Raw genomic sequence first — 121,896 nt, 5'->3', positions numbered from 1 at the left:
GGCAAGTTCTAAAAGCTTCTATCAGCTTTACAGACTTTCTGGAATCGTCCTCAGTTTCCATGCTCTCCTTGGCCTGTGGCTGCAATGTGAGACAGCTCCCATCACACCTCTGAGACTGGTTAAGTCAGTTTACTTCTCTGAGTATTGATTGCCTTAATTCAGAAGCAAGAATACTGACTTGAAGGATAAAAAGTTTAATGAACTTTAAAATCCCTTCTAGTGTGAACGTTCAGTGGCTCCGATTCATTTTCTGTCCTTACTGTGTCCAGTACAAAGCTAGTGGAGTGACACCTCCACAGAGATCTTCAACTATGTAGCAGCCCCCAAGGAGACAGACCCTGCAGGCACTACCTGCAATGCCTCATTAGAAGCATCCCTCTTCCATCCAGTGGCCTCCATCTGCCCTCCTGCCCTCCAAGGATTCAGGTTTCTAAGTATAAAGCTCTTTGAATTCATATGTGGCTACAGCCAGAGGGGACCTCAGCCTTGCCATCTGGTCTAATTCTTCATCGAACAAATGAACAAACTGAGGCCAAGAGAAGTGACTTGTCCATGGTCACAAAGCCAGCCAGTAGCAGGGCTGGGATGTATATTGACATATCCTGCCTTCCAGTTCAGTGTTCTCTCCACTGAACCTGGGTGCCTGTCATCAAATGATTACGGCTTCACAGGAATGGTGCTCCTAGAGATGGCTTTCTGCACTGTATTTCCTTTGGGAAGATTTCAAGCTGAATTTCTCTTTCAGCTCTAAAATCTTTACACTGGTTATCAGGGGTCTGTGGACACTTGCTCCATGAAGCTCAGCAGAAAAGGAGGCGTGTGATAACAGGGAACCTGGGGGGTTAAATACACTCACTTCTCTATCCAGGGGCTATGGCCTCAGGCTGGCCTACTGAACTATTTGCCGATAGGACATGAATTTCAATTCTCTGAGTCTGGAATGACCATATCCAGTGATGAGAAGGTAGAAAGACACATTTATTTAGCAAATGTTTTGTTTTGATGTTCTGTGCTGAGCAGTGTAGTGATTAAGCTGGGGCTTTGGAAACAATCATTTAGGCTCAAATCCCAGTTCCATTCATTATTAGCTGTTGAACCTTGGGCAAGTTATCTAATCTCTCTGCTTTATCTTACGTATTTGCAAAATGGAGCTGCTGCTGATATTACCTATGTATAGAGATTATTATTAAGATGAACTCAATTAATATGTATAAAGCACTTAGAAAAATGCCTGATACATAGTAAGTGCTATACAGTGATTGCTGTTACTATGCAAATTAAAAATATATTCACATAAAACATCAACATACATTTTGAAGTGATACATATTAAATATATTAGAATAGCTACCTATGAGGATATAAGAGCATTCCAAAAAAAAAAAAACAAAAAACCCATGCAAGTAATTCCAGAGGTCCTGCTTTTAACTAGAGACACTGCCTCTTTTTTTATCCCATTGCCAATCTGAATAAACTGAGGCTAAAATAAAGGACGCTAAGGCATGAAGCATTCATGCAGAGGCAGCAGGAGAACTTGGAAGATAGTCTCCAGAATCAGATGGGAGATTTAGGCCCTTCCTTTTCATCCCTAAACTTCAGAATCTGTAGGCTGTCTACGAGTTAATACTGTTTGAAGAGGCTGCTCAGGTTCCACTAGCCGCACCAAGCTTCTGCAGGGAGTGGAGTCAAGAGTGTGTTTTCCAGCTGCGGAAAGCGTCATCTCTGATGCCTGAAATGCAGGTCCACGAGCTTCAGCAGTAAGTTTTACTCAAATAGGAAGCAAGAGCGTAACTGTGAGAGACTGAAAAAAATGAATGCTCCCAAATAGAAGGTTGCCTAAATAAATTATGCCCAACCATACGACAGCATATAGGCAGCCTCCAAGCTGGAATAATATTAATGACCTAGACCTAGAAAATGATCTAGAAAAGTATTTGTGATATATTGTTATTTAAAAAAAAATAGATCACAGTGTACTATGTAGAATGTGTGTGTATATATACACATACATGCATACGCACATATATATATACACACATACATGTACGGAAAATAGCAGGCAGGGTGTGTACATCATAATATTAACAGCGACTATCTTGAGCATGGGTATTAAGAAGAGTCTTACTTTTGCCTTATTTTACCTATATTTTCCAAGTTTTCTATAATAAACCTGTATGACTTTTATAAAGGAAAAATAATTTAAAAATAGCTAAAGGGGCACCAGTAGTAAAGGTTGTTTTTCCTATGGATATCATGTTCCTCTTCTATAATCAAGTTGAAAATGATCTTTTCTATTCCTTCCAGGCTGAGGCAGTGGCTCCCACCTCTGTGCACAGGTGGCTGCTCTTATCCATGGCCGTCACAGCATGGATCCTATTGCATTCTGGTTACTGGGCACATACCCAGTTACAACCGTCTGGCATATATAGAGCCTGGCACATGGGTATGTTTGACACAAATGCAGTAATGAATCGGTAGGGGCTCAATAGCTTGGATTTGGCTACAAGCTCTGCCACTTATAAGCTAGGTGAGTCCCAGTCTCCTGATCTGTACAGTGGCAATAACAATTGTGGGTCAAGAGACCTCCAGTAGTTTTCGTAAATGGCAAAGTGCTGGTCACAAGATGGGTGAGGGTGCAGAAAGAGGGTTTATTATCATTGCTGCATCTATTAACAGGTCTACATCTTCCCATCCCTTATTTCTCTTTGGTTCTTTAAGGCATCATGGTTACCATAGCAGCCAGATGATGCTGATGGTACCTCCAGGGGCAGCAAGGTAAAGCTGAGCCAGTTCCCAGGTCCTTGTGCATGCCCTTGGCAGGCCAGAGTGAGACGGTCTGAAGCTCAGCCTCCTTTCAGGCCCCCCACCCTGTCTAGGGTCACTTAGATCCACAAACCCTGCCTCTTCAGCCTCAGTTTGGGGGCCCTGAAACACTCCTTCAGAGGCTCCCTCCTTCCCAACCTCTGTCTCTTGACTCCCTGCCTGGTTGCCGTGGAAACAGGTTCCACTGCGGACAAAGGAAGGAGCTGGGTCCTGCTTCCTCCCGGTCCTACTGATGAGGATTTTTAGACCGTAGAGACTGTGCTGCCCTGCCTTGCACCTGCCCTCACTTCCCGTGTTCTCACTCAAGTGGAGATTGCCCTCCCTTGCCACTGACGAGACCATGTGTAAAAGTGTGACCACAGATGAATGGAAGAAAATCTTCTACGAGAAGATGGAGGCGGCAAAGCCGGCTGACAGCTGGGACCTCATCATCGATCCCAACCTCAAGCACAATGTGCTAGCCCCAGGCTGGAAGCAGTACCTGGAGTTGCATGCCTCAGGCAGGTGAGTAGCCCAGGAAGTAGGACCCCTGCAGGCAGCCCCTGGGACACCTTCCAAGAAAAGACAGAAACATGGGGAACCCAGGTGCTAGGGGTCAGTCTCACTGTTGGCCCAGTGCAGACTGGGAGGCAGAGAAAGAGTAGCTATTGGGAGTTGGGACACCTAAGTTTGATTCCAGCTCTTCCGCTGAGCACCTCGTAACTTTCCCTCTCTGAGTCATAGTCTCCCCTTCTGGAAAAAGAGGTGGAATATATTTATTAGTTCTAAACACTGGTATTTTACATACTTTTATATTTTAATAACCTCTTAACACAATTGAAAGCCAAGAGAAGGGAGGGGCTTGTGGGTCAAGAGGCCTATGTTCTGGTCCTGGAACAGTTCAGTTTCAATCTATTTAAGTCAGCTTGACTTAATATAAAATATTGAACACCTGAGGTGTGCTGGAAACTAGCTCTACTCTATATGACCTTTGAGAAATTCAGTTTCCTTCTTGGACCTCACTTTCCCCACTTGTGGAAGGAGGGGTTAGCATAGATCCTTGCCTCTTGGTTCATGGACCAGCAGCAGTAGCATCACCTGGAACTTGTTAAAGATGCAGCATCTTCGGCCCCATTCTAGACCTGCTGAATCAGAATCTGCATTTCAGCAAGGTCCCTAGGTGATTCATATGCACAATAATGTCTGAGATGACTTTCGAGCACTCTTGTCCGTGGGTGGATTATGTAAAGACTTACCTCTGGGACATAAGATTCGGAGGTTGAATGGTGCAGCCTGGGGGTCAGAAGCAAGGCCTTCCTTCCTTCCCTAGTTCAATTTATTCAATTCAAGAAACATCTACTGGGTACCTGTTAGGTGTCGGATACTGGCTCTGCCTCTAACTCACTGTGTATACAGCTTTCTTACTCTCTTTGCCTCAGAGTAAAACAAAGGGTTAATTAGGTGATTTCTAAGCTCCCTCCAGTTTTGACATTTTCCATTCCAAGTTTTGTAGTCTAGTTTGGGAGAGGGGAAACAGTCCCCAAAGGGTGTGAGTAAACGAGAAGAAATGAGAATGGAAATGTGGAGTCCCTTAACCAGCTGATGGGAGGGATGCAAAGGACCGGACACTCGCTGTCAGGGCCCAGGAGCTTCTCAAACACCTGAAAGGCTTGTGGGGCTGAGTGGGGAGGGCTTGTGCATCCTCCCGACCTGGCTGATGACCTGGGAACCCCAGCTGGCCCCAGTTAGCTCACTCTGGGCGTGAGCTGCCTCCACTTCCAGGCCTTCAGATACATTAACCCTGGCACCGGCCCAGAGGCTGAGAATTGACAACGGTGTCATTTTCTCTGGATTTGGGTCTAGCCAGTTCATAGTCAGTGTTGACAGGTAAGAGTGTGTGGATGGAGCTTGTGTTTTCCCTGTGGTGCGGGCCATCCCTGCTATCAGACTCAAAGGATATTTGAGCAGGAAGGACTCTTAGTGCAACGTGCACGTTTTACAGATGAGGAAAGGTGCCCAGAGCCAAAGGCCCAGAGGCAAGGCCTGAAGGGCACTGAAATGGAGGGCACTGAGGCTTCTGCAGAGCGCAGAGGGGGGCCCAGTGATGGCAGAGCACTGCTGGATGCCAGCTGCCTCCTGAGGCGCCTACTCTGCTCCTAGCAGAGCACACAAGGGGGCAGGCTGGGAAGCCACCTGGGGAAAGCTAGTGAACCCAGGGGGCCGTAAACACAACACCTCTACCTCCAGGCTCTGCCTACTGCCCCTTACCTCGTTCCTGGATCTGTTTCCACCTCCTCCACTCCGTCCTCTCCTCGTCTCCACAGGTTCCACTGCTCCTGGTGCTGGCACACCTGGCAGTCGCCCCACGTGGTCATCCTCTTCCACATGTACCTGGACCGCGCCCAGCAGGCAGGCTCGGTGCGCATGCGCGTCTTCAAGCAGCTGTGCTACGAGTGCGGCACGGCGCGGCTGGACGAGTCGAGCATGCTGGAGGAGGACATCGAGAGCCTGGTGGACCACCTCATCACCAGCCTGCGCGAGCAGCACTACGGGGAGAGCGGCGGCCAGTACCGCATCCACGTGGCCAGCCGCCAAGACAACCGGCGGCACCGCGGAGAGTTCTGCGAGGCCTGCCAGGAGGGCATCGTGCACTGGAAGCCCAGCGAGAAGCTGCTGGAGGAGGAGGCGGCAACCTACACCTTCTCCCGGGCTCCCAGCCCCACCAAGCCGCAGGCCGAGGCGGGTTCTGGCTGCAATTTCTGCTCCATCCCCTGGTGCTTGTTTTGGGCCACGGTCCTGTTGCTGATCATCTACCTGCAGTTCTCCTTCCACAGCTCCGTCTAAGATTCCCCAGGCAGATGCTAGGGGCCCAAGGCCTGAGAGGCCAGCCAACTGGTGGGAGGGAGTGAAGAGAGACCTGGGTTGGGAGTGGGGATAAGTTCTAGAGCCGGTGCCACCACTGACTCAGTGGGGACCCAGGACAAATCACCCTGCTTTCCTGTCTATAAAAGTAACGGTTTGGGCTAGATCATTGGCTTTTCAAAGTGAGGCCCAGGACCCCCACGTTCTGCACAGGTGCCTCGGGGCTTTTGGATTTGGAAGGGGTGAGTGAGTGCGTTTCCCATCATGGTCAAACCGCCCATCCCCAACTCCTACATCCTCCTCTAGAGCGGCTCCATGTTAGATGGAGTTTATTTAAGAGTTTTGTATGAAAAAGGTCCAACTGCGTTTAAAAAGTTTGAAAATTACAGGGCTAGGTGTGATCTCAAGGGGCCTTTCCACAGCAATGAGCTCCTCCTTGCTTGCTCATTAAGCCCAGCCCTACCCTCCGTTATTGCCCACATCCAGAGCTGCAGCCTTACATTAGCCTCTGCCTGGTGTATGGGTCCCATCCATAGCTCTATCTCCATGCACACAGCAGAGGTTCCTCTCGAAGGGAGAGAGGTGGAGGCGCTAGGCTGCCCCTTTGTCCCTGGGTACGCGGGGTCCCTTGTTTCTGTTTTCCACACTCCCAGTTTCCGGCTTCCCTCCACTCAGGGTGGATTCTGGGGCCTGTCTGGTGCCCAGACGGTGCTTGGGGTGGAGTCCCATAGAGCTAGGCTTCCCACCCACTGCACGTGAACCATCAGAGAATTTAGGAGAGGTTCAGAAGGTAGGATGTTAGAAGCAAAGCACAAAATCCCTAGGAAACAAATATAATGACTCTGCATTATAATGAAGAGTCTTCAGAGTTCAGGGAAGTCGGACTGATTCTCAGTGGTTCTGATGGTCAGAGTACCGGAAGAGGGGCCTGGCTTCTTGAGCTATTTGCTGAAACCCTCATTGAGGGGCTTTCCCATATGGGCCATGCATGGCCCTTAGATCCTTAGATCACCAACTAAGGATGATTTGCTGTGAGACAGATTAGAGATGTCTTGATTGAGTGCCCTTATTTTATGGAGAAAAAACTGAAGTACCAGAGAAAGTACGAAAGTTGAGCCGCACTGTACAGCATAGAGTAAGGCAAGATCATGAAATCTGGGGTTAAGAAAGACTTGAGTCCTAGTTCTGCTACTTACTAGCTGTATGGCCTTAGGAAAATTAGTTAAGCTCCTTGAGCCCCAGTTTTCCTCCTTGTTGAAATGGGAATAATCAATCTGCCACGGAGGGCTATTGTAAGGAATAAATAATACACTATCTGCGACATTCCAGATACAAAGCCCATATTCATTCTCTTCTTTCTGATGAGACTGAATGCTCATCCTCTTCTTTCTTCTCCTTTTCCTTTCAATTGGCAGCCTCCCCTTTGAGACCTGAAGGGCTTTCTCTTTGTGATTTCAGTTCTGTTGGTAAATACTTTAGGAAAAACATGGAAGGCAAGGGTTAACTTCCCAGCCCAAGAGTTAGAACTAGTTTATTTTAATATATGTAGCATCGTTTCTTTTCTTCTCCTCATATATCTTGCAAAGCAATGACTTCATTTTCCCAGCAGCATGGTAGCCACTCTTCATTCTTCAAAGATAGCTATTTAAAAAATCTCCCCAAACAGAAAACATCAGTGATTTCTGGGCTCCATTCCCATTGGCTGAAATACCCCAGAAGGAATTTAGTTCTTTTCCAAGTCCCATTCTGGTTCTCTGCAGGACTCCCAGCTAAGAAATTTCCTTTGGGATCACTTTCGGCATTGCGTGGGTACTGCCACATGCATCAGGGAAGTGAAATCTGCCTGCTGTATGGCTCTTTTGCGACAGGGCCCTGTGAGGGCTGGTGGGTTGGCAGTTGTGGTATAGAAATCTCATTGGCCTGAGGGCTGGAAACCTGGGTTTCAGCCCTGGCTTAGCCAATATCCAGGCATGTAGGTTGATGACCTTGGATGATCTAGTCTTTCCCATCCCCTGGGTCTCAGTTTCTTCATTTGTAAAGCAAAGAGGTAAGGTGAACTGAAGGCTCCCTGCTAGCTCTGACGTTGCTCAAAAACTGCTGCTTAGACTTTTTTTTTTTTTCTCATTAAACTTTTTTAATGGGTCTCAAATTCTGTGACAGATTTTTGGTCAAGTTGTTTCCATTAAAAAGTACTGATTTTCAAAACTAATACCTTAAAACTGCCACACACAAAACAAATGGCCCACAAAACAGTCTCCTTCCTTCTGAAGGTTTTGCCATGCACTGTTATCATTAACCAGTCTTTTGCTATTAAACTTAAATGGCCAATTGAGACAAACTGTCCTGAGACCATTCTTCCACCACTGATTAAGACTGGGGTGGCAGGTATTGGGGATAATATTCATTTAGCCTTCTGAGCTTTCTGGGCAGACTTGGTGACCTTGCCAGCTCCAGCTGCCTTTGGTCCACTGCTTTGATGACACCCATAGAAACCGTCTGTCTCATGTCACGAACAGCAAAATGGCCCAGAGGAGGATAGTCAGAGAAGCTCTCAACACACATGGGTTTCCCAGGAACCATATCAACAATGACAGCATCACCAGATTTCAAGAGTTTGGGGCCAACTTCCAGCTTTTTACCAGAACGACGATCAATCTTCTCCTTCAGCTCAGCAAACTTGCAGGCAATGTGAGCTGTGTGACAATCCAGCACAGGTGCACAGCCAGCACTGATTTGGCCTGGATGGTTCAAGATAATCACCTGAGCTGTGAAGCCAGCTGCTTCCATCGGTGGGTCATTTTTGCTGTCACCAGCCACACTGCCAAAGTGAACATCTTTGACAGACACATTCTTGACATTGAAGCCCACATTGTCCCCAGGAAGGGCTTCACTCAACGCCTCATGGTGCATTTCAACAGACTTCACTTCAGTTATCACATTGACTGGGGCAAAGGTGACCACCATGCCAGGTTTGAGAACACCAGTCTCCACTCAACCCACAGGGACAGTGCTAATACCACCAATTTTGTAGATGTCCTGGAGGGGCAAACGCTAGGGCTTGTCAGTTGGGCGAGTTGGTGGCAGGATGCAATCCAGAGCTTCAAGCAGCGTGGTTCCTCTGTCGTTGCCATATTTTCAGGTGACTTTCCATCCCTTGAACCACGGCATGTTAGCACTTGGCTCCAGCACGTTTTCACCATTCCAGCCAGAAACTGGCACAAATGCTACTGTGTCAGGGTTGTAGCCAATTTTCTTAATGGAGGCGCTGACTTCCTTAACAATTTCCTCGTATCTCTTCTGGCTGTAGGGTGGCTCAGTGGAATCCATTTTGTTAACTCCAACATTTAGTTGTTTCACACCCAGAGTGTAGACCAGAAGGGCATGCTCACAGGTCTGTCCATTCTTGGAAATACCGGCTTCAAATTCACCAACACCAGCAGCAACAATCATGACAGCACAATTAGCCTGGGATGTGCCTGTAATCATGTTTTTGATGAAGCCTCTGTGTCCTGGGGCATCAATGATGGTCACATAGTACTTGCTGGTCTCGAATTTCCATAGGGAGATATCAATGGTGATACCATGCTTGCGTTCATCTTTCAGTTTGTCCAAGACCCAGGCATACTTGAAGGAGCCCTTTCCTATCTCGGTAGCCTCCTTCTCGAACTTTTCATTGGTTCTCTTGTCGATCCCACCACATTGGTAGATCAGATGGCCAGTAGTGGTAGACTTCCCCGAATCTACGTGTCCAATGACAACGATGTTGGTGTGGCTCTTCTCCTTTCCCATTTTTGCTTAGGTTTAGTGGTGGTTTTCAACGACACCTGGGTCCTGGAGGCAAACCCATTGCGAAAAAGCTGCTAAGTCTTATTTTGTCCTTGGGCATTTGGGATAGTGCCCTGACCCTGACCCCTCTAATAGGCCATCTAGTTGCTACACCAAGATTTCAGTCTGCCTAGGTCAGCTTGGGGTTGGACCTTCTTATCTGAATGTCCATAGCATCTTCCTTTCCTTTCCTTTCTGGAGCAAATTGATTTATGCATCTTACTCTGACTCAACCTCTCTCTAAAGGTATTTACATTTTGAAAGGCAGTTACCTTGAGAGGTGTCACCTTATACAAGGACTTGGGTGGTAGTGTTGGAATATCAGTCTGTGTCTTATCCCTTCACTTCTAAGCCCAAAAATTTTTCACTCCCATCTTAATAGGCTTACAGTATTATTTTGAGGACATAATAAGATATTCCCTATTTTCAAGATTTATTCACTCAACAAATGTTTATTGAGTACATATTATGTGCCAGGCATCTCTAGGCACTAGAGATACAGTGGAGAGCAAAGTGACTGACCTTATGGATAGTAGAAAAACTAGACAGCAAACAATATAAGTAAGCTGTGTGGTATACTAGATAGTGTTAAGTACTAAGGAGAAGAATAAAGTAGGCAAGGGGGACAGGAAGGGCAGGGGATGGAGTTAGTTACAATTTTAGATTAGGTAGCTAGGGAAGGTCTCACTAAGAAGGTGACATTTGAAAAAAGATGAAGGCACTGAGCAAGGCAAAGGGCATGTGCAAAAGCCCTGAGGTAGGAGCAGCCTGGAATGTTGAACCATGAGGAGGCCAATGCGGCTGGAATGCAGTTCAGGCTTACTAAGTCATTACTAAGTGGGGATGGGGGTCAGAGCATATAAGCCATAGGTCATCAGGACATTGGTTGTTGATTTAAATGAGACAAGAAGCCATTGGAGGGTTTGAGCAGTGGGGTGATGTAATCCAATTTAGTGTCACTGTGTTGAGAATGTCCACAGAGGGACAAGAATGAAAGAGGAAAGATTAGGTAGGAGGCTCCTGCGACAATCCAGCAAAGAGGGGATAGTGCCTGTTCCTGGGTGGGGACCCGTACCAGGGTGGTAGCAACTGGGATTGAGTCTGGCTGTATTTTAAAGTAAAGCTGAGGGGGTTTGTTGATGACTCAGATGTGTGGTGTGCGAGAAAGTGGAATCAAACACGCCCCAGGATTTTGGGTCAGGTCAACTGGAAGAGTGGAGTTACCGCTTTCTGAGATGGGGTTGGCTGTGTAAGGAACAGACGTGGGGGCCGTAACAGGAGCTTGGTTGTGGACACGTGAAGTCTGAGATGCTTTTTGGGCATCCTGTTAGACACTGAACACGAGAAATGCCAAGGCAGTTGAATATGCATACCTGTGGTTCAGAGGAGAGGACCAAGCTGGAGATGCAAGTGAAGTCATTAGCATTTGGATGATGTTAAATGTCATGAGATTAGATGAGATTACTCAGGGAGTGAGGGTAGAGAGTACAGACAGGAGGGCCAGGACTGAGCCCTGGGGCTATCCATGTATAGAGGTTGGAAAGAAGGAGAAACTCGAGGGGGACTGTGGAAACTGAGCACAGAGAGCATGATCCACTGAGCATTCAGAACCATCAGGCAGCAGAGCTGGGGCTGGAGCCCACGTCTTCAGGGTCAGGTTTCAGAACTCTTTCCACGCATCCAAAGCACCTTCTCTCTCGCGGCACCAACTTACTCCTTGAATTGGAATCCTGTCCATGTCCCCTGCGTCCCCTGTTGTTTCATCAGGTCTGAGCAGGACATGATTCGTATCTTGTTTGTTTTGTTTTGTTCTGTATGTTTAAAGTATTTCGTAATGATGAAATACACTGAAATAAAAAGACTTAATGGGAGGCCTAGACCGCCAATATGGATTTGGGCCTTGGACAGGCAAACTCAGAGCAAAGCGAGCTGTTGTTGGAATTGTTTAAAGGAAGGATTCTGTTGTCTGGGATCCTGTTGGCAAGTCTGGGCCACATGGGAGTGGATTCAATAAGCTGGATAGTCCCAGGAGATGGGCAAGTTGGAATAATGTCGCAGGATAAACAGCTGAATGGGAGGTGAGAGTCCTCACTTCTAAAATAGGTGAGCATCATCTAAGACCTTGGGTCTGGACTGCATCTATGCTGTGCCCTTTGGATCCCCGGGGCTTGCTGTGTTTGGTGCTGACCTGTTGGCATGTTACTTTGCAGAGACTTCCCCTGGGACTGGAGGATACTGGAGGGTAAGATATGTTCCCACCCACACTAATCTGTTCATCATCCTGCGCGCTCGCCCTGGGCAACATCCAGGCTCGACACATCTTCCCCTGTCTTAACACTGTCTTGTCCTAACGCTGCACTTCTCAGAGAGGCCCCCTAGGAGCCTTTGCCTAAATATTAGCAGGGTCCCGGCTCTTTTTCCTGTGATCAGAAGCTCACTGCTGGGAATTGAGCCTGTGTTTTTTGCATACAAAAGAATTTTCCTTATCTTCTTGAAAAAAGGCCAACACATACCAGACGCAGGAGGTGGTCACAAAGGCCCTGTTTGTCTCTTTCCCTCAAGTTCAGAGAATGCCCTGGCTTCCTTTCTGGAGACAGCACCTGTGCCAGAAAGTCCAGGGACCTGAAAACAGTTACTGCCTTCAGGTTTTGGTCCCTGCCCTTTTCCCCCTCTACTCTCCACTAATTCACCCTCAAATGTGAACAGAGGTTTGAATCTCTTCAAAGTGGCTCTTCTAGGCCCAGCCCTAGGTTCTCAGAGCCCCTGGAAGCCGATTCTTACCCTCCCTCTCCTCCGGCCTGCCCTTGTTCAGGACCAGAGGGTGCCTCACTTGTTGTTGGGAAGCCATATGGAGTCTCCCTACGTTTAGGCTCTTCTCCCGCAGTTTACTCTCTGCACTAAAGCCTGATTTGAAAAGTAAAGCTCATCACGTCTCTCCTCGGTCTAAAACCCTCAAATGACTCCCCATTCCCAGAACCACGCTGAGCATCCCAGGTCAGTACTTCCTGATGCTGTTCTTTTTTCTCCCAATTTCTCTGGCTCTCCAGGGACACCAAGTCTCTCAGTTTCCCCTAAACACCCTATCATACCCCTGCTTCCTCACATGCTATTGCCCATGGCTGGGATGCTTTCCCCTTCTTCAGTTTACCACTGCAAAGTAAAAGAGCACTGTTCTTGCCAGGAAGACACTAACGCAGGAATGGCTTAGCGACGGTGTTGCTGCTGAGTGGCAGAGAACTCCTGGATCTAGGGCTAGAGCAGCAGGGTGTCTGCCTCTCCTCCGCCTCCCACCAGAAGCATGACCTAGGTCAAAACACCCAAGCTTGGGAAATAAAGGCTCCCAGCATTCTTCAGGGGTCTCACACGAGCAGGACAGCCTGGAAACGTGCATCTCAAACTGGGTGCACATTAGAATCACCTGGGGGAATTTTAACTCCCACCCCCCCAAGCCCCCAGGGCTCAGCCTTACTCCAGACTGATTATATCTGAGTCTCCGGAGGGTGTGAACCAGACATCAGTATATCTTTAAGGTGGTTAAAAAATTTTAAACCGGGAGTTTCCTGTGTGCTGCCTAGTTTAAGAACCACTGGTATAGAACCAGTGGAGCGAGAGCCTGGGCCCCAGAGTCCATCAGAACTGGTTTCAAATCCCAGTGCCCCTAATCTCCTAGCTGCAAGATCTTAGGTCACATTGTTTTAAATACAAACTTTTAATTTTAGAATACTTTTAGAATTTTAGAAGAGTTGTGAAGATGATAGAGAAAGTTCCCATATACGCTTCACCAGTTTCCCCTGTTATTAACATCCCACGTTAGTACGGTGCATTTGTCACAATTAATAAACCAGTATTGATATATTATTCTTAACTATTCAGATTTCCTTCGTTTTTACCTAATGTCCTTTCTCTGTCCCAGGATGTCATCTAAAGATGTCTTCTTAGGCTCTGTATTAGTTTCCATAAAGGGCTGCCATAACAAAGCACCTCCAACTGGGTGGCTTAAAACAACAGAAATGTGTTGGCTCACAGTTGGCAGGGCTATGCTCTCTCTGAAGCCTGTAGGGGATACGCCTTCCTTGTCTGTTCCTAGCTTCTGCTAGAATGCCATTCCTTGGCATTCCTTGGCTTGCCGCTGTGGGATTTCAATCTCAGCCCCCATTGTCACATTGTGTTCTGCCCTCATGTGTCTGTTTCTCTGTGTCTCATCTTCTCTTAAGGACACCAGTCATCACCTACTCCAGTACGACCTTGTCTTAACTAATTACATCTGCAAGGCCCCTATTTCCAAATAAGGTCCTGTTGGGAGGTACTGAGGGTTAGGACCTCAGCATATCTTTTGGGGGATACAGTTCAACCTATTACAGGTTCCTCTTGGCTGAGACAGTTTCTCAGACTTCCTTTGTTTTTGACGATCTCCAAAGTTCTGAGGAGTGTTGGTCAAGTATTGTGTAAAATATCCCACAATTGGGAGTTTTCTGACATGTTTCTCAGGATTAGAGTGGGCTTATGAGATCTGGGGGGGTAGAACACAGAGGTACAGCAACATTTTCATCACAGCATATCAAGGTCACAAACTATCAGTGTGACTCACCTCTGTTGATATTAACTGTGCTCATGTGGCTGAGGCAATGTTTTGTCAGCTTTCTCCTCTATAAAGTGGCTCTCCCCTCACCCCATTTCCATATTGTACTCTTTAGAAAGAGGTCACTATAGGCAGCTCACACTTAAGGGATGGGGAGTAATGTTCTACCTCCTTTACGGCAAAGTATTTACATAAATTATTTTTTATTCTCCTCTATTTTTGTATTCAATTATTTATTCATATAAGTATATATTTACGGGTATTTATTTTATACTTTGAGTTATAATCCAATAATATTTTGCTGCTCAAATTATACCAGCTTTTACCATTGGAGCTCTTCCTGTTGGTTCCTGTGTCACACCCCCCCCCCATCATTGTGTGACTTACTTAATTTCTGGTACCAGATACTTTTGTATCATCTTGTATATTTCCTGCCCTGGTCCTAGAATCAGCCATGTCTTCAAGGAGCCCTTATTTCTTTTATTGCAGAATAGTATTAGAAACAAAAATCTGGATGATACGTGTGCTCATTGCTACTGGGGTGTTGTTGGGTCTAGGTAGAGCCACATTTTTAACCTCACCGTGCTTCAGTTTGCTCAGTTGTAAAATGGGGATAATAATAGTACTTTTGTCATAGGTTATTTTGAGGACTAAATTAGAGAATTGTGTAAGAGCTTAGTGTGGTCTCAATCATATGGTAAATACTCAGAAGTAGTTTAGTGATTATCTCCCATAGACCTTTTTATTTTGAGCTAATTTAGTTTCCAAAGTTCTTTCCTATATGCTAATTCATCTGATTCAACAACCCTCAGACAGGGGTAAGGCAAAGATTTTTCTGCCAGTTTATAGATGGAGAACTTAAGTGGATAAAGAAGTCAACATATGCTTGCATGAGAACCTAAGTCTCTTGATTTCATGCCCCATACTAGACCCAGATTGGCCACCGTCTCTGCTGCATGAGGGGTGATTGTTGCCTACCTTTACTTGAAGGACTTCTTAGTGTTGCTGGTTCTTTGATTCCTGCCACCCGGGAATAAGGTTAACTCGTGGCAGAAGGAAAGTACATACTCCAATTCAGAGCAGGCCGCACATAGACCTGGCACCATATTTTCTGAACCAAACAATTGAACACATGATCCGAAAAAAAATGGTTTTTCTATTCTGGGTGCGGGCGACAATCCAGAAGTACAATTCGGATATTGAAAGACTGGCATCCTGGGATATTTTGATAACTTACAGGAACAATAGAACAAGGTATTTAATCAGAACTGACCTGAAAAGCCTAAGAAGTGCTTTTGTATCGATAATTTGATCTTCCCATCAATCTCCCTCTCTCTCTTCATGGTTCAGGGATCCTAATTGGATACAGAGAAATGTTGATAAACAAAAACACAACTCACCAGAACTATCAGTACATGAAAAACATACAAGCCAAACAGGATGCTTTGACTCAAAACAGATGTTTATTGGAAGTAATGTGTAGTTACAGCTACACATGTAGAGCAACAGCTTCTGTTGCTAATGAAATCGGGCACGATCATTATTGCTGATAACAACATTCATGGCATGGAATCATAGCTTTAGATATGCTAAGTATATTCCGGGAGGTGGATTTTGGTTGTATAGAAGAGACCTTTCTAAGAGCACGTTTTGAGGTTGAAATTGGCTATGTTTGGAGGTAGTGAGTTTCCCATCTTTAGATATGTTCAAGAACGAGGTCATAGAGTTAGACAATATGGTCCTAACAGACACTCCAACCCTCTGCTTCTATGACTCTGTGAGACAGTTGGTTTTCTTGGACCTTAGCATCAGTGCGGGGGCTGGTACATCTGGTAAATGTTTGTAGATCAAGGGTAAGCCCAAGTCCAGCAGCACATCTAGACATCCCTTAGAATCAGGATGAAATTGCAATTGGGGGAATAAACAGGATAACCTGGGTCCAGCCAGAATCTGTACACAAATTCTGAGGCTGCTTCAAGTCTCAGAGTTGTCTGATTTTAAGGAGAAAGTTTCTTTTAGATGTTGGCTCTGGTCCTGGAGTCAGAGCACTGGTATGCTGGACATGTCCCTTTTTTTTTTTTTTTTTTTTTTTTTCAGTATGTGGGCCTCTCACTGTTGTGGTCTCTCCCGTTGCGGAGCACAGGCTCCGGATGTGCAGCCTCAGCGGCCATGGCTCACGGGCTCAGCTGCTCCGCGGCATGTGGGATCTTCCCGGACCGGGGCACGAACCCGTGTCCCCTGCATCAGCAGGCGGAGGACATGTCCTTTTTGTGAGGGAAGAGAGTGTAATCTGAGGAAAGCCTGAGTGGACATGGACTCTTGTTGTCCTTCTACCTGGAAGGCCTCCCTCTGTCTTACCTGTAGAAATGCTCACCCTCTTCAAGGCTCAGCTCCAACACCATCTCCTCTGGGATGTCTTCCTGACGCCCCCTCCTCCAACGTCTCCATACTAGAATGGCCTTTCTTTCACCTCTGTGCTATTCTGACACATAGCACTTGGTGGGGTTCATTCTGTCCATGATAGACACTTGTGTATGTGTCAGCTCTTCCTGTAGGAGCTCCTGGAAGGTATGAATCATGTTCCCCTCATCTTGGTGGTCTGCATAGCAGTCAGCATAACCTGGCACGTGGGGGCACCCAGGCAGCGCTGTGAAATTGGAAGGCATGGTGTTTGGAATGCCTTAGGGTAGTTCCAAAACTTTGCATTGCAATTCTTCTCTGGTGTCTGAGTAGAGCTCCAGTTTGCTTGACAAATGTCTGGTGAGATTGAGTATGATTGCCACCTTCCATTTACAGAATAAACAGCAGGGCACAGAAAGGTAGAATGACTTGCTCAGAGAATCAAAAGCAGGCTGTGAGCTTAGGGCTTAGTGTCCATAAGTTCTCATTCCTCAGTATCATCTTCTTTCAGCAAGAGACCCTGAACTACTCCAGCAGCTGCAGTGCAGGTCGAGAAACGAAATCTCCCATGAAGACCAAATTTGATAGAACAGAAGCCAGGGACTTGGGGCTTCTGATCCCTTGAAGGGCTTAAATCTCAGAGCTCTGGAGGGAAGGAGGTCCCTGGAAGCTTCCTGAGAGAGGAGGTGGCTCTTGGAGAGGAGAGGCATCCTGCTTGGGAAGCACTTATGACCCTGCAGGGCTGGGGTGTTCAGGGTGAAGAACAGGGGTGAGGAACCAGGGGAATGGTGGCTTGGGGTCAGCTGTGGACACAGGGAGGGAGAGTGCAGGGGCCTGAGTCTAGCCTCCCAGGGCCTACCTTGTGCAACTCAGGTTCCCAGGAAGAAAAGGAGGCTGGTGCCTAGAACAGAGGCTCTGCTTAGGAATAAGGAAAGGCCCCTTGGCTAGCACTTCCGCCAGGGCTATGTCCTTGGGAACTAGGGTGTGGTGCACAGGGGTGGGTGTTGCAGTAGCAGCAGTGTTTGGTCTGCAACAAAGCTCTATTGAACCTAAGGCAATTTTTGCCTTTCGGTTATTTTGGCTTTAACTCATCTCTTCAGGGAGAAATGGCTTCATTGGATCCTAGATTGTCAGAGCTGGGAGGGTCCTTTGGGATGAGGGGAAGGGAGTTGCATAGAGTCACAGGGAGCTGCGGGCAGAGTTGGTTCTAGAACCTGGTGTCTGACTTCCTAATTCACCATTCCCAGTCTCCCCACCCTGTGAGAGTGCCTGCTTCTCTCAGGCACTCTCACAGTTTGGTATCCAGCTCATGGTCATAAGTGCATCACTATGGGACATGCCATAGACTAAGAACATTGTCTCTTTTACCTTTTTATGGGGAGGGGTGGGGATTGGGAATGGGAAATGCATGGTAGCAAAGAAGCATGGAGCATTCGGGGGCAGGTGAAGGAGACGGTCAAGGTTGAGGGGAGCGGTGCACACTGGTCAGCCCTAAGGCCCAGCCAGGATTCGTAAGAGAATGTAATGCGCCTGGTAGACACACCAGCCTTCTGCTAAGTCATATCTATTGAGCACTTAGTTTATGCCTGCACTGTGCTACACTGTGCTACGTGCTATATGTACATTAACTAAATTTGATCCTCATCAGACTTTTATGAGGTAGGTAAGGTATGCCATTTCCGTAATATGGACAAAGAAACTGAGGCTTAAAGACGTGAAGTCACCTGCCCAGTGTTACAAAGCTAGTAGGTGATACAACCTGGATTCTGACCACCCTGCTACTCTGCTTCTTTAAAGAGAGTGAGAAGGGGGCTGAGATGCCCCCTTTATTGGCCAGTAATAGATGGGCCGAATGAGGTGCGTGTAGGGCAAGGGGCGTCTTGCATCAGATAACCATCCTCTGTTGCTGACTGACCATGGACAGGTGAGGAAGAAGGTGAGGAACCGAATTCAATCCCTCATCCCGGTGACCCTCTGTATCCAGTCCTTGTTGTGGAAGGTGTAGGAATACACTCCGTAACGGTCCTTCTTTCCACAGTCCACACCCCAGGACACCGTGCCCACTAGGTACCACTGGCCTCTCTCTATATCCAAGGTCACCATGGGCCCTCCAGAGTCACCCGCACAGGCATCCTTCCCACCTAGAGGAAGAAGTGAGGCAGGTTAAAGCGTCTCGTTCCCTAGCCCCAAATCCAGAGAAGCCTCCTTCTCTCCACAACTGCCTTGTAGTTCAGAGAATCGGGCACCAGGGGGCGCAGTAGACCATTGGACCCAGACCTGGATTCTGAGCTGTTGTAGGTCAGACCTCCTCAGACCTCAGTGATTTTAGAAAGTGCAAGTTAGGACTCTCTCATTTCACAAGGGAAAAGCTGGGCTGGGAGAAGGGAATTATGGAAGTTCCTTACTTAGCCCCCCTTCTCTCCGATGCAGCTTCTTCAGTGGAATCCTTCCTCTCATGACCGTCCTCCCTCTCCCCCGCCTCGCTCCTGCCTGTCCGCCGCTGCTCAACCTGCCAGCTCCAAGGTCTCCAGTCCTTCCACTGCCAGGCTCAGCTCCCCTCCCTGGCTGGTGGTGCCCTGTTGTATGCCGGCCTCCTGACTTACCTTCCTTCTCTCCAGCACAGATCATGTCTCTGGTCACTTTCTTCTTCAGTGGGGTATAGGCCTCCTGGCAGATGCGGTGGTCAACAACTGGGATTTCGATCTGGAACACAAGGCCACTGTTGGTCCCCACCCCTGGCTGAGGAGCCCTGCTGCTCTGACACCCCTAGAGCTGACTCATCCCCATCCCCTTCCTGGATGAGCCTGGGTCTGCCTTAGACCTGGCCTCAGAAACTACCTATGGTACAGGTGAAGGAACACTGAATGCAGAATCAGGAGATCCATGTTCTGGTACAGTCTTAGTCATGAACTTGCTGTGTGACCTTGCACAGGTCATTTGCCCTTTCTGGGCCTCAGTTTTCTCATCTGTAAAATGGAGATAGTAATACTTGCCTAGCACATGCATGATCTCAAATATGGCAGTGTATGCAAAACCGATGGGCAGTCTTCTCTTCCTCACTCTTACCACTACTGGTTGTGGGACCTGGGGCACGTAGCCTTCACCACTGTGTTCTCAGATCTCTGAGACTCTGTTTCCTTATCTGAATAATGGGAGTCACAATATTTGACATACTAATCGCATAGAGTTGTTGTGCGAAGAGGAGATGAATGAGCAGATATTCTGTAAACTACAAACACTGCCTAAATAGGAGGTGGTGTAGGGTTAGTGAGGCTCGCCTAGCCGCAAGCATTCACTTACGTTCTCCCCCACCACAGTGTGAGCTTCCAGACACTCGGTCTGTATGTTGTCCATTTCTACCTCACATAGCCTGGAACATGGTCAGTACTCAGGAAATGTTATTTTGAATTGAGGTGATACACTGATACATAAAGTAAGGTGATTGTTACTGCCCTAGATTCAGCTTGGGGGTAAACGTTGGAATGGATGTCTAGAATAAAAAGAGGAAACCTATGAGTTTCATTCAGCCAAACCAAGAACTGAATGGGTCACACTCCCCCCCAAAAGCACAACTCCTGTTGGCCCTTGCTGGGAGGGGCCCAGAGGCATTCAGGTCTCTTTGGGGCCATGGCCTTCCCAGAGAAGTGGCGAGAGGGAGTCAGGCAGGGTGGTTGTGAGCACGTGTCCTCAGCAAACTGTTGAGTGCCTGGCTGACCTCTGTCCATCGCTCATGCATCATTTAAGTGTCACTTCCTCTGGGAAGCCCTCTGTACCCCTAAGACGAGGTCAGAGCCCCTGCTGTACATTCCGGAGCATCTTGTACCTCTTCCTCATTCCATTGATCACACTGATAACTACTTTCTGTCTATCCCACTTGACTGTAAGCCCAAGGAGGCCAGGGGCCAGATCTGTGCTCTTACCTCCCAGCATACCTAGCAGTTAACACAATGTCTGGTACACAGGAGGCACCGAATAAACACTCTAGAGTTAACGACTGAAGGGCTAAATTGTTGTTGCCAATCCGGAATTTTAAAGTACGCTAAAATAATGCATGGTGAAGGGTTTAGAGACTAGCTGTGGCGGTCCTAGAAGCTGCTAATGTCCGAGCCAGGCAGCTCCTGGAGGACCTCTAGTGTTGCCCCTGACTTTGCAGCCTGAGATACTACACTGCGGTCTAGAGAGGCAGGATGACTCGTTTAAGATCTCGCAGCAGGTTACTAGGAGCCAGGACTTGGAGCCATGGCTCCTTACTCCTGGTCCAGTGTTCTTTTCTGATATGACAAGAACGTAAACTTCTAAATGCGACAGTCAAGTTCATTGCTGCAAGGACTGCAGCTCTCAAGGCCCACTCCTTGGCCCATTCTTGGTTACTCTGTTATGTGAACCTTCATGATGTATACAGATGGGTCACCTTTGGGGGAGTCCAAGACGGCTGTTTTCTGGAAGAATTTCCATAAATTGAGACTTTAATAAGCTACAGAAACATTAAGCAATGTTTAGAGACTAGAGCCCTATGACATGTAGAGCAAACAGATCAAACTAGTTGGGATTCAGTCTCATTTAACTTTGAAGGTGAGTTTGGGCCCCTGGTACCTCTCTCACCCACCCCCTGCCGAAGCCTCTAACCCCCTAAGGGGCACTATGGTGCAGAAAGGTCCAATGTAGGGCAGACGTGTCACCCTCTGAAGGGTATAAATTGAACTTCACCTCCATCAGGGTCTCCGGGAACCTTTGCAAGAACTGCTTCCCCCAGCCACTGACGATGACCATGGTCCCTGGAGGAGAGAAGACACAGTAAGAGCAGAGAGGCTGTCTGTGGGGTTTTCAGAGGGTGACATCTTGCAGCCCCATCATCCTCTGCCTGTGGAGGAAGGGCTGAGTTTGCCCCCTCAGAGAATGGCAGCATGGTGGGGGAGAAGACTGCTGGGTTGAAGGTTACCCACGACAGAGGTTTAGGCATTTGTTTCTATGAGATGTTAGCTGGTTTATTTGTTTAGTTGCCTGTTCTCTCCCACTCCCAGCTAGCTTGGAACCTAGACTCCATGAGAGCAGTAATCTCATATATCTTATTCAGCGCTGTATCTCCACGCCTACAGCAGTGCTGACACATAGTAGATGCTCAATCAATAACTGAATAAATACAAAGTCCAGCTTAGCCCACAATATGCTACGTTCCCTCCCCTTCTGAGTCTCAGTTTCTCCATCCATAAAGTGAAGAGGCTGGACTTGGTATCTCTAAAACCCCTCCCAGCTCTGATATTCTAGAAGCCTATGAAGTTGGCAGATCTCGAGGCAGTGTGGAAATGGGTTGAGCACTGATAGAACACTTATCTCTTCATTTGTAAAAGAGCCTGGATACTGAAAACAATATTGGGCTTTAAGTTGGAAGATCTGAATTCTATCCCCAGATCTACTTCTTACAAGCTGAATCTTGGCTAAGTCACTGTACCTTGCTGAGCCTGTTTTCTCATCTGGAAAACGGGACTACAATACCACCTCATAAGGCTTTTATAAGTAGTACATAAATTAATTAATGTAAATCAGGTGGCACGTGGTAGGCGCATGGCATCTGATGAATCAGAGCCATACCTGTGCCTTTCCTGTTGGCTTACTTCTCCTGAATACTTCTCAGATCCCATTCAGCCATTTAAAAAAATAACTTCTTTGAACTAAACGAGGTTATCTGTGACATGGCTCCACTGACTTTAGAACAGGATGGAACAAAAGCCAACTGCCCTGGGTTGGACTCTCACTCTGTGTTGGATATGTTTGATTATTATTTCATTTAAACATCACAACCACCCATGGGATATTATCCGCAGTGTAGAGGGAAGGGGCTTGAGGTTTGGCAACTTCCTCAAGGTCACCCAACTAGGAAATGGCAGCATGGGGATTTGAGCCTGTGCTGGTGATGAAGCTATTGTCTCTCAGCTCCAAACGTACCCTTCTACACTCTACCTTGTGATGCTGCAAATGAGACTCTGAAATGGCATATCTGCTTTGTCAGGGGTGTTCCTGAAAATAGGGGGAACCTCCAGGAAGGCTTGCCATTCCTGTTGGCATCACCCTAGCAATGGTTCCTCACCCCAGCAGTGGCGGTTGGTCCCAGCTGTTCTCCCTAGCACCATCAGCACAGGGCCTCTTTTGCAGCGTCTGAGTTCCTGCTTCACAGACCCCTGTCAAGCTTCTAGGTTCTATGTCTCCAACTTCTTCTCTTTGTTCCTCCAGCCCCAGGAGTGGTGGTTTCTTCCTGCAAGTGCTATCTCTATTATCTCAGCACCCCCCTTTACTTCTCCAGTCCTCCAATACCCTATATTAAATTCTCTCTGATATAACAACTGGTCTGGTTTCTGTTTTCCTATCTGGACCCTGACTCATATAGTGCTTGCAGTACTGATCAAGCCTGCCTGTTTACCTTGGAACCAGCTTTGACTCAGCTGTTTTAGGGGAGGCAGCTGAGGAATCACACAGACATGGTCAGCTGGCTCAGTTGGCACCAGAGCCCGACCAATGCTGGAGAAGAAGGCTCTATGGAGGTACCAGGTGCTCTGCAGATGTGGAATCACAGGTGGGGGTGGTACCTTCCTGCGGTGGCCCCTGGGGCAGACAGATGGGCATCACGAAGTCATTCAGCACCGGGTTCTTCGACAGCTCCACCAGAGCCACGTCATTCTCAAACGTGTTGGGGTTATACAGGGGATGGAGGAAGATTTGTTTGACGTTGAGAGTCTGTTCATTCTCATCTGACCGGTACCTCCAATGCTTGCCTGGGAAAGAAGAAGGCGTGTGAGGTATGAGGGCAATGCAAGCTTAGAGGATAAGGTCGCACCTTGTTCCCTGTCAGCCCCTGTCCCATTCAGCCCATGTTTCCAGCCTTAACCCTTATACTGCCCTTCATCTACCTTTTTCAAGGCATCCCATCCTACCTGCCCTTCTCCACATATTCTCATGGCTCTGACCTCTGTCTTTCTTCATGACCTGATCCCATTGCCTTATAATACTCATTCCAGTGCCCATTGCCATATGTCCAAGCCTTCCTTGCCTGGGTCATGTGTTGCCTCCCTCCATGAAATCTCTCAGAGTCTTGAGTTAGATTCTTCAATTAGGAATCTCTTCCCTACGAACTCCCATGTCCTTTATCTGTTCCTCTCCTATAGAACTTACTGCTTCCTACTTTATATTCGAGGTCTGTGTGCTTACATTCTATTCCTTTATTAGACTCTAAGTCCCTGTGGGCAGGAACTTGTGTAGTTATATCCTGGCATAGTGTCAGGACATAAATATGTGCTGAACTAAACTGAATCAGCCGATGGTCTTGATTTTACAAAGGAGAGGGGAAGCTTGGATCGTTTGTGTATGATCCACTTGAAACCACGGGTTCACAGAAGCCTGAAGCACTTTTGGAAATTATCCAGATGAGGCTCTTTATTGTAAAAACTGAGGCTTCACCTTCAGTGACCTGCTCATGGTCCCACCACCTGAGAATCACAGCCTTGGGCTTAGATGCAGGTCCCTGCCCTCCAGTCCGGACTCATCCTTCATCCCAGGCACCTTCCCTGATGATTGAGTGAGTGGACACACCCCATCCCCAGAACCGCAGCTGGCTGCAGGAATCACCTTGCTCCGCACTCACCCATGATGATTTTGAAGGCAGAGGGGCTGAGCAGGTCCAAGCCATGTAGGGTTGCATCCTCTGAATCCAGCGATTGGTGAAGGCAGTGAGCCGCGGTCACAATCCATTTTGAGCCTGGGAACAGAATTGTACACACACACTGTCCTCACGGCCCCATCCTGCTGCCCACAGCCTCAAGCTGAGGGTTTTCAGACCCCTCCTCTCCATGGCACCCCTCTCCCTTGCATTTCACAGCCTCAAGGCGGAAACGCATATGATCCTGATCTGAAAACGGGGAGTTGAATCTGAGATTTCATCTGCCTTATCCAACCTAGGCCCAAACTGAATGTTTTAAAGATGATTTCAGGTCTCCCTTAAACCCATGGGGTTGGTGAGCTCCGGACAGCCCAAGGTGTGCACGAGAAACTTCGTGCTCACTGGCTGTCCCTCCGGCCTTGCTGCTCAAGCCGTGGTCCCTGGACCAGTAGCCTCAGCCTCCCCTGGGAGCTTCTTGGAAATGCAGACTCTGAGGCCCCACCGTACGTCTACTGAATCAGAACCTGCATTCAGTAGTAAAATCTGAGGGTTTTAATAAGACCTCCAAGTAATTTCTATGCATATTAAAGTCTGGAGAGCACTGTTGTACGTGGTTCTTCTCAACTTCGGGTGCACATTTAGAATCACCTGGGGAATTAAAAACAAGCAAACAAATCCCCAAAAATAGTACCTGGGCCTGAAGCCAGAGCATCTATGTCATGGGAGTGAGGTACAGGTACAAATACACTTTAAAAGTGCCCCCAGATGATTCTACTGCCATCAGGGCGGAGAACCGCTGCTCTGATCCAAACCTCTCATTTTATAGACATGGATTCTGAGGCCTGGAGGAGAGCGAGGATGTCTAGGGCAACTCTGCAGGTTGGTGGCAGGGCCAGGGCCAGACCCTGGGTGTCCTGATGGTCAGCTGAGCACATCTCTTGCATCTTGGCTGTCTTTTTCCCTTGATGGACAGGTCCCTGCTCTTTGCTCAGTATGGGGTCAGGCTTCGGTTCATCCTTAAGGTGGAACAGATGACAAACCCATAAATAGCTGAGGCCAGAGACATGCTGGGTTGAGCCAAGCAGAAAGAAAGGCACCAGGGCTTTGGGATGGGGTATCAGGGTCAAGTACAGAGTCCAGGGCAGAGTCCCTTTCTGGAGCAGGTCCCGGGCTCCACTTGGCCCTCTCAGGAGCAGCTATGTTCCCTGGCTACTGGCTTCTGGATAGAGCTCCGCACAGGCCACCCTCTTTTCCCTGGTGGCATTTTTGATCCCTGTCCACAGCCAGGGGCTGTTGCCTAATTTTCCAGGTAGGTAAAGTGGGATGAGGTACCCAGATTAGGGAGCCTGCCTTGGAGCGGGGCTCTGGGCCATTTAGATGAACCTGGGGTACGCAGTGGTGAGTCCAAAGACATGGCTTTGCCTCGCAGCTCTGCAAATACTGAGTCCCTGAGCCAGAAGCCAGGCTTTAGGGTGGGCACTGAGCGGGAGCTTTCTGTCTGTCCCTCAGCTCCTTCCCTGCTTCCTCTGCCCTCTCCTGTCTTTCCCTCTCTCTACAAAACTAGACAACAGAGGAGGAGAGAGATTCTAGATGAGGAGAGCTGTGGGGAGGGCTGAGTAAGTCAGATCTTGTAGCCTGGCTGAGGGTAGAGAAGTGGGAATAAACACACAGTAGACACAAGTGAGTGCTGAACATCATTGAACTTAAACACTCAAGGCTTCAGAAAAATCTAACTCTTAAAACCGTGGGCAGTAATCCGTCTATTTACTTACATTCTAAAAAAACCAGAAATGTCTTTGCTCCCTTCTGCTCTCCCTGCCGGCTCCTCCCCTTTCTTTGCTTCTCTTCCGATGCGTTCTTTTCTGGGTCCTCCCTGCTTTTCTATGCCTTTCACAATTCTCTCTCTCTCTCTCTCTCTGTCTCGTCTCATGCCCCACCAGTTTCTCTTCCTCCGGTTGTATTTGTTTCCTTTCATTTTCCCCTTAATTTCTCTTCACTTCCCTCTCCAATTCTCTCATATGCCCTCTGTCTCTTTCTCTATCTTTGTCCTTGTCCTTCTAAGCCCTCTGTCTCTCTGCCCCTTCTCATTCTTGGTCCTCTCCCCTGCCTGCTCCCCACTGGGCTCCCCTTTAACCTGTGCTCACTCTCTGTGCCCCTTGGGGAGGCTCCATAGGGGAGACCACTCATCTTTGTGTTTGTAGGAATATAAGGATCAAACCCTCTGCTGGGTTACCATTTCACACACCTCGGGGATGTCCAGACTGCAGTCTCACCAGAGCCTGCACCTCCCCTCGGGGATCCCAGTCGGGGAGCTGTCCTCACCTGAGTGTACCCTGGAGAAGGAGGGTGGGTCAGCGCGAGGCGAGACCGGCAGCCCCAGAGCTGCCCAGGCAGAAGTGGACCCATCCATGCCTTCTTCCTCTGTGATAGGGTTAGAGGGACTCTAGATTGCTATTAATTTTTATTATGATGTCAGAGCTGGGATGGACCTTAGGTCATTTGGACTAAACTGGCAGGAAGAGCCATCAGTCATTTCTTCCCTGCCTTTGCTCCCACTGCCAATCACATTCAGTCCATTACAAAATTCTCACAATCTTATTTCTCAATGGCTTTGAATCGGCCTGGTTTCTATTCCTCAGCCCCTGTCCTTTTTCTGAGGCTAATGACTTCCCTCCCCACTATTGCACTATAGCTGCCTCACTGGACTCTTGGCTTCCAGATTCACCCTTCTTTCAATCCATGCTGTCTCAGGAGAGAACTTTCCAGAACATGCTTATAAACCTGGAGCAGCAATCAAGAAAAGATCTAAATTCCCAAGCATGGCATTCAAGGCTTTGTAAATCTCCCTTCTCTGACTCCTCTAGTGTGGGTTTCCTGGTTCCCCCTGGTCCCACGGCGCTGGCACACCCTCACTTTGAGCCGCATGTAAGTGCCTTGTGTTGTAATCCATGTTTAAGGGTCTGACTCCCTCACCCTTCTCAGTGCCAGAGAATGACCAGGGCTCGGGAAGTGTTGTTGGCTGAAGGAGCCAGCTAGAACAGAACACGTGTCTCCTGGCTCCAGCTAAGGTTTCTTTCTGCCACTTTGTACTTCTGGGTCCCGCTACTACTGTGGAAGATTCTCAGTGAAGAAATCTTGTCAGTCTCCAGGAAGAGGGTCAGGTCCCTTTCCTTCTACCCTAACCTCTAATCCTGGGTCCCCCAGCCCTTCCACCTTCAACTTACCTAAAAGGGAGCCCCCGCAGAAGGGCTGCCCATTCAGGTGTGACAGCATGGCAATCCATGGGGTGGTGCCCTTCTGGGCTGGGCGTCCATTGAAGATCCTGGCCATCAGATTCCGGGAGAACTTGGGGATCCCACACACTGCAGCCAAGGGAGGGGGGACAGATCACACTCTGGGCTCCATCTTGCCCTTTGCCAGAGCTACTAGCACATCACCCTCTGTTAGGAACATCTGTTATTTTTGATATCCCAGCATCCATTGCTCCTTTCAGTAACAGCACCCCAATTTTCCTCTGGGGACCACTCTTCCCCCATTTCTTGTCCATATAGCCTGAGTTGCAGTGATCTTACCTCTGGTTCTAGGGGTAGGAATGTGACCCAGACCTGACTAATGAAAGCCTCTTATACTCTGGTCACAGCGATTGCTCAGAGATGGGAATGTAACCCTGGCCAGGCCAATGAAAGCCTGCCTTGGGAATTTTGCTAGGAGGTCCTTCTCTGCTGGGTTGCTAAGCTGCTGGCTAAAAGCCCAGATTTGCCAGAGATCACTTCATGGAAAGTTTGTAGAAAAACTTGCTACTAATGGAAAAACCAAACCAAACCAAACCAAAAAACATCCTCCTCTCCATCTGCTCCCTCTGTAAACTTTCTTCTCTTCAGAACGAATTCTGGGCTTCCAAACTTTTGGGGACCTGGCTTTGAGGATTCGCACCCCTCTCCTCTGTCTTGCATCTCTCCTTTGTCTATGCCTCCAAAACATGATCAAGACCTCTCATCCTAAAAATCAAATTTCCATTTTCCCTGATTCTCACTCATTCCACAGTCTCTCCCTCCCCTCTCTTCCATAGTCAAGCTTCTGGAAAGAGGAGATGACACCCAGTATCTGCATCCTTCCCTGTCCTTTGGAGGTGGATTCAAAGGAATAAAGTGCCACGCTCCACACAAACTTGGACATAAAGTGGCCATTTGAATATTTAATAGATCTGTAATCATGGATGGACACAGCACGACTCTGGGCCCATAGCTGGAACTTCAAAGATGATATTTACATGTATAGGAGAACACTATTTCTGAAATTTTATCTCACGTATTCTTCAGCTCTAGGAAATCTCCTCGCCTTGTGGCTGCTGGAGGTTTTTAGGTTTCAAGGAAGCAAAACCTGGAGAACTGAGCATATAAACTAAGAGAAGGGAGGATGTAAGGGCAGTGTGCTATCTCAGGAAAGAGATAAAAACCTAGGAGAAGCCTGAAGAGAGAAAGAGAAGGAGGGAGGGTGTGGGAGGGAGGGGGAAAGAGAGAGAGAGAGAAGAGGGAAAGAAGAAGGAGGAGAAAGAGGTGGTGGAGGAGGAAGAGGAGGAGGATAAAGGACGAGGAGGATAAAGTAAGAGGGAGGAAGGGTTAAGGACTTCAACATGAGCGCGGGCCTGCTCCCTGGATCCTCTCTCAGAGTTGACAGTAGAGACCGGGTCCCAGCACCCGGGAAAGTCCAGCCTGGAAGCGTCCTCTGGACTGTCCTGGGTCATTTGCACTGTTGATCACTTTATCCTTCTTGACACTTTCCCTCCTTGGCTTCTGAAGCTCCTCTCTTCCTGTGTTTCTGATTCCTCTTCCTTGTCTCTTTCTTGGGGTTTCTCTTCTTCTCTCCATGCCGTCAATGCTCGTCTTTCCCTTTTTGAGTCCTCAGCCCCCTTTTCTTTTCTCTTCCAGTAGATAATGCCATCTCCTCCCATGCCATCACACTATTTAGACCCTGATGAATTTCAGATCAGTGTCTCTAATCTGCCCTTTCCTCTGAACTGATCCTGAAGTCTCCAGCTGGATTGCACATAAACTCCTCAAGCACAGAAAACCCAAGTCCTGGTCTCCACCCTTCACCACCCATCTGTCTCCCCTTTGTTATTCCAGATGTCTGTCAATGTCTGCACGGACTGCATCCTCGTTGCCTCCCTCTTCTTCAACACCCGTATTTAATCAGCCACTAAACTGGTAAAAAAAGTCACCAGAAGAAGCAGACAGTAATGTCACAATGTGCTCTCCATGCAACCTCGTGACACCTGTGTCTCAATATGTCACAACATAAAGTCCAAATATCTAGAGGAAAGTAAAACTCTGAAATGTAATAGAATACAAGACATGATAATCTTCGAAATCAGCTACATATAAAGTATAAGGCATAATGTAAGATTCTTTTAGCTCTCAATAGTGTAAAAAGCATGACAGTTTCATTATGATACAAACCCCAAACAAAGGCAAACCAGGAGTACCTTGTATGGGGAGCTCTCACTAACAGATTAGCTTGTGTTACTCCACATCTCTGTGTCTGCACTATTCACACGATGCCTCTACACCAAGCCCTGCCCAATACACTACTTAGATGTTTTCAAACTCCCTCACGCCCACATCTGCAGTGTCACACCCTAGGTCCGGGGGTTTTTCACCACCTCTCTCCAGAATGGTTGTTGTAATTTCCCAACCGCTCTCTCTAGCTTGGTCCTTCCCCGACCCCTCCACTTTTCACAGCATGTTGCTCACGCTCTAACCTGCTGACTCAGAATTTCCCATGGGTGAGACCCAGGAATCTGCATTCCTAACAAGCACTCCAGGTGATTCTGATATACCCCAAACTAGAGAATCACTGGTTACAGGACAGAGCACATAGAATAACATAGAATGACCTTCAAGACTCTGTCCACCTTCCCCTCATCCCCTCTGCCTCCACTCTACTCAGGGCACACTTTCCTGCTTCATCTTTGTCCCCTCTTCCCTTGTCTCCCATCTCCCAGTGCGTTCTTTGTAACCTCTCTGCAAATGTATCCAGATCCTCTTCAGCTGTATGAACCTCCCCCTCCTTAAGTTCCCATAATACTGCAATCTCCACTCCTCTAATGACGTTAATTCCCTTTGCCTTTGTGAGACCTAGGTGCACACGGTCTTGCCTTGCGTGCTCATTTGAGCTCTTTGAACTCAAGGAATTAAACGGCAGGCACTTCCGTGATGGAATGGGCAGCCTTCGAGAGGACACATGTCCATAACCGACTCCATTCCTCAACACCCTTTCTTGGATGATGTCCAGGTGACAAAAATTGTACTGTTTCTGCAATGGGAGAGATTTTGGCTTCATGAGGGGCCAGGTTTTCTTCAAAAAGTCAAAACAGGGCTTCCCTGGTGGCGCAGTGGTTGAGAGTCTGCCTGCTGATGCAGGGGACATGGGTTCATGCCCCGGTTCGGGAAGATCCCACGTGCTGCGGAGCAGCTGGGCCCGTGAGCCATGGCCACTGAGCCTGCGCGTCCGGAGCCTGTGCTCCGCAGCGGAAGAGGCCACAACAGTGAGAGGCCCGCGTACGGCAAAAAAAAAAAAAAAAAAAAAAGTCAGAACAAACGAACATCAACAATAACCAAACCCCAAAACAAAGGCTGTTGGTTATCCACAGAGGGTTTATTTCCACTTTAGTCTCCTGATGGGAGAAACGGAGTGCAGAGGAAACTTACAGAGGAGTGAAGCTTGTGATATAAAATAAACAAAATATAGTATCCTCTACATGCACTGTTCATACACATAGGAGTGTGCTTCCAGGACCCGACTGGAAAAGCGGATGCTTCCCAACTGCTCTCTTGGAATCCCTCTCAGGGCTTCTTCTTTCTCTGATGGAGAGTCCCCAGGAGAGCGAGCCTGGGAGAAGGAAGATGATCAGCCCTGTGAGGGCCAGGGAGAGGCTGCTGGCATTGGAAGCACCGAACGCCGAAGCTGGAAGGACCCTGAGGGGGATCTGATGCCTTCCTTTTACAGATGGGGAAACTGAGGCCCAGTCGGGGGCAGAGCTGGGGCTGGAACCCAGGACTCTGGGCTCTCCCTCTCTTCTCACTGTCTTTCACGGGCAAATCCCTGCTTCTCTGGAAGCTGGAGGACTGGATCCCTCTCAACACCCACGCTGGGTGTGTTCTCTGTAGAGCTCAGACCACAGACACGCGGGGCGGTCTGGTGGGACTGGGTCACTCCTATGCCCTGAGCCCTCCTTCTTCTGTTTCCCTGTCCAAAGGCACAGCGGAGCATGGCGTGAGCCTTCTCTCTCTCCAAACAATCCAGTTGAGTCTCCACACCTGAGGCTGAGGCTGTTCAGATGACGCATTTCAAGGCTGGAAGGTTGCTTCGTGCTCGTCTGGAGTGCCGGGTGTGGACACCCGTGTGGTCAGCTGGTATTCGGGAGTGACGTGTGGGTCCAAATGATGTGCTCTGAGTGGTTGGTGGGAATTTAACGGGCTTGGGGAGCCTCCCGCTGCTCTTCTCCTCCCCCCAGCCACCACAGAGCTTCCCAACTTTCTCTTTGTCCTTTGAAATTCCTTTAACGGGGAACAGAAGGGATAAGGCTTGGACTGCAAGAGGTTTTGGGAGAGAAAACCCAGGGACAAAAGTACTACAAGGCATTACACTCGGAGAGAGGGGCCTCAGGCTGTCATCCCTGTCTCCCCAAACCTGAGGAGTTTTCGGCCAGAATGTACCCAGAGGGCAAAGCTGGGAGAACACACGGACTTAGCTCACGGCAAGGAAACATTTTCTAACAGTCAGGTCCAAGCTCAGTTACCCCAAGAGTGAGAGCAGGGCCACTGGGTTTGACAAATGACTAGCAGTGAATGAGGCCCCTGGGGTGAGTACTCGGGAGAGGAGTGGGGGGTACTGGCCCCAGTCTAGCTCCCTCACTGTACTGCGGGGAGGAGGCCTGGAGAGGGGAGGGGACTCGCCCAGGGCCAGCGACCCAGGCCTCCTGTGTAGGGCCTTTTCCCTGTACCACACTGCTGCCTCTCTGGGTCCCAGGGGCTGTCTTGGGAGGGTGGGAGCAGCGTGGTCCATCCCATTGGTCACGTGAGTAACATGGAGTGTGCCGTCCTTGGGAGTGTGTGGTGCAGCCTCGCTCGGGCTGGCCAGGGCAGGTGCCCCGAGGACGTAACGCAGCTCACCGCTCCACCTGGAGCTCCCCCAGGCCCTGCGGGGAGCCTATCTGCTCCCACACCCAGTCCACGTAGTTGGAGACCTTGGTGTAGACCCCATACACCTGCTTGCTGCCACATTCTTCAGGGCCCCCCCAGGACACCAGGCCTTGGGCCACCCAGCGCTGGCTCGAGTCGTCGAGGATGACAAAGGCACCACCGCTGTCCCCCAGGCACGTGTCCTTGCCACCCTCGTAGTAGCCGGCACAGAACATGTTCTCTGTGACGCTGTAGTTGCCTGACCGGGACTCGTAGCTAGTCTTGCACTCGGCGTGCGGCACCACGGGTAACTTGACGTACTGCAGGACGTCTGACAAGGTCCGCGTGCCACTGCTGATGATCTCATCCACCGTCACGTTAGGATTGGAGATGCCCCAACCAGCTACCAGCCCCAGCATGTGGGGCGCTGGGCCTTCGGGCTCGGGTCGCGGCAGGCAGACGGGCATGATATGAGGCCCCAGGGGCACGGGCTCCCGCAGCTGCACCAGAGCGATGTCGTGGTTGTAGTTCTGGATGTCGAAGTCTGGGTGGAGCACCACTCGGGCGGCCGAGCTGTTGACAGCCCCCGATTTGTCCCGCACGTCATGCAGGCCCAGGTAGACGGTGACGTGCTCCTTGGAGACCGGTGTCACCGTGTTGTCTCTGCGCTGGGAGCGCAGCACGTGGGCTGCCGTGAGGATCCAGGACTCAGAGAGCAGGGCCCCGCTCCCAAACCACTTGTCATTGGGCACCCTTGAGGTGTCCTCCACCACGATCAGGGCCTGCCACGGGAAGAGGCCGGGCTCAGCATTCCGGCCCCCGATGATCCGCTTGACCAGGTTTGGCAGGGAGCGCGAGGGCTGGCCACACGCTGCAAGGAGAAGGAGGGAGCGGGGACAAGGGACAGAGACACGTCAGGTCAGCCAGGTGGAGGACCTCTGAAAGAAATGCACGTCTCACCCACTGTAGATTATGCCACACGGCCCCTACTCTGCATCACAGAGCCATGCTAGCCTGGGAAAGCTGTGAGTGCGCTCATCTTTGGCCTAAGTCTTTCTAGTCTGGCCCGTCTGTAGTTGGACCCTTCTGTAGCCAGGGCTGTCTATGGACCAGACCTTTTTATATGTGGGCCTTCACCATCCTGAACCATTCCAGCCAAGATCACTTGTGGCCTGGATCATCTTTAGCCAGGACTATCTCTAGCAGTGGTCACTTTGCCCCTTTCTTCCCTAGAAAGGCATCTCAGAACCCAGATGTGGTCCATGCCGTAGGTACTTAGAAAACTTCTGAAAACCACAGATCAATGGCTTTGAGAGATGGAAGGAAATTAAAATACTGTCTAGCAAGTCATAGCAAACACTGGACTGGGAACTGAGACACCTGGGGCCTTGAACTGGCTTTTCTCTCCTCTGTCCTGTGTGACTCTGGGTTAGGATATTTCCTTCTCTGGATTTCAATTTTTGATCTGCTAAATGAGGCAGTTGGTCAAGACGATCTCCAAGGATCCTTTAAATTCCAAATTCCTTTGATTTTTATTTCATCTGCCCTGGTCACCCCCACTTTATAGGTGAGTAGAACTCTCCAGAGGTTAAATGACTAGCCCAAGGTCACATTGCTATTAAGTTGAGTAGCAGGGGCTTAACTAGATTCTAAGATGAATGTCTTGTCCTTGTGTCCCACGGCGCCTCATTACGTATAAAGAACCTTTTCTTCTCTGGACTAAAGGACACATGATGTGAAGGGATGCCCAGGGCATCCAAGGTTAGGGGAAGGTGGCATAATCTACAAGCAATGATGCATAGGCTCTGCTCTACCCATCATTGCACCTGGGAACCCCGTAGTACCTTCAGGGAAAGAAGAAAGGTCTGATCAAACTTCGTTCTACCGAGTTGTACCCCGAGCATGCACATGCACCACCAGCCTCCTGTAGCCAAACGCCTTTGGCCCGTGAGCAGAGGGTCTTCAGAACCAGCCCCCCGCTGCCTAAGAACAAGCTCCCAGGGGCCCCTCCAAGCAGGATGCTTGGGTCTGGGGGCTAAGCCTGGTGTGAGCGTGGACCTCCTCTGGGTTGCGAATTGCCGGGCTACACCCCTTGGCCCGCAATACTTTCAGCAGTCCTTTAAAGACCAAGGAGCATCTGAGTTTTCTTGGCAACTCTGAGAGGTCAGGCTTCCAGCAACCTAATGCTTTTCAGATGCTCTTCTTCTGGACGCCAAATGCTTCTTACGTGATCCCGAGGCACCCTGCTGTGCACCCCAGGCCAGACGTGAGGTGGTTTTCGCTAATTGTCTGTGGCAGGCCTTTCGGAGCTGAAGGCCAGACTCCCGATTATAAGCGGCAGCCTACCAAGTGGCTTCTCCAGGCAGGTCTGCGACTGGCCCTGCAGAACAGCGCACTGAGCGCTCATAGGCCCTCATCTGGTGAGGGACGCTTCTGTGGCTCAGTCCACGGTCACAGCAAAGCCGGCACTGAATGGGGCCTTTTTCCCACGGAGGTGCCAGTGGCATACTCCAGGTCACAGAGTGCCTGCGCGGGGGAAGCTTGGAGAACAGCTCACTTACAGATGGAAAACTTGAGGTTCAAAGAAGGCAAGCGACACACTCCAAGTTATTGGTGGCAGAGCCAGAAATGGAGCCTGTTTCTTTGGACACTGGCTTCATTTTTTCCCACTAAAGTCTGTTTTTCTTCTTGATAAGCTCTTGTCCTTTCAAGAGGTTGAATGACGCAGCAAGCCTTTGAGAGTGCTCATTGAAATGGGGCCATTCTTTTAGGCTGCTACCGTTCTCCATCCAGTCTTTCCTGAGGCAAAGGATTCACCTTGAAATACTAGAGCTGCAGCTGTGCTGAAGTCAGATTTGGGCTCCAGAAGACTGGAGGTACTGAGGCAGGGCCCTAAAAACAGAAATGTGATATTCGAGAATTCTGGGTTCATGAGGATGGCAGAGTCAAGAATGGCTCAGCATTGCTGGTGTTGACATCAAAAGTCTTGGGTCCATCTTCCAGTTCTGCCTCTAACTTTCTGTAGGTAACCCTGGATGAATCATTACACCTCCCTGATCCTTAGTTTTCTCATGTGTCAAATAAGGGGCAAATAATATTTTCTTAACAGTTTCCTTGGAAAGGTGGGATATTATGATGCCAGATGAAATGGCTTTCTCCATTCTGGCTTGCCTTTGGGTTCAATCTTGGTGTTTTAGTGGGGGAGAATTTAGAAATTTCTGGCCTGGTTCAATGATACACGATGTTCTGCTCGATACCAGGTGTTAAAAGAATTGCATGACTCATTGCAAGATGCTTTGTATGAATCTAGAGGACGATGACCATTAAGAGTCATAGAATGTCAGGGATCACCTGGTACTTCTCCTTCACTTCTGAGGTACGAAATCCTAGCCCCAGAGACGTGAGGTTACCTACCAAAGCTTGCAATTAGGAAAAGACAACAGTGGGACCAAGACCCGGGCCCATGACTCCCAGCTCAGTGCCTCCTCCCCTTCTAGACACTGCAACATGGCTGCCTGGGATGGAAGCCACCTGCAGTGCCGTCTTTGGTCCACCTAGTATTTTAGCAAAATGGGGGTTTGGCCTCCAGTTTGCCACAGCTCCACCATTCCCATCTTCTCTGAGGCTTCTCCAGCCGTGGCCCTTGGGTGTGCTCCTGGCTAAGCCTAACTGAGATGATGGGGGTCAGCAGAGTGTGGATGGGTTGGCCTTTCCCCTGTTTCAGCTCCTCACGAATTCTTTGTGTTCTTTCTTAGACTTAAAGCCCTCTTAAGTGAAGTCTTCCTAACCAGTCCCCATCCCTTTACTCCCAGACAACTACATGCAGGAATTTCCTCCTTCTCTGGGAACTCGTAGCAGCTGTGATGGCCAGGGCCGTTTCCTATTACCAGAACGTTCTTTGTTCATTTTAAAGTGGGGTCAGTAGACAGGCTTGGGGGAGGTAGCAGTCACTAAGACTTGAACGCATTGCTCTTTGGAAGAGCTTGTTGCTCTGTCCTATGGTCATTTGGTATTTGTCTGATTTCCACCTCCTCTGAAACACAGTGAGTGCTTGAGGTCGAGGTGTCTACTTTCTCACTTTTCCTGGTGCACAGCCAGGGCAAACACCAACTCTGTGGGATGAAAAACCTGGTGGGAAGGGTGCAGAACTGCAGAGAGAAGAGGCAAGAAGGCTCCTGGTGTGACAGAACAGGTTGAACATAGAGGCTGGCTGGTTTGAGAAGATGTGAGGCTAGGCTTTTCTGACCTTTGCCCTTCTGACGTTATCTCTTAAAAATCAGTCGAAGCATCGTGACCTCCCCACCCCTTACTCCATCAGCAGGCAGAGCACCTGCGGCCCGAGGGCCTGGCATGGGAGACCCTGAGGCAGAGAACTTGAGGGGGAGGTACCTGGCAGGCAGGTGGGCTGGCTTCTCCCCAGGACTTCATTCATCCAGACTCCTTGGGCAGAACATGTATATACATCTGGGAGAGGGAGAAAAGGTTGAAGAAGAAGGAGAACATAGGTGATTTATAGCACATGGAAAATAGATCTGCATTTTTAACTCCTCTGTTGTGGATCATTGCAAGCCTTCCAAAGTCTTTCTGATGCCGTTCTCTCTGAACCAGTCCCATCTGCAACTTGAAACGTCTTTCTAAACTGGGAATCGTTTCATCTCTGCTCAAAATCACAATAGCTCCCCACTGGCCTCAAAAATAAACAGGATGCTCTTCAGTATGGTGTCCAAGGCTCTGAGCAATCTGACTCCTGCCTGTTGGGGCCCCGCCCAGCCCCTGGGAGGCACCTCTCATCATTAGTCACACAGCTCTCTGTGACGCACTTCCTCTGCCCCCCCTTCTCCACTTAACAAACCCTTTCATAAACCACGCTTGTGCCCACCATCTCATGAGACTTACGCTGGCTCTGTGAGCGCTATCACTATTCCCTTTCTGGAAGGAGGACTTGGAGGCTTTGAGAAATTAGGAGAATTTTCTTAGTGCTAGTCTGTGGTGGAAGCAGAACTGACTGGCCTTCACATCTCCTTGAGGGTTCCTTCTCTGCCAGAGGCTGTATGTCTGTGTGGGTACAGGGATGTCATGCAGCTTAACTCGGGGTGCAGGCCTGAGGCAGGGAGAGGTGAGGCATGTCTCCAAGGGTTTCTCTTCCCAATTCCTCCCAAACCGTGGCCAACAGACTGGCTGTTTCAGCCCCCAGCCTAACCCTGAGACCCAGAGCATGTGAGGACGGAGTGCGCTGGTTTAGCGTGGAAGGCTCACCTGTGATACTGTGCAGCATCTTGTAGTAGGGCTGCTGGCAGGAGTATCTGATCTCAGATTTGTATGTGGTAAGGTTGTTTCTGGTGGAAAATGTGACCAGTCCGTTTTCCAGCTCTGCTGGGGCTCCACAGTCCACAACTGAGAGAGAAGAGAGTGAGACCCCTCAATTACCCCTTCCTCTTCTTCCTGGGGCCATCTGGTGCGTGTCTCATACGATGTGCAGTTTGTACACTGCACACAACTCCAGAGAGCAACGTTATAGTCTATGCACATGGTGGCCCTGCATTTGGGGTGTCTCCCATCTATGACTGCTGTGTGGTCAACTCACCTGGCCTGGTGTCAATTCCAGGGCAGGGGCAGGTCTGCTGAGACTCAAGGAGATCCCAGTCTTCTCCCCACCAGGGCCCTTTCCTTGACTTCCAGTTCTATTGTGCAATCCTCTTCTGTCCAAGCATGAAGCCCATGTCTCAGTGAGAAAATTCTGGCTCACATGAACCAAAGAACCTTCAGTTCTTCCAGACCCAACCACATGCTGAGTAAGAGCAATTATTGTGCTCACTTTGGAGCTTGGCATAAAAAAGTACAAACAAAAAGAAACCCAGCTCCTGCATGAGTACACAGCCGCACCCTGCTGGCTCTCTGCAGGCACAGAAGGCAGAAGGGGGGTCAGGAGGGACCAACTTTTAGTCTTCACCTACTCATTTTCCCTGGTTGTTGGTGGCTGGACGTTGGGGCTGGCTGTAGGGCAAGACCAAAGATGCCTGCTCCTCAGAGGTGATCTTAGGAGAGCTTGCCAGTCCAGCACGAGTGTGCCAGGAGCCAGGTCAGGGGCTGAGGACCCAATTTGTCAATGTCTCTTCAGGGGCCTTTGTTAGAAGATGGTGCTCATGTCTAAGGAAATCCTAATCTTAGTTCAAACAGCCTCTGCCAGCATTGAAGAATCCCAGAGGACTCAGAACTTCGCAGGTGGAAAGGAACCTGAAGTCAGGCAACCTAGAACATCATCTTTACTTACAGATGAGCCCAGGGGGGAGACTTGACTGGTCTAAGGTCACATAGTGAATTACAGTCAGAGAACCAGACCTGACCTTAAACTCAGTGTTTTTTTTTAAGTAAACCAGACTCACAGTTCTTAGGACCTGTTTTCTAGTGAAAACGGCCTGTAATCAATATTAGCTGGGTAATGGTGGACATTAGCTATCCATCTTCTGATAATTTCAGAGGATCATATTCTAAAGCCAGAGTTTCCCTCCTCCTGAATTTCACCTGGTCACCTCGGGAAACAGAGACAGGGGCAATTTAGGCCTGAGACGCTATTCAGAAATTGTGATTTTTAACTTTAGGACTCCAAATTTACATTTTTGATTGAACAGAAAGCTATCTAACTGAAAATACAGATGATTCTAAGACCCTTCAGGGTGGAGGAGAAGGATGAAGCATGGGAGTAAAAGCAGGTAGGTACCTCCTATCTACAAGGAAGGCAAACGCCAAGAGAACTGGTTAGTGTTGTTTCCTGGCCTCCAATCCCCCTGGACAAATCGCTCCCATTTGTTTTGATCTCCCAAAGGTAGAGACACCCTTCTACTCTGAGGAGAAAGCATGTAAGGGTCAGCACTATGATAACAAGAGGCAATAATATTTACTATCTAAAGCTATAAACAATTTTAAAGGAATTTTCCTGCAGAGTCTCTAAGCAGATTTTTCTTCCTTTTTTAAGAAATACCATTGATTAGTGCCTGGATCTTTGTATTACTCTTGAGTCCCTTAACTTCGGTCTAGCAATATATTTTGCCCAAATTATCCTCAAGACCTAATACCTAGTTCTGGGTGGAGGATTCCAGAGTCAGTCACAGACATGGCTAGGTGGTCAGGCCGTTGAGAGCCTGTACGCAGCCAGCACGGGTGCAGAGAGATTGTCTGGACGGAGAGCCTGCTTTCACTTTACTCCAGAGAAGTAACTTTGCCCACTGATGAAGCTGGTTTTACAACCAGACAGAGGGGGTGACAGATAGTGGAAAACAGAGGGTCATTTCAGCTTGGGTATAGTGAATGCGGAAGAGGTGAACCTTCTCCCCGAGTCTACAGTGGCAGGCAAAGAGCCATGCGTCTCTGGGACCTAGAGACAGCTTCCCGTTCCGAAGGCCCTTTGAGTTCTGCCTGCCACAATCCAAGATGCTAGATCCAGACCCTGCTTCCTCAGTTAGTCCATCTTCTTTGCTTGGGAAAGGGTCTCATCATCTTCTCTAAACTGTGTCTGGCCACTTCCACACTCTGGGATCAAAACGCTCTTTCTTTCCCCTTTCCTTTGGCCTCCCATTCTCATCAGTCTCTGGGTTGGGTTGTGCCACCCACACCCTGTCTCCACTGTCACTCTTCCTGCCATTTACTTCCCTTCAGACATGTCTTTCTTGCCCTGCCGCCCTGAGGATACACTGACACAGTCTTGGGGCTTCCTAGGGAACCAGACACAATCAGCTCACCTGGCCCTCAGGTCCCAGGGATGCCCCTGACCTGCCCCACCCCACTTTCATCTTCGTCCCTCCTGCCGTGCCCTTGCATTCCAGTGTCACACACCCCTCACTGTGCTGCTGCTTTCCCTACACAGGAAACCCTGTGGTTCATGCTCTGGCCACCCTCCAGGCCTTGATCGAACATCGCTGCTTCTTGAAAGGCTTTTCTCATTCTTCTAATTGGATAGGGCCGCTTCCTCATGTCTCCTTGCATGGCCCTTTATTCACTGCTCTCTGAGGCATGTATCTTAAGTTGCCTGGTATTGCAATTATTTGGTTTTATATCATATCTTCCATCTAAATTACGATCCCCTCTCTCACACTGAGTACAAGACCTGTTATACTTTGTGGTCTTAAAAATATTGATCCCATTTATGCTTATCTTTAGTGATTGCCCCATCTCCTCTCTCAAGGGTGCCCTTGACCTAGGATGGTGCTGCAGTCTCCGCACCATTCACTGTCCGACTTTGCAGGATTCTACCTTCATCAAGAGGCCATTCAATCAGCAAATAGACTGAGCAGTCACAATGTAATGCAGGGGTGCTCTGATATGTCTACCCAGATTTTGTTCAGGCTGAAGCAGAGATTCCCACCCTCCACAGCCCTTTCTTTATCATTATTTATGACCCACTGATGTCCCATGGCACCAGAGCTGAGGACTGCTGCTTTCAAGCGTGATGCCTATCTTTTGAACAACTTTAATTAGGGAATTTTCAGAAATGCAAAATTTGTAAACCCCAGAGGAAAGATCTTCTGATGATGGAACTTCAGCCCTGTGTTAGGCACAGGTGGAAGAGAAACTCTTGGGCATGAGAATAGGTCTAGGTTTCCTAAAAATCCATGCTGTATGAGTTATTGTTAGTTTCACCTACTCATGGTTGTTAAGAAAGTAGCAACGGGGACAAATATTAAAGTCATAAAGTCACAGGCATTTTGGCCCATTTAAACTTGAAGTGTGGAGTGGAAATCAGGGCCCACTTTGACCTGGTCTACCTAAGACCATGTGAATGTCTCTAGAATGAAAGCCATTTTTCCTTTGATAAGAGTATAGTCCACACAGAAGTGCTAAAAAAAATCCCCCATTATCTTTTCATTATCTTTTCAGCATAATGTTTGTATGATGGGTGAACCCTCAAAAGGAGAGCTGTTATATACGACGCGGTTTCAACTGCTTAGGCCTGTGTTGCCTTGTTCAGCATCCATTCTAATCCGCACTGAAATGGGAAATGGAGTGTTGGCAGGATGGGGAGGGATGGAGGAGCTCTGGGACCCAGGGGTCTTGTGAGTGGTCCATTCCTGGATGTCTGCACTGTGTGGGGTCCCGCCATTCACTCTGCCACTTGCTCTGACTCAGGTTCGCTCTCCACATCCATTTCCGTTTCTGCCACCATGATGAAGATCAAAGAGGGGTCAGGAGGTAAAGAGAAAGGAAGCAGAGAGAAGGAGGGAGAGAGAGAAAGAAGAGAAAGAAAAATTAGCAAGCAAAGCAGAAACAGTTGCTGCAGGAAATACAGAAATCACTCCACCAGAATCGATTAAGAATGCATAGTGTAGGTACAGCCAGTGTGAAGGACAGCTTGGGATTGTGGAATGCGTACCATTCTGAGAATTTGCACAGTCATAAATCCTGGCTCATGGCAATGATAACATTCTGCCCATGCAGCAAGCTTTGCATTCATCTGGTCCAAACCCTCATTTGGCAGATGGAATCAGAGTACAGCAGGACTTGTTTGGGGTCACCCAGCAAGGTGGACGCAGGGCCAGAACCACAGCCCAGAATTCCCACTTCCTGTTTTGGTGCAAGTCTCTTCACTGCACACACACACTTCTGTCTGTTCCCAACTGCTTTCCCCACAGTCCCTGGGGACTCACAACTTCTCAGTCTTTTTTGTCTTTTTTGCATCTCCCCTAGGACCCAGCACATGCCTGGGACAAAAGTACTCAATAAATACCTACTCAGTGAACAAGCAGAGATGCCGGGTGTGTCTGAGTGGGGAGTCTAATAGTCCTGATTCAGGCTATGCTGGGAGAACCAGGCCATATTAGGGAGGAAAAATTCCTCTTTTCTTTAGTACAAAATGACAGCATACCTTTGTATACTAGCATACGTCACATAAAAGAGCACCAGCAGATACATTAGTGCCTTACTCTATCAATACTTCTGTGACAATAAAAAGTGTGTGTTTCGGGCTTCCCTGGTGGCGCAGTGGTTGAGAGTCTGCCTGCCGATGCAGGGGACATGGGTTCGTGCCCTGGTCTGGGAAGATCCCACGTGCCGTGGAGCAGCTGGGCCCGTGAGTCACAGCCGCTGAGCCTGCGCGTCCGGAGCCTGTGCTCCGCAACGGGAGAGGCCACAACAGTGAGAGGCCCGCGTACCGCAAAAAAAAGAAAAAAAAGTGTGTGTTTCATCAGGGACAAAAAATTATTACCGTTTCCTACTTTCCAAGAGTGTGAATGAGAGAAACCAAACCTCTTCCTACGAAGCGGTTGGGTAGGAGAAAGAAACAAGCTTCTGCAGAGCTTTTACTTATTCCTGGTGCTCCATGGGTGTGATACGTACATTAACTCAGTCCACAGAATAATCAAGAATGCAGGAAACTCAGGCCAAATCAGTCTCCGTCAAGTGTTCATGCATATTTAACTGGTGGGGTCTGGATTTGAATCTAGAAATTCCTGTCTCCAAAGCAACACCCTGTCCTCTCTACCCCTCATCCTCTGCCTCGTCCTTCAGACCGCCTCCTTGCCCTGTTCTGCAAAGTGCTTCACACAGAACTTAGTCACAGCACCACACACGAGCCACGTGTTGCAGGAGGTGGCAGATGTGTCTGTTGGCATTTAGTTCTTCAATGCCTGGGCCTTGTCTTTTCCATCTGAATTCCCTGTGGACCTCTGCACGGGCATCCAGTAAGTGTCTGTGGAGACTTTTTGTCGCAGCCATAAAGTGCACCCATTTCCCACACTGGGCTGACTCCAGCCTCATCATCATATAGAAAAGAAAATTGAAAACAAGCACTTTCTGCTCCAAAATTATGCCTGGGATTTGCCTCAGGGGAGCCCCACCCTGACAGTGTCCCCCTGGGGCAGTGGGAGTGGATCCGCCTGCCTACTGGACCCAAGCCATTTATTAGAAGGGAAGAGGACAACACTCTAAAGTTTATATGAGGTCATGAAATGGGGCTGGGCAGGACCCACCCTAATTCTCAACTCCTCACCTCTCCATTCGAAAATATACTCTCCTTCCCTCCCTCCCTCTTTTCTCTTCCCTTTCTGTCGCCAGGCCTCCTCTCATCACTGTTGCCACAGATAAGTTTTCTAAAATTGTGGTCCTTACACGTCTTGCACTGAAACCACCCGGTCAGGGGCAGAGGGCGTGGTGGCCGGTGATTTGTATTTTTACAAGCTCACTAGGCGATTTATAGGGATGACATTATTTCCGAACCAGTGGGATATATTCTAGAGCTAATCCAAAATCTTTACAGCTGAGGTGAAGGATCTTGTCCCTGGTCACAGCGTGGCTTAGGAGCAGAGCCAAGGCAAGAACTCTGGGTCCCAAGAACCAGTGCAGAACTGGACCCCCTGCTTCACTGTGTTGACCGCACAGCCCTTCCTGCACAGCCCCAGCTCATGAGCTGTCCCAGGAGACAGTGGATATAGCTGATGGCCACGTAAAGGCTGGCAAGGTCACTGGGCTCTGGGCACCAGTGCCAAAATAGTTTCCTGAATTAGCAATCGCCAGAGCTAGTTTCGAACCTGGAAACAAGCTATTCCTTTAGCAAATCTGGCAACCTGCCTGCAGGCAGAGGTAAAATTAGCATTTAGAAAACAAACTGGGACCCACAAGGTCCTTTCGGAATTCTAACATCTTATTGCTGAAAGAAACATTAATAAACTTTCGTCCAACCCCGATGTGCCTGTGGAATTCCTGCCCTAACCCGCTCAGACTGTACCTGCCAGGTTTCCCCCCTTGTGTGGGCTCTGCTCGGACCCCACCAGTGCTGGGGAGCTCATGAGCCTTAGAATCAACCGATTGTGTTTTCTTACTTTTACAGGTGGGAATCTTGTTACTCCACGTCCCATCCTTCAGACACTCGATCTGGAACGTGTCCATCTCCACATTATCCTGGGAAGAAACATGAAGGAGGTATGGGAAGAAGGAGGAACGGTGGTGTCTGTGGTTTTTCCCAGTGAAAGCAGCTCGAACAGCAAAGGTGGCTGCCCTCCCCTGAACTTTCCCAACCGTGGGCCTCCAAGGGCTTGAAGCTAAGGGGAAGACAGATGCTGAATTCGTATCCCCCCGCTCCTACTCTGGAGACAGGCCAGGACTGTGTGCAAGAAGGGGTCCGGGAGGCTGTCTCTGAAGGGAAACCTGGACCCGTGACTCCTTCAGAGCAGCAGCTCTCAAACCTGAGTGAGCGGCAGCAACCTGAGCCCCTGAGGGCTTTTGCACAGGTAGCTGGGCCCTTCTGAATCAGTGGGTCTGGCCTGGGGACCACAGCTTTGCATTTCTAACAAGTGATGTGCTGATGTCATGGGGCCCTCACTTGGATGATCGTTCCCTGAGGGCAGCGGTCCACTAGCTTGGCTCACATCAGACTCACCTGGGCAACTTAACAGAGAACAGTCACTGGGACCCCCCCGCCCCAGAGATTCTGCTTGAATTGATCTCAGGTGGGCTTGGGAGGTGATTTTGTTTCTGTTGTTGTTTTTAAGTTAACCATGGGGTTCCTAGGAGAACGACTGTTTCAGAGAGCAAGCAATGCCTACCTGCCACCTTCAAAATCTCTACTTCTATCCCAGGTCCCCCCCAAAAGCCTGACAAACTTTGTTAATGTTGTTTGTACTGGTTATCGGGCTGCATGGATTTGATTTGCTCTGACTTTTGTGTCACCTTCAGAAATGAGAGTCTGGGACACACACTTTGAATTTTCACAAGACTGGAATCTCTGATGCATTTTGGAGGTTTATGGAGAAGGTAGGAAATACTGTGGTGGGACCAGGACAAGCTCTAGAAGCCCACCTGCCCTGGGAGGCTCTGGAGAACTTCTCTGGCCTGGATGACCTCCCTCCCCCGGCAGGACCCTGTACCTTCAGCACTTTGTGGCCTGTGTCACAGCTGATGAGCACCTGGTCTTTGAAAAAGTACTTGGCTTGCAAGGGCTCGATATTCCCATGGACAGGAGGCTGCAGCTTGGGGCACTCATTCCCTGGTGGGGAACAATGAAAGGAGAAGGTGAGAAAACAAAGAAAAGTCTGGACACGAGAGGCCATTCCTTAGAATGCAAGGCCTGATGAAGGTGGAAAAGCCACACAAAAACCATACCCCCAGGCTATGGGGGCCTGGACCTACCAGGCCCTGAAGAAGGCTTACTTTGGAAACTTGAGCAGGTCGCTTTCCAACATGGACCTCTATTTCCTCATTTGTAAAATGAAGTGGTTGGCCAGATGATTTCATCAAAACTCAGGGTTGGAAAAGATTTTAAATGTCACTGAGTGCAACTCCTGTCTAATGTTCCCTTTCCATCTTCTATAGTAGACCTCAGACATCTATTTGCATTCCTACAGGGACAGGGAGCTGGATACCTCCCAACCTGTATCTTTCATACTAGACTCCTCTGATTAAAGGAACAGAATTTTCATATTCAACTGAAATTTATACCCTTGTAATTTTTACTCAGTGGGCATAGTTTGCTCTTTTGGGTCACGCACGATGACCCCACTCTTTCTTCCCAAGACCATTCTTCAAAGTGTTAGAGAGACTGTGATTATATGCCCCTGAGCCCTCTCTTCAAAAGGCTAAATTGGATAGGATTCCTCCTTCCTGGACAAACTCTCCTTTGTTAATATCCTCTTCCTGCCTCTCCCCACAAGCAGGCACTAAATGTGATGATGCAGGCAAGTCCAGGACAGTCTCTGAACTGGATTAGTCACACACAGCTGTGGTCTTGTCGCTGATGTCTACCCACTTCTTCCTCGAGTTACTGCAGGCCCGTTGGATCAAATACCTCCAGCAGGGTATGGACCAGGACTGAGTGCCTTGAGGTACTGGGGAATGAGGCTTGTGGGCTTTGTCAGTCTGGGGGACACATGGAGGCAGACGGCCATGGTGAAACATTTTGAGCTACAGACTCTCACCCAAATTCCTGCCCCAGACGTGAGGAGGGCTGGCACTGGAGGGGTCCTCCCCACGCCCAGTGAATCACAGCGTGAAGGGGTGAAGTTCAGGAAACAGTTTTTTTTTTTTTTTTTTTAAATCTCCTCATGTGATTCTGAAGTGCAGCCAGTTTTGAAATCTACATCTAGTCCAAACCCACCATCGTTGCTGCCCTTGCGCCCATTTTACAGATGGGAAACTGAGTCAGCAAAGAGAATTTGCCTCGGTCCCAAGCTGCTCACTGGCAGAGTTGGGAGTTCTGCCACATCCCAGGAGGAGCCCCAGGCCTGCTCCCCCTCACCACGTGGCCACTGCCCCATGAGGGCTGAGCATGGGAGCCAAGTGTGACCCAGGAGGGGAGAGGCCGTGTTACCTGTTGCCCTGTACAACAGCCTCCAGCCCCGGTTCTCGCCTGAGTTGTCACTGCGGAACAGGATCTGAACGCTGTGGCTCTGGGTATTGATGGGTTCTGGGGCTTTCTCTCCACAGAAGGGCCCCAGAACTTTTGGACCGGTTTTAATCTGTGAGGGGCAAGACAGAGAAAAAGCAGGGTCACACCTGAGTGGCAGAGGCTGTGGCAGGGATTGTCTCTACACTGCACCCGGGGTTTTCTGGAAGCTTCAATGTGAGCCCATGGTGTTCACTCACATTTTTAGTGGGCATTACCATTCACCAAAGGGCTCCATCTCCACTCTCCCATTTACAATTTACAATGACCCTGGAAGTGGACAAGGCGGGCTGATAATCCTCTGCTCACAGATGAATCTATTATGGCTCAGGAAGGAGAAGAGCCCTGTCCAGGTGCACAGGACAGAAAAGGCCTCCGTTCTCAAAGACCCTGCAGCCTAGTCGGGGCAGACTAATGGATAATAAACAAAATAATTACGGGCTTTGGTAAGCATTATAAAAATAATCAGGATGATGTATAGATATAATATAAATATATGCTATATGTTTATGTAGTAAAATCTATGTAGTTTGTTTGTCTGTTTGTTTGTTTGTTTGCGGTACGCGGGCCTCTCACTGTTGTGGCCTCCCATTGCAGAGCACAGGCTCCGGACGCGCAGGCTCAGCGGCCACGGCTCACGGGCCCAGCTGCTCCGCGGCATGTGGGATCTTCCCGTACCGGGGCACGAGCCCATGTCCCCTGCATCGGCAGGCAGACTCTCAACCACTGCGCCACCAGGGAAGCCCATCTATGTAGTTTGTATAATTCATCATTAATATAATAGATAATAACTTTAAATAGGAAGTCAGGGAAGGCCTCTTTGAGGAGGTGACATTGGATTTGAAACATGTAGGATGAGAAGGAGCTTCTCATTGGAAGAGGAGGGAAGAATACTTTTCAGGCAGTGAAAACAACTTATATGAAGGTTGAGGCCAAAGGTGGGAAAGAGCCTGGCAAGTATCAAGAACAGGAAGGATTTGCATTTCTCTAACGATTAGTGATGTTGAGCATCCTTTCATGTGTTTGTTGGCAATCTGTACAGACAATAAATGCTGGAGAGGTTGTGGAGAAAAGGGAACCCTCCTGCACTGTTTGTGGGAATGTAAATTGATACAGCCACTATGGAGTACAGTATGGAGGTTCCTTAAAAAACTAAAAATAGAACTACCATACGACCCAGCAATCCCACTACTGGGCATATACCCAGAGAAAACCATAATTCAAAAAGAGTCATGTACCACAATGTTCACTGCAGCTCTATTTACAATAGCCAGGACATGGAAGCAACCTAAATGCCCATTGACAGACGAATGGATAAAGAAGATGTGGCACATATATACAATGGAATATTACTCAGCCATAAAAGAAACGAAATTGAGTTATTTGTAGTGAGGCGGATGGACCTAGAGTCTGTCATACAAAGGGGAGTAAGTCAGAAAGAGAAAAATAAATACCGTATGCTAACACATATATACGGAATCTTAAAAAAAAAATGGTTCTGAAGAACCTAGGGGCAGGACAGGAATAAAGACGCAGAGTAGAGAATGGACTTGAGGCCACGGGGAGAGGGAAGGGTAAGCTGGGACGAAGTGAGAGAGTGGCATGGACATATATACACTACCAAATGTAAAACCGATAGCTAGTGGGAAGCAGCCACATAGCACAGGGAGATCAGCTCGGTGCTTTGTGACCACCTAGAGGGGTGGAATAGGGAGGGTGGGAGGGAGACGCAAGAGGGAGAAGGTATGGGGATATATGTATACATATAGCTGATTCACTTTGTTATAGAGCAGAAACTAACACACCATTGTAAAGCAATTATACCCCAATAAAGATGTTAAAAAAAATTAAAAATAAATAAATAAATAAAAGAATGGGAAAGAAGCCAGTGGGGCTGGAACAGAGGGAATGCCCTGGCTTGAGGTTGGAAAGGCAGACAAGGGCCATATTGTGCTGAGGAATTTATGTTTACTCCAAATACAATCTTGATGTAACCTGGCTTTCATAGAGTTTACCATGGATTCTATGAGAGAGCAGACCGTGTAGAGCAAGAGTGGAAGCCAGCAAACCCGCCAGGTAGCTTTGCAGTTGACCGGAAGAGAGCAGGGTTTACACTCAGATGTAGGCATCGGGGATGGAGAGACGGGAAGACGCACTCTGGGCTGGTCCGGATTTCCCAGCTCCCAGGCCCGGTCCTGCCTATGCCTTTAACTCTTTCTCCTTCTACCTCTGAGGACCAGCACTCTTTAACCCTCATTTGATGAATTCTATAATCCTGGGTACATCTTCATCTTGTCAGCCTTACTGTGGCAAGGGGGCAAAGTGAAGCCCCAAGAGGTTACGTGCCTGGATAAGGCTCATAGCATAGCTCCCAGGATGTGCTGTCTGGTAGACAGAGTTCTAAGACGGTCCCCATGACCTTCACCCTGGTGTTACTTCATGATGATGTTATGTTACCTGGCAGAAGGGATTTTGCAGGTGGGCAAAGGGCTAGTTTGGGAACAGGGCAGATCCCTAGACTGGATCCAATTAAGCTGGTAGATGTTATTTTAAATAATTATTTTTAGGAAGAAACCTGCTTGGCCCCCTCTCCTGGAAGAAGGGAGGGCCAAGAATGTCAATTTTCCCAATTCATCCAAGATTTTCCAGCATTCCCAGGGCTTATGCCCACTGTCTTCTTACCTTGATGTAGTCATAGGGGCAGGACACCTCAGGATGGTCCTCAATGTCGAAAATGTCCTCAAACTGCAGGGTGATCATGAAACCCTCCTCCAGCTCAATGGTGTAGACGCATTCGGAGCTCTTAGGGTAAGGGCTGGGGAAGTCGGGGCTGGTGATCACGCCAGTCCTCTGCGTGAAGAGGTTGTCACTGCACTCCACTGTGGGAAACATACCGGAGCAAAGTGGCACACCACACCCATGGCCACAGCAACCCCTTTCTTATTGGCTACTGTACAATTTTCCCAGTGGTCCTGAGACGCAAGTGGGGAAGGAATCATTATCCCCATTTTACAGATGGAGAAGCTGCAGTTTAGTGAGGGGAAGTGATTTAACCAAGGTCGCACACCCAGCAATTTGCAGAGTCAATACTCAAAGGCAGTGAGTGTGATAAACTTTCTTGGCAAATTCTCTGGTCTTTGTCGGGGGCTGGAGGGGTCTGAGATGGAGTGGTCTGGTAGAAAGTCTGGTCTTCTTTTGTCCTGCTCTCCCCTCAGCCCAGGACTCCCTGGGGTCTCTGCTCAAAGCCTTCCTGGATCCCTCATATAACACAGGGCCTTCACATGTACCTTCACTCTCTGGCCCTGGTCTTGCTTTTGTTTCTCTTCATGCTACTGACCACTGCTTGCCAGTATGAAATATATTTGTCAGTGGATCTTCCTGTCTCCACTAGACTGTAAGTTCCCTGAGCTCAGGGATTCTGCTGTGTTCCTCACCACAGCTGCAACCCAGCACCCAGGGTCCTGGATCCTGGCCATGGCTGAGCCCTGCCAAGGCCCTGTTGTTTGCCACTGAACCATTGTCCTTGGGCTGACCCATCCTGGCTCTGGCATGACAATTCTTCCTAAGCCTTTGTTTATCCTGCTTATTTGTAAACGAGAAAACTGCCGCCAGAAAGGGGGCGTGACTAACCTGAAGTCCCACAGCTATGAGCTGCAGAACAAGGTTTAGAGTAGCTTCTGAATCCCGAAGCTTTCCTTTTCTACACCAACCACTTTCATGGGGAGAATATTGCCCCTAAGGGGACCAAAATTGGTTCTTTGGGAGGGGGAGTCGTTACTCTTTTTATGCATAATACACAGATAGACATACAGTGCATAAGCATATATACGGTATGTCTGTGGTATTAAAATTTCATGGGTGAGGCAATTAGGAAGAGAATGTTTAAAAACGCTCCTGGGGGCAGAAGTGAAAATGAAAAACAGGATTGGGAAACATTGCTCATTCTTAGCCCCTCTGTACTCAGCACATAGTAGATACTCAATAAATACTTACTGAATGAAAACCATGGAAAATACAACCCTGTTCAAGAAAACTCCTGTTATGTGCCTGCTTTGTACTGATGGGTCCTATAGGGTTGTATTTGGAAGTAAGTAGAAGTTTTTGAAGGAGAAAGGAAAAAAAATTCTTGTTTCCAGCCTTTCCCTTCTCCAATGATCCCTCACTCAGCTTCCAAGTGATCTTTCTAAAACGCAGATCCTTACCCTGAAGTCATACTAATCTACTGGCAATTCCCCAAACATTCCAAATTCTGTCATGCTTCTGTATGTTTGCAGAAGCTGTTCTCTCTGCCTGGAGTGCCCTCCCTCCTTTCCTTGTTATTTCTCCTTCATCAAGGGCACCATCTCTGAGAAGTGCTTGCTCACTGCTCTGTGCAGACTCAGGTCTGATGGTACCATGTCCACACTTCTTTTACAGCACTTACTACATTTTACCATTTTCCTATGTGGCTATTACCTGCTAGCCAGGAGGTCTTCATGGAAAGTGGCCGAGTCCTCCTATTTCTCCACCCCTGCCTCAGCCTGGAGACTGTGGCAGAGAAGGCGCACTGATGAGAGGTGAAAGCAAAGGGAGCTAGAAGGAATGGGACGTTTTCTTGCCACCTCTGTCTTTGCCTCTCTCTTCCCTCTTCTCTCCCTTGCACTGAGGTTCTCTCTATCAACAGAGGAACTTGAGGGGCCATGAAAGAGCAGGAAAAAAGGACCTAGTGGGTGAAGCCTAGTTTATGGTTCAGGACTGGGAAACCTGGGTTTTCCCTTGACTTGGCCAGTTACTTACAGTAGAAGAGGAAATAGGGACTAAGGAGCAGAAATTCCTGCTGCCCAGGAAGAAAGATGGACTAGAGGCTAGGGCTTCTGAAATGCGGTCCTCTGAGAACCTGAACCCGACTTCCAGGCTGGTGGGCATTTCAGCATCTTTATCCCTGTGGTATCTGAGGCACAGCTCGCTGATTTCATTTTAAATCATCCCTACTGCACATCTGTCCTTCCTCTGAGCCTCCCCTAATCTTATCGGAAAATATGGCGCGTAATGGTGATGCACAGAATCATCGCTGGGCCCCACCTCGGCAGGTCCTGTTGTCTGTGTGGAGGATGTAGCCGAAGCGGCAGGAGCAGTAGTAGCCGCCGATGTAGTTATGGCAGTAGTGGTCACAGGACAGCTCCTCGTCTTCCCGCTCCATGCACTCGTCCACATCTGCGGGGCAGGTAGAGCCTCTCAGTCAACCAGTTCATGTGTGATGGTGAAGACAACAGCCAACATCTACAGAGCACTCAGTATGGGCCACTCACTGTGTTGGGAGGTTCCTGCATCCCTCATTTAAGCCTCACCGAAGGCCCATAAGTAGCCACTATCTCCATTTACAAATGAAGAGACTTACCCAAGATCACAGAGAGCCTGGTTGAAACCCAGGCAACCTGACTCCTGGTGGTGCCACTGTTCTCTAACAGTTGTGATAATAGTAAGCAGGACCATTATGATCCCCTTTCTATAGATGATGAAGCTGAGACTTAGAGCCATTAAAGAACTTACTCCGAGTCACACCAAGAGTTAAGTGGTGGAGTCAGCATTCAAATCAAGGTGGGCTGGCTCTAGAATCCGGGCTCTTAACCTCTCCTCCATGCTGCTTCCCTCTTTCTAAGTCCCTATGGGGGTCAAGCCCTATCCTAGGCGTTGGAAATACAAGGATAAAAAGATGTATGTTCTCAACCCAGTTTAAAAATTGGAACATATATTCCTTCCCAAAAGATACAGGAATGGCCATGAAGCACATGAAAAGATGCTCAGCATCACTAGGCACCAGGGAAATGCAAATTAAAACCATAATGAAGTACCACTACATACCCCACGGAATGGTTAAACATTTTTTAATTGATAACATCAAATGTTGGTGAGGATAAGGAGCAGCCAGAACTCTCATACGTTGGTGGAGAGATACAAAATGGTGCAAACACTTTGGAAAAAGTTTGACAATTTCTTATGGAACTAAACATACACCTACCCTATGACTCAGCAATTCTGCTCCTAGATCTATACCCTGCAGAAGTGAAAACATGTTTGCAAAATGGCTTGTACAAAAAGGTTCATAGAAATTTTATTGAGAGCCCAAATATGGATAGAACCCAGGTGTCCAACAATAGGAGAATGGATAAATAGATTGCAGTATATTCATACAATGGAAAATTACTCTGCTAGGAAAAGAAACAATTACTGATGCATTGCAACAACATGAATGAATGTCAAAAACTTTATGCTGAGTAAAAAAATCCTCACCTCACAAAATATATTCTGTATGTGTTCCTTTATATGTAGTTTTGGAAGTGGCAAAGCTAATCTATGGTAGGAAAAAAATCAGGACAGTTGTGGCCTCTAAAGGAGGTGGGAGTGGGTTGCAATTGGGAAGGAGCACAAGGGAACTTTTTGGGTTAGTGATAAAGCTCAACATCTTTTTAGGAGTTTGTGTTAGACACAAATATAAATTTTTGAAAATTTAAATGTACTTAAGATTTGTGCATTTCATTGAATGTAAATTTTACATTAAAAGGAAAAAATGTGAATAGATTAGATAAACAATATACATGCTAAAGTATTTAGGAAGAAGAGTACTGATGTCTGCAATTTATTTTGAAATGCATCAAAAAAGATGAATTAATGGATAGAGGATAGATAGATGGATAGATAAATGATAGAGCAAATGCAGGAAGACATTACTGGTAGAATCTATGTGGTGAGTATAAGGTGTTCACTTTAAAGAAGAGAGCACAAGGCACTTCTAATCTTGATAGAGAAAGGGAGACCCGGGGATGAGCCACCCACTTCTCTAACTTACCCACAGCCATGTAGTGGGCCTCAAAGCCTGTGAATCGCTCCTCGTTGGAGAAATCTGAACGGAAAGTGATAGACATGAAGGAGCCAGGGGAGAGGACCACTTCCTGGCCAGGGGTCTGTTCTGTGTCTGTGGTCTCCCTGCCACAGAAGGTTGCCAGCACCTGCTCCTCAGTTTCTACCTTTAGGGTCAAAGAGAAAGGGAACAAGATGAGCACCTTCCCAAATTAGCTCTTCTCTGCTGGTCTCCAGGAGAAAGGACGGAGGGGCTGCCCACAAGTAGACCAGGCAGCCGGGGAAAGCCAGAGAAAGGGGTTTAGGGATTCTGGGATTTGAGGAAAGACACATTATAGGTTAAGTCAATGTGGCCGTCCAGCCACTGTTTCACTCGTTTTGTTTAGGTCCATCAAAAGTAGCTTGGCATTTGTCATTCCTGTTGACAACAAAATGGCTTATTTGTTAAAAATAGCTCAATGTTAAAATAAATAAATTTTAACATTGGATAATAGAATAAATAAGAGCTAGATAATCTCACAGATTCTATACGCAACAGGAACTTACATTTCCAGGAAAAGAAAGTTTATACACAATATAAGTCATTCATTGAACATTCAGTGTGTGCCTGCCACAGAGCAAAGCGTGGGGTGGGGATGATGGGAGATGAGTAAGACACACAACTGTCACGGGGAGGCAGTGTTCAGGGGGAGAAAAACAGAGACAGAGCTATCATACAGTGTGACGAGTGTCTCATTGAGGATGCACTCAGAAGGAGGTGAAGGATCCCCGTTAGAATGTATGCTGCAAGAGAGTGAGACTTTAATTAATTAATTACTTGATTACTTAATTAATTACTTATTGATATATCTGAGTTTTATTTATAAAATGATACAATATCTGTATCAGAAGTGGAAGTTTTAAAAAAATTGCATATGCTTTTCATTATTTTTATTGAAGTATAGTTGCTTAATAATGTGTTATTTTCAGGTGTACAACAAAGTGATTCAGTTATACATATGTATGCATCTATTCTTTTTCAGATTCTTTTCTTCATAGATGTATCTTCAGTGCATGGTGCAGGACCTAGAACATAGCAGTTACCCAATAAATATTTGTCATTAAGAACTAAAAGTGCAAGACATATTCTGAGAACAATGAGATGCCAGGGAGTCTGTGGGGATTGTAGGAGGAGATATATTTGGAGGAATAAGTTGAAACTAGATTACAGTTGACCTTGAATGACATAATAACAAGTGACTCAATTCTGTGAGTAAAGGGAAGACGTAATCAGAACTGTATTTAATAGGTAGTCTTAATAATACAGAAACTACTGGAGTCACCCAGAAATAGGTGCATTTGTGTTAAGACTCAGATGCAAATATTGCCTATTTGCTAAAGAATTCCTACTTTGCAAGAGTCTGAGGCCCTGGGTAAATTCAGAGAGCCAAGGAGAGATTCTAAACTGATTGCCTAAAGCAGAATTTATGTGTTTGGTTTGGGAAGCACAGCGTTGTAGCTGGTTGGTATATTTATTTGACTACCAATACTTGGCCTACCTACCACTCTATCATTTACACCTACCGCCATCCTTTTAAAGTAGTGTTTCTGTTTGCAACCTCTAGATTGGTATTTTAACCAAGATGCATGAGAAAAATCTCTGACCAAGAATGATTTCTGCTGCCTTTCAAAGTCATTAAAGAAAGTTCTCAAAGGCTGCCTATCTCTAGTAGCTTCTAATGAATTCATTGTTTTGTTCATTAGTTTAGTATGTCAGAAGTATCTTAACATTTGACACTTCTGTTTTGAAACTAATGATTTATTTATTTAAAATAAGTGGGAGTTTTAAAGAAAAACAATTTGCCCTGGCAACAAAACACAAGGACAATTAATCACTAACTTTGGGAACTGAAGTGTAAACAGAAAATGAGATCATAGCTTTGCTATTTTTTCCTCTTCTCTGCAGATACTAGCCCAACTCACACCAGCCTTATTGCTACAGAATGTGCCTATCTGCACACAGCTGAAATGTCACTTCCTTGAACATCACAGCTGTTTTGCTGTTTTGCTGATCTGAGTTTTCCAGGTAGCTGAAGTTTTTACCTAGCTATGACTAAAAAAATTTTTTCCGGGGTAGCAGGGTATAATGCTTTTTAAAGAGCTTTATTCAAATCCCTGCTTTCTCAGGTAAAACATGCTAATCCTTCTTGGTGATCCAGGGACATTGTTATGAACATCAACTATCTTAGGGATATTGAGTTATGTAATGTTGCTTGCCCTGCTTTGAAGGTCCCCAGACTATTATGCCTTTGCAATTCTTATGTCTTCTTTATGTAATGTTTTTTTCACTGTTTTAAAATCAGTTTATTAGCTGAAATATGTTGTAAAATAGAAACCAGTTAAGCTGCTATCATTAGAACTTAATAAAAATAAGACAAAATAGATTTAGAGTGAAGGCCTGGGAGAAGGCTTCTTCTATGAGTAACTGCATGAGCTGGAATGCACTATCTTGGTGACCTCTGCTTTGGAGTGTATGGACCTGGCATTTAGAGGTCCTGAGTATTCCTGAGGACCATACTCAGAGGTCCTGAGTATTCCTGACTCCACCATAAACTGTTATGTGGCTGACTCCTGTAGTTATCCACCTGGTAAACTAGGGGTTTCAGCTTGCTGAGCTCTACACTCTCTTCCAGTCCTGACATACTAGTATTCTAACAAGTCATCATATCCATACATTAAATAAACCAACTAGAGGATGGTGAGCAGGAATTTCAGCACACAGATTGCTTCCTGCTGAAGTACTTGATGAACTTGAACTTGTTTGTGGTCTATACCCATGTGATACAGAATCAATTACTAATGAAGAGTCATGCCTTGAGCATTAACACTTCCAGGCACAGCAGCCTCCTTCCTAATTCGGTATTCCCAAGGTCTCTGGGGTTCCATAGTACCTGTAGCATGGACACTTTCAAGTGAAATCAGCCAGAGATAATTTGGATTAGGGAGAGACCTAATGAAAGTCCGTGATAAACAACCTCCCTCCTTGTAACTTCCAGGCTTAAAGACCGTTTATGATGGCAGGTAAACGATCATCACCTGCAGGGCCTCACTATTCCAGAGGACAGGTAAGCAGGCCCCAGCTGAGACCCATGGGGAAATCTGAGCCAGATATACCTTTAGAAGCAGGGAAGAAAAGGCCCAGGGCCCTGGGAATTCAGCCTGCAGCTCCGAATAGAGTCCTGGAATATCAGAGCGTGGAAGGAGGGACCCTTAAGAGCTGTTTCGATCCCCATCCTTCTAGAGGAAACTGAGGTCCAGAGAGGGGCAGTGACTTGTTCAAGAGTAGAGAGATAATCATGATTCCCTGATACTTGTTTTGTTTTTGGAACTGTTTTGACCCTGGAGAAAGGAACCCACCAACCCAGAGAGTGCAAAGCAAAAGACACAGGCACTCTGCCAAACAACTTTTCTGGCTCAAGGGCCTCTTGAAACTTTATCTTGGGTGCATGGACTGTCTCCCAGAGAGGATGTGGCTCAGTGACAGCTCTGGCCATAACCTAAATAGAGGGGGTCACTGGCCCTACTTAATATCTTCAGCCCTTGCTATGATTGTAAAAATCTACAAAAACCATTGACTTCTGAGTACAGATGGAGGATTGAGCTCTGGCTTCTGTTCAGACTACCCCATTTCTAGGGTCATCGTATTAACATGATGGAGGGAAATACCTTATCAAATGAAAACACAAAATTCGTAATATTAGAGAACCATCTGGCTGGGGATCACAGACTCTTCATTTTTCTACTTCTTATGGGCAGCCATGTCCTTTCAGACTATTGTGATTTAGGGCACCAACACATGGATGCATGTCCTCAATTTGCTTTCTTTCAACTCAACTCAGCAAATATTTATATAGCAAGTTCTGTCTGCATTATAATGTGAAGGATGTCAAAAATTACTTATTTGTTGCACGTGCTTAATAAGGAAGTCCCCTGCCTCTGGGAATGTAAAATTTAGTAGGAGAATAAGTACTCAAATGTGTATGTGTTAGGGAATCACCAGACTGTAGTTATTGCAATGAAAGCTAGGAAGCCCCTGGGCTTATAAGATGGGAAAATATTGCCTCCAGCTGAGAGGAGTCAGAGAACACTTAAGAAGAAGAGACTGTTCTTGGATCTGGGGACTGAAAGGTGAGTAGAATTTAGGCAGATAGAAATAGTAGGTGGAGGGTTTGGGGGGCAGAGGGGAGGACATCCAGGCAGAGGGAATAGCGAAGTCCCAGGGGCATTAGGAGTCTCAACTGCCCCTCCCTTCCCACCACCACCTAGGAAAGGGGTTCTGTTGATGTAGGAAAGGGGTTCTATTGAGGACAGGGAACAGGGGAGAGAGATCTAAGGAAAAGAAGCCAGAGCCTGTTTTCTATGAATTTTCTACCTTAGTAGAAACAGCACAAACCTCCTAGGCAAAGCTAAGGCAGAGCAGCAGAAAACTTGGTCAAATTTCTGTGGGAGGACAGCTATGGCTGCTTTCCACATGTCCATAAGGTTATCTCACCAGAGCTTAACAAATACACTGACAGCCACCAAATGAGAAACTTGAAGCCCAGATGATTTAAATGAATCAAGCAAGGTCATGATCTAGTGAGTGGTGGCTTCAGGTTCACAATGCAGCATCCTGATTCTCTAGTCAATAATGCTCATGCTCCTTTAAGACAGGAGGCAAACAAAAAATGCTGTCCTCTACTATATGATATCACTTATATATGGAATCTAAATAATAATATGAACTAGTGAATATAACAGAAAAGAAACAGACTCACAGATACAGAGAACAAACTAGTGGTTACCAGTGGGGGAGGGGGCAACAAAGGAGTAGGGGATTAAGAGGTACAAACTATTATGTATAAATAAATAAGCTACAAGGATATATGTACAGCACAGGGAATATAGCCGATATTTTACAATAACTATAAATGGATTTTAACCTTTAAAGATTGTGAATCACTGTGTTGTACACCTGTAACTTATATGATATTGTACATCAACTATACCTCAATTTAAAAAAAAAGGCCGTCCTATAAGCCCAAATGCCCGAGAGCTTTGCTAGTCCATGTTCCCAAGCTTCATCCTGGAGCCCCACTGACATCTTCTCTGGGCCCTTGAAGAGCTTTTCAGATTTAATTTAGGCATTCAGGGAGTGTGCTGAATTGTCCCGCTGTCAATTTAGTTAACCTCGGAACCATGTTCCCCAGAATCTCCTTCTCTCTCTAGTTCCAGGTTACTGTTGGCCAAAACAGGAACTTGTGTGGGTTTGGAAGGCAATAGTCCTTACTCTCTGGAGGTTGTTTTATGATCAGATACAGAGATGGACAGATGTAGATGTGCCAATAGGTTCTAATTGTCTTCACTCTCCTCCTCTCTGCATACAGCTCTTCTTTCCTGCTTCTGGCTCTGACGACTAAGAGTGGCCCAGGCCCACCAGAGGCTTGCAGGTGTCCCCACAGGCGTAGTAGGCTGCTCAGAGCCAACAGCTTCTCATAGACTTCTCTCCATGAGCTCCCTCTTCATGACCCAACTTTGGCTTCTTCAATAGGCTTGAATTCTCAGCTTTCTCTGAAGATACCAATATTTCCACCCATGCCAGGGCTTCACGAAAATGGATAAGTGAACTGTCTGTGGTCCTCCAACTCTCTGTCTAGGAGAAGCTGGGATCTTTACTTTCCTAGCCTCTCCTATAATTACATGAGTTCTAATGCCCATAAATAGCTTTTATCTCATAATAGTCACAGAGGCTCTGCTTTTCTGACTGAACTCTGACTGATACAGCCCGGAGCCACAGAAATGACCTCAGGCAAATCCAGCAAAAGGACCATCCTGCCAAGTCTAGCCTAAACTTCTGACCACAGAATCAAGAGCAAATAAAATGGATATTGTTTTGGCTACTAAATTTTGGAGTGGTTTGTTGCACAGCAATAGACATGTTATAGGGAGTAAGGAAGTAATCTGGGATAAAGAGAGACACTGACCTTTGTGAACTGAAATTTTGAGAATTACAGTCTCATGCCGTCTTAGGGCCTTGAAATTTACCTCATTTAACCTCTTATTTTTCTACCACACCCTTGAAAAATTCACACCACCTTTTCACGATCAGTTGCAGAGATGAAAAACTCACGACCTTCCAAGATAGATGAGGCCATTTTGGATTATCTTTGGCTTAGAAAGTTCTTCCCTGGCCCCATAACTGGGAATATAATTGAGGGGAAGATATTCCAATTGTGGAAAAAACTTATGAACAATGATGTTTCTAGCAGTTATATATAATAATAGAAAACTGGAAACAATGTAAATACCCAATTCTAGGGGAACTGTTGCATTAGCATTAGCTTAGTTAAGCAGCTATTAATTATTGCATTAATGGAGAATTTTCAGTGATCTGGAAACATTCTTAGTAGGTTATACTAAGTGAAAAAGCAGGACAAATTGTATATTCAATGTAATTATAACTATGTTGAAAGTATACATTGAAAATAAAAAGTGGAAGGAATTAGAGCAAACAACAATGGCTAGTGAAATGATAGGTAATTTTTCTTTTTCCTGTTTTTCTATTTTAAAAGTATTTTAAAAAGAAATTTGGGCCCACAGCTACTTCCCTCTAGCTTCTACCCAATGGCATAAAATCAGTTGGTTCAGGTCAACCAACAAAGGGAGCACACAGGTGGGGCAGCTGAACCAGCCTGGAAGTTCAGGGCTGGTTTCCAGTCTCTCCATCTCTTATAACCACCTGAGTATTCCCTTCCTCATGGTCATGTATGGAGACCCCCTCATCACTATTTCACTTCCTTCTCTCATTTTTTTCTAGCCCTTGGGTCCCAACAAAGCTGAAAAAGAGGTGAAAATTTTTGCTTTAATTCCACACAAACAATACGGTGAAAAATAAAATTCTGAGAAAACGATCAAGAAACTCGGAACAACTAAAATTCACATATTGCAGGGAGGGTCTTATGTCAGGGAACAGTTTTTGTGATTGTCAAGTCCAAGAGGGACCCAGAGGATGGGGTGTAAGTGGAGGTATGAGGGGAGATAGAAGAGATCCTTGGTGTGAAATTCCTGAAGACTTTAGGGGAAAGAAGAGGAGAGGGAGAGAGGGGGCATGGAGGATTGAACATTTAAGAATGTTTGTGATAAGAACATCTCTGCTCTTTTTTGGTTCTCAAGAGAGTGAGTCAAATTGTGAATTGCTTTCAATTGTGTAAGTTTTCTGTTTTTTTTGGATGTAACCCCTTACTGAGACTGGATCATGTGGGACCTCATCTTTATATAAGTTGCACATGAGTCTTCACCAATTAGTATATGTTAGGAAAATTATTTAAATTCTCTATGTTTTAGGTTACATTGTATTCCCTAAAAGATATGTTCAAGTCCTAACTCTTGGACTTGATTTTATATGGAAATAGTTCTTTGCTTATGAAATTATGTTAAGATGACATCATACTGGATTAGGGTGGACCCTAACCCAATGACTGGTGTCCTTATAAGAAATGGGAAACTTGGACACAGAGACATACACAGAGAGAAGTGTGAAGACAGAGGCAGAGATTGGAGATATGCGGCCGTAGACAGGAATGCTAAGGACTGGCAAACAACCACCAGGCAGCTAGAAGAGGCAAGGAAGGATCCTTCCCTAGAGTCTTCAGAGGAAGCACGGCCCCACCAACACCTTGATTTCAGACTTCTGGCCTCCAGAACTGTGACAGAAGAAGCTGCTGTTATAAACCACCAGGTTAATGGCAATCTGTTATGGCAGCCCTAGGAATTGAATACACTCTGTATATAGGCTTTTCTCATTTGTAAAATAGTGAAAATAATAGTATTTATAAATCATAGGACTTTGTGAATATGACATGAGTTAATATATGTAAAATATTCAGAAAGTTACCTGAAATATAGTCAGCACTCAGTAAATCAGTGAGAAAAACAGGACCCCTGAGATTCAGCCAACTGAGGTGACACCTTTCTGGACTCCCAGCTAAGTGGGGCATGGGTAATTTCACATATTCAAAGAAGAATTAAGAGACTGAAACCGTCCCTAGATATTCTCTTGTTTCCTGGTTCCACTCTTTCATTCCTAATCTCACTGGGGTCATCAGCACAGACATCTCTTTTTATGAGTCCCCCCAGATCCCAGGCTGATGGGGCAGGCAGGGAACCCAGGGAGACCTTGCAACCTGGCCTCCTCATTTGGCAGGTGGCATCTTAGGTCCCTTTGGCTCTCTGAACTCTACAAGCCTCCTATCAGTCCTGGGAGGTGGGTGACATGGAAAAGATATTATCCTAATTTTATAAGAGAGGACCAGAGTAATTTAAGGGATCTCTGAAAGCTTCCATCCACAAGAGAATAATAGCAAGTCCAGGAATCCCTTTACTTTCCTGTGTGTCAAAGGATTTCTCTAGGTGTGTGAATTTAGGCCAATGATTCAGTGACAGCCCTGGGCCCAGGACCCCTGACTCACAAGTGAGTGCTCTGTGCTCCTGTGGTCACCTTCACTGCAAGTCTGTCACCCTCCAGGGACTGGGCCAGGGGTTAACAGCTCAAACTGCTACTTTATCCAGGTGCCCAAACTGCAGTTGAATATCATGAGAAGGAGCAAAGTAAAGGTACCAGATGCCAGACAAGAACCTGGGTCTAGAAAAAAAAAGGAGACGTGTGTGTGTGTGTGTGTGTGTGTGTGTGTGTGTGTATGTATGTGTGTATTGCATTTCAGAAGCTCTTGAAAGCCATGTAAGTAAAAATAGCACAGCTGGTGGGGTTAAGACTCAAGTTGGCCACATTTGTGAGGGGCTGCAGGTTGTTGCTTCAGTCCTAGATCAAGTCGTTTGGCCATAAAATAATAATGATGATAATAATAATAATAACAATAATAATAATAATTGTAGTAGTAGTGGTAGTAATAATTCCCACCCCCCCCATGTGGAATTTCCAGTTGACAAGGTGTTTTCACCTTCTTTATTTGTTTCTGACGGCTGTCTCGTAATGATTGCACTTCAGGTAGACATTGTGATTCCCCGACCAGAGAGGTGACATGAATTTCCAAGGTCACATAGCCTAGGAGCAGCTGACCTGAGATAAAAATCCAGATGTTCTGACTTCCAGCCTTGTTCAGTAACTGGAATTACAAGACCATAGAAGGTCTGAGATAGAAAGGACATTAAAGGCTACCTATCATCTTCCTCTCTTAGATGGGGAAACTGAGGCTCAGAGAAGTGAAGTAACTGGTTGAAAGTCACATGGCCAGATAATGGCAGAGCTACCATCAGGGCCCAGATATACTGATAGTTCCAGCAAAGTGTTCTTAGACATTTGTTAGTCGGAGTGAAAACCTACTAACAGAGCTGGGTAAGCCCCTAGGAAGGTTATGTATCGTGTACATGCAAATGCTAGACGCCATTAACAGTGTGAGGACCTGAGACCCAGCTGGCAGGTGTTGGAGTCCCCGAATCCCTCTGCTACCAGGAGGATTGCCCAGTCGCTAGGAGGGCTCTGGGCAGAAAAGGAGACGGTCTCTAGGCAGCAGAGCACGGGGAGAAGAAAGAGCTGGTTGGGGAGGGGTGGCCGCGAGCTTGGGAAGCAAGCATCCCGCAGGTGGGAAACTGGAGGCGCCTGGCATCTCAGTGCGGCAGGGCTGGGGGGGCGTGGGTGGGAGCGTCTGGGAATCATGGCTGGGAAGGGGGGCCAGGAAGGGCTTTACTCTCATTGGCCCGTGAATGGCTTAAACTCCCCATTCACCCCTTCTGTGACTTCAGAGCCAGGCCCATTCACATGCAAATACCCTCTGGGACCGGGAAGCTGAGCCCCAGAAGGTTCAGGACAGGAAAATAGCCTGGGGACAGGCAAAAACAAAGCCTTGTTGTGTTCTTCTCCTGCAGAAGCAGCCTGGCTCCAGGTCGGTCACAGTCAGCACTGGGGTGAAAGCAGTGATTAAGTAAGTGCTGAGCGGAGAGAAGGGACCCGCCACGGGCCAGCGTCTCCAGGCACTTTCCAGGAATGTGCAAGCCGGTATGTCCCTCCGCTACTGCCCAGGACCCTGCCCTCCCCAGCCCGAATGCACATCCTCAAATCTTGGAAAATTTTCAAGAGAGCTAGAATAGGGACCAAAAGACCTGGCTTCTGGTTACCGCCCTGCCACTCACATGTGTCACTTTAACCTCCCCAGGCACTGGTGCCCTGGAGCTGGCTCTTACCAACTTACAGGGGCCAGTTGTCAACTTTTCAGGGATTTTTGTGATGCTGTTGTTAAACACAGCCATCGTGAAAAACTGTTTCATAAATTTACAATTAAATAAATTATATTAAAAAGAAATAAATTATATAAAAACTCATCATCTGCTAACTATTCTATCATTTTACTATTATCTCAGCACTTGAGTTTACTAATGTCTAGAATATCTGAGTGGTGAATAGAGAGCTACTGAGGTATCTCTTCTCTGCCCTCCCAACCCACCCCCCAGTCCAGACCAGGCTGTTGATCATTGATGAGTGCACCACTGGGTTCAGCCTCAGTTTTCACAAACATACTCGGTGGACCTTAATTCTATCCTCTAAGAGTCAGGAGGTCAAATGACACTTGGGTGGGAAAGCAGCTTGTAAAGTCTGCCATTGCCTGTGCGCATTAGGCAGGGACCCTATTTCCCAGGCCCCCTGGTGATGGGGCTCCCACCTGTACCTCTGCCTTCATCTCCCATCCCTGTCCCTCCTGCTCCAGCCACACTGCCAACCTTGCTCTGCTTCAAACACACCAGGCACGTTCCCACTAAGGTCTTGGCTGTTCTTTCTGGTTGGGATGCTTTTCCCCAGAAAGCTACATGGCTGACTTTCTCAACTTCTTCAAGTCTTTGCTCAAATGTCACCCTTTCAACAAGGACCACCTTGATCAACATGTTTCAGTGGTAACATGCACCCCACCTCACGTGGACCCTCTTTACCCTGCTCTGTTTCACTTCTTTGCCTGTCACCTTACTACTCATTATATAATTAACCTGTGGATTGTGTTTAGTGTTTATTGTCTGTTCCCCCCAGTGTCATGTAAGCACCCAGCCGACCGGCATTTCTGTCTTGATTACCACTATACCCCAAGCTCTAGTAAATGGTAGGCATTCAATGAATATTTGTTGAAAAAATGAATACCTCCCCTTCCCTACTTTTTCTTCTATGAGCACATCAAAGCAAATTCAAGCCCTGCTTTTTACTAAGGTGTGTCTGAGAGTGGCCTGTGTACACATAAGCACACAGATTTGCACACCGGGGCACCTATTCCCCAGAGCACTCCCACCTCACACTCACCCACACTTGCCCACATTCTCTGCCCCAGCGCTGGGAACCTTCCTTCTGTTTTCCATCACCCCAGAGCCTGTGCTGTTTGTACTTCCTTCATAAAATAAGCTTTTGTCACGCTTTTTCTGAAGCTCATTTTCACTTCCTGATTCTTCTGAATCAGCTAGAATGGATTTGGAAACCTGGTATCTCTGGAGTGAAGAATTCCACTAGGGAATACAATTGAAATTCATGAGAAATATTTACCCATTCCTCTTTTCCCTCAGGGGCAAGGCCTCCTGTCTACTCCCAGAGAATGAACAGAGCTTCCGCAGTAGTTGAAGGTCGAGGGCACGTTCAGAGTAAACACAGAGCACTGCACAGAAATTAGGAGTCCGGGTTCAGAGGAGTCAGTCTTTGAGCAGGGCCATGGGAGGGACTTATCTGTCAATTACACAGCAGGATGAAGACTGACCCAACGAGGTCTGGGAAGGGAGCATCAGGGCTGGAAGGGCTTAGAGAGGCCAGCCAGTCCAATTTCCTCATTGGGCAGATGGAGAAACTGAGGCCCAGAGCAGACAAGTGACTTGCCCAATGTCTCAGCAGGAGTCAGTGGCTGATCTCTAGACCAGAGCCCTTTCCTTTATGCTTACCACCAGGAGATTTTTGCTTTTTCCTGTTCTGCCCCCAGGGCTGTGCTCACTACTAGAAATAAACACAGACATAGGCCCTGAACCCCTGGGGCTGACAGTCTAGTGCAATGTCCTTGAGTTCACCATTAGACATGTGTACCACAAACAGATAAATTGAGCACTTTCCCAACCTTCATAGCTCAGACTCCAATTTTTATTTATTTATTTATTTTTTCGGTACGCGGGCCTCTCACTGTTGCGGCCTCTCCCGTTGCGGAGCACAGGCTCCGGATGCGCAGGCTCAGCGGCCACGGCTCACGGGCCCAGCCGCTCCGCGGCATGTGGGATCCTCCCGGACCGGGGCACAAACCCGTGTCCCCTGCATCGGCAGGCGAACTCTCAACCACTGTGCCACCAGGGAAGCCTGTTCAGACTCCATTTTTATGAATTTTTTTTTCTCTCAATGTCAGAATAAAAGAGAAAGTTCTTTAACAAAATCTAGACAACACAGGAACCCTCAGGGTCCTTCAGTTTTACAAGATTTTACTAAATTTCTCTTATAGCCAGGAAGCATATAAAAATCCTGAAATCCCTACCAGGATAAAACTTGTTCTGAGAAGGGCCAAATGGAGAAACACAATCATGACTTAGGAGTAAGAAGAACAAGGATTGAAACCTGGCTTTGCTCTAAAGTCCTGGACCACAAATGCACTTAAGCTCTTGATGCTCAGTATCCTTTCCTGTGAATTAGATGTAGTAATCCCGGCTCTCCCTAGTCCATGAGAATCAAAGGAGGCAATACATCAGAAAGTGCCACAAACTTGTGTCACGACAAATGAATACACAGGAGAAATAAACAGCCTCTTGCATTTGATTAGTCCTTTCAGAGTACTTTTCCACAAATTGCCTGAAAAACTGAGTGATATGTGCAAGGTCATAGGCAGCCAGTTAGTGGTAAAGTCAGAGCAGATGAGAAAACGGACACTCATTGAGCATCTGGTGATACCAGCAAGCACTTTAGTGCTCACACCCTTGCCATCATTACCACTCTAATAATGCTTACTGAACTAATTACATAGGTGTTGGGCATATGTCAATACAGCATTTACCTCACTTGACATTCACAATAAGCCCACGAGATAGGCATTACTGTTATCCCTATTTTACAATAAATAGTGGAGGCAGGATCTGACTCTAGGTCTGAGTGACTCTAGAGGCTGAACTCCAAACCACTGAACATGTTTGCCTTTTGCAGTACTGATTTCACTCATAGCCATCATTTCATTTAAACTCTTGCATAAACTGCAAGGAAGGTACTGTATCATTGAGTCTTTTTTTTTTTTTTTGGTACCAATCACAAAACCAATGCTTAGGGAGATCAAGAAGTTTAGGGAATTACACTGTTAAATTCCTCTTTACCCTTCAAGACTTATCTCAGACATTAATTATTTCCAAAGCTTTTCTTGAACACCCAGAAATGATCACTCTACAACTTATATACTGCCCCATACTCTTGTGTTACTCTGCCCAGTTTTAGCTTATTAATTATGTACTCGTCTTATGACACACTATGAAATCATGAGTTCTTGGAGGGCAGGTACTGTCTTACTCATCTTCATGGGGCCTGTCTTTGGTGCAGTGTCCAACTTATGGTAGATTTTCAATAAAATTCTTAGACTTCATTCCATAGACAGCGGAGAACAATCGAAAGGTTTTGAGAGTTGCACAGTCAAAGCAATGTTTAAGAAGATCTCTCTGGACACATGTAGAGGGTGGACCGGTTGGGGAGAGACCCACAGCTGGTAGACATTTAGGATGGTATTGCAATAAACTAGGCAAGAGGAATAAGAACTGGAACTAAAGGGCTAAAGTGGAGACAATGGAAGAAATGTTTAATGTATCAAGAATATAAGAGGAGAAAAGTGATGTTATGTCATATGAGCATTTAACAGATGCCAGCTGAGCTATATGCACTCAATAAAAGAAGGGGAAAGAGAGAAAGAGGAAAAAGCCAAATGCAGGCTTTTATTATCTCCTTTTCCAATGAACAGATACCATGAAGTGGACTTGACAATAAGATGTGTGAATCTGCTGCTCCCTTGGTGGTTCTGGTTTCTGAGTACCTTTTTCAGTAACTATAGCTCCAGGGCTCACTTCTCAGCACAAGTCAAACTACTTCATCTGATGCTCAACTAAAGGAATTATATAATTTGTTGCATTTCTGGGGAAAAAAGTCTCTTCTGGACATTCTAAAAGACAGTGCTCTACTATATTTAAGAGAGTAAGTTTGACTATAGACAGTATTTGCCTTACATTACACTTAAAAACCTAGGCATCCATAAGGTGGGGGACTCCACTGTCACTTAATATTTTTAAAAGAAGAAAAGAAAAGACTGAGAGTTTTGAGATATAAATTCTGGTCCCCGTGTGACCTTGGCCAATGAATTGCCCTTTCCAGGGCTTCAGCATGATGATCATGAAGTTGAATCATGATTCCTGAGGTCTTAGATACATAGAATATCAGGGCTAGGTGGACCTTAGAGAACATCTGGTTCAACTCCCTGTATCTGAGACAGGAGGAAAGAGTCCACTCTAAAAGCAATCACTTGCCCAGGGTTACTTAGTTAGTAGAGAATGGCCACAAGAATCTAGGCCTCCAGTTTCCTGGCCAGTGTCTGTGCTCTGCCCCTCGCCTACAGCATTAACCAGCTGTGATTCATCTGTCTCATCTGTGCACTGTAGGAATCCACACATTGCAGCCACATTCCAAGGAAGCAAATCCTGTCGTGCAGATGTGCATGTGCCTTGAAGACCAAAGACTGCGGGAAGTCAGGCTGGAGAGGAATTTTCATAAAATGAGAGCATCCAGACCACAGCCTTGGGGTCCTGCCCTTCTTCAAGCTGCTGATGTGCAGTGTCAGCAATTCCGTCATCATCACCCTGATGGGCCAGGGTGGGAAGGGCAGTCTGTGGACTGGGGCTGGGCTGAAAGGATTCCTGTGAACTGGACGGTCCTTTAAACCCACTCCCAGGCCTGCCAGGGGAATTCAGTCACAGAATGAAAGAGCCTCAAAACAGGGGATATTATCCCATCAGACGGAAATGAGTGATATTCCAAGTTCCTTGGAAAAGGACAGCACTGGCATGATATATTTACAAGTTTTCTTCAAATGACATGTCACTAAGGCAACTCCAGCAGACTATAGTCTCTTACTGGAGTGCTTATGGCCACGGAACTTCAAGAAGTGGCCGCTGTGACATATTATTACCGTCCTCTGGCATTATCCTAACTAGGATAATGAGGGTTTGGGGGGTCATCTGGAAAGCTCTGGCAAGGAGAATGAAGATTAAAATTCTGGAATTTAAGGGACCTTAGGGATCATCTCATTCTACTCCTCATGGAACAGATGAAAAGACAGAATTTTGTAGCGGGGTACTGACTTATCCAAGGGTGGCATGGCTGGCATGCTCATGCTTCATTCAGATGAAAAGGGAAGAGCCTCCTTCTCATTCATAGCCAGGAAAGCCACATATTCTGGGGGTGGAAGGTTAGGGAGAGAACACAATTAGGAAAAGACAACGGGTTTCGACTATATGTTGAAGGCTTCTGGGTTTTAGGGTTCACAGGTGAGAGTACTAGTCTTGTCCCTGAATTGGGAACTTAAGGAGTATTCAAGCTGTAATTCCTGCAAGGTGTGACCTTCAGGGGGACCAAGAAGGTTGAGTGAGCAGAGTGAGCTTCTGAGCCACCTTCAACCCTAGCAGCCTCACTTCTGTTTCCTATATCAGGACTACTAGAAGATTTTTAAGAAGAAAATGTCCACTAGGGAGAAAATATTTGAAAAACAACAATAACAACAATGACATGGGACTAGGTGGGTCTCCAGAGGGCCCCTGTGGCCTGACATCCTATGAGTTCTTGAGTCCAGGAGGGGAACTCTGCCGGGCACATGTGGGCAAGGACACAGGGCCTGTCTCCACATGAGCACTAGTCATCAGCTGACCAGGGTGCAGCGTCCTGTGAAGGAAGGCCTGCTCAGGCCCCATGGCTACTAGAACCTCTGCAGGGAGGCCAATGCTAGTGCTGGGATGGCATTCTGGAAGGAAGTGGGCTGTGCAAGCCCAAGCAAAGTAATACCTCTCTGTCCAATATGCTAATCTCTTCTTCTAAAGGAACTGGAAAAATGTATTGGAATCAGAGAAGCAAGGACTGTTGGGCACTTCAGGTAGGCAGCTCAGTCTCTGTGTTGCCTCACACAGACTGTTTCTTTGCTATGCTCAGAGGTCATAAGTCTAATTTTGGAGCAGAGAGAGTGCTAAAAGATTGCCTTTTCTACTCCAGATCATTTGGGAGTTAGTGGCAGATCTGGGACTAGAACAGGCATTTCCTGAATCCCAGTCAAGAAACCAGGATGATGCTGCCCTTCCAGAGGGCCTAGTCCCATCTCCTTGGGCTTTCAGGAAGGTATCTCACCACCCTAGATAGAAACCATCAATCAATTTCCAAAATATTCTCCAACCAGAAAGGCCAAACTTTGGGTAGAAATTTCAGTGTCCTTAATTCAGTGTCGGAAGAGGTCTTCACAGTCTATTGTTGCCCTTGAAAAGTACCATTTTTTTCCGCTACAAAGTGTAGCTGATGTCAACCCTTTAATCTGCCTTGCCAGGAGACTCAATTTATTGGGGGGCAAAGGAATGAGTTAAATCCTCTATTGTGTGTTTATCATCTCGATAAAGGAGTCCTAACAAGGTCAAACCTGGCATCCATATAAATAAGAGGAAAACTTGTGAGAAATGATTGAATATGAATTGAGAGTGAATTCTTAGGGTGGAGGCAGGGAGGAATAATGAAAATAAGTCATTGTCACAGCTAAAGAAAAAAATTCTAATTTCTGTGGTCTTGAGGCCTCAGCTACTAATAAAGGCAAGTGTTTCCGCTGGCAAAATTTCTAGATGATTGACATAGTTGAAAGTAGAGAAAAAAGCAGTTAGGAAGTTCACATCTAGCCTTGTCTAAATCTATGGAATTTACTCTTCTATTAAGTCACTGTTTGGTCATTTTCCTTCTGCTAAGTTCACTCTCCAACCTAAATATTTGAGAATACCATGGTTGTACGGTGAGCATCAGCTAGGGGAATGGGCTGGGGGATTCTGCTAACCTAATGTCCCCTACCCATAATGCATCTGGGATCCTGGAGTTTGGTTCTGCCAGAGGCTAGATTATGTCCTAGAAGACATAACTAACCTGTTTGTTAGAAATTTCAATTTAGGATGATAAACACTTCGGATCTTGGTGAATACTCTCTGCTTGATCCTTGCGAGTCTGAGAAGTTGACTCCATTTTCAATGAATTTATAGAAACTGTCTGTCAATCTAGATTACCAAGCCACATCATCTCTTAGAGCAGCCAGTTTGACCTTTTCTCATTCTTTTTGTCAATCTTTTATTGTCATTACTCTTTTTCATCTTGTGCAATTGCTATTTTTCTAGGCTCATCTCTCTTTTTAAGGGACTAGATTTTTGTGTCCTTAAATTCTCACAGTTTCTAGCACAGGGCATTCAAAGATGGGCAGCATCACACAGAGAGAGCAATGGTTCTCAAATGGAGAGATTTTGCTCCCCTGGGGGTATTGATAACTGCTGGAGACATTTTTGGTTGTCACAACTGGAGTGGGAGTGCTATTGGCATCTAGTGAGTAGAAGCCAGGAATGCTGCTAAAGACCCTACCATTCGCAAAACAGCTTTCTTCAGCAAGTAATTGTCTGGCTCAAAATGTCAACAGTGTTAAAATTGAAAAACTGTCACGGAGCACCAATTTTAGAACGTTTTCAGTCACAGAAAATGTGCTTTAAATGGGATACTTGATGCATATCCAACATATATAATTAGCAACACCCACCATTTAAAATGAGTTAATCAGGGTAGGGGTTCACAGCCCCACTTACCAGGCCTCTGCCCCACCCCATCCCACTGCTCTTTTCAGCCCCTGCAGTATCCTAGGGCTCAGTGTAGTACAGCTTGTGAGCAGTTTGGTGGAGCCAAAAGAACATGGTATTGAAAGTCACAAGACATGGGTTTGGAACCCTGATCCATCACTTACTAGCTGTACAACGTTGGGTGAGTTGCTTCACCTTCTTGGGGTTGTTTCTTTGTCTGTAAATGGGACAGTAGTACCTGTCTCATAGGATTGTTTTAAAGGTTGAATGAGATTTTAAGTGTAAATCACCTTGTCAACTCACTTCTTTGCTGTTGATCAAACATTCTGGTAAATACAAGGTTAACTCTTGCTGAATTACAGGCTGTGGAAAAATGAGACTATACTAATACCAAAAATATAGAAAGCCTACTCTAGGGTGGTTTGATGAGAACTTCTTCCAGGAAACCAGAGAGAGTTTATAAAGTAGGTTCTTAGGTCTTCACATCTTTTTGAACCAGATACAACCTTAATAAGTGTCATCTCTCAGAAGTACTTTAACCTTTCTTAGCTCCACTTTTAAAAGAGAACAGCTCCCCACCCATGGCATTGTTTGTGGGCTCTCCTTAAATTCTGGGAAATGTTGTTTTGATGTTGTAATCATTTTCTGCTCCTCTTCCATTTGTCTTTGACATCCATCTGTGTAGTGACCCCCCACTGTTGCCCATACTCTTTGTTGATAAAATCCAAACTCTTTAGCATCATATTCAAGGCCCTTCAGAATCTCATCCCAATCCAACCTTCCAACTTCACCTCCTACTCTCCGCTGCAGCATACGCTACACTTCCCAAACACTTGATCATTACCTAGGGAACAGGGCAACGCTTTCTAATGCCTCAGCTTTGGATATAATGCTAGCTTACTCTGATTAATGCTGACTCTGGGGTATCTGCCCTTTTCTGCTTGTTGAATTAAAGGTGACATTGGAGCAGAGGTTAGTGGAGACGTTAAAGACTTTGAGATCAGAAAGGAAAAGGTAAGGCTGTGTTTGGCTGAGTCACACTTTGCCAGTTTCAGTTTCCCTCAAGGTCTTTTCTAGGTCTTCCTACTCAGCCTGCACCTAGCATGCCAGCCCCAACCCTCCTTCATAATGTTATAACATTGTAATGTCTCCCTCACTGGCCTGCCAGCCTGGGTGGTAAACACAGCATCTAATTCATCTAAGCTCCTCTAACTCCCAGCAGATTCTCCCGTAGAGAACCTGGCCCAGTTAGGGAACATTAGGGGTCTCACCTTCACATAGTCGTATTCACAAAGGTAAGAGGATTCCAAGTTGAAGTGCATGAAGTAAAGCTTGATCCGAAATCCCTCGGGGACAGTGATATTCCACGTCACCTCTGAATCACTTGGATAAGAGTCTGGATAGCCAGGCGACTGAATCTGGCCAAACATATTGTTAAGCTCCACTATGTGGGCCAAAGCCTTCAACAAGGAGAAGCACAGAGCATGAGAGAGAAGGAGCCACCTGAAAGACATGAATGGATTCACTTACATTCACAGACACTGGTCCTTGCCATTTAGCTAAATCAACAGCCAGGAGAACAAGTTCCCAGCCACTGACCTGCTGTAATTACTTCGTCCTTATGGGTCTTGCTTACCCAGCCTATAATACTGGAGGGCGGTAACTTGATTTTAAAGGTTGCTTCCAGTTGTGCTCTTTTTAAAGATTTGATAATAGTATTAAACTTTCCCAGAAAATACCATATTTGGGACTCTGAGGCATATCATTTTTTGGTTGAAAATACAAATTTCATAGTTAGGTAAAAGCTGGTATCATTTCTTTAGCTTAGCTTCATTTAAGAATCATAAACTCTTGATTCAATTTTCTAAAAAGTAAGTAACAGTAACATGGTAATACTGAGATAAGACTTATACTCAATGATGGGATCTGTAGTACCTAAAACAAATTTAACAAAATCAATCAAGAAATGCAAAATTTTGAATTAAGAAGGAATGAGCAAAACAAGGTTTTTCCTTTTGGCAAGTGTTTTTATAAAAGGATCAAGAACATACAGTTTATTTCCAGCTGCAGGAATGAGAGATGATGGACTGTGAAAAGAGTTGCATAAGGGGCACGGGAAATTCAACAAAACTTGCAGAATACACCCAAAGTGGCTGATGCAATAATGAGGCAGAATGTCCAAGGCTTGTCAAAAACCTAATGGTCGGGCTTCCCTGGTGGCGCAGTGGTTGAGAGTCCGCCTGCCGATGCAGGGGACACGGGTTCGTGCCCCGGTCCGGGAAGATCCCACATGCCGCGGAGCGGCTAGGCCCGTGAGCCATGGCCGCTGAGCCTGCACATCCGGAGCCTGTGCTCCGCAACGGGAGAGGCCACAGCAGTGAGAGGCCCGCGTACCGCAAAAAAACAAAAACAAAACCAAACAAACAAAAAACCTAATGGTCAGTACACAGGACAACCAAGGCATCTACTAGATTGCTCCCCCTGTGAGACTCAAGGACCTTGAACTCAAACATCCCAATCCTGGCTCATCGACTTCTCCCTTAAATACTATATGTTCTGCTTCCTATGGCTTGGGAACCCCTCTGCTTCTCTCCAGCCAATTAATTTAAATGTTCTTATCTGGACTGTTGCTATTTCATCCTAACTGATCTCCCTGGCTACCACTTCATACCATTCAGCAATCTTCCGCCAAATTTGATTTTCTAAAACACAGATGTGTCCACACTGCTCCACTGTGCCTGCAGGGCAAAGCATCTGCTACCGGGATGGCTGATAAGCCCTTTTTGATCTAGTGCTGATTTACCTGTCCAACTTCATCTCATAGCAGCCATGCCGAGGCAGATCATTCTGGGAGCATGCCATGCCCATCCAGGCCTTGGTCCCACTGCACATGCCCTGCTCATTCCTCACCTGGTTGTCTTATTTATCCTCCACCATCCAGCTCAAAGCTTCCCAAGATACCACAGAGTATCCTTCACTCCAGATTCCAGCTCCCTGTACATGCTTCCAATTGGAGCACTGCTTTAGGCACAGTCCCTGAAGTTAGGTGTATTTGGGTTCAAATCCCAGTTCTCTTACTTACTGGCTGTGAAACCTTGGGTAATTAGTCTCTGAGCTCAGGTTTCCTCAAATGTAAAATGAAGATTATAATCTCTAATTTACAGAGCTCACATGAACATTGGAGATGATGTATGTGAAAGACCTAATATAAAGCCTGGTATATAAGAGATGATGAATGAATGAACGAATGAATGAACGAAAGCATGAAAGTGGGGCCAGAGTCTTATATAGCCTAAAAAGTAACTTCTGGGAAATTATACCAGCGTCTTAAGATTAAGATACAACTTGGCTAATCAGGAAGTTGTTTCTCCCCAAGCTGCCCCACGCTGCTCGGTAAACAGATGCACATATGTTTATATATGCACACATATGAATTTTTGAGTGTGCAAACACAATGAGATAACTACAATGAGATTATCTAGCTGTCATATAATATTTACATAAAAGGTAAATATGTAAGTGCAAAATGGCCTACAAGGGTGTCAGTAGGATATTAACAGTAGTTATCTCTGAAGTGGTAATATGAGTGTTTTTAATTTTACTTTTATGTATATAAAATGTTCAGATGTGTCTAGAAGGGCCTTGTGCTATTTTTTCAATTAAAAAAAAATAGTTATTTAAATTTTTTCCAAGGCCCCTGCAATAGCAACATGTGAGATGCAACTAAGGAAACAAAATGTTTTAATCCAATTGCCAGGGTCAATATTTTTATAAACCAATCTGTGGAGGAGAGAGAAGGGGAGGCACAGGTCCAAGCTCTCTCGTGAACTAGTAGGAAAGCTTGAGTCTAGAAACCCTGGCTTGCAGGGCTCAGGCAGCCCCACTTTCAAGTGAGGAAATATACTGATGGTACCCGGGCTAGGAGTTCTGGTTCAGTTCCGCTTGGGGAGGGGAGAGCACTGGTCTTAGGTTGGAATAGCTGGATTCAAGTCCAGACTTTGACTTTATTTATCTGACCCATCTTGGGGAAGTCACGTAAGGTCTCCCTCTCAGTTTCTTCATTCTTTAATTGGTGACAATAATGACATCCCCCGGGGCTGCTATCAGAATAAAGGACGATTGGAAAATAAGTACTTTGTTAACTGTCCAGCCCTAGGCAAACATTAGTTATGATTACTCCATCATGCTGCTTCCCGAAAAGCAGGGGTTAGGAATGAGCTTTGGATCCCCCAACTGGACCTCCCTGCAATAGCGACACCCAGATTATGTAAGGCTGAAAGGTCAACTTTCTCCATATCTGCTTTTTCCAGACCACATGGAGGAGACTCTGAGCTTCCTAATGCTGCTTCTGTCAAGGGCTGGCCCAGGCTAACGGCCCCATCTATCCTCAGAGGCCCAGGACCATGTGTAGTAGGCAACTGGTCATCGTGGGAGGAAGGCCTGTGAAGCTTTCTGTTCTATTTTGTTTGCATCTCAAAACAGTTTTAAACATATGAAACAAATCTCTCTTTTCACATAATAAGCCTGAGCATATGCTTGCTTGCTTGCTTTCAGGGCTGCAAATTAAAGAATGTAAGTGGCAGCTTTCATTTCCCATCACACTCTGAATGTTTTTGGCTTCTTATCCACCAGGCACCGGCTGTACAAATTCTGACACCTGCTATCTATTCTCCAACTAATCAAAAAGTTTAATTACATTTGCTTGAAATGTCAAAAGTAATATATAATGCCAGGATTTCCTAAGCTCTACTGTAGGAGCAAGCTCTCAGGAATGCCTTAAAAAATGCCGGCATATATCCATGGTTGTGGAATGAGTAGCACTTTCTATCCTTTCCATTCACTCCTCACTTCAACCTACACTACACCAAGACTGTTTTGGGGTAGAAGAGTTGAAATGGACTATATAGATCCCTTTGACAACACCCGTACTTGACAGATGACGAAAAGGATACCCCAAGAGGTGACATGTCATGCCCAATACCATACGGCGAATTAGCTTCAACAGAAGAAGGGAATAACAAAAGCTCACAGAGGATGCTGGGTCCATGCCCATATCATGCCCAGGCATCTGGCCAAAGCAATTAATCCTGTGAAAAATAATTTAAAAACCCGTAGCTTTATGTGAAAATTAAAAAAAAAAAATAATACCAAAGCTCCTCCCCCGCAGATTTTAGTTTAATTGGTCTGGAGTGAGGCCTGGTCATTGACATTTTTTTTTTTTTTTTTTTTTTGCGGTACACGGGCCTCTCACTGTTGTGGCCTCTCCCGTTGCGGAGCACAGGCTCCGGACACGCAGGCTTAGCTGCTCTGCGGCATGTGGGATCTTCCCGGACCGGGGCACGAACCCGTGTCCCCTGCATCGGCAGGCGGACTCTCAACCACTGCACCACCAGGGAAGCCCTGACGTTTTTTAAAGCACCACAGATGCTTCTAATGTGCAGCTAGGATTGAGAGCCGCTGGTGTAGAATAATATACTTGGTTGACAGTCTGGCAAAATACAGTAGAAAAACATCCTGAACTTGGAGCCTAAAGATCCAAATTTGGGTCTGGGCTTTTTCAAGATCATCAGTGTGGCTCTGGGCAAGTTGCTAAACTCTTTTATCCTCACTTCTCCATAAATCCTACCTCATCCAAAATCTGAAGACCAGATGAGACAGTGCCTATGAAAGGGCTTTGCAAACTCTGAACTGTTGTGTCTATGTGAGGGAAGACCTTTTATAGACTTCTAGTGGAGCACTTTTCCAGTAGTAGTTTTGCTATTGAACAACTGAATTCAATTCAGCTAATATTTATTGCATGCCTAATAGGAAACAGACATTATGCTAGGTACTAGGCATACAAAGATGAACATGCCATAGATCCTATTCCTTAAGGAACACTCAGTCTTGGAAGAGGAGGTGGACATTTCAACAAAGAGGTATTAAGAAAGGTAGCTCCCAAGGACAGAGATATCACAAAGGAGAAGATGCTGACTCTGGGGATACTGGGCAGGGAAGAGGAGGTGATGTATGAGCCAGCTTGAACAATCGGGTCCTCTAGAAATAGGAGAAATAAGAGAGAGAGCTATTCTGGCTTAAGGGATCAGCAAACACCAAGATACAGAACTGATCGTCGGCCTTGTAGTTTGTTATGGCTGGGGCACTGGGTGGTAGGGTGAGATTTGAATAGTGGACAGATCAATCAAATTGTCATTCCATGTAGATGGGCATAAATCTCCTCTCTTTTAGGAGAAAGGAAAATGAAGTTAGATAGCAGATTTAACATTACAATGGATTTAGAAAGAAGAGAATGATTGGATTAACCTTAAAGACCTGATTATCTCTCTAAACCACAGGTAATCTGAGTTCAAAGCGTTAACATAGCCTGAAGCCCCTCATTGGCCCCAGACCCTGAAAAGTTGCTAGGTGACTTTGCAGAAGAGAAACAAATAGAAACCCTTTTCCAATTGAGAAGAAAATTAACGGGAAAAGATGTTTAGAGGCAACACATCTGCAGAGTGTTTTTTTTTTCTTTTTTGTATTTTTAACAGTATTAACAATTATAAGTAGTAAAAGTAATTATGGTGGTCGGATTTTGACACTTGGAGAGAAAAACTTACAAGGAATGTCTGGTAACAAGCATCAAGTAACTCTAAGTCTAGGCTGAGGAATGGGGAATATTGAAGAGCTTGGAAACAATTAGAATTTAAAGTCTTAGTTTCAGAACTCCAAAGACTCTTTTTTTTTTTTTTTAATTTCAATTTGTAATATTCCTTTAAGAGCCATTTGGTGCAATTCATAGCCTGATTCACGCCACTGGCGGCCTCTGATTTCAGTAAGAAATGCAGAAATTTATAGTGGAATGTAAAACGGGGACAGGTTTTTAGTTTTCTAAATTGAGGTTTTAAACTAGCAAACTTCTGAAGGTTTAAGAAGCCACATAGCTGAGCTACGGGAATCTGGTTTCTTTTCCGGTCAGAACAAATAAACACACAAACACATATCTAACTCACAAAGTGTTGGAAGAGATAAAGCAATGCTCTTTACAAAGGAGGAAAACAAAAACTCAGCCTTGTGGGCAACAGAAGAAAAGTCACATTGGCCAGCAGACAGCACCCTACGCTGGCAGAGGGAGAAATCTGAGTTCCAGCGGCGTCAGGGGCATTTGCACACAGCCTCCCGTTTCAAGTTGCATGTCTCCGCAGTCCCAGGGAAGGCCCCAGCCTGTCTCCCTTCTCAGAGCCCCAGGGAGTGATGAAAAGCCCCTGAACCAGCCACAGGACTCGCAGGTGAGTCAGCCCAGAGACAAGGTCAGACCTTCCAGGGCTACTTGGCACCTGGTCCCTGGAAGGACCCCCTGTGCCCACTCCTGCCCTGGCACTCACCTCATTTTCCTGCCTTGGGTGCTCCTGGCTGCCTGGTCCCCCCGGCCTGACTTGTCTGCGAGCTCGTCCCCGGTGTGGTGTCAGCGATGCCTTATCTTTGTTCTGAGGTCCCTGTGTGTCTCTGGAATTGGCTGGCATTCTCCATTCAGGTCACGCCTTCCCCTGCCTGCAACAGATCCCCTCTCCCCCTCTCTCCCTCTGCCTTTTCCTCTCTCTCTCCTCTCTGACTTGCTCGTACACACACTCAGAGGAACCTGACAGAACAGAATCTGTCTTCTTCCTTAAAAGATCTGCTTCTCCAGGTCCCTCCTTCATCCCATACGGCTGCTTCCAGCTCCTGAGAGAGAATAACTGAGCAGCTCAAATAGGTATTTGTATCACCATGTGTGTGTGTGTGTGTGTGTATGTGTGTGGATATATGTGTGTGGATGTGTGTGTGTATATGTGTGTGTGTGTGTGTGTGTGTGTGTGTGTGTGTGTGTGTGTAAAGGGTGGAGGGGGACAAAGTCTGATCTCTCTGTCTCCCTTGCCAGATGGCTATAGTTTTCTGCTCGTGTTCAGGACACTGGCAAAGGACACCAATTAAACAGGATGATCAACTAAGAGGGCAATTCTAACATCTACACTAGGCAAGAAAATAGAACCAAATCCCAAAGCTTGTCTGTCTGCAAACAACTACAGGCTTTCCTGTGAACAGAGCGGCTGGCCCGGTATGTGAGGGGAGCAGTCAGTCCTGCAGTTGGTTAGTTGTTCTTCGTCACTTAAAAGCAAGGCTTGTGCTGTTTACCAACTCAGAGCATTCAGAGGCCTGATACAGCCCGGGGAGGACCCACTACAGACAGAAAGCCCCGCATCCCATGGCTGTAGGGAGATCTGGGCCTGTAAAGGTGGCTAGACCTGGAGTTTGTGGAGAAAAGCAGCATCAGATATAAGCCAAGCTGAATAAGAAGAAAATTCCTTTCTTCACAACAATGACCACCAGTCCTGAATAGGGAGAGAGACATCTGGGTGTAAAAAGTAGATTTTACTGAGAACCTTTTCTGTGTTAGGCACATGGCTAGGTGCAAACATCATCTCAATTACTCCCACAAACCTGTGAGGATCATACTATTATACTCATTTTACAAATAAGAAAACTGAAGCATAGAGAGGTACACAATCTGCCTGGATCATCCAGCCCTTTATTACTCCTTACTGCTACCACGGCAAACGCAAACAGTTAACATTTACTGAGCACTGTGTGTCAGGTACTGCTCTAGTAATGTATTGATTGCTTTCGATCATCTTTACATTTTGTGTATCTGGGTAGTAATATTATCCCCATTTTCCCGATGAGGAAACTGCCCAGAGAGTTTAAGTAAGTTACCCAAGATCACACAGCTAGAAAGTGATAGGGGAAGAATTTGAGTTCTTACCCACAATATTGTACTGCTTCTCACTAGAATATTATAGTACATATGGCATTTCAAATACACACCACATTCACAAAGAAACTCAATTTGGGGCATTTTGAAAAGAGCAATTAGACTCAGCATCAGAGTTGGCTATAATCTTCCCTTTCTATCCAAGCTGGCTGTGCACTTTGGCCCCAATTGTTAACATCTCTGATCCTGTTTTCTCATCTGGAAAATGGGGGTTGCTTTGAGACTTAAAGGAAATTATCCTTGCCATTTTTTTAGCTGTTCAGTGTACCCAAGAGAGGGCTCCCACCCATTCTAACCAAGGTGGCAAACACATGCATTCTCCACCCTCTGATAACACTCCTTTAGCACATTTGGGGGAACAATGCCTTGCATCTTGCTGAAATTCTCCTGGCTCCATTTTCTCTCCAGTTTCTCTATTTTATCACTTTTAAAGGTCAGCTCTGCTAATCTGGGCATTATTAAGAGGCTGTGTTTGATAATGTGAGTGCAAGTATATGAGATGAGAGAATATGTGTGAACCTAGGCACCATTCTGGCTAAACAGCCTAAAAATTTCTGTGTTAGGCAGGATAGAAAAAATCCCTTTAAAAGTCCCATTAAGAAGACTCACAGGCTCCTCAAACATCAAATAACTCTCACACAACATTTTAATGATTTAAGTGCAAATGAATCAGAAACACATGGACTACATTTCTCTTGGAATATACAAGGGTTTTAAAACCAAGGGATAAAGAACTTGGCACGAAGCATCCTGCACCATGCAGAGGGCCCTGCCCACTAAAGACATTCCCTCCATCAACACTGCAGCTGAGCTGACCCTCTCCTAATTTAGGGCACATCCAGGGAAATGCAGTCATTTGTTCTGGGCACAGAGGGGAGAGCTTGGGAGGGAAAGCCATCAGCTTCTCCTTGCAAAGTGTCATAGAGTAACTGAGCCTCCTGGAATAATTTCCTGGCCATGTTTCTTTAAGGCTGCCAGTGCTCAATGGGAGGCATTTGAAATACGTTCTGAGCCAAAGTTCTGCCAATATACAGCAGAGCTGATATGTGCTTCCCTGGGAGTTAGCCAAGGCTCAGATGGAATCTGCATGATAACGGGAACTATGTGGCTCGGGACTGATCTGGGTGGGATTCAGAGCTGTTTCCCATCGTGTTGGGCTGCATTGGTGATACCTTCCTGACCTCTTGATAAAAACTTCCTGGGGTGTCATGAATAGATCACGGGGAGTGGGAGGAATGGAAAAGACAGTGGTTTAGGAATAGACTCAACATGAGTAGACTAACTCATGGGACCTTGGGCTAGTCACCTACTTTCTCTGCTGGAGGAGGGGAAGGAGTGACACCAGTTTGCTCCACTATAAAATCAGGGGAGAGGAGTCCATTGAGATCATGGAGTGAGGACTAGGAAATTGCAGTGGAGGTGGGGAGGTGAATTGCTAATGATCTGTAAAGAGAGTCAAGGAGTCCTGAGTGACCTTCTAATCTTGACACTTGTTTTATCTGTGGTCACAATAGCATTACATTACTCAGGATTCAATCATAGGTATTCAGAAAGATAATTTTTAAGAAGGTTCAACTCGTTTTTTAAAATGTTGATGAAAAGGTTAACATGTGAGTATAAGGAACTAACAGTATGTCAATTAGAATCACAGAAGTGTAGAATGACGGATGTGGGCTCAACATCTCGTTTATAGTCAGGGAAAGGGATCAGAAAGCTACTACTAAGAAAGTAAATACTACAGCACTCCTACAACTAGAACTGGGCTTGGTTTACATGTTCTACCAAAGTATTTATTACATGCAACTCCTGAGCCCAGACTTTCTGGAATTCCATGAATGCGCTGGAAAATGTAAAATATTTGGGCAATGAGTTTTTGTTGGCAAAGTGTGAAATCCAGGCTTCCTATAGAGTATATGAGAACTGATAAATAGCCCCAAAGATTACACCTTAGAATTAAATTTTAGGTTATTCAACACATTGGCTGATAGTATGCTGGAAACCCTGGCTTCAGAACCTATCGGATCATCAGAATAATATGGGAAATTAAAACAAAAAAACAAAAAAACCAGTGCCTGAGCTTCATCTCAGAAGATTCAAATTCAATGAATCTCGGGTGGGGCTCCTGAATCTGTAATTTTCAAAGCTCCCATGGACGATTTTGTCATTTTGGGTACTTATAATGGTGCGTCTTATAATTAATGGCATCTTAGATTTGATGATATAGTCTTAGTGTCTGCCAGATACCTTCATATACATCATTACATGTAATATTTACATGTGTTTAAAGGTGAGGACACTGAAGTTCAGAGAAACTAAGTGTGTCAGCAAGAGGATGATGGACATCTAGAGCCCAGGACTCCTGACCCTAAATCCAGGGCTCTTTCATCTGCAGCCCCTTGATCCTGCCTGTGGACTTTGAGAACCCATGAGCCATGCTGTCATGTGACTGCAAGATTTCAGGGAAGGGATATATAATTTACATTCAAAAAATAAATTATTAAGCTCTCTTATGGGCTAAACTGCACCGCTTCAAAATTCACATATCAAACCCGAGACAGGAACTTTAAAGAGGTCTAAGTTAAGAGGAGGTTATTAGCGTGGGCCCTAATCCAATATGACTGATATCTTTATAAGAGGAGGAGATTAAGATAGAGACAATCAGAGGAAAGACTACGTGAGGAGACAGCAAGAAGGTGGCCGCCTGTGACCCAAGGAGATGAGGCCTCAGAATAACAACCTCGATCTTGAACGTCCTTAAAATACCTGCCAATACCTTGGGCTTGAACTTCTAGTCTCCTAAACTGTCCGAAAATGCACTTCTGCTGTTTAAGCTACCTAGTCTGTGGTACTTTGTTATGGCAGCCCTAGCAAACTAATACAGGCTCTCTTGCAGAAGTTCTCCCAAAGCGTGAGCGCATACCACCACGGTGTCAAGCTGATTTCAAGCACCGCAGGCACAGAATTAACAAATACTGGGTCAGTTAAGGTTCCGTTTGGTAGGTAATAAGAGAAACCTTGACTAAAGCTGAAACAGAGTTTATTTTCCTCACTTAGCAAGAAGTGAGGCAGTAGGTGGGCCTGGGGACATTTTCTTTTTTTCTGTTCTGCCATTCTTAGGAGCTAGGCTATGTGTAAGGAAGAATCCAGGGGTTCTTAAGTACTTGAGACATAGACCGTTTGTTACGAGCTGAATTATACCCCCACCCCAAATTCATATGTTGAAGCCTGAACTCCCACTATCTCAAAATATGACTGTATTTGAAGATAGGAGCTTTAAAAAGGTGATTAAGTTAAAATGGGGCTGTTAGAATGGGCCTAATCTAATTATAAAAAGAGGAGATTAGGATACAGACAACACAGAAAGCAGGGAGACCATGTGGGGATACAGTAGGAAGGTGGCCATCTGCAAGCCCAGGAGAGGGGTCTCAAAAGAAACCACCTAGACTTCTAGCCTCCAGAACTGTGAGAAAATAAATTTCTACTACTTGAGTAATCCAGTCTGTGGTATTTTGTTATGGCAGCCCTAGGAAGCTAACAGAGCATCCACATCTCCCTTACCTTTGCTCACCTAAATCCATTTGATACCAATTATTGTTGCTATTCACTCATATTAGGCCTCCCCTCCCACAGAAGTTCCTCAGATGCTAAGACTACACGGCCCAAGCAGATTCAGCCATAGGACAGGATTAATTAGGCCTTAAGAAGCAAATTGACAGCTGAGGTTAGACCATGTGAAAGGCAGGATTCAGATCAGGGGAGTCAGTGTTATCACTTCTCTAACTCCCTAATGCTGTTTCAGTGACCATGACTTTTCCACCCTCCTTCCAAACTCCCTTGCTCTTCTATCATTCTGGCACACCCTACTCATCTCTATTACTGTCACCTTCCAATCTCTTGGTCCCATCCTCTGTTCCTTTCATTAGGAACTTAGGCATGTGGCACCATGCTTACCTCTCCTTCCCAATTCCTCCTGACATCCTGACACTGGACCCTCATTGCTTGATCTCCTCACTTCAACGATGACTTCTTCCATTTCACTGTAACCATCTACTCTACTTAAAGCCACATCCACCTCTGAAATCTTAAACTTGTAACACCCCATTCTCTGACCACCATCTCTTACCTTTCTAAGTCTTTGACTCCTTCAATAACCCTAGACTTCAACCTCATCAAGACATCCAGTCCTCTGACACCACTCCATTTCCAGTCTATCAGATCCTCTTGGCTTTATATCTTTTCTGAATCCCACAACCAATCACCAGCACTCCTGTGTGGATCCTTCTTTCTCTACCAGTTTCTTGACTCTCTTCTTACTTCAGAGGAATGATTCCTCATCTTTCTGGTGAATCACTGAGAATCTAATGAAAGCTAGATTCTCTGTCTGGAATACCCCCAATAAAGCCACGTAATTTACTCCCTCACTTCTTCAATTCTTTCTAAAAATGTCACCTTTTCAGTGAGGTCTTTCCTGGCCAATCTATTCTATTATTTCTATTTCCACCCAGCTTTGCTCTCCCCATATCCTGTTTTATTTGTCTTAATGGCAGTAATCATCAGCTAAGATGGTATTTATTTTAAGTTTTTATTGGTTTGTTGCTTGCTCCCCACCCCATTAGAATAACACAATCTCCAGGTGGACAAGTATTTTTATATTTTTTGTTTACTGCTCTATTCCCAGTACCAACAATAATGCCTTTGACTTGCACAAAGTAGGACCTTAATAAACATTTGTGGAATGAGCCATCTTCCAAGAAACATTTAAATAGGCACACATTCTTGAATTTTGGCATATAATTTCAGGGACTTGATGGCTCTTCTGAAGCCATGAAGCTCAGAAGCTCAATTTTTTTTTTTTCACCCGTGTCCCCTGCATCGGCAGGTGGACTCTCAACCATTGCGCCACCAGGGAAGCCCCAGAAGCTCAATTTTAACCATTCTTCCTGAATATTTCTCATACATCCCACCACTGCAGTTTTAAATACCGTTACATACTGATCACTAGCAAATCTATTTCTTTAGTCTAAATGTCTTCCCATAGTTCCTCACCCTCAAATCAAATGTCTATTCTCGCCTCCATCTGAAAGTTCCACTGGGCCGAGGTCATTATTTTTCTATTCCTGACTTGCTCATTCTCTCATACCAACGATGTCTATGAACTACCATCAACTCAGAAATTCAAGCCAGATATTTGAGTGTCATCCCTGATTTATATTTTCCTTTTCTCCTCATATGCCATCAATCAATAACTCCTATTGTTTACATATAAGTATCTTTCAAATCCATCATTATGCATAACTTCAATTCCCCACTACCGCTGCATTAGTGACGGGATTCATTAGTTCTCACTGGATTATTTCAACAACTTCTCATTTGTTTCTTTGCCCTTAGTACCAATCTTATAAATATACAAGTCTCATTAATTGTCTCCCTTTGTCAAACCTTTCAGATCACTCCTTTGCTTACAGAATAAAATAAAAATACCTTAGAAGAGCATTTGAACTCCGAAGTTTAATGTTGACATGAGGTGCAGTGAAACTGAAGTAGCCTGCAGTGCTGAGCCAACATGTGGAGGACAGCTGCCCTGGAGAATGGCTTGGACCCACAGCAGACTTTGCATAAGTGAGAAAGAAACTACTGTGCAAAGCCACTGAGCTTTTAGTATTATTTGTTACTGCAGATAATTTAGTCTATTCTGACTGACACAATACTCTTATATGGGATTGCTCTTTCACCTCTATATTCTCTCCTACAACCAGCACACTTACATATACAGACTTTTATGTCTAGAACTGGTACCAAACTAGTTGCATATTCCAGATTTTATCATGATCTCTCATGTCTGTATGTACTGATATACTTGGTTCTCTTGGTCTTTAATGCTATTTTCTTCCTCATTTGTCTGTAGAATTTCCTCTTATCTATCATATGAAATCTTGCTTAAACGTCAGCTTCTCTGGAAAATCTTCCCCAATCACTCAACATGGAAGTAAACATTACCTTTGTTCCTTACACTTAAACTTTAAATTATAGTTTAAATTGCATGTGTCAAATTATATAGCAAATTTTTGTCTACTTGGGTCATCCCTTCATCACAATAATTTGAGGGCCTGAACAATATCCTTTGTACCTTTGGCTCAGTAAATGTTTACTGAATACATAGATGTCTAAATAAATTTTTAAAAAGGCATCAAGACATGGGGCTTCCCTGGTGGCGCAGTGGTTGAGAGTCCGCCTGCCGATGCAGGGGACATGGGTTCATGCCCCGGTCCGGGAAGATCCCACATGCTGCGGAGCGGCTGGGCCCGTGAGTCATGGCCGCTGAGCCTGTGCGTCCGGAGTCTGTGCTCCGCAACGGGAGAGGCCACAGCAGTGAGAGGCCCGTGTACCGAAAAAAAAAAGGCATCAAGACAGGTAAACACACAACTAAGTCTATAATTATAAATTGTGATGAATGCCATGTTGAAAGACAGCAGAGTTCTATGAGAGAGGCTAATAGAAGGGCTTAATTTACACAGAGTGGTTAGCAAAGTCATGGTGAAGTGGTATCTAAGCTGAATAGGATGAGTACAAGTTCTCTAGTGAGGAGCTGGTGATTTCACAGTGATGGACTTTGCTACCTGCACTTCCACACATGTGGAAATTCCCCATTTTTATAACCCAGTTCATAGAAATAATAAAGATATAGAAATGAGATTAATAAATGAACAGCTGCACTCAGAATCAAGAAAAGGTATTTCCTGTGGGAAAGTCTGCAAAAGGAGGGTGGTAGATGAGAAGCTATGGCAGTGAGTTTCCCACAGTGGGAACCCATCCTGACCATGTGGGAAGTCTTCACAGTCCCGCTGGAAAGCTGGGGGCTGACAGGGCTGTATGTGAAGTCACTGGGGAAGGAGTGAGAATCACCACCACAGAAAAATTGCCGAACAAGAATCAACAAATATTTTTCAAAGCCTGCGTATGGAAAAGGGGTAATAAACTCAATAAGAAAAGGATTTCATGGAAGGAAATAGAGTTAATAGAACCATAAGAATAGGATTTTAAAATAAGCTGTTTCCATAAAGCTAAAGGAGGGGATATCATCTATGATACAAGAAGAGGAGAAAGATTTGAAACAAGAACAGGTTGAAATGCAAAAAGAAGCAATTGGATAATTAACAAAATTAAAATAACAATTTTACATTTATTAAATATAATTTATTAAATATATTTATTGAAATTAAAAATAAAATGCAATTGTAAGTATAAACAGCTGAATGGTCACAAATGAAGAATTAATTAACGATTTGGAAAATCAAGCTGAGGAATTCTCCCAGATAAAGAGATCAGAAGTATGAAAAAAATAAAGGGGGTATGGATTCAGAAGGTCCTACATATGTCTAATAGAATTTTCATTAAAAATGGAATAAAGAGGGCTTCCCTGGTGGAGCAGTGGTTGAGAGTCTGCCTGCCGATGCAGGAGACACGGGTTCGTGCCCCAGTCCAGGAAGATCCCACATGCCACGGAGTGGCTGGGCCTGTGAGCCATGGCCGCTGGGCCTGCGCGTCTGGAGCCTGTACTCCGCAACAGGAGAGGCCACAACAGCGAGAGGCCCGCGTACCACCAAAAAAAAAAAAAAAAAAAAAAAAGGAATAAAGAGGGGGAACAGGAAGTAATCTTTGAAGAAATATTGGCCTCAGTTTTCTAAGAATTGAAAAAAGACAAGAATTCTCAGACTGAAAAGATCTACCAAGGCCCAAGTGAGATACTTACATAAAGTTAGATCTAGATTCCTTGCAGCAAAATTTCAGTGTACTAAGGATAAAATTAAAATCTTAAAAATTACCAAAGAGAAAGAATGAAATTAGATTATCATTCAGACATTCTCACCAGCCACCTGGAAACAAAAGGGAAATAGAGAATACCCACATGTACAAAAGGAAAATACTTTTAAACCTATCATTCTATACTAGCTGAAGGATTATGTAAATGAAGCTGAAATAAAGACATTTTCAGACTCTAAAAAGCCTACCATTCACAGGCCCTTTCAGAAAGAGTTACTGGATGATGTTGGAGCTGGTTAGTGTTGCTGAAATTGTAGAGAAATAACCACACTTGTACCATGCATGTGGGAATATAAAGTGGCCTGGCTACTTGAAGTACAATCTGGGGGTATTAATAAAATAAAAATTTGCATATCCTACAAACCAACAATCTTACCTCAAGATATCTGTCCTAGGGAAACATTCATTTGCAAACATGTTTATTGTAGCAAAAGTTGTCAAGGTGAAAAATGGGCATCAGTAAAGTAATGACTAAATATAATATGGACATACTATGAAACACAGAGCACCGGTTAGAAGGGATGAGAAAGATCTTTATGCATCAACCTGGATTTATCTCCAAGATTTACTATTAAGTGAAAAGGGCAGGCTGAAGAATGACACGTGCATTAGGATACCATTTATTTAATGAAAAAGCAATAGGCTCAACCAGCAATACATATTTTGCACATACCATAGATATTTTGCATGTATTTTCCATATATCACTGAAAAAAGCATGGAAGGAAATATACCAAACACAACTAGTTACTTGTATGGAGGATGTGGTGAGAGGCTTTATTCATATTTGTAATAAGCAAAACCTTTAGTGTCTGGTCAGAGCTGTTTAGGCAGGGGATTTTAAGGATAAAAGAGGACTCTGGGAAATGCAAATCAAAACTGCAATGAGATATCATCTCACCCCTGTCAGAATGGCCATCATCAAACAATCTACAAACAATAAATGCTGGAGAGGGTGTGGAGAAAAGGGAACCTTCTTGCACTGTTGGTCAGAATGTAAATTGATACAGCCACTATGGAGAACAGTATGGAGGTTCCTTTAAAAACTAAAAATGGAACTACCATACGACCCAGCAATCCCACTACTGGGCATATACCCTGAGAAGCCATAATTCAAAAAGAGTCATGTACCACAATATTCATTGCAGCTCTACTTACAATAGCCAAGACATGGAAGCAACCTAAGTGTCCATCGACAGATGAATGGATAAAGAAGTTGTGGCACATATATACAATGGAATATTACTCAGCCATAAAAAGAAATGAAATTGAGTTATTTGTAGTGAGGTGGATGGACCTAAAGTCTGTCATGCAGAGTGAAGTAAGTCAGAAAGAGGAAAACAAATACCATATGCTAACACATATATATGGAATCTAAAAAAAAAAAAGGTCATGAAGAACCTAGGGGCAGGACAGGAATAAAGACGCAGACCTACTAGAGAATAGACTTGAGGACACAGGGAGGGGGAGGGGTAAGCTGGGACAAAGTGAGAGAGTGGCATGGACATATATACACTGCCAAATGTAAAACCGATAGCTAGTGGGAAGCAGCCACACAGCACAGGGAGATCAGCTCGGTGCTTTGTGACCACCTAGAGGGGTGGGATAGGGAGGGTGGGAGGGAGGGAGATGCAAGAGGGAAGAGATATGGGAACATATGTATATGTATAGCTGATTCACTTTGTTATAAAGCAGAAACTAACACACACACAAAATAAATAAATAAATAAATAAATAAATAAATAAAAATAAGACCGGGGAGAGAAATTTAAAAAAAAAGAGGACTCTGGGTATTGTGAGGAAAATGGATTTGGAGGATAGGAGGCAGGGAGACCAGTTTGGAGGCTGTTGCAGTAGTTAGGACCATTAGGCACAGTAGGCACACAGCCTGGGGCCATGAAAATGTTTTAATTTTAATTCTTTTAAAATCAGAATGAAAACTAAGATAATAATGAATATATAATAAAGAATCCATTTACTTTTATAGCAATGAAGCACTAAAATACAATTTCTATTTATTTATTTATTTTATGAATAAAGCCCAGATTAGGAGAGAGAATGCTTGGATGGATCAGAGTGGTAGCAAGTGAACATGGAGCCAAGAGGATAAAGACAAAATATATTTTGTAAGAAGAAAAGCCTGAACCTGGCCATAAATTGAGAGTGAGGAATTGAGGGAGAGAAAGACAGCAAAGATAACTCCCAGAATTCTGACTTAAGACAGTGTTGGTGCCATTTACTGAGATGGGGAAGAGAGGTGGAAGGTGAGCAGGGGTCAGGGTGTAAGGAGACTTGCATGCCGGACTAGATGTGGAAAATCTACTAGACAGGACAGGGGTTCTCAACTCTGGATGGATGACAGAGTCACATGGGAGCTTGAAAAATTCAAAATTTTGCAACAACTCCCAGACCAGATCCCACCCAGAGTCTTGAAAGGGTTGAGGAACGCTGAATTTTTAGGCCACAGGGAGACAGAAAAGATTTTTAAACAGAGAATGACATGATCAGATAGCGTTTTTAAACAAATTCATATTTGAAAGCAGTATGGGAGCTGGAAACGAGTTGGCAAGAGATTGGAGGATAACCAGGAGCTACAATACCCAATGAACCCAGGCCCCCTGATTCTCAGGCCACTCCCGGGCTCAGAAAAGTTTAACGGAACCAAAGAAGTTTGGAAGAAAGCTGAAAAGACCTCCCAGCCACACCCAGTACAGAGCACAGATTGACTGAAGGCCAGGGACATTTGAAGCACGTGGGCCTTGGGGCCATCAACATTCTCTCTGGCCAAACCACAGTGCTAAGTTAAATGTTCAGTTGTCACAAGACAACAAACCTGAACCACAATTGCTTTTTAAAAGCAGGATTTTAAAACCTGAAATACTTCACAAAAAAAGCATGTCAGGAAAGCTGGCTATCTTTGGGACAATTGTTTTAAAATGTGGGCCTCAAACTATTTTCAGCCCCCCGACGAAGGGGTTGAAGAGGGAAGGGGAACAGAGCTCTATGGACCTTCTGTCTTTACCCATATCTGACTGTGAATAAGGGTGACTCTTCTGGAGACATGGCCAGCAGACCCTGATAGTTGAGCAGGAGATCATGATACTCAACGCTTACCCTCATCAGGACAGTGAGGGTTTTTGAGTGAGCTATGGCAACTCTTTGGGCCTGAGTTATTTTGTTTTGTTTTCCCCATAAGATGGGAGAAATTATAGCACTTTTTTTTACATATTGTTTCAAGGACACAGTTGTTCTTAAAGCCTTTTGAATGAGTAACACCTTTGAGAATCTAATGAAAGTTGATCTTCTCTGGAGTAAAGTATAAAATATACATGTATCTGGGTATTTATAGGACTGGTAATTAATCCTTGGTAATGTTATAAATCACCTGCAAAGCTCCTGGCCCTTTGTGGAGACTCAACTGATAGTAATTATTATTAATATAATTAGACAGTAAGTGTAGGAGGATCATGAAATGTATATGTAGAAAGTGGCCTTCAGGATGGGACTAAAAAGATGAGCAGGATTTCAATAGGCTGAAGGAAGAACAAGAGCTACAGTAATGGCAAAAAGTGAAGTGAGAATCAGTGATGGAGGGATTATGCCGAATGAGTAATAATACTGACCATTTGCTGAGCCCTAGCTATGTGCCAGACGTTACATGCATGATCTCAGTCAGTCTTCACAAGTGAGGTACTGTTAGCCCCACTTTAGAGATAAGGAAACTGAGAATTAGGGGTATCAAGAGGGAGGCAAGAGTAGAGGCAGGATCTTACCTTAGAAGTCTCTATTTCTGTTCTTTATGCAATTCTCTTTAATTTTGTGTATGTTCGAAAATTTCCATAATAATACATTTAAAAAGTCTCCCTCTCCCTACAATTTTTATACCACAGGATGGCTTAATGGGAAGCCATTAATGGGAAGTAATTTCTTCTAATTATTGAGTTATCTATATATGAGTCCATTATATATACAAGTCCATTATCAGATGCATGATTTGCAAATATTTTCCCCTAGTCCATGGTTTGTCTTTTCATTATCTTAATGTTTTTTGCAGAGGAAAAGTTTTTAATTTTGATGAAGTACAATTTATCAATGTTTTCTTCTATTTATCATGCTTTTGGTATTGTATCAAAGAAATCTTTTCTTAACCCAAGTGTCCACCATAATAAAATACCATATTCTGGGGGGTTTAAACAACAGACATTTATTTTTCACAGTTTGCAGGCTGGGAAGTCCAAGAGCAAGGAGCCAGCAGATTTGGTTTCTGGTGAGAGCCCTTTTCCTGGTTTGTAGACTGCCTTTATGTTGTGTCCTCACATGGGAGAAAGAGAGGGCGTCTCTTCTTATAAAGACACAAATCTAATCATTGGTCCCACCCTCATGATCTCATCTAAGCTTAATCACTTCCCAAAGGCTCCACCTCCAAATACTATCACATTGGGGGGTAGGGCTTCAACATATGAATTTTGGGGGATACAAACGTTCAGTCCATAACACCAAGGTCACAATACTTTTTCCTGTATTTTCTTCTAGAATTTTTAGGTTTAGATTTACATTAGGTCTATGATCCTATGATTTACATTCAGGTCTATGATCCATATGGAGCTGATTTTCACATATGGCACAAGATATGAATTGAAGTTCATTTTTTTACATATAGATATCCAATTGTTCCAGCATCACTTGTTAAAAGGACTATCCTTTCCCCACTGATTTGCCTTTACATCTTTCTCAGTTGTCCTTATAAGTGTGGATTTATATCTGTTTTCTCAATCTGTTCCATTCATCTATTTGTCGATCTTTATGCCAATACTGCATTCTTAATTACAGTAGCTTTAGAAAAATTTTGAAATATGTAGTGTTAGTTCTCTAACATTGTTCTTTTTCAAAGTTGTTTTAGTAAGAGTTTGTCAATTTCTACCAGAAAGCCTGCTATGATTCTGATTGGGATTATGTTGAATCTATACATCAGTTTGGAGGAGAATTGACATCTTAAGAATATTGAGTGTTCATATTAAATGAACACAGTATATCTCTTCATCTATGTGTCTTTAAAAATTTCTCTCAGTAATGATTTGTTGTTTTCAGCAAATAGTTCTTGTCTACCTATTGTCATATTTATCTCTAAGTCTTTCATAAATTTTGATTTCATTGTATCTGACATTTTTATTATGATTTCTGATTGCTTAGTGCTAATATATAGAAATACAATTGATTTTGTAAATTGGTTTTGTCTCCTGCAACCTTGCTGAATTCATATTTTAGTTTTAATAGCTTGTTTTAAGATCTCATCAGATTTTCTGCATAGATGATCATATCATCAAAAGAATAAAGACAGTTTTACTTCTTCCTTTCTTTTCTTTTCCTTATTTTGTTGCACTGACTAGAACCAAAAGTACAATATGGCATAGAAGTGGAGAGTGTGAACATAAATGTTTTATTCTTGATCTTATGGAGAAAGCATTCAGTCTTTCAACATTTAGTTGTTAACTGTAGGTTTTTTGTAGTTGTTCTTTATCAGACTGAGGAAGTTCCACTCTATTCCTAGTTTGCTGAGAATTTGTACCAGGAATAGCTGTTGGATTTTATCAATTGTTTTTTCTGCCTTTATTTGTTAATTTTTTTGGCCACGAGGCATGGCTTGTGGGATCTTAGTTGCTGACCAGGGATAGAGCCCCAGGCCCGGGAAATGGAAGCATGGAGTCCTAACCACTGGACGTCCAGGGAATTCCCTTTTCTGCCTTTATTGACATGATCATATGATTTTTCATTTGTTAATATTTAAAATATAAATGTTAAAATTTTACCATATTAAAAATATGGTAAATTACATTGGTTTATTTTCGTGACTTTTCCAGAAAGTTAATCTTGCATTAACTCCACTTGGTCATGATATATTATCCTTTCTGTACATTGTTGAATTTAATTTGATAAAATTTTGTTAATAATTATTTTATATATGGTTTTGAAGGACACTGGTATGAAGTTTTCTTATAACATTTTTATCTGATTTTGGTATCAGGAAAACACTGGCCTCATAGAATGAGCTGAGAAGTATTTCCTTCTCTTCAATTTTCTAGAAGAGTTTATGTAGAATTGGTATCATTTCTTTCTTGTTTCTTAATACAGTGAAGTTATGTAGGCCTGAGTTCCCCCCCCTGCCGTGGGAAGATTTTTAACTACAAATACAATTTCTTTAATAGATAAAAGGCTATACAAGTTATCTGTTTCATCTTGAGTAAACTTTTGTGTTTTTCAAGGAATTTGTCCATTTTATCTATGTTGTCAACTTTATGGATATAACATTGTTCATCGTAGTATTCCTTTATTGTACTTTTAGTATTTATAAAATCTTTAGTAATGTCACTTCCTTTATTCCAGAATTTGGTATTTGTGTCTTCTCTCTTTTTGTGCTGACCAGTTTATATAGAAGTTTGTCAACTTTATTACCTCCTCAAAGAGGCTGCTCTTGATTTCACTGATTTTTTTCCAACATATCTGTGTTGGGTATTTTGTGGATTTATTCCCAAATCTTTAGTATTTCCTTTCTTCTGTTTACTTTGAGTTTAATTTTGGTTTGATCTTTAGTGCTATAAATTTCCCCATAAGTTCTGCTTCAGCAGCATCCCACACATAGCTATATGCTGTGTTTTTTGTTTGTTTGTTTTTTTGCAGTACACAGGCCTCTCACTGTTGTGGCCTCTCCTGTTGCGGAGCACAGGCTCCGGACACGCAGGCTCAGCAGCCATGGCTCACGGGCCCAGCCGCTCTGTGGCATGTGGGATCTTCCCAGACCGGGGCACGAACCCGTGTCCCCTGCATTGGCAGGCGGACTCTCAACCACTGCGCCACCAGGGAAGCCCATATATGCTGTGTTTTTGTTTTTACTCATTTAACTTTTTATTTTTTGACTTCTGGTTATTTAAAAATGTGCTATTTGGTTTCCAAATATTTGGTAATTTTCCAGAAATTATTGTTATTGATTTCAAATTTAATTCCATTTTGGTCAGAGAACCTACTTTGTATGACTTGAATCATTTTAAATTTACTGAGCTTTGTTATAAAGCAGAAACTAACACACCATTGTAAAGCAATTATACCCCAATAAAGATGTTAAAAAAAATTTACTGAGATTGGTTTTAGCCCTGAAATATGATCTATCTTGGTAAATATTTCACATGCACTTAAAAGGCATGTATATTCTGCTGTGGTTGGAAGGAGTTGTCTTTAAATGACAGGTTGGCTGATCATGTTATTTAAGTGGTCAGTATAGTTACTGATTTTCTTTCTGCCTGTTCTATCAACTATTTAGGGAGGAATGTTAAAATCTCTAACCATATTGTCAATTTTTCTACTTCTCATTGCAGTTCAGTCAGGTTTTGTTTTATATATTTTGGAGTTCTGTAATTAGATGTGTAAACTTAAGATTGTTATATCCTCTTTGTGAATTAATTCTTTTGTTTACCATTATGATCTTCTTTATCCCTGGTAATATTCTTTGTTCTGAAATCTACTTGTCTGACATTAATATAGCCACTCCAACTTTCCTTTAATTAATGTTAGCATGGTATATCTTTTCCTACCTTTTTCCTTTTAATCTATTTCTATCTTTATATTTAAAATGCATTTCTTGTATGAAGCATATAGTTGGGTCTTGCTTCTTTATTAATCTGAAAACCTCTGCCTTTCAATTTTGTCCAATTTAGACCATTTACATTTAATGTGATTATTATTTGGCTGAGTTTGAGTTTATCACACAGCTCTTTGTATCCTATTTGTCCCATCTGTTCTTTGTTTTCTTTGGGTTTTTTTCCCTTTCAGATTAATTTAGACTAGAATTAGTATATTTGTTTTTATTTCATTTTATCTACTTTGTTGGCTTATTAGCTATAATTCTTTGTTTTGTTATTTTACTGTTGCTTGGGGTTTTAACTTATTACAGTCTACTTTCGAATGACATTATACAACTTAATGTGTATTATAAGAACCTTAAATAATGTACTTCCACTTTCCCCTTCATGTCACTATATGATTGCTGTCATTAATTTTTGTTATACACGTGTCTTGAGCCCCTTGGTACATTGGTATTATTTTATTTAAACAGATAATTATCTGTAAAATAGATATAAATAATTTTTAAAATCTTCTGTATTTACCCAGGTAGTTGCCATTTCTGGTGCTCTCATTTCTTTGTGTATATTCATATTTCCATTTGGTATTATTTTCCTTCTGCCTGAAGGAGTTCCTTTAATATTTCTTTTAGTGTGGGTCTGCTGGTATGAATTCTTTAAAACTACATATCTGGAAAAGTCTTCACCTTGCCTTTGTTTTAAAAAAATATTCTCATGGAAGCAGAAGGGTCTATATTATTTTGAGTGTGACGAAAGGCATAATTAAGATGACAGTTCACATATATCAAGCACTTAGTTTATGCCAGCAACCTTCTGAGTTAAGCATTATTATTATTTGCATTATACAGACCTGGAGGCTAGGATCAGAAAAATTTAAGTTTTCCAATGTCATACACCCAACAAGTGACAAATGACATTCACATTTCTCTAGAGTCTCTAATGTTAACCACAACATTCTGCTGTCTATCAAGAAAATAGAGGACATATAAGTACACACTCCAGGAAATGCCTTGTACTTATATTTCTGAGAAAAAAAATTAAGTCACTTGAAAGTCATTCCAGACTCTTTCTGGGACAATGGTCTTAACTGGAAACTCCTGGAGCCCTGTGAAACCATACAACTCCTCAGAGACCTGCTTATAGAGAATATAATCAGCAAAGCTCCACAACACAGCTGGTTGGTCAAGGCCACCCAAAGTCATTCCCAGAGCCTGAGAAATGGCTCTATAAAATTAGCAGCTGGGGGTTGGGGTGGGTGTTGGTTCTAAGGGAGCATTTCCCAGTGGATGGCTATACACACTCATATGAAAAGAGGGCTGCATTGATAGTGCTGGGTAGGGTGTCATGCTCTTTTCTCAAATGTTCTGTGGAAGTAGCATGGACAAAACAAAGAGCACTGGGTCTGCACCCATGCTACCTGGATGGATGGATTTAGCATTAAGAACTTGAGCGTCCTATGTTACTTGCCTGGTCCCGTTTCCTCATCCGTAACAAGAGGACATGAGTGGTCATTCAGCCTACCATTTGGTGCTGTAAAAATGAGAAGGATTATTATTTTTGTTCTTATTTTTATGAATGTTTCAGGATTCTGCACAGGGATACAATGAAAACGTGTTACATCACACACTGAAAAATGAAATATACCAAAAAAGCTGCACCAAGTTAGAATTTGGAACAGAAATTATTTATAAAATAGGCAATGCTACTGGGCATGTTTTGGTCTTCAATTAAATTCTTTTTAAACTCTGGCTCCACAGTGTAATGGTTTTGGAATTAGTAATAATAAAACATTAGTTACACTGGTGAGTAATGGTTTTATTTAAACAGGATGAAATGTTAACCCAGTGGTGCCCAGAACCAAATGTAAGACCTCTAAGTGGCTATCCCGTGAATGTCAGAGGCCAGGGTCATTGCTATTAACCTTTCGGTGGGGGGCTGAGATACACACAGCCCAGCTACCTGCATTTCACCTCATCATTTCACCTCGATGTTTTATCTGTGCCTCAAAATTCTTTTGGGAGCACTCAATATTGACTTTTTTTTTTTTTTTTTTTTACTGACAGAGACACTGGGGCTCAGAAAGATTGACTTGGTCAAAGTCTCACCGCCTGTAGGGGGTGCAGAGCTGAAGAGGTCATGACAGTGCAGAGAGCACAGTTTGACTGTGACATGACAGGCGTCGGCTGGGGTGGGTACCTGCATAACTGAGGAACAGTTACTATGTGAGAACGGGGATAATACCTACTTCGTGGAGACTAAAATGTGCTTACTCAGGCCCTGGCACTTACTTAAATACTTAACAAAAGTTGGCTATTCTTCTCCTTCTTCATCTCCCACCTAACTTTCCACTAGAGCACACAGGCGTCTTAACAAATACAGCCACAGGCAAGCTTCTACTTACGCAGTCCCCCAACCACCAGGAACACGCCCCCAACAAACCTGTCCGAAATGGACTCCATTCCACTCCCCTTCCAGCTTGTGAGTCCTGGGCTTTGGAGATGTTCCCGCACTGCTCCCTTTCCCTCCCTTTGCCCTGGCAGTCAGCACTTCAGCTTGGGCCTGTCCTCACCTGGCTCTGGAGACTTCCCAGGGGTGGGAGGGAGGGGTGCAGGGGTGAGGGCAGTGCTTCATTTCAGGTGGGAAGGCAGAAAAAAGAAGAAAAGCTGGAGAAACCCCTCTCCTGGGGGTGGGGGGCAGCCCCTGCCCTGATCTCCTATCAGACCCCGTCCCATCTGTCAGGCCTGCATCTCCTTCTCCTCCTTGGCTTCAGGCCCTAGGGCCAAGCTCCCTGGCAAGTCTGCCTTTCCTCTGGAACATGGGGCCTCTAGCTCTCCTCTGGGTCTGCAGGGAACCCCTGCTAGCAGCAGTATCACCTGAGAACTTGCTGGAGACCCACATTCTCTGAAGTCTGGCACCAGGCCTACTGAACGGGAACTCCAGGGGCAGGCCCCAGCAATCTGCGTTTTAAGAAGCTCCCCAGGTAATTCTGATGTACCCAAAGTGTGAAAACCACTGTTCTAGGGAAACAACGCAAAAGGAAGCTGGGGACCTGAGTATTCAGCTCTGCTTCTTGACAAGCACAGTGAGAGCCCCCCAAGTTGTGCTTAAAGGCTCTGTGTTAGTTCCAGGCACAGATGGGGGGCAGGGGGAGGGGGATGAGGGGGGGGAGGGGGAGGGGGAGGGGGGTGGGTACAGGGAGATGGCTGGACAGAGGAATGCAGACGGAGTGGGGAGTGGGAGATGGACAGGGAGGGGTTTGTGGAGGTGGATGGGGGAAGGGGGAGGAGCTCAGAGACTGAGCTCTGTTCTGTGGGAAAGGAAGGCGCAAGGGGTAGAAATCCTACACTTATTGAGTACTTCCTACTAAGCAGGTACCTGGCATCCACTGTTTCCTTTCACTTTTAATTTAATTTTTTTTTAAAAAAGTAATGTTATTTATCCCTGCATTACGGATGGAGACTCTGAGAGGTTGGGCTGGGAAAGGGTAAAGAGAATAGGGTGAGAGTGATACCAATACAGGACCATAAATGTACGACCATAGATAGGATAGGATATTATCGTCTTGTGGAACACCTGCACTGTACAGATGGGGAAACTGAGGGCCAGGGAGGAGAAAGGACTTGCCCAGGATCACACAGAAAGTCAGCGTCTACTAATTCCTAACCCCGTGCTCTGTCCCCAACCCTTTAAAATGCAAGAAAATCAAAAGCATTTTCTTGCATTTTAAAGCTTGTTTTCAAACTGTTTATTTTGAATTAATTTCAGATTTACAGAAAAGTTGGAAGAAAGTATAGATATCCTTAAGTCCCTCACTGCTTTTCCCCTAAAGGTAACATCTTACATATGTGTAGTATAGTAATCAAAAAGTTTTGGGGGAGTTAATTACACTTTTTACTTTGAAGTAATTGTATATTTACATTCAGTTATAGGAAATAATACAGACCATCCTGTGCATCCTTTATGGAGTTTCCCCCAATGGAAACATTTTGTCCAGAACTTTTATGCTTGTATGTTTTTGTTTTACCCTTCAGATTCATCCTCCTCACTCAGAAGAAAGTTCTCAGATCTCTTCTGAAGAGACAGAAAAGACAGGATATAAAAATAAAAATGGAAAGGGTTTTCTCAGCAGGAAGGATGGGCATCTGCTTTTCCTGGACCCACTATTTCTTCTCCAGGGACCGCCCAGGCCTTCCAACAAAAACCTCTGGGTCTAAGCTTCTGCAGGTGCCATCCAAAGATACCTGCGCCGGCAGCAGGGGAGCATTGGCAGTGTTCCAAGAACTTAAAACCTCGTGAGACCTTGCGCTTGGGAGGAATCTTGGAAATCAGCCACCCAATTCTTCATTTGATGCTTGAGTCTCTATCAACCTCTGCTGGGAACTCACCCCTATTCAAAAGCTTTGATAACTTGGAGTGCTAGAAAGTCCTTTCACTGGACTTGAGAGCAGGACTGTGATTTCTTGTTTGCTGTGATATTCCTACTCCTCCCACCCGCCCCCCACAACAGTGCTCAATAAATACTAGTTGAATGGATGGATGAACGAATGAACTAATGAGCAGATCTTCTGCCCAGTTTGTGTGGTTGCTGTGAAGGAGGGCGTCAGGGTCTGCCTGGGATGCTGTCAGCGTGACTCAGCACAGCCGGTGCCTTGCTGAGGGCAGATGTCCTTGGAACTTGAGGTGGATGGGAGAGTTCCCGGCCTAGAGGTCCCTGGGGTGGGGAGACGAGTCTTTCCAGTGTTCCGAGTGCCAGGGCCGGGTAGCAGCCTTACTCCATGGCCATGACTTATTACATTCCCGGGTAAATCGAAATACAATCCATATGTTCTGGGGTTATTTACACGATTCTCATCAAGATGCCGCCGTTGCGTAAGAGCCATTTGACATCGATGGCATGGCTTTCTTTCTTCCATTCTGAGAAGAGTCCCTGAAGAAAAGCCAATTCCACTGTCCCCGGAAAGGGAGGGGCAGGAGCACAGGGAACAGTCATCTGGGGCAGCCCTGCTGGCAACGCAGTGCCTGGGGAGACTGTTTTCAGTGAGTCTCATAGGGGAGGCTGAGGAAAGAGCGAGACTCCTGCCAAGCTGCATGCCCACGAGGGCTCTGCCAGCTGCTGCCAGCACGACTTCAGTGGAGGGCGGGGTGGAAATGGCTTAAGGAGTTGCCAAAGAACAGGGAGGAAGAGCTGGTGCATCGGGAAGATGGGGGCTTCCAGGAAGGACACCTGGGTTGCATTCTGGTGTAACTTTGGGTAAATTACTTCCTTCCCACCGCCCCTGGGCCTCAGTTTCCCCTTCTGTGAAGTGTGAGGCTGCACTCATGCTGCACCATCCTTATGCATCCCGATGGACTATTCTAGGGTCCCTTTTTTATATCTTATTGTGAATATTATCCGGCAATGCCTAGATAAATATTTTTCAAGAAAATATCTTTACCGCAATCCTTAGTAAGAAATACATTTTACACAGTAATCTAGTGTGTGTGTGTGTGTGTATATATATGCATGTATGTATGTATGTATATATATATATAAATATATAAAACTGAAACAAAGTTTTCACAAATCAATGCTTTCCCTTCCTACAAGGACAGACATGTAGATTAATGGACCAGCAGAAAGAGTCCAGAAATAAAGCTACGCACTTATGGTCAAGTGATTTCCAACCAAGGTGCCAAGGCAATTCAGTGAGGAAAGAGAGCCTTTTTAGGTGGTGGCACAACTGGATATCCATATGCAAAAATCCACCCAGACATCCATCCGTCCAGACACACATATATACGTGTATATACTTACACCCTTACTTCACGTGATACACAAAAATGAATTAAAAATGGACCTTAGATTGAAATGTAAGAGCTAAAAGTAAGGAGCGAACTATGTGTACTTGTTAACCACAAGGACGATCCTCATGAACATTATGTTAAGTGAAAGAAGACGAACGTGAAAGACTAAATACTTTGTGTTTCCATTTACATGAAATTTCTAGAAAAGGCAAAACATTAGAGACAGAAAGCAGCTCGGAGGTTTATTTGGGCTGTAGGGCTGCTAACAGGCATGGGGGAACTTTGTGAAGTGACAGCAGTGTTCTGAAACTGTGGTGATGGTTACACAGCCCTATAAATTAGCTAAAAATCATCAAATTGTACACTTACAATGGATGAACTTTATAATATGTAAATTATAACTCAAAGAGACACACTAATAAAATTAAACCTGAAGGATAAAGATGGTACATGATTTGTTTGTGATGTGTTCTTTGGGTGTGATGAGTTAGTTCCAAACCACCTCTTACTGTCTTATTTGTCTCTCTTCATAACATCCACAGAATCATTGCACATAGACATACTACTCATAACTACAGTCATTTGAAAAGATTAGAAAGCATAGATATACAGTGATTAGATTTATACTGAAAACTAAACTTTTTTAAGAAAAGGAGTTTATAAATCTAAGCAAGTCTTCCAACATTATGCGACACCAACAAATGCTATTAGACCATAATTAGCCATACTTTCAGGCATGTAGTTTGTCATATTCACCAAAGGCATAATCTGATAGTTCTGAATGATCATGAAGTGCAAGGAAAAACGTTCTGTCTCTCCTTAGTAGCTTAGGATGGGAATCAGACACATCCAAAGACTTCCAAACCTAACTGATCATGAGGATGATTCATGGACAGCTCCACACCTCACCCCCAAGACCTCCGAGGTGGTGAAGTTTTAGGATTCTTCAGTCTTGCAAAGATCTCCCAGGTGGTAAGGGAGGTTTGTGAGTTTCACTTGGTGAAATCAGTGTAATCAGATTTGAGATAGAATACGAAGATTGGTTTCCTATTATAGTTAAAATATCAAGGTTTGCAAATGAACGACTTAAAAATATATATATAAAGCAGAGTATAGATTAAGTTGCCCAAATCTGACCAACTCTGTTTTCTGTTCATACCTAATTTAACTGTCTCATTGAGTTTGTTTTGGGGAACTGGTCTCTCCTTCTGAAAGCACTCTTCCTTTGGTTTTTCAGGCGCTGCTTCTCCCTTCCCTTTCCCGTCCCCCAACTGTTTTCCCTCAAGGACCACTGGGAGGCATCTCATCTCCTTCACTTCCCATCCCCTACATGTTGACCTCCAACCTCTGCTCTCTCCTCCTCTCATTCTCCTCCAGTGGTTTCTCAAGTGTGCCCTTAAGCCATTTGTATCAGAAGCACCCAAAGAGTTTGCTTCTTGCTGAAAGTGCAAATTCCAGGGCCCTAGCCCAGATCTACTGAATCAGAATCTCTGGAGGGCACCTAGGAATCTGCATTCAAGCTGTCTCTCCTAAAATTCTAAAGCACACTGAAGTGTGAGAACAGCAGCTCTACAGACTTCCCCTGGGCCACACTCCTTAATCTAATGTTTCCTGATTCATCCATCCCACTGCTGCCCAGACCCCATCTCATTGTTCTACTCCTTAAAATCTTTTACACAGGCATCTCGTCCCTGGAAACTGAGGCTAAGCTCCCAGATCCTGGCATTAAAGACCTTTGTCACTTGGCCCTTGTGAAGCTCTTGGGTTAGGCTTTTCTCCCCACAGCTCTCAAATTTCTCTGCACTCCAGGTATACCCTTAACACACCTGCCTGCTTGCACCTCTATGGCCTGGCTGTTCCTGCTGCCCAAGTGGTCTCCACCAAGGTTCTCCTGAATTCACCTTCAAGTCTCAGAAACTGCCTTGAACATTATTCTCCGAAACTACCCTGAGCTTGACAGCCTCACCATGTTCTCTTTTTGCCCTTAGGGTGCCCGTTTGTAAGATTCCTCACTCAGTATTGTCCTGGACGGGCCTCCTACCCACCAGAGCTCTGCACGAAGGGACCCATGTCCATTCTCTTCAGAACCCCAGGAGCATGGGGTTCTGTAGCACAGCAGGAAGACAATGGTCGTGATGACAGGTGCAGCAAGGGTGCTGCTTTCCTGGGTGAGGGGCGACTTCTCTCATCAGTTCACATGCACTAGGCTCCAGGCTGGGCCCTGTGTTCGGAATGTGAACTGTCTCTGCTCTCAAGGGCCTCTTGTTGAGTGAAGGACACAGAAAAGTTGGTGGGGATAATCTGGGTGCAGAATGCTGTTACAGAGGGAAGTGTGGGGAGCTGGGGGAGCATGGAGGAGAACAGTCAGCCCGGACCTTGGTTCCAGATGAAAAGTTCCTGTCCCAGGAAAAGGGCAAAGTGATAGGGAAGGTTAGACACGGAACAGTGCACAGGATGGGAAAGAGCTCCTGAAGGACAGCGAAGAAGGCTTAAGCCTCAATCTGGGCTCTGCCACTGATAAGCTGTGTGACACATGCTTATACAATTCCTGAGCCCAGACTTCATGTAAGTAAAGGGTGGAGTTTAAACTAAGTTCAGTTCTGAAACCCTTGAAAAGATCAGAGATGGGAACTTGATACAATGTATGTTGTGAAAGGTGCATTAATAGTGTTAGACACCAGATGGCAGGAGAGGATCTATTTTTGCACAAACTTGGGGCTTTACCTCCATCACTGAAACCTCACCTTGGGGGTGGTTCATTAGAATTGGAGCTGATAGACGCCACCAGCTCCAGACCTGGCTTCTATATAAGAGGCTCTTCTGAGACATATGAGCAGCAATTCTTATTAAAAAGAATTCTCCCTCACTTTGGGGGAACTAGTCATTAGTTGTCTTTAAATATGCATATTTGAAAAGCAGCCTCCGTGATGCCTACTGACATACTTCCGAGGCCGTCCCAGCACTGTTATGCTGCAGCTCTGGTTCTGACCCCGTGTGCTGGACACATGGAGGGAGGTGTTTTATTCAGGTCCTAGTGGGACAAGCTGCCCACCCCTCACTCTCTGGGGGTAGGTATTGATCACAGGAAATGGATGGGCTGCCTTGCAAGGTATCTATGCTCTATCCCTGGGGCTTTGACCAAAGCTGGGCAGCTGGGGGGCTAAGGAGGTAATTTCTGATCCTCAGTGGCTAGGTTTGGAGCAGAGACCCTTGTGAGGATCTGATGGAAGCCATAGACCCTGTCCTCCAGAACACTCGTAATATACATGTTATTTCAGCAGCTTCTCGGACCTTGTGTCTAGGGACCCTGACTATGGACCACTCAGAGTTCTTCTCAGCCTTAAGAACCTAATGTCATGTATTCACTCTCAGTGGTCAGCTATGCACATTAGCTTTCTAATCTGTGGTAAGACTAAACTCTTGGTTATTTCCCCTAGAGAAGAAGTTGCAGGAGTGATGAATCCCGAGTCTTACCATGGCTAATAACTAAATAGCGGACCATGAAGGATCAGTTAGATATAACTGTAATGCTTTTGGGTCTGGGTTTCCTGTGAGCACTTCAGCCGTGCAAAAGGCTGCATTCTCAAGCTCTGCTCCAGGGGAGGCTGAAGAGCTGCGTATGTTTCCAGCCAGTGCCTGCCTGCTGGAACACACCTTGCCGCACGGGGAGGACATGAAGCTTTTTGCCAGCTATATGTCCACATCTTGGTCCTGAGTTTTCTTTGAATATCTTTCTCTTTGCTAGAAAACCCCTGCTGCCTGCTTTTCTGTGCACTGTACAGCGGCTCCACACACTCATGGCTTTGGGGTTCTTTGCTTCCTGAGGCTAGTGACCCAGAAGCATCAGAGGACAGAATAACTAGCAATGACCTTGGGGTGGGAGTCTCTGTGTGGTCCTGGCTCTGCCATTTATTAACTGTGAGTCTCTGGGCCTCAGATATATAATGTGGATAATGATTCCTGTTCTGGCCTCACAGGGTTCGTTTATTTGACAAATATGCATTAGAGCCTATGTGCCACTCCCTGCTCCAAACACTGTGGATACGATGAATGAGACAGACATGGATTTCCAGTCCAAACTAGTTTGAAAATCAAATCATAAAACATATCTGAACACCTTGTGTTAACTACAAAGTGCTCTGCTGACATACAATCTTCCTTCTGTTTTTGTTTGAATGGTTTTGCGGCCTATTGTGGCAGGAGACACAGACTCAGGGTTCCAAACATCACAAATATGAGGAAGTTACCTTCAAGCAGAGTTGATGGACCTCAGTCCTGCTCGGTGGGAAATTGCAACCAGGCTGGCCCTGCTCATCCGCATTCCTTTTTTTTTTTTTTTTTTTTTTTTTTACATCTTTATTGGAGTATAATTGCTTTACAATGGTGTGTTAGTTTCTGCTTTATAACAAAGGGAATCAGTTATACATATACATATGTTCCCATAGCTCTTCCCTCTTGCGTCTCCCTCCCTCCCACCCTCCCTATCCCACCCCTCCAGGCGGTCACAAAGCACTGAGCTGATCTCCCTGTGCCATGCGGCTGCTTCCCACTAGCTATCTATTTTACGTTTGGTAGTGTATATATGTCCATGCCTCTCTCTCACTTTGTCACAGATTACCCTTTCCCCTCCCCATATCCTCAAGTCCATTCTCTAGTAGGTCTGTGTCTTTATTCCTGTCTTACCCCTAGGTTCTTCATGACATTTTTCGTAGTCTTTCTCCTGGAAGATAAGTGGATGGGATTGCAGCTTCCATTATTCAAACAAAATCCAAAGTCCTCCACCGAGCTTTGGGCAGACAAGCGCCATCTTGTGGAGAATGTAGGTGGGACGCTGCTGGCCAGGGCAGCACCCCAGGACACCCCGGAGTCTCATGTCCCTCGTCTGTATGTGTTCTTCCCCACAGTGCCCTAAGCCTCCCAGGCAAACTGATTCCTAAGACAACCAGCTGAAAGTTTCCGTTTGATCTTACTGTTCCATGTGATCCCAAATTTCCAAGTCATATGTTACATACACAAAATAGTTTAATATTAGTAATGGGGAGCTGGGAGACCCTTGATCCTCATTTCCACTCTTTTCCCCTTTCTTCTCCAACGAGGCCCTTTCCTCTGGGTTAGGCTCCATCTGGGAGAAACGCTGTCAGTGGACAGGCTGACACTGTGTAGTGGCAGAAGTCCGACAGCCCAGGGGACTCTGGATGAGAAAATGGGGCTCGTCCTCACCTCAAATGCTAAGGAATGTAGAGTATAGCCCCCCTCTCTCCCCAGTAGCCCTCTCAGTCCTTTGAATATCCACCCCTCTCACTGGGTGGGCTTTAAATCAACACTGATGCTTTCAGACAAGACCTGCATGTTGAGGGTCTGAATTCACTCAGGAAGGGGTGTGAGTGTGTGGACATTGTTAAAGTTGCATTTTTATTAAACAATATGTTAGACTTGAGCTATTCTATTCTGTGCAAATTATTCAGAAAATGAATTTTCCTGGACAGAGTAAAAAAAAAAAAAGACTAGGGAAAGGAGGAATTAATTATTAGGAATTCTGAGGACAAAACCTTCTCTCTTGTTTCTAGGAAAAATTGAAGAACATTTGTCTGTCTGCTTTAAAGAAGACATATTTGCAATGTTTGTGTATAAAACAATTTAAGGCAACCCTTCCTCTGCCTGCCCCCCAGCCATATACACCTTCTCAATACCAAGAGTGTCCTGTGGGTCACATGAGGTGCTATGACAGCTCCCATCTCTCCAGGGGCTCAGCCCCAAAACCATGCTGTCTTTGTGACCTCTCTCTTTCTCTCATACCATAGATCCAATCAGTCAGGAAATCCTATGGACTCTACTTTCAAAACATATCCAGAATCCAACCATTTCTTACTTCTCTACTGTGATCTGAGCTCTCAGGAAGATTAGTGCAATAGCCTCCTACTTGCTCTCCCTACTTCCCCTCTACAATCTATTTTAAAAAATTACAGCCAGAGTGGTCCTATAAAACCTAAGTCACATTCAATCGTTTCCCGGCAAACCCTTCCATCGAAAAAAAAATTATAAACCATTTGTGTTCTCTACTGACCATGGGAATTTAAATTATAAATTTATAAATTATAAACTATTTGTGTTCTCTACTGACCATGGGAATGTCTGACGGGCTGGGCAGAATCTATGTGTCCTTTGTTCAGTAGTATTAACTACTACCAGCTCTTGGGTTTGGACCTAATTCTCCCATAGCCTCTTAAAGACTGAAAAATCCTGGAAATGAGGTAGCAGCAGAGATGGGCTGAGATTTCTCTGAGGTTATTAATTTCTGTTTCCCACTAGCTAAATTGGGCCTGAGGTTCTCCTGAGAAGCACAGAGCAGTGATTCTAGCAGAGCCCTGCCAGGGTAGGTCCAAGGGATTCATCCAAGTTTGGCACAAGAGAGAAGTCAGAGGAAAACCAGAAGAGTCCATGCAAAGTCAACTGGAAATAAACGAGCCTTGGATAAGCTTCATTAATGGCAAGTTTTCCCCCCTCACCCAGTGTCTTTCCTTTAAGGGGCACTCTGCCAGACAAGTTCCTAGATCTTCCTGCTGCAAAATCTGATTTCCCATTCAATAATGCGAGGTAATATTGACGATGGCTAATAATTCTTAAGTACATATTTTGCACCAGACACTATTCTAGACCCTTTATATTCATTCTTTCATTTGTTCACTCATTCCACAAATATTTATTGGGCACTTAATAAATCTATAAATAAAACAAAACAGAAAAATAAACCCCTACCTTCCAGAGCTTACATTCTGGTACAGGGAGACAGAAAATATAGGACCATAATGAATAAGTAAATTATATTGTATACTAGGAAGTGATGGGGCAGGGGGAGGGAAAGGGAGCATCTGAGAGCAGGAATCACAATTTTATAGTTGGTCCAGGTAGGTCTCATTGAGGAAGTGACATTTGAGAGGAGAAGGAGATGGTAATGAAGTTATCCGTGTGGTTACCTGGGGCACCAGTGTTCCAGTGCGAAGACCCTGCAGTGAGAGCAACCTGGATGTTCTGGGACCAGCAAGGACCGCTGTGGCTGGAGCAGCCCAGTGATGAGGTCAGAGGCAATGAAGGGACCAGGAGGCCATTGGAAGGGCCCAGCTTTCTCTCTTATCAAGTGGGAAGCCATGGGAGGACTTGACTTAAGGTGAGCTGTGTTTTACAGGACCTGACTGCTGTGTTGAGAATAGAGTGTAGGATGCAAAGGAAGAAGTAGGAAGATCAGTTAGGTGGCAGTTGCAATAATCTTGGTGAAGGATGATGATAGCTTAGGAGAGGGGATGAGAAAGGTTTAGATTCCAGATATGTTTTAAATATTGAGTCAGTAGGACTTCTTGGATCTGTGGCGGGAGAGAAAGTAAGGAGTGAAAAATGAATACAAATGCTCTGGTGACCTAAATGGGAAGGAACTCCAAAAAAAGGGGGATATATGTATACGTATAGCTGATTCACTTTGCTGTACAGTAGAAACCAACACAACATTGTAAAGCAATTATACTCCAATAAAAATTTTAAAAAGCAAAAAACAAAAAACGAATACCAGGTTTTGGCCTGAGCACCTGGAAGAATGGAGTTGCCCTCAGCCGAGATGGAGAAGAATGCAGGTGAACAGGCTTTCGGAGGAAGGTCGGGAGTTCAGTTTGGGACATGTTACGTTTGTGGTATTTTTTTGGAGTGGGCAGTTGGCTCCATGAGCCTGGATTTCAGGGGAGTGGCTCAGCTGGAACTATACATTTAAGTGTCTTTGGTACATAGATGGTAATTAAACCTTGAGCTTGGATGAGCTCACTGAGGGGCTGTATGTTGTAGGTAGATAGAGGGGAGGACCAAGGACAGGACCCCGAGTCTGGGAGAAGATGAGGAACCACCCTGGGAGAATGAACAGGAACAGTCAGAAAGGGAGGACAAAGCCAAGAGTGTGTAGTCCCAGAAGTCTAGGGAAGAAGTGCCTTGAGGGGGCAGCAATGATCTGCTGTGTCCAATGTCACTGGTGGCTCAGGTAGGAGGAGGACTGAGTTGGTCAGTGGGCGTAGCAATGTGGAAGCCATTGGTGACCTTGACAAGAACACTTTATGTGGAGTAAAGCGCATGAGAGCCTAGTTTGAGTGTGTTTAAGAAAAGACAAGAGAGGAATCGGAGACAATGAGTATATCAACATAAGAGGTTTTGCTGCAAAGTGTTGCAGAGAGAAGAGTGGTAGAAGGCAGGGAAAGCACGGTCAAGGGAAGTTAAAAACAATTTTTTTTTTTTTTTGAGATGGGACAGATAACAGCCTGTGTGGAGCCGATAAGAATGATACAGTAGAGAGGAAAAAACTAATGCTATAGGAGAAAAATGCTGTTGGACCAATGTCTCAGGGTAGTCTAAACGGGGTAGAATCTAGTCACTTTAGGTGACTGAAGGGTTGGCTTTTGTTGTAGTTTTCTAGAGCTGACAGAACAAAGTACCACAAGCTGAGTGGCAGTGGAAATTAATTTTCTCACAGTCCTGGAGGCTAGAAACCCAAGGTTAAGGTGTCAGCAGGGTTGGTTCCTTCTGAAGTCTATGAAGGAGGATCTGTTTGCAACCTCTCCCCTAGCTTCCAGTGGTTTGCCGGAAATCGGTCATTTCTTGGCTTGTGGGCACATCACCCTGGTCTTACCTTCCTTTTCACTTGGCATTCTTCCTGTGTGTGTCTGTGAACAAATTTCCCCTTCACATAAGGACACCAGCCAGTGGTATTGAATTAGAGGCTCACCCTACTCCAGTATGACCTCATCTTAACTAATTACATCTGCAATGACCTTATTTCTAAATAAGCTCACTGAGGTGCTGAGGGTTAAGATTTCAATATACAGTTTTGGAGGGCACAGTTCAACCATAATAGCTTTCGATAAGAGGTGGAAAATTTATCTTCAGTAACAGAATGGAAGGCAGAACACTGAAAATGCTGGCAGATTTACAGATAGATTTGTAGGAGTCCATGCAAATACCCTTCTGATTGCTTCTACTTTCTCAGTGATGTGAAAAGCAAGGCCATTAGCTGAGAGTGTGGGTAAAGGCAGATTGAGGAGGAGTTTGTTGTGAAGTTGTTTCTAGCAGGGTGGGAGAGTGGGTGGTCTAAGGGGATACAATACAGCATCTGGGTATTCTTAAGGGCACACCTGTGGTCCTTGGTCCTGCATCTAAGGCAGGTCAGTCAGTGGGGTCCTGAATTTTTCTCAAGCTCCAGTCAGCTGCAGAAGGGCAGGCAGAGAGTGTGAGGAGAGTTATGATTCACGAGGGCGTGATATTGCAAAGTGAGTGCAGCACCCAGAGGAGAAGGAGAATCAAGGGAGTTGAGAGTAAATACAAGGAAGTTGTAATGATAGACTGTGGAAATAAAACTGGATAACAGGGAAGGGAGGATCCTATGTGGAGATGTTATGATCACTCTGATTTCACAGATGAAGAAAGTGACGGATAGAGAAGTGAAGTACTTTTGGGGGTTCAGTCAGTGGCAGAATCAGAACCCAAATCTAGGCAGTGCATCTCAGAGCCTGTGTTCTTTGAGACAAGACCAGAAAGGTGGGAGGAAGGAGGCAGGAAGGATGGAGCACCAGTAGTTATGAAACTGTTCTCTCCACTGACCCCATGTGACTGTAAGCAAGGCATTCTCATCCCCTGTGACACAGCATTCCATGATTCCAGTGATTTCCTCCTCTTTGGAGAAGAATCTTTTCTCTTTTGTTCTGACAGATATTCTCTTTCATTTAAAACAGATATCCGTGTCCCTACTAACCTCCATCCTCCCTTCCTTTCCACCCTTAAATATGTACACTGTTTCATTGTTCACAAAATACTTTTGTATTCATTTCACACTTTGTGTTCACTGCTACCCTGCTCTGGCAGGGTAGCATTTCCTTATTTTCAAGATAAGGAAATGAGGCTTTGAATAGTAAAGAGATGAACACAACAGCCAGTTAATAGTAGACCTGGGCCTCAAATCTAAACCTTTAATTTAAAATTCAAATCTCTTTCTATCTCCTAGGATACTTTCTTTAAAAATGATGATTTTTCTGATTTTGAAATAGGGTGAATTTGAGGGCAGGTGTATCCCTGACACTGGAGAAGTTCAGGAACATAGATTAGTACTCTTCTAGGATTCTGTAGAACAAATTCAAGCAATAATTGTGTTGTTAGAGTACGTGCCACTCACATTTTCCACCCTTGACTCGCTGGTAAGTCAAGGAATAAATGCCTATGTTAATAGAAGGAAGGCTAGTTAAATGGTTTAGTTATGGTACACTATTGGTAATATCATGTTAGATATGGTAGGTGAAGCTGTCTTACTTGTTCTTGGGACATTCTTTGTATTTCAACAAAATATTCTTCAAATATTTCAAAATGCTTCTGGAATATTTGCTAAAGCTCCTCAGTGAAGTTTATTCACTCAAGCATTCAATCATTCATTCATCAGACTTTTATTAAGCCCTTGTTATGAACCTGGAATTGTGCTAGGTGTTGGATCCTTGTCTTTAGGAAATTCATAATCCATCAGGTGATACAGACCTATAGACACATAAATCCTATAAATGCTGTAGGGAGAAATGAACTAACTGCTAAGGAGCACAGAGCTGAGACTGACCAATTGCCTGGGCAGAGGAAGGAGGACTTCAAGTTGGAGGTGATATTGAAGCTTCTTAGAGGAGTTTTCCAGGCGGTGCAGGGGAAAAACTGCACAGTCCCGCAGCTCTCTCAATTCCTCTCCCCCAGACTGGTTTTAGCATGACCTCTACACCTGTACTAACAAAACACATGCCACACTAATAGTTTAAGACAAGTGAAGAGCCAAATGATTTCTTCAGCTCCTCGAGGTCATGGAATTCAAGAGGAAGACATTGCTGTGACCAAAGAGATTATGGGCAGGAAAGAGGGCATGGGCAGGCAGAACTGAGGGTTCTTGTATGGGACAGTAACTCTACTCAGGCTTGTAGTCAGTCGTGTGTTCCTCTAACCAGTAGAACAAAGCACAGTCTTCCTGTCTCAGAGAGAAGGACAGAGGATGGTATGGAGGACACTTGGTCAATGACCTGCTGACAGGTCAGATTGTTGGCTGACCACTTCTCCTCTGTGGGCCACAGTTCATAAATTATGGAGCTGATAGTGCTAACTGTGATGGGCTTATGGATAAAAGTTTTTTCTTTAAATTATTTTACTTTTTCTGTATTTTCTATATTTTCTGCAATGAGAATGTTTTAATTAATCTTTAAAAATGAGGAGATTGAAGTAAATGGCTTCTGAGACCAATTCCAACTCAAAATCGGATTTTAAAGGAAGAGTAGAGATAGAGAAAATAAGCAAATAGTATTGACTTTTGGTGGCAGTAATACATTATGTTGATGAGGCTTCTTTATAGTAGCTCTCATTTATTGAGTGCCAAGTCTTATGTAAAATACTTTATGTACATATTTAAATATATATGTAGAAATATTTAGTACATATGTCTAACTATCTATATAGACATAGCACATACCTTATATAGATATTCAGATAGATATCTGTATCTATCTATATACCTAGATAGATATCTATATAGAGATATAGATATATTCCTAGAATAAGGAGAAGAAATACAGTGAAGTGTTTGGGGTCCTTTTGACTTGGAGTTAAGTTCTGGCTGGGTCTATATATTCCTCATCTGTCTCTGAGCCCAGTTCTAATAAAATTAAAAGGGAGACACACTTCCTCTTTATATGAGCATCAGCTGTATACTTCCCCAGGTCCTGATGGTCTCAAGACCCACTGCTAGTGCTATCCATCCCCACTTCCTCCCTTCAGTGAGCCAACAGCAAGCTGCATGGGTGAGTGCCCTTAGATCAGGACAGAGCCTCTGAGTGCTGGGGCTGCAAAGAAGGGCAGTACCTGCGACAACCAGAAGCAATTGGGAGCTCCCACATCCAGAAGTCTGGCCACAGGCACAACTCATTGCCTACAGCACATCCCACCCCTCCACCACAGGGCTAGAGTCAGATTTTGGTAAAGAAAATGCATCCTCAGGTGGCATTAAAGGCAACCTCTAATAAAAGTTGAGCACATTACTAAGAACTGCTGAAGATTTAAGGATAACAAACATCATATAAGAAGGGAATAAAACTCAACAAACAGAAAAATTAGCTCCCTGGGAAACAGAAAGTGGAATAGATAAAAATGGGGAAAAATGTAATTAATATTTACATTTATGAAACAAGAACAAGATGTTATGAAAAAGTACCAATTCGAGATTTCAGAAATGATAAAATATGTTTGTTGGAAAGAAAAAGTAAATCAATGAGTGCAGAGCACATTGGACATAGCTGAAGAGAAAATGAGTGTGTTGTAAGCTGGAGCTGAGCAATTCCACCAGTTTTTAGAACAGAAGGACCCAGAGCCAAAACATTCAGAGAAAGTTAAGACATGTGGAAGACAGAGTCAAAAGTCCAATATCTATTTATTGAATATGAGTTGAAGATGGAGAGAACAGACAAAACAAAGAGAGAACATCAAAAATATAGTAGAGGGCTTCCCTGGTGGCGCAGTGGTTGAGAGTCCGCCTGCCGATGCAGGCGACACAGGTTCGTGCCCCGGTCCGGGAAGATCCCACATGCCGTGGAGCAGCTGGGCCCGTGAGCCATGGCCATTGAGCCTGCGCGTCCGGAGCCTGTGCTCCTCAACGGGAGAGGTCACAACAGTGAGAGGCCCACATACCGCAAAAAAAAAAAAAAAAAAAAAAAAAAAAAAAATATATATATATATATATATATATATATATATATATATATATATATATATTTGAAAAAAATACCCCAGTCCTGGAGAAAGATGTTTTTAGATTCAAAAAAGGATATCTTGCTTCTGAGTAAACGAAACAAAACAAAAATTCAAACTTAGGCACATCCTAGTGAAATTTTGGGCAACGAACAGGAAAACAATCTAAAAGCTTCAGAAAAAAATTACCTACAAAGAAGGAAGAATCAGATAAACAACAAGTTTCTGATGACCAATAGTGGCTACAAGAGATAATGGAATAATATCTTCAATATTAGGAGAGGAAATAATTTTGAGCCTAGAATTCTTTAACAACCCAAATAAACATTAAAATGTAAGGTCAAAATAAAAGGATTTTAGAATACAAAGTCTGTACAACAACTCTTATTGTAAGAATTTCTGAAAGCTATAGTCCAGCAAAATGAAAAATGAATACAAGAGAAAATTATTTCAGAGAGACAATTTTTAATTAAATCTTAATAATTGTTGACTATAAAAAATAAATCAATATTATGCTAGATCCCAAATGCAAAATGATTCCTACGTATGATGTGGCGAAGAGGAGGTTACCATTTTTATCATTATAAATAGGGGAAAATATAGACATGGTTTAGTTTTAGATCATAGAAAAATATATGTATTGTGTTGTTTGGACTGCAGCAATAAGTGGATTGCTTTCAGAGTTTGAAAGGAAAATCAGCAAGATATGTATAAAAGAAAAATAAGAATCCTTCATCAAAATGAGAATAGCATTCTTAGCTAACACCTCAATTACTGAATCACTCATTTCCTTCTAATACTTATTGGTTGACTGTTTAAAGGTAAGAATGGAGCTGTGAGTCTCACGCTTTGCTGCACATTAGAATTACCTGGGTAGGGTTGATAACTCTCAACACCCAGGCCCCATTCCACATTAATTCAGTCAGTATTGCTGGGCGTGGGACCCAGGCATAAATATTTTTAAAACTTTCCAGGTTATTCCAATGTGCTGCTGAGTGGGCTAACCAGGGAATAGAGGAGGGTACTGTTAGGGAAAAGGTCACACTTCAGGTGGGATTAGATGGCAGAGTGACTCTGGGCGGGTCCTTGCACCCTCAGACATTCTCTGAGCTGTAAGAGTTGGTATGCAGGAGCTCTATGGGCCCTCCAGAGCTGAGGAACTCTTGATTCTACAAGACCAGTCTCAGAAAGAAGAGAATGTGTTTCCTCCCTTTTAAAATGTACCACATGGGACCAGTATGAGTACAGGGCTCACCCCCACCTGGTCCTCAGAGCTGGCACCACATTGTTGCTCCATTTGCACTGTTGTGGCCAAACATGACCCCTTCTCATTAGGAGCTTGCACACAGCTATAGGCAAAAAAACCTATCAAGGCCTTCTCGGTCTATGATAACGGTTAGTGCCCTTGCTGAGAAGTGCTGCTGGACCCAGTGCCAAGCCTTGCCCAGCCTGAAATACCTTCTCTCTCCTCCCTGCCTGTTCAGGACACACCCGGTTTCTCTAGGAAGACATGACTTCCTTCTCTCAACTCCTGGTAAACACTATCTTGGCTCCTAAGTAGATGTCAACCTCCTATTTGGTATTTCTTTTTAAAATCCTCCAAATGCTTGTTTGAGCCTAAGTCTGATGCAATGAAGAGGCATTTAAGCCTGCAGTGCCTCAATGAATTCTCACCATAACCCACCAATGTGTAGGTCAGTCTCCTGAATCTCTTTCCCCCTTTGACATGATGAAATCCAAATGCCTTTGCGTGGCATTCACACTCTTCACAACCTAGTACTCATCAACCTCACGGAACATCATTTTCTCTGCCTTCCAGTTAAGTCCATTCTCCAGCAGTCTCACCAAGGTTCCACACCATCCCTGCTGTGAGAACATGCTACTCACATGAGTGCTCCATTAATGTTCTCTGTGAAGTGTTCCTGGACTCCCCATTCAGAGCTGAGTTCACCTGTCTCTGTGCTCTTATGCCATTGTATTTCTCCCTCTGTGACAGCAGTCATCACTGTGTATTATAATTACAATTCTAATGTGTAGTTTTTCTTGATAGACCAGAAGGAACTAGCAAACAGCGTACTGGTCTCTGTCTTCACCCATGGCTAGCACAGTACCTTATGATTAATAAATATTTATCAGATGAATGAATCAATAAATGAAATGATTTAAGACCCTAACTGACCTGGCCAAAAAGAAAAAAAAAAAAAAAAAGCTCTTCAGCTTGGCTAGAAATTCTAGAAATCAGAATTAACATGAAAATTTGTTAAAAATGCTAATTCCTAAGCTTCAGTCCAAAATGATTTTGATTTAGTAGGACCAGGGTGAGACCTGGCAATCTGTATTGTCAAAAGGCCTGTCCTCCCCCACCCAGCACTGAGTCTGATTTGTAAGATCTGGGGACTTGCCATGGCTTTGGGAATTCTTCCTTGGGAAATGATGTACTTTTGCCACTGTCCCAGTGCTCAGGGGCCAGAACAACACAGCTGGTTATCAGTCTGGCTCTTCTCTTTCCAAGAGAGCCGATGAGGCCAGTTGCCCCTCCAGTATGCTGACCCCACATAACGAAGAGTCTTTACAGCTTAAAAACAAACAACCCGGGGCTTCCCTGGTGGCGCAGTGGTTGAGAGTCTGCCTGCCGGTGCAGGGGACACGGGTTCGTGCCCCGGTCCGGGAAGATCCCACACGTCGTGGAGCGGCTGGACCCGTGAGCCATGGCCGCTGAGCCTGCATGTCTGGAGCCTGTGCTCCACAACGGGAGAGGCCACAACAGTGAGAGGCCCGCATACCGCAAAAAAAAAAAAAAAAAAACCCAATCCAAAAATGGGCAGAAGACCTAAATAGACATTCCTCCAAAGAAGATATACAGATTGCCAACAAACACATGAAAGAATGCTCAACATCACTAATTATTAGAGAAATGCAAATCAAAACCACAATGAGGTATCACCTCACACCAGTCAGAATGGCCATCATCAAGAAATCTACAAACAATAAATGTTGGAGAGGGTCTGGAGAAAAGGGAACACTCTTGCACTGTTGGTGGGAATGTAAATTGATACAGCCACTATGGAGAACAGTATGGAGGTTCCTTAAAAAACTAAAAATAGAACTATCATATGACCCAGCAATCCCACTACTGGGCATATACCCAGAGAAAACCATAATTCAAAAAGAGACATGAAAAAAAAAAAAAAGAGACAGGTACCACAATGTTCATTGCAGCTCTATTTACAATAGCCAGGACATGGAAGCAACCTAAGTGTCCATCGACAGATGAATGGATAAAGAAGATGTGGCACATATATACAATGGAAGATTACTCAGTCATAAAAATAAACAAGTTCTTTGTAGTGAGGTGGATGGACCTAGAGTCTATCATACAGAGTGAAGTAAGTCAGAAAGAGAAAAACAAATACCTTGCACTAACACATATATATGGAATCTAACAAAAGTGGTTCTGATGAACCTAGGGGCAGGACAGGAATAAAGACTCAGATGTAGAGAATAGACTTGAGGACACGGGGAGGGGGAACGGTAATCTGGGACGAAGTGAGACAGTAGAATTGACATATATACACTACCAAATGTAAAACAGATAGCAAGTGGGAAGCAGTTGCATAGCACAGGGAGATCAGCTCGGTACTTTGTGACCACCTAGAGGGGTGGGATAGGGAGGGTGGGAGAGAGGCTCAAGAGGGAGGAGATATGGGGATATATGTATACATATAGCTGATTCATTTTGTTATACAGCAGAAACTAACACAACATTGTAAAGCAATTATACTCCAATAAAGATGTATTAAAAAAAAAACACACACGGGCTTCCCTGGTGGCGCGGTGGTTGAGCGTCCACCTACCGATGCAGAGGACACGGGTTCGTGCCCCAGTCCGGGAGGATCCCACATGCAGCGGAGCGGCTGGGCCCGTGAGCCATGGCCGCTGAGCCTGCGCGCTGGAGCCTGTACTCCGCAACAGGAGAGGCCACAACAGTGAGAGGCCTGCGTACCACAGAAAAAAACAAACAAACAAAAAAACCCCCACAACTTTCTGAGAGCTGTGTCCTGAATAAGACAGGGCTGTGCCCATGCAACTGTGCCTGGTCATGGAGCCCAACCTGACAGAAGATTTGTACTTTGGCTAACTTCTAAATCTGAGAGGATGTGAGAAAAATAGAGCAACATTCTGCTACTGGGGTCCTGTCATCTGTTACTTTCTGATGTGATGGACAACCCTAGTACAAGCAGTCTTCTTTTCAGCCTCTGTCTTCCTCTAAATGAATATTGATGCTGTGTTTACCTTTAATTAATATTCATTGCGATAAAGGAATTACACTCATTCACTTTTAATTATACCCCTCTTGCATAAACAAGCTTTCAATAACAGATTTTCCAGGGTAGAGAAAAACAAGCTCTCTGCCCGCAGCCTTGTTTGATGCCAGGAAAGCTGCCTCTGCAATTGATAAAGGGAATTTCAGTTTGTTACTTGGTACAGTGGGAGGAGCCGTGGTGGAAAGTTAGGTCTTCGGAGTTCTAGCTCCATCCAGCTATGCCATAGCTACTGTGTGTTCTTGGGCCAATTCCTTGCCCTCCTGTGCTTCACCTTCGTATCTGGAAAATGGTGATGGAACCCAACCAATCATTCTCATCCATGGCTGCATACAGGGAAAACCTGGGGGATTACTCAACAATACCAAAGCCCAGGCTGCATTCCTGATGAATTAAAACAAAGTATCTATGGGTTGGGTGTAGGTGCAGGTATTTTTATAAAGATCCTCAGGTGGGATTCTTTTGATGTTGGGAATTATGGGTATCATTCTCACCAGACTTCTAGGTGTTTGTGGCTCCTGCCAGGGTGGCAGGTTGCACAGGGCCCAGAAGGAAGGCCAGCACGGACCCCAAGAACCAGGTCAGCCATGCCCTGGTGCTCCCCTGTGCTGGGTGGGTGCTCACATCCTGGGATTGGCTCAGTGGTATTCTCTAGGAGCAGGGAGGAGGGATAATGTTCACTGAGCACCTGCTCTGTGACAAGGCACATCCAATGTCTCATCTGTCAGTCATGAGACACGTCCCCTGTCTTCTCTGTGCCAGGTACTGGGGGTTTAATGTTGGTGAGTAAGGCAGTTTCTGCTCTCACAGACCTTATGACCTAGTAGGGGAGAAAGACTTCAAAGTGTGTAATTAACAATTACATGAGTTTAAGGAGTTGAAAGGAAAAGTACAGGTTGCATCAGAGCACGTAACAGTGGTGGGGCAGTGTTGTTAAGAGAGACCTGCGTGATGAAGCAACGTCTAAGGTCTGAGGCCTGAGGATAGTAGGACTTAGTTCAGTTCATAGATGGCGAGCAGCATTTGAGTAAGAGATAGTGCTTCTACAAGGCAGATGCTGACACTCCTCTTGTACAGATGAGAAACCCAGTCCCAGAGAGACCAGGTCCAACGCAACCTCCCTGGTTCTGACTTTTCAGCTGGGAGGGATATCAGAAATCACTGAAATCACATGGTGGGACAGAGCTCATTAAAATGACCACAGCTGCAGCTGGACAGAGCAGAAATCAGGTTGAAATAGGAAAGGAATGAAGCCATAGGCCTAAGGCACACTAAAGGCAGAAAGTGCCACCTGCCTGGTCAGGCAACAGGCCACACGCACGCAGTCCTGGGAAGGAAGCCACATCACAGGGTCCAACACGGATCTTGGATGGCAGTGGGCTTCTCTGTGAGGCAGATGGAGACTGGTGTGGCATGACCACAGGAGGGGTCCAACAGCAGGGGATATTCTGATGCTCCTAGAAGGTGGTCCAGAGCAAGGCAATCTTTCAGCCAATAGCTGGCCTCTTCCCGTTAGTCTGGAGTTGGGGGATGGGACCCCAGATGCTGAGAAAAGCAAAACAATGCTCTGCCAGTCATTGCTGGACAAGCCCAGCAGTGCAGCTCCCTCAGGGAACGAGGTGAGACCACATCTCGGCAGCTGGCTTGGGCTCAGGGTTGAGACTAAATCAGGAGGTCAGAGACAGTTCAGCACCAGGGGCTTGATGCCGAGATCCAGAGCTTGAGGACAGGATCAGTGCTGGAGGCTGTGGAGAGGCTTATCCCAAGGGCAAGGATCAAGTCGTTCCAGGTGTGGGGGGAGCAGGTAGGCAGAGGTGGGAGGCAGGTGGCACCTGACCATCCATTCCAGTGGTTCTCGGTGAGCATCTAATGTCCACTGTGAATCTGCTTCAACATAACAGGGTGGGATGTGGGTACCTGAACTTTTAAGAAGCTCTACAGGCAATTCTAGTGTACATTTCTGGTTAAAAATCACTGAGCTAGACCAATCCCTTCAGTTTTCAGATGAAGAACCTGAGCCCTAGAGAGAAGTGACTTGCCCAATGTCCTACAGCACACTAGCAGAAATAGGACTAAAACCTTGGTTTCTTCACTCCCAGTCCACCGCCTATACATTCAAGTTAGCAGTTAACATCAGCAACAGTAGCAACAGCTCTGGAGATGCATACGCCCCTGCCTCTGATATCATCCGATGTTCTCAGTTAGGGAACATTGCTTATTTATGCCCCATAAGCAAACCAAGACTGCGAAGTGAAACCATTTGCTTGCTCAAGCCCATATAGCTGGGCTGGGACTCTTTCCTAGTCCTGAGATCTTTCTCTGGCTTCAAGCACCACATTACAAAGCTGGAGTTTAGGCTTTGCTCCCAGGAGGCAAGACCTGACCCTTTTCAACCTGGACGGTCTAATGGCCTCTAATCCATTTCCTGTGCGTGTGGCCAGCAAGCCCCTAATGGAGTGTAGCTATAAGGCTAAAGGGGAGCCTGGTAGTTAGAGGCCTAGAGGCATAAGTGACATTTGGACAACTGGCCAGCTGGCTACAGTGCATTTGGCACCCCAAGGGTCCCAGAAACCAGAGCCAAAGTGTCAAGCATATCAAACTCATGTCACCAAGGTCTGCGCTCAGCTGCTCCCTTAGCATTTGCAAAATGTCCTGCCCACACTCTTCCCCTCGCATCCTCCCTTGGCCATTTGCAGGAGCAGATGAGTTGAGGTTACATGCAGCTGATCCCAGACCTGCCGGCTAATTATCTTGGCCTGTAATTAGTGTTTCCTATTCCTCACTCCTTGCCAACTCCTGCAGTTAATGTATCGTTTCTCTCTCTGCAGAGACTCCTTTGGGAGGGTTCTGAGGCCCTGGAATGAACATTTCTGGTAGTGGCAGGATTTTGGAGATGTTCCATCTGCTGCCTGTCCCACCAGCCCTTGGCATCATCTCTGCTCCCTCCCACCTCAAAGTCTACATCCACCACCAAGTCTTTAGTTCTCTCCTGAACACTTCTTGAACGTGTCGTTGCTTTTCCATCTTTGTGGCTCTGATTTGATCAGACCTCATCATCCTTCATTTGGACTCCTACAGTATTTTCTTAATGGGCCTTTCCTGTCCTGGTCCTGCAAATGTCTCCTCTGCAATATACGAAGAATAATCTTTCTAAATTGCCAATCAGGCTGTATGACTCTCCTACCTAAAAGCCCAACCTTTTTAGTTTGGCACATAATGTCCTGGGCAGTGTGGTCTGCCTAATTTTCAACTCCCACTTTCACATGGTTTTTACATGGTTTTAAATTCAGAACTGCTGTAATTTTCTCCTCTCCTCCCTCCCTTACACATCCCAATACGTATGTACATGTGTGTGTGCACACACACACACATGCACACACACGCACTCCATCCATCCATGCTGCTCCATGAGCAG

General features: G+C 45.2%; 2 protein-coding genes and 1 pseudogene across 5 annotated transcripts; 1 reads left to right on the top strand and 2 right to left on the bottom strand.

Annotated features, from left to right (window-relative positions):
- The first annotated feature begins 3,054 nt into the window (after positions 1-3,054).
- LOC132424841 (receptor-transporting protein 1) lies at positions 3,055-5,645 on the top strand. Its single transcript, XM_060010965.1, is given in 2 exon segments — positions 3,055-3,326; positions 5,126-5,645. Coding segments are annotated over 2 exon segments (792 nt in total).
- Positions 5,230-78,868, bottom strand: MASP1 (MBL associated serine protease 1). 4 transcript variants are annotated; one of them, XM_060010963.1, is made up of 17 exons: positions 78,718-78,867; positions 72,625-72,856; positions 53,490-53,667; positions 51,725-51,856; positions 49,346-49,542; positions 46,589-46,736; positions 45,150-45,268; positions 44,106-44,184; positions 37,555-37,692; positions 36,688-36,762; positions 27,340-27,477; positions 24,101-24,214; positions 23,049-23,234; positions 21,175-21,242; positions 19,071-19,170; positions 15,341-15,422; positions 5,230-5,288 (listed from the first exon to the last, which is right to left on the bottom strand). In XM_060010963.1, the coding sequence occupies exons 1-16, from the start codon at positions 78,720-78,722 to the stop codon at positions 15,388-15,390; spliced, it is 1,944 nt and encodes a 647-aa protein (XP_059866946.1). In that variant the 5' UTR covers positions 78,723-78,867; the 3' UTR covers positions 5,230-5,288; positions 15,341-15,387. The 4 variants fall into 4 exon arrangements, with proteins under 4 accessions (XP_059866946.1, XP_059866945.1, XP_059866944.1 ...); XM_060010962.1 differs by lacking the exons at positions 5,230-5,288; positions 15,341-15,422 and adding an exon at positions 16,135-18,608; XM_060010961.1 differs by lacking the exons at positions 5,230-5,288; positions 15,341-15,422; positions 19,071-19,170; ... (2 more) ...; positions 24,101-24,214; positions 27,340-27,477 and adding an exon at positions 30,759-33,169 and having other exon boundaries at positions 78,718-78,868.
- LOC132424157 (elongation factor 1-alpha 1 pseudogene) lies at positions 8,065-9,692 on the bottom strand (annotated as a pseudogene).
- Positions 78,869-121,896: the final 43,028 nt, after the last annotated feature.

This window comes from Delphinus delphis, chromosome 4 (genome assembly GCF_949987515.2).
Source record: "Delphinus delphis chromosome 4, mDelDel1.2, whole genome shotgun sequence".
Lineage (NCBI taxonomy): Eukaryota > Metazoa > Chordata > Mammalia > Artiodactyla > Delphinidae > Delphinus > Delphinus delphis.
This window is presented reverse-complemented; position numbering and strand designations above follow the sequence as displayed.

Bases quoted from the DNA above. Each gene is read 5' to 3' on its own strand.
- MASP1 (XM_060010961.1), bottom strand. The intron at 36,763-37,554 runs GTGAGCCTTCCA...TCCCTCTCCCAG, and splicing joins GATGCTGCACAGTATCACAG to ATGTATATACATGTTCTGCC. The intron at 33,170-36,687 runs GTACCTCCCCCT...TTCTCCTTGCAG, and splicing joins CCAGCCCACCTGCCTGCCAG to CGTGTGGCCAGCCCTCGCGC.